At 41.7% G+C, this 144,179-nt stretch overlaps 1 protein-coding gene across 1 annotated transcript; it reads left to right on the top strand.

Moving 5' to 3' along the window:
- The first annotated feature begins 8,755 nt into the window (after positions 1 to 8,755).
- LOC132396396 (achaete-scute homolog 1-like) lies at positions 8,756 to 10,700 on the top strand. The gene is made up of 2 exons (XM_059973925.1): positions 8,756 to 9,655; positions 9,868 to 10,700. Exon 1 carries the CDS (start codon positions 9,020 to 9,022, stop codon positions 9,635 to 9,637), a length of 618 nt encoding a protein of 205 aa, XP_059829908.1. The 5' UTR covers positions 8,756 to 9,019; the 3' UTR covers positions 9,638 to 9,655; positions 9,868 to 10,700.
- Positions 10,701 to 144,179: the final 133,479 nt, after the last annotated feature.

The raw sequence follows: 144,179 nt of genomic DNA, 5'->3' as shown, positions 1-144,179 counted from the left end.
TGCACCAACGTCCAGCTAACTAGGGCATTGCATGGTAGAGAGGCTAGACAATCAACACCACCTTTAATGGAGGAGTACATCAACCATCTCTCATCTGTGGCAGCACAGTCAGTGACCTGAGTTCAATCTGGTGTCATGTGTGTGGATCTGCACGTTACCCCCTGTGACTGGGTGGGTTTCCTCTGGACACTCCCAGCTTCCTCTTGTTGTGACTGTGATCAAAGTCACCGGAGAGACATAGAAGCTGGTGATATAGAATTCTTCATTCATCACAACAAGCAGGCATCATTCTGGAGAAACACTTTCTAGAGGCTCATAAATCCAAAAGTACATCACATTTTATACCTTAAGATCAAAGGTAATAGCAGGTGATTCAAAACAATTTCAATAGTTACAATGACATTGTTTCCTTCAATATTTTTGGTCAACAATACTTCATTTGAATTACATATCCACAGTGAAAGACACCTCTGAATGTTCAAACACCTTTGTCATAAAGTAATTCACACAAATAGTCTAAAAGCTTCGGAGGGCAGAAATCCCAGACAACCAAAATTAAAGTTGTTAGGGCTGTCTCTGAGTATGCAAGTATCATAAGCATACAAAAATATTGTCTGCCTATAGCTGTGACCATGATTGATATGTTAGGTGACAACATCTGTCTGGTCTACCAAACTGAACTCAAGTCAAAATGATGCAAATAATTTAGCCATGTTTGATGCAGGCCAATTAATACAACCCCATTGTCTTAACATTTGACTGATGCAAATGGAAATATCTTATGGCTGGAAATTTAATTTTTTTTTCCAAATTCCATCTAATTAGAGGCTACCATTAGGCACCTGTGTGCTCCGAAGACATTCCTAAAATAGCTGTGATAACCCCGTTTGGCTTCTTTTGAGTTTCTGCACATGCTGTTTGGGCTGAAGAACGCAGGATAGTCATTCCAATGGCTGATGGGCTCTGTATTAAAAGACTTAGGTTTTCTTTTTGTTTACGTACTAACACACTTGTCACCAGTGCATCCAAATCAAAACACATATCTCATCTCCACACACTTTCCAAGTGTTTAAGCCAACATGGGTTAATTACTACTCTTGTTAAATGCCAGTTTGAGTTGTCAACCATTGATTTTCTCGGCCATGGCATCTCTGCCGAAGGTGAGACGCCTTCCATCAAAAGTAGCCTCTATTATGGATGTCCCATCACGCTGAATTACTAAACAACTACAGATTTTAGGTATTGTGAATTTCTATTAACGCTTCATTCTGAGAGCTGCTGGACTTGCACTCTCCCTGTATAGTACACATAAGGCCAAATCAAGTGCTTCACTGGTCAGCGGACATGAGCAGGTCATTTGATGATATCAAACGAGCTCATCCTATTGCAACCTTACTGGCACACCCACTCACCAATGCACCTATAGCCATTGGTACTGATACCTCAGACTATTCTGTGGGTGCTGTGTATGAACAGCTGATCAGAATGTGTGTCAGCCACTCACCTTCCTCAACAGGCAGCTCCAACCCCTGACTGGAAATATAGCATGCTTAACTATGAGCTTCTGGGTCTCTATCTGGCTGTATGCCATTTTTGTTTTCTTCTAGAGGATCACCAATACACAGCATTCATTGACCACAAACCTTCATGCGTATAATGGCCAAAATACTGGACCCCTGGTCTGCACGGCAGAAACTCCACCTGGCCTACATGTCAGAGTTCAGAACTGGTACACATTTCAAGGGGAAAAATAATGCCATGGCTGGTTGCCTCTCATGGCCAGCCTTTGAGGCCATTCAAATAAGGGTTAACTATGCTGGCATGGCAACCAACCGAGTTACTTACCCAGAGGTCCAGGCTTACTGAACATAAGTCACAGGCCTCTGGGTGGCTGACATTAAGTTCAGGGAACTTGGGGTTTCTCTCTTGTGTGTTGTCTCAACCAGCTGCCCTCGCTCCATAGTGCCTGAAAACTGGAGGCAAACTGTTTATGAGTCCATACATCTCAGCTGGCAGGCCTCTCAGAAAGCAGTTGCACTAAAATTCGTTCGGCAATGCCTTGGAAAGGAAATGTGTGAATGCAATGCAGCCTGTAGTGAGCGCTAGTGAGATTACTGAGTACATACTCTGAGGTTTTACATATGCACTGTTTAATTTATAGTTTTTATCTATCCCTTATATTTTGCCTAATATAGGAATTAGTTTGGAGATATTTGGGGGAAAAGTGATTCCTGGGTATATCTGTCATCATCAATGCTAGAGGGATGACCTCCGGCCACCTGGTTGTACAGTCCACCATGGAAAAGAGGTGCAACAAGGTCAATGTGGACCTTGTTGGTCCTCTCCCCTCTCAGCCCCCCCCCCCCCACCCCCGGCAGTTTCATGCACCTCTTTACCAACAAAGTCCACATTAACGTAGCCAAACTGTCACTCAGGGACCTCAAAAGTTGCCGATAGTGTCCAAAAATGATGGTTAATTTCTGCTTGCTGGCATGCCACACAGGCTGCACTTCAATCACACATGTCCTTTCCAGGGTCGAGTCAGACAAACATTAGTGCAACCAGAGTCTGTGAGGCCTTCCAACCCAGATGCGAGAGGCCATGTATGGAGTCAAAAATAGTTCACCATGAGGCGAGGGCCACCAGTTGAGACATCATACAGGAGAGAAACCCTAGCTTTCCCGAACGTAATCTCAGAAACCAGGGGCCTGTGATTTCTATTTGGTAAGCCTGGACCTCTGGGACAGTAGCTTGGCTTTCTGCATGCCAGCAAAGTAAATCCCTATGTGTACGGCATCAATGAGTGGCTGTGTGAGGCAATCAGCCACTGCATTATTTTTTCCCTTGATAGGTTATATATCAGTTGATTTCCATGCTTGAAAAGTGTGCAGAGATGAGATACATGTTAGGATTTGATTGGTTTGGCAACAAGTATGTCAACCATGTAAACAAAAAGAAAATCTGTCTTTTAATACAAAGTCGATAAGTCATTGGAAAGTCTGTGCTGTTGGTGACCTCCAGTGAGGTTTTGTCACTCCTTGTCTTCTCATCAACAGGTAATGCTGGCAGCACACTCACTTGAGCACCTGTGTCACACAGGAAGCATCACCCTGCAAGGGTGTTCATAATGATCGGTAGATAACCCTGGCAGCTTGAACCCACAGTGTTCATAAACCTCTGATATCACTGCACTAGCATTGTCAAAGCTGTGAGGCAGTCGACACTTCATAGAGTTCATGCTCTTATGAACCCCAGTTTCAACACCTGGCATGGTACGTGATGTACTGGAAATCTGTGACTTTGTTTCTTGTAGTGTCACGCAATGACCTATCCCAACAGTATAAAAGGAGCTAGACACACTTGGTGGAGAGTCGTTGTGTTAGACAGCAGAGTCGTTCGTGAGAGTGAAGAGGGCAAGCTTCGATCGAACCCAAAAGGGAGTGGGTATTCGATAACGCTGTGCACTTCGGAGGTGACTGACATTTCATAATCCAAATGTGGATTTTTGGCACCCAGTTTGGTGACCCCCTGCAAAGTCTCGGGTGTGTGGTGACCAGTCCTGGAAAAGGGACTTCTCCTGTCAGTTACGTGGTGAAATTCTCACTTTTTGTGGACTCTTCAATAGACTCTTTCCCGCCCCACCCCCCCCCATTGTGAACTCGCTTTCACTGTAAAGGTATGGTGGCCGATTTGTGAGATCAGTGTTCAAGAGGTACTGTATGTCTGCCGAATCACCTTCAGAAAGGTACGGTGGCCATTTCAGTGTATCTCTGCAAGACTCGCTTCTTCACCGTATTTTGAATTTCTGTCTTCAAGGTTATCACTTCGCTACACTTCAAAACTAAAAGTCTCTCTTATCAATTCTCTCGGGAATCCAGTGAAACTTTCTGAACTGACATTCTGAGACTGTGCTCCAGTAAGACTCTGTTAAGAATTGTTTCTAAGTTTAACCGTTTGGGAGCTATAGGCACATAGCACTGTTGACATCATTTGAAGTTAGTCGCTTGTTTAAGTTTCCATGTTTCTGCTTGAGTGTTAATAAACTTAGTTGTTCTGTAATAATTCCCTGACTCCGTTCCACATCTATTAATACCAAAGCGAGCATGGTTAAAAACACAGGCCCAGCATCATCTGTTGCACAGCTGCAGGCATCCTGTCTTATTGAGGCACGGAAAGGAGGCGGCATTATGCACCGCTGCCTGCCTGAGAGTAGGCTATCAACCATCTTAGGAAGCTCCCTATATCCTTCACAGATGCATTAGTGAAGGCTATGTGAACTTGATCTGACACTGGCAATATGTAGAGTTCTTCAAAAATTAAACAAGGATGGTGATCTCCCAAGAGAGACAGCATGAAGTCCATTAGCTCTGGTGGGAGCATCACTGAGGCTGGGCACAGAGAGCAACTGCTTGGTGCGTTCAGACTCCGATAGTCCAAAAGTCTGTAAAAGGCGAATTTTCAGTGATCAGTATTTATCACGTTCAGATGGGTATTCTAGTAGACTCACCACTCTTGAAGCTGTGGAGTTGCTGAGTGACACAACCACATAGAAATATCTGGTGTTATCAGCAGTGATTTCTCACAGTGTGAATTGGTCCTTGGCTTGTACAAACCAAGCAAAGGCATTTTGTTCCCAGGATCCCAGCAGTTTCAAAGCGACTGCTTTGGCCGACATGTCCAATAGCTCTGGAATTATCGTACAGCATTGGGATCACCAATGTAAGTTTTTGCAAGCAAAAATGGAGGAGGCATTTTATATTTAAGATCACCATAACAAGTCATTTATTGAACTCCTGAAGACTGAGCATAAAGCAGGGTAAAAGTACTTTATGTAATTACATCATCATGTCAGACCAGCCTTTTAAAGTGAACCTCAAATCAATGTTGGTGGCTGTGAATTAAGTATGTTTCCACCAATTACATTACCTTACATTTTTCTACAGGGAGAGATGCTTCAGAATGTTCAAACACCTTTGTTACAAAGTAATTCACACAAATAGAGTAAAAGCTTCTGAAAAGAGAAAGCCAAACACCCAACAGGGTCCTGACAAAGGGTCTTGGCCTGAAACATCAACAATGCTTCTTCCTATAGATGCTGCCTGGCCTGCTGTGTTCCGACAGCATTTTGTGGGTGTTGCCCAAAATTAATATTGTCAGGGCTGTCTGAGTATGCAGGCATCATAAGTACACAAAAAGACTATTGATTGTGTAACCTGTGATCATGTTTGATATGCCAAGTGATAACATCTATCTGGTCTGCTTGCTTGAACTGAAATCAAAATGGTGCAAATCACTTTGCCCACATTGCCTGGTTTAATGCAGGCTAATTAACACAACCCCATTGTCATAGCGTTTGACTCATGCATATACAAACATCTCAAGGTCACCATTTTGCCAAACCATATCTTAGTCCATGTGTTTTTAACTTCAGTTCACTGCTTGCAATTTACAATACAAACTGAAGAATAATTGCAACTTATTTACTTTTACTGTGCCATACAGATTGAAGACTGGTTCTAGTTCGAATTATATCTGCTATAACTCCAGAATACTCCCAAGCACAGCCCACATCCAAAAGACATATTGGTTGGTGTGCTAATTGCCACTGTGGTTTGCTCTGAGTATGTATATGGATGTCAGAATATGGGCCTGTGTGGGGGCTTGATGGGGATGTGAGAATAGGTTACATGGAAAATTAGTGAGGGAATGGATTGCTCTGTGAACTCGACCCAAAGAGTTGAGTAGACCTCTTTGATGATCTGAAAAAGGGGAGTCATCATAAATAACAGAAGACTAAACACAAATACGTGAATAATTGATAGTTGAACTCGATTATTAGAATGGCATCACCAAAAGAGATGAGTTCCATTGTAAAATTAATAGAGGAGTCAACAGGGGATTTGGAAACAGCCATGGTAGAGGAACCACCCATAATATAGAGGGCAACATCACCACAATAGTAACCTGAAAGTGGCATAAGCAGTCGCAGGAGATCCTCAAAAAAAAATCGATACCTAAGAGTCATTTCCGAAAGTGTCAGACGTCCAACTGTACAATGTATATCATCGGCGCTAGAGGTGTAAGATTCAGCAGTAACAGAATAATCATATTTTCTTAAAAAAATAGCAACTCGTGTCAGCAACAGAAAAAAGAGCATGTCGATACTAATAGAGGAGAAGTACAGGAAGCATCATAGCGAATACAGGAAAATACATGGCCAAAGGGGAGCAATCGCAATCAACAGAAAAGCAAGGAATATATTTGGTAAGAGAACGTGCATGATTGATAATGCAGGAATCCGGTGCATGCCGAACAGAAGACACTCAATAAACATGTGTTTCAGCTTAGCTTCACTAGGTGTCATTGTCTGTTAGAACGACTGCTTTACATTATTTTATAACTGGCCGTGGTATTGAAAGTTATTTTATGGCAAGTTTTGTGCAACACACTGCTTGAGACACCTCGCGAGTGTTATTTTATATCTACTCTTTTTGTTTCAAATATCATTCCTTAAAATGACTGTTGGGGAAGCTTTTTTGGACAGTTTACGAACTATAGTCAATGTACTTTGTCTTGTACCTGAGAAGCGTTTGTGTCGGCTCAAGTTAAAACTGGACTCCAATGAAAATATCTTAAATCTTTTGATCTTCTTCCTGGACTTTGTTTCAATTTACTCATTTTTTCTTCCGAGCCTCGCCATGTAAATAGTGATAGCAAGGCTATAAATTTGTTACTTGTTGCTTTAGGCACATCACCAGCATAAAACAATACACAAGCCATAACATTTCCCAGTTCAGGTCAGCGAGAACCACCCCTGAGCAATAAAATGAATCCAACCGAAACTCCAACAGTCAACAAATCATGTTCCCGTGTAAACGTGTATGGAGTTTACAATTTTATACACTTGCCACGCGTTTTCAGGTGTGGCTTGGGAAAAAAATATTGTTTGAATATCAGTGAAAAATGTGGTTATCATTTGCAGTGTAAGGGTGCAAACCGAAAAAATTCCCTTTTATTTAACGGGTGCCACTTGGTTCGGTAGAGCATTCTGTTTCGGCTGCCCTACTGTCTATCACATGAATAGCGCTGGCTGCCTATTCTTCCTGGCTGCCACTTACAGACACCGCACTACAAGTGTAAGTGTCTGGGTCCCCGACGCCACACTCGAAATGATATTTTCGGCTGTGGGGCAATTTGTGGTCTTAAAGGCTTTTTGTGCTGCAGTTGAAGCAACAAACTCGGAACAAAAATGATGTTATTTCATACGGTGTGAGGCACATATTGCAGACACAGGGGTGTATAACTGAGGAAATAGTAAAGCTTCAGAAATTAGGGTAGCATTGAATGTTGTTTTGCGTCAGAAAATGATCGATCGCCTTGCATGCTGCTGTCTTCGCAACCATTTCACTTAATGGATACTCAGCACGCATCCATATCGATTTCCCCTTCACTTCTGCACGCAGCCAGTATCGCTTTTTGTGCGAATGGCTGTCTCCAGCACGCTCCAAAACTATCCCTTAATATTTATTGACTTTAACAATGTTAATGTTTGTCATAATGGGGGAAATATGTTAGAAGTTTTAGACCCTGCTAACTTTGAAACAAACTTCCAGTTTTTAGATCAATTTCACGGCAAGCAGGTTTTAAAGCTCTTCGCGCCATTCTTTGTTGCACAATGCACTGTCCCAGTAAACAATCGGAAGAGTTAACATAGGTTGTTCTCTTTCGCATGGGTTAGTCTGCACTCGTAGGGGTTGCTATTTGTGTTGGTCAATGAAAGCAACACAAGGGGCGTTCCTACTTGAATTCGAGAACACGGACACATACAAATAGGACCAGCATCAGTGTGCTTACACAAATGGATTTTTTCACAAGAAACTGGTAACTTTATTGAACATTTTATTCTGTGCTATTTCAGAAAGCGGCAAAGTGTAAAACCATTTGCCATTACGATCGTTCCTTTCGCTACAGTTTCTTCGCGGGATCTGTATTTTCATCGCAATGTTAATATGTTCCGGAATCGACTGCCCCTCCCCGCCAGCGATAACCACTCCCCCGCCACTCCACAAACGCACATTCCTCGGTTTCCTTTTTTTAAATGCAGACTTTGATTAGGCATATGATTGTTATTAATACTTTCAAATATGCGAGGGGGCATAATGCAATAAATTATAAAGAAGATCCAAAGTGTGGTGAGATTCCTCAAGTATCCGCTTAACAGGTGGTTATTGTTAAAAGTGCTTTAAAGTGCGACTTTTCAAATAACTATCACTCTCGTAAATAGCATTAGACTGTAACAATGAAAATGTTTAAGTATTGTGCAGTTATTTCAGGGACTGAAGGAGGCTTAGTTGAGAAAGGCGACGAGTTTCTGTGCCTTGCACAATCGTTTAATGGCATCTTGCTGAAGTTCGACTATATGCAAGATTCTTCTTTAAAAAAGGCTAACTTTAAAGAAAAGCGGCGCTGTGTCAATATAGCCGCGGCTCAAAGCGACAAGGGATTGCATTTTGAGCAAGAGAAAGCCGACCAATGGGGTGCAGGCGGAGGTTCCATTGGTATGCAAATGAGGACAGCGCGTGCTCCGGGGACGACCGGCCGCAGCTGAAAAGCTCCATTTGTTTATTTAGAGGCGAGTGGCACGCGCCGGGCGCACGAATGAAGGGGGGCGACGCGCGTGGAATGTCAATAGGAGCGAGACAGAATGGGCAGGGGAGGGAGGGAAAGTGGGCCGGACCTTATCTGGAGCGTGCATCTGGAGAGGGAGGGGGCTGGGGAGAGGCGCGTGTTGAAAAGGGCGAGTGCTTGCAAAGTTTGCAGCAGATCGTCTCCCGGAGAGGTGCGGGTCAGGACCTGCTTCTTGCGGTAAAGCGCGCGCCCCACGCGAACGCCACGAGCGCCGCACACTGCCAACTTTTTGCTTCCCTCACCAACCCCCCTCTCTCTCTCTCTCTCACACACACACACTCTCTCTCTCTTTCTCTCGCTGAGTTCCCTTTACCTCGCCGTGCAAACACAGATGGAGCGGGCAGCAGCCGCACAACTGATGCAGACCTCCTGTCAGTTTCTGCTGGAGAGCCGGCCGGCGCCGTACAGTGACGGCTCGCCTGCGTCGTCGCCCGAGAGCGGCAGCAGCGGCGGCGGCGGAGGCGGCGGCAAGGGCTGCAAGGCGCTGAAGCGGCCGAGGTCGAGCTCGCCCGAGCTGCTGCGCTGCAAGAGGCGCCTGAGCTTCACGGGTCTGGGCTACTCGCTGCCTCAGCAGCAGCCGGCGGCCGTTGCCAGGCGCAACGAGCGCGAGAGGAACCGCGTGAAGCTGGTGAACGCGGGCTTCCAGACCCTGCGCCAGCACGTGCCCAATGGCGCGTCCAACAAGAAGATGAGCAAAGTGGAGACGCTGCGTTCCGCCGTCGAGTACATCCGCGCTCTGCAGCAGCTGCTCGACGAGCACGACGCCGTGTCGGCCGCTTTCCAGTGCGGGCTGCCGTCGCCCACGCTGTCGCCTGCCTACTCCGCCGACCTCAACTCGATTCCGCCGTCGCCGCTCTCCACCTACTCCTCGGACGAAGGCAGCTATGAGGCGCTGAGCCCGGAGGAGCAGGAGCTCCTCGACTTCACCAGCTGGTTTGACAGATACTGAGCTGCGAATGGCTAGCAGGTAAGCGCCGCTCAGCAGATTGCACCTAAAGGTACGGTGTGCGGTTTCGGTATTATTGCACATGCAGGGTGGGAGGGAGGGGGGTATAATGATTTTTTGTTGCAGAATGTTGCTTTCTTTTTGCACGATTTATGACCTCTTTGGGTGCTGGTGGTCCGGGTCGCGGTGATTCTCTGTTGTAGCGCGAACTGACAAGTGCTCTTGTATTGCAGATGTTGAATGGGAGCAGTGCCAGTGCCGGGGCTACCCAGGGGAGGCACGCAGCGGGGCAGCGCGTCTCTCCGTTCACCGCCGCTTCGTTTCTCTGCCAGCCCTCCCATCCTGAGCGCTGGGACACCGGGGACCACACGACTACTCAGGAACACACTTGAAACAATGCTTCCAAGAGAAAGCCCTCGAACAATTCTAACTGAAGTGCAATTATGATAGTGACTCCTCGCAATCTCCCCGCCACTGGAGGGGGCGGTGGAGAGAGAGACTACTGATAGGGCTCCGTCCCTATACGATGCTTGTCTGAAGAGTATCCAACCTTTCTGTCTAGCTAATATAGCTGTTAAAGGGTGTGGTGTTAAAGGGAATATCTCTGTGGCTTCCGTCTGTCACATACTTGTATACTGTGTCGCCTTTGGGTCAATTAATAGAAAACTAACTTTATACTGGGTTTTAGAGTGGAGAATGAAACTTGATGCTTCGCTACTTTGAAAGGAATTTTGTATTGAATTGATGTAAGCATTTCTATTTTGTATCTATTCTTACTATAAGGATTATATGAAGACTTATTTTTGTATATACGTGAAAGCAGAATTAAAGAGTTCTAAAACAGACAGACCTTAACATGACTTACTGTACGACTGCCACTAGCACAGTGTCAAAGATGCAAGAATGAGACAATGCTTTACTCCTTTAAGAAGAGTAGTTTCATATTGCTGATTACGCTTACTTATAGTGTGCCTTGAATTTCGTTTGTAATCTAGTTCTGCAGAATTATTCCTCAACTTTCCGGTCTGATTGAAGGTTGTTTTGATGCATGGGGGATACCATGTATGTGCACTTGCTGTGGTTACTATTTTTTACTAAACTTGTACATAAACAATTTTTTAAAAAGTATATTTTATGTGAAATAGTCTATAATAAAGATTTTCTATTTATACATTATTTGATGCATTTCTTTTGATGTCCTCCGTGTTTCTCCGGACAGTTGACATTGTTTCATGGTTCACTCTGAGATAGGTGGGAGTAGTGTCAGTCAACGTGAAGCGTCCTGAAAGCCGAGTCACGGGTTGCTAACGTGGGTCTGATTCTTATGGTGGGTGAAGTCTGAGATTAGAGCAAAATGTCCGATCCATAAAGGGTAATGTGACAGTATACACACATGTCCTTACAAAATTACGCACCACCTTGGTGGTCAGCGTGGTGCATGCAACCCCGAGATAAACAGATCTCTGGAAATGGCCTTGACAATGCAAATAATGACACATTCGAAATTTGCTTCTCAGCTATTCATTTGGGGCAAAATCGAACCTGTTCTATGCAGATTGAGTTATATGAATAAACTCATTCTATTGACAGAAAATTTGCTTTTAGAATAGGTCATATTGGTGAAATGGATACCTGACACGCTTGACAGGTTTCATTATCTATAGCGTTTCCACATTACTTTCCATTGTATTTTGATTCGTATGTAAATAGAGTATTGTAGTGAAGGCGGTGACAAATTAAAGCGTTCAAATGGACTGCTTAAGCTTTGCTTGTTTGATTTGGTGTTAGCTTAACTGCATTGTTCCCTGCAATACAAAACTGGCATCTTTTATCTTAGCCCATATATGTATCGGGTGGTCATTCCTTGCCGTCAATGGCATACTGTGAGATGTACTGTATAGGCAGTTGTTAATTTGCACGTTGTGTTCTGAATGTCCCATTAATACTGCGCTGAATGCAGATGCTAATAGACATTGATGTTAAAAGCTCTGGTAAGATTATACATTTTACACCGGGTTTTGTAAAAATAGAATACTTCTCCGTCCACTGCAAGACATATAGACTATCCTCGGAGTTAATCATAGTTTTGGCTTTCCATATTTGGTAGAATCCATTTCAGGCGTTAGTCAACTTCGTCAAAGACAATAGTTGTGGGGAAATAGTGACTTATAAGTCCATATGTATGGATAGTGAGAGGGAATGTGTATTGCAGGTTTGCACGATTATTCATTCATTCGAAACCCCGTCATGTATCTTACCATCAATGAAAATTCTGGATCGAATGTGATAGTTCAGCAAAAGACATTGTTCGCAAACTACACTGTTACCGACAGGAAAGAAGTTAGCATTTTTATAGCACTAGAAAATTCTCAAAAAATACTATACGAGAAAGTACCGGAACAAAACAAAGTAACGAACATATTGAGAAGCTCTTGTACAGATACTGTAGCCCAGTGAAGTTTACACTAGTTTGCTTGGAACTCGTCCGTGTAGGAATGTGAGAAGTAACCAGTAATATCCCAAGAAAAACTCCTTATCGATAGACAATTTCCCCATAGCTCCATTTGAGTGCTGACAAATGCCACTCTTTTAATTCACTCACCAAGTTGTTCAAAACTTTTCTCATTTCACCAGTAACTGCCGCTAATACATGTTACTATTTCGATTAATAACAGTCTAGGATAGAAGCTGGTGATTTCGCTATCCTGGAATCAATATGCTTGTACGTGTTACTCAATAAGGCTTAGATAAGTGGCAAACGTACGCGAAAATGGCTCTTTTAGGATTGAAGTAAGATCACAATGAAAACTTATGGTTTCTAGAATTTAAGCACTGTTTCTCTTCCCTTTCACTGGTTCAATAATGATCCTGCATTTATTTCTGAACAAGACTTGATCTGAAAGCTCCATCCGACATCGTGGAAGGTTTGAGGGCCGGGTCTTGTCCGGGACTGTGGCAAGAATTTAAACGTCTTTAAGACATTTTGTGTTGCATCGTCATTATTACTATTGTAAATAAACATTAGGGCTAGGGCAGGAACACACACGCAAAGTTGTAATTTCAATATCACCTGTCGATCTGAGCAGAATGAGCCGCTGTAGAAAGGCAGGCTCCCTGGGAGCTCCGGCTGGAGTCAATAGGGCAGCTGGAGGGCGGCCACGCGTCCTCTGTCAATCACCGGCATTCCCGAGAACCGATTGGCCAGCGGCTTGCGTCTCCAACATCATCCCTCACCCCCACCCTCCCCCTTCCCCGGAAGAATGAGTTTAAAACGGTGATTAATGAGGGCAATTACTCATCGGGCCGGCCAAGGACAAACGGGCCTGTGATTTCGCCCCACTGGCGTCCCACGGCGCGCTGCAAAGAATAGAACTCGTTGGCTATTTTGCTACGATGCACACACAATAATATTCGCGCATTGTAAGCCGGCGGTCTTGCTGGGAAGTGGAAGCGTTTCTTAGGTTTGATGTTTACACGGTGTAATTTCCTGGGGTCAAATGCTATGATCTTTCCTATCTCCTCGGGCCGATTCCCGGCCTTAATCTCAGATGGGCTCCTCGCGTGTCCCGTTGAAAAGACCCAATGTATTCCAGCTATTCTGTAATAGATACACATACATACACTCTGAACGTCGATCAATCATTACCAAACAATAAAGCCTAACAAACTCATTGTGCAAACACTGATTACAGCATTTCCAATTTCTTACAATTGTTCACAAAAGACATTTTTTTTTGTAAGGGGGAACCATGTGGAGGGGAAGCGAGAATAAAAATGGATTTACAGCGTTCCCAAACAGGCTATTAGAAAGAGAGAAAGAGAGAGAGAGAGAAAAAATGAAAGAGAACCGGTCGAGCAACCAACACCACCCTGAGCAACACTGACCCCAGGGAGCGTAAATTCTTAAAGGTGCCAATTTAACGCAGCTGTGGGTCATCTTCTTAACTCCAATGAGATTAAAGCTTCCACGCACCTGCACCCAAAGCAGTTCTAAATGGAATTCTGACTCAATACGACTTCAAGGCAACATTTCACTCGTCCTCGGACAGTCTTTTCAACAGTAGCCTTGATGCAGCCAATGGGTAAAGGGGCCTTCCCAAGACGTTAGTTGGCATATTTTAAACAAACGTGTCGCCTTGAGCCTTCAGCTCTAATCCGCTGATTGTTACATTCGCTAGGAGTACCAGATAACTATTGTGAAATGTATGTATAAAACCCCGAAGATACAATTAGCGGAGTGATGCTAATATGAATGCACAAAGTCCAGACGACGTTAACAGGATTCGAGGCATTCCTGCGTGTTCTGCTCTGCGTATCGCAAAGTGCAGGTTCAACTAGCTTTGTGTGATTGCCAAAGAGTTTGTCATTGGACCCAGCGGTGCGTTTTCTTGGTTTTATTTTCAAAAGTGGGGGGAAAAGGATACAGCAGGGATTTGGAACCAGGTGCAAACTCTCATTTGTTCATTCGTGTTAGCATCGAGTATTCATGGGACAAGAGGTGGCGGGACACTTCAGATTACATATTGTGACCGAAGATCTCCATCAGCAGGGAATCCGTAATGCAGCGGAGTGACTATTTAGAACACAATCGCCTGACTAAATTGCTTTCAGTAAAGCTAAGGCGTCGAAAAGTAAGATCAATATATTTCATCAGCATGCAACCTAAAGTGTGAATTTTATACAGACAGGCAAAATGAAGTCAAACTCAGAATCTCGCTGCCGAGAACAATATTCTAAAAGTTATACTCTTCCACAGTCATCGATCTACAAATGCGGACTTCTATCTCAGATTTAATACACCACAATAGTCTTAATCATGATCAATGGTCAAAATTATTTAAAAATAATCAAAAATCATTCTTATGTATTTTGCCATTGAACGTTGCTGTTCGGAAAATTAATCCAACAGCAAAAAAAAAGGCTGTGGTGCTTATTTCTGCCTCTCGAGTATTAGGCATGATCACAATATTACTTTGTGAGAAGACTCATTATCATTGATGAGAAGCGTGAACGTTTTATGTTGGTGAAAATCAATTTCTCTCTGAGTCTCATATAAATTAGATGCAATGGATAGATTCCACTCCAGTAAAAGTAGTACGATTCTAAGCATGGAGTATTTTATGAGGGCAAAGAATATGACCCTTCTCTCCTCTACCTTCCACGTTTAATTACTCTTGTAATCGAGAAATGCTGGAAAGGGCGAATCGGCGATTAATCCATGGTGGAAAACCGCACTTCAGTCTGATGTGTGCATTAAATTTAACATATTCAGCGAACTGTAGTTTTCAGCTGGTGAACTTTATCCGAACATCAGTCTGCATTCACCCGTTTTAAGTATAGTTTTAACGTCAGAATATTGAAGGAAGTTGACATCTTCATTTGTTCTTTCATCTGAATTGGCTGTTCGGCTCAGCAGAATGAGTATCTCCAATGAGTGCTTTTTTTTTGCTGGATCTCATGCTCAATCATTCGGAAGAAAGCAGCTCGCCTATATTCATGAAAAGCAAAATATGAAAAAAATAGTGGTTTTAGCAAGTAAATGGCAGCAAACCTTATATATATATATATAGGAGGGAGACTGAAAATCTGGCTGAATAGTGCCATGACAACAACCACTCCCTCGATGTCAGGAAAACCAAAGGCTACTGACTCCAACTGGAGGAAATCGGAGGTCCATGAGCTAGTCCACATCGGGGTATCAGACATGGGGGGGGGGGGGCAGCCAATTTAAGATTTTCCTTGACAGAGGATCTCAGAGGATCTACCCTGGGTGCGGTATCTAAGTGCCTTTACAAAGAAAGCTCCTCTGCGCAGATTTTTGCGCAGATTTGGCATGTCATTTAAAACTTTGACAAAGTTCTGCATCCCGGCCTGATACGGGAACACCGATACCATTGAACGGAAACGCGCACAAAAGTAGTGGATACAGCCCAGTCCATCACCCTCTCTACCAACGAACAATTCTACATGGTGCATTGTTGCAGGAAAGCAGCATCCCTCATCAGGGCCCTCCATCATCCAGGCCATGCTCTCTTCTCGCTGCTGCCATCAGGAAGAAGGTACAGGAACCTCAAGTCCCACACCAGCAGGTTCAAGAACAGTTATTACCTCTCAGTTACTGGCTCTTTAACCAGAGGGGATAACTTAACTCACCCAAAACACTGAACCTATTCCACAACCTACGGACTCACTTTCAAAGATTCTGCAACTCATTTTCTCGATATTTGTTGCATATTTTTGTGTTAGTACAATTGTTGTCTTTTATACATTGGTTGTTTGCCCGTCTTTGTGGTAGCGGGTTTTCATCGCTTCTATTGTTTTTCTTTGCATTTACAGTGAAGCCCGCAAGACAATAAATCTCAGAGTGGTACGTACTTTGATAATACATTTACTTTGAACTTTGACTGGGAACACTTTTTGAGAAGCGAAAGCAAAATGCTGCAAAGTTCACTTTTTAAACATTCAGTGCTCCCAGCATCCAGCTACGGACCAGAATAAACCGCGCCTTTTGCGAGAATCTATCGAAAACTGCTCCTTGCAACAGCTTTCGTCAGTATCTTTTAAGCATAATTTCTGTCTCATTTATTGGGCGTTTGTTTTCAAAAGTTACCTGTGCGGAAATAAATAACCTGCTAATTAACCCACTGGGGCTCGAAATTAACAGCTATTTTTCATGTCAGACAATCCCCCCGGTGGAAGAGGATTATATCTACGGAAACTCTGGGGTTTCTTGGGAGACTGTTGAGGGTACTGTAAGAACCACTGACCAGGCTAGAAGGTACCAAAAGAGGGATGTGGTGTGTGTTGGAGACAGCTTTATTTGTTTTGCTGCTTGGCTGGGCTTTCACCTGCTTCCTCAAACTCCTAGATTCTCCTTCCTCCATTTTTTTGGAGTAGTCTTGGGCTGGTAATCCCCTCACGTCACGGTACTGGGGGCAGTGTGTTGTTTTGGGAGTCTGGTGCAGCGCGTGCCAATGGTGTTCCTTGTCCATTGGAGAAATCGGAGTGTAATTAGAGCATTCATACTGGGGATGCTGACCTGAGAGACAGCTCTGACAGTGATTGCCTTTCCTGTCATTTGATTGGGATGATTTTTGAGAAGACAAGCATTGAGGTGACAGTCCACATCTTGGAAACACACAGAAGGGTGGAGACCCCTGTTATCCTGTAACTCATGAGCATAATGTCTTGTTTGTCCTCTGATCTTTGAACTATTCTTTTCCTCAGACACCCAAAGACTATGTTAATGCACTGGTAAAATTCTTCATTGACATCTGCTTTCACAGAGACATGGTTCCTGAGAACAGGAGCACAGCACATGTTTTCCAGGGTCTGTTGTTGAGAGGGTGGGCTTGTTTAACAGTGGAACAAGCTATTAATAATAAATGAAATAATTAATGGTCATTTCTTGACCAGCTTTCCAGCACAACTGAAGAAATGTATGCATGATGCTTATCATTGATTAGATCATGAATGAATTTTTTTTTCTTCATCTACTTAGTAATCACTTCCAGTGACAGGACTCTGCATAGTATAGGATGAAACTAAAGGCTCACAAAAGTTTACTTGTAAATTTTTTCTGCTCAAATAGCACTGGGTACTAGTTCAATAGCCTGTCAACTTGGTGACGATAAAATTAGAGGTGGTAGTAATATAAAGTTGGATGTCAACAGTTTGCATCTTCAATTTAATCACTGATGGGCAACTCATTCAAATTCATTTTGAGGGACGATATAAACCTTCAATTAGAAAGGCACAGATTGATCAGTAATATGGTAGTCAGCATAGCTTTGCTATGAGAAGGGTTCTGTCTGACTGAACTAACTACTTTTTCAAAGTAAGAAGGAGGGTTGATACAGGATTTGATTTTAACAGTGACTGAACATTAATCTCTCAATGACTATGGTATAATTGAGTTTAATGCAATATTCAAAAGCAAGAAGCATAAAACAACTACTAAAACTTCTGATTTGGGTAATGCTGACTTCATTGTGTTTGCCCATTGAGTAATGATGAAAAATTAATTGGAAGTGGCCAAAAATAATTTAAAGATTGTTGATGCATATGAGGGCAAGAAATTTGTTTACATAATATACTTCTACCAAATAGTTTTCCACTAAATACAGAAGACTATATCTGTAATGAACAATGTAAAGCTAAAATAATGCACAAGGGGAGCTATTAAGAACATCAAAAGATGACAAGTCTAGAAAAAATCTTTCCCAGCATTTCCTCCTTTCCATTGTGCCAGAATGCCTCCAACTCACATGTATCAGAATACCTCTGCGTAAGAAAGATATTTGACTGTCTTCTTCTTTGAGAATAATTGATTTTAATTGAATTCAATTGATTGTAATTGTTACCCTGTCCAGATCAACAACAAAATTGCCAATTCTTTTACTTGATCTGGATGCATGCTTACCCTTCCAACCTAGCCCTGCAACCTCACTTTTGTTGAAACTGAATATGTATTGGTGATCTAATACACAAAATGCTCTCACTGTTAATTGTACATGAAAGAATAAAGAACCAATTGTATGCATTTAACTTAAAATCAATGTGTATCATTTAAATTACGAAACTAAATTGATTAACTTCGTAATAGGTTACTTATATAGCAGATGGTTATTATAATCTATATGGTTTGTGTACTTGAAATCAAAACAAGATTTTACTTATCATTACTTTTACAGGCACTGTCCTTGTCTCTTTGCAACTACCATTTAACAGGAGCCTTTGATGTTTATTTTAATCTTCTTCCAGAGTGATATAGATCATTAGCAACAAATATAATTAGATTACAGTAAAACTGTTTCATAAAGCAAATTGAAGCTTTTCTTTTGCCACAGAGGAAAGCTGAACTTAAATGCTTGCTAATTATAAGATTGAATTTTGGCAAGTGTGCTTTTCTGTAAATTGAAGGGAGATTATGGACACCTATCTCATGGAATGTCATAAATCTCAATCCCAAGCAGATTCACCAATGTTCTAAAGGGTAGTAAGAAACTAATAATGATATATGTTACCCATTTCTTTATCACAATCATAACTTTTTAATATACCTTCTCTTTTTAATCAATTGAAATAAAATGTCAAACTTTCCCAGTAACTTAAGAAAGAATAATTTTCAATAAACCTTGTGAAAGTCTGGAAGTCTAGATCCAGTACAAGGCTATTATTATTGTGCAACTATTGGCCACCTGCCCTTCATGACAGTGCATCTTGGTCCTTCATGTTGATTAGTTTGATGTTCATTTTAATGATTAGATTAACTATTTTGTCCATAACAATTAGTGAGATATCACCTCATGACATGTTTGATCATGCGTGTATCATCGTGAACATAGAGACATTCTGAGAAGAGCCTTAAATAAACCAAATGTATCCTACAGAGCTCTCCATGTTTTGAGCATATAATTTTACACAGACCAATGTCACCTCACTAGTGACTGGAAGTGCAATGGTTTACATGCATCCATTCATAATAAAAATGTTCTGAAAAGAATCAAAGCTAACAAAAAAATTTCAAATTTTCAGTCACTGTATAATCATGGTGGTAGATGAAGTTGAAAACTTACAATTAATCATGGTAACTTCAATGTGCAGGTTTGAAATAATGGGCCTTGATTTCAGGTTAGAAATGCAAGTTGGTTATTGAATTGCCACAAGACATAAGACATAGGAGCAGAAGTAGGCCATTTATCCCTCTCAGCCCCATTCTTCTGACTTCTCTCCATAATCTTTGATGCCCTTAATAATAAGAACCTATCCACCACTATTTTAAATACAGCCAATTACTTGGCCTCTACAGACATCCGTGGCAATGAATTCCACAGGTTCACTACCATGTGGCTGAAGAAATTCCTCATCATCTCTATTTCAAAGGGACATCCTTGAATTCTAAGACTTTATCTTCTGGTCCTGGACTCCTCCACTATAGTAAACATCCTTTCAAAATCCACTCTTTCTAGGCCTTTCAATATTTTATAGGTTTCAATGAGATCACCCCTCATTCTTCTAAACTCTAGCAAGTACAGCCACAGAGCCACTAAATGCTCCTCATATGTTAACCCTTTCATTCCCTGGATCGTTCTTGTGAACCTTCTCCAGATCCTCTCCAATGCACCATATCCTATCTTAGATAAAGGGCCCAAACCTGCTCATAATATTTCAAGTGTAGTCAGACTTAAGTTTTTTAAAGTCTGTTTTCCAGCTACCACTTCTTTCATTCTCTTAATCTGTCTGTCCTTCTGCAGACTCCTTACTTCCTCAACAATATCTGCTCCTCCACCTATCTTTGAATTGTTTGCAAATGGCCACAAAATGATCAATCAAATCATCCAAATTACTGACCTATAAACTCAGTAGCCACTTTATTTATGTCTGCTCATAAATAAAAATATATAAGCAACTAATTGGGGGCAGAAACTCCATGCATAAAAGTATGCAGACGTGGTCAAGAAGTTCAATTGTTCAGACTGAATATCAGAATAGAGAAGAAATGTAATCTAAGTGACTAATTGTGGAATGATTATTGGTGCCAGATAGGGTGTTTTGATTATTTCAAAAACTGCTGATCACTTGAGAGTTTCATGCAAAACAATCTGTAGAGTTTACAGAGAATGTTGCAAAAAGCAAAAAAAAATCTAGTGAGCGGCAAGACTATGGGTGAAAATACCTTGTTAATGAGAGAGATCAGAGGACAATGTTTCAAGCCCACAGGAAGGTTATAGTAACTCAAATAAAGATGTGTTACAATAGTGGTGTGCAGAAGAACATCTCTGAATGTGCAACATATCGCACCTTGATGGGGGAAGAGCTACAGCAGCAGAAAACCCGAAACATACGCTCAATGGCCATTTTATTAGGTAATACATAGTGGCCATTGAGTTCAACGTGAAAAGAAATGGTCCCAATTTCAACCCCTGCAGTCACCAACAACCAATCATAAATGATCCCCCCTTTATTTCCACGGTTTACCTTCTGCCAGTTAACCAATCTTATATCCATGCTTATATTTTTCCTGTAGCACCATGGGCTCTTATCTTCTTTAGTAGCCTTATTTGCACTATCTTGTGAATGGCCTTCTGAAAATTCAAATAAACAAAATCCACTGACTCTCCTTAGTCTGCACTGTCTGTTACTTTCTCACTTTGTCTTCCCTGACAAACTTCAGATTTGTCATGCAAAATGTCCCCTTAAGGAAACCAAATTGATGCCAGCTTATTTTATCATGTATCTCCAGGTACCCCAAAATCTTAGCTGAATAATAAAGGACTCCAACATCTTACCAACTACTGAAGTCAGGCTAATTTCCTGTTTTTTGCTTCCCATCCTTCTTAAAGAAAGGAGCGACATTTGCAATTTTCCTGTCCTCCAGAACAATTTTAGAACCTAGTGATTCTTGAAAGATTATGACGAATGCCTCCACAATATCTTCAGCTACCTCTTTCAGAAATCTGGGGCGTAGTTGATCTGGTCCAGATTACGTATGCAGCTTCCGATATTTCAGTTTCCCAAGTACCTTCTCCTTAGTTATAGCGAATACACTTACTTCCGCCACTGGCTCTCTCAAGTATCTGCATATTGCTGGTGAAGACTGTTGCAAAATACTGACTGAGTTCATTCACCATCACTTGTGTGCCCCATTGCTACATCTCTGGTGTCATTTTCCAGCAGTCTGATATCCACTCTCACCTCTTTTTTACTCTTTATATATCTGAAGAAAACTTCCATGATCCTTTTTTGTATATTGGTTCGCTAACCTTCATATTTTATCTTTCCTGTTCTTATTAGTTTTTAAGTGCCTTCTGTTGGTTTTAAAAGTTTTCCAAATCCTCCAGCTTCCCATTAATTTTTTTGATCATTTGTATGCCCCATCTTTTACCTTTATGCTACTTTTGATTTTCCTTGTAAGTCACGGTTGCCTCAGAATACCTTGAGAATATATCTTCTACTTAGGGATGTATCTAACTTGTACCTTCTGAATTGCTCCCAGAAACTCCAGCCATTGTTGTTTTGCCATCATCCCTGCTAGTGTCTCCTTCTAATTGACTTTGACCAGTTTCTCTCTCATGCCCCTGCAATTCCCTTTACTTCACTGTTGTACTGATACATCTGATTTTAGCTCCTCCCTCTGAAACTGCAGGGTGAATTCTATCATATTATGATCACTACCTCCAAAGAGTTCCTTTGTCTTAGTTAGTTACACCCATCACCCCTAGTGGGGCATAGACCACCACCAACATCTTGCCTGAGTCCTCTGTCTTGAGCCAGTCTTTCAAGTAGCCCACCTTCTTGTGGTCAGCTTCAAGTTTGCATTGCAAGGTGTTCTTTGGCTGGACTCTCCTGCTTTCCCCTGGGATTCGATGTTAGCACTTCCCTGGAGATTTGGTACTTGGCTAATGCAGCGTATATCCTATATATCTCCATTTTCTTTTCCTTAATTCTTCTTCTGCTGAAAGGTGCTGTTCTCTACCATAGATCGATGCTGCTAGTGACTGCTGGCCAGCAGATCCAGAGGATTATTTCTCAGGCAGCTATTAATAAAGGTCTGCACTTTACTAATTATAGCCTTTGTTGTCCTCCGAGGCCCTGCCTCATACCAAAGAACTGACTCCACATTGGAGATGAACACGCTGATTTTTGCATAACAGCTCTTTGGAGCGCCAGATGTTCCTGAGCTGGATGAAGGCTACCCTAACTATGTCTTGACATCTGCATCAGTGTTGCCCTGTCTATCAATGACATTATCCAGTTAGGTGAAGACTTCTGCGTCCTGAAGTGGATTTCCCTTGAGAATAATTGGGTCAACACAGGGTGAATTAATTGTGAGGACTTGTTTTCCCTTTGTGGAACATTTACAGTGATGTAGTTGCCAGGTCTGTTGTTTTTTCCTGCATATGCTTTGGGCATGGAATAAGAGAACTATATCATCAGTGCAGTTCATCCAATTGATTCCATAGTGTCTACTGGAATCCTGTTCCTTTTCTGTGCTCTGGATGTCTTCATCGTTCAGTTGACGAACAGATGCAACAGGAAAGGGACATTAGGATGTTCGTGTCTGACTCTTGTCTTCACCTGAAAGCTACTGGTGAGCTGTCCACTCTGTAGGACTTTCCCTCGTATGGATTATTGATCAGGCTGAACATCTTGCCTGGTACTCAATAGTGCAGCAGGATTCTCCACAGGGTCTCCCTGTCTGTACAGTGGAATGCTTTTTCATAATCAATGAAGCTGATGTACAGACATTAAATCCACTTAAGTGACTGCTCGACTATGTTGTGTACTGTGGCTCTTAGGTCAGTTCATGACCTGTTCTTGTGGAAAGATGCTTGTTCATCTCTTAATGCAGCATCTACAGCATTCTTCACACTCTCTAGTATTGTAGAAGACATTTTCTGGGACTGAAAAGAGTGTGATGCCTCTGTAGTTGTAGCAGTTGCTAAAATCACCCTTCTTTGGAATCTTGACAAGGTGGCCCTCTTTCCAGTCTGTTGGTACTTGCCCTTCTTCCCAGATCTTCTGGAAGACTGGGTACAGCATTTCTTCTGTTGTGTCCAAGTTTGCCTTGAGATTTTCCAGGAATATCATCTGGACCAGCTGTTTTACCATTCTTTATTGCTTTCCTGAACTCCTGTCTGGTTGGGTTGTCACATTTTATAAGTAAGTCAGTATTGACTGGAGGGATATCAAGTGGGTTTAGAGGAGTGGGTCTGTTCAGCAGTTCTTCAAAGTTTTCAGCCACTTGTTCAGCTGCTGCTCTGTTCTCACTTTGGCCTTTCCATCCTGTCATTGACTGGCCTCTCAAGCTTATTGTACTTGCCGGACAGTTTCTTGGCAGTGTTGTATGGCTTCCTCATCTTGCCACACCCTGCTGCTTGTTGAGCTTTTTCTGCCAGGCGGTCTATATAACTGCACTTGTCTGCTTTAACTCTCTTCTTCACTGCTCTGTGAGCCTCTATGTGCTCTTCCTGTGCTCTTGCCTTTCCTGCTCTAGTCCTGCTGTTATTCATGACTGCTTTCCTCTGCCTTCTCACCCCGATCTTGCATAGTGTTTCAGCTGAGATCTATTCTTTCTGCTGGTTCTTTGAGACATCTAGTACCTCTGGTCATGTCAAAACTAGCATCTCCTTAACTTCCTGTCATTCATTGTATAGATCCTCTTCCTCGTGCAGATGGAACTTGTTGCTGAGGACCAATTGGAATGTTTTTGGGTCTGCATGCCTCTCAAAAAGTTGATGTTAAACCTCTGCCCCATTGATGCTGATTCCATCCAATTCTTCTTCAGTCTTAGTTTCAGATTTGCAACCAAGAGGTGATGGTCAGATGCGACATAATCTCCTCTTCCTATTTTGAAATCTTGAAGTGATCTCCTGAATTTCTGGGATATACAGATGTGGTCTGTTTGGTTCTCCGTTATGTGGTCAGCTGACACCCAGGTGTTCTTGTGACCTGGGTGAGGGAAGTTGCTGCCTCCTATGACCATATTTTTCAATGCACAGCTGTCAGCAAAACGCTCTCTATTCCTGCTCATCATGCCCAGTTCGTGTGCTCCATCAGTTCTTCATAGCCAGTATTATCTGATCCTATTTTTTGCTTTGGCCTCCCATGAAAATGTTAATATCTCCCTCAGGATTCATTTCTAGGATGTTCTGGAGTCAGTTGTAGAAAACATCCTTGATTCCATTGTTGCACGTAATGCTGTATGCCATTCATTTTGATCTTTTTCTTCTTTGTTCTAAAGGGTGCCACAGTGATGCAAGGATCATGGGCTTTCCATTCTACTAATTCCTTCTTTGCTATGATTGATAGCATGAATGTGACTCCTTATGTGTGCAGAGCATCATCTTCCTCATGCCCTTATTGAAGCAGTCATCAGCCTCACTGATGCTGAGCAGGCACTGATTTATGTTCTTCATTTCAGCTGTCTTTCCACTTTCATACATGGTCTTCACGTTTTACATTCTATGTTCCAGTGGTGGTAGTCCTGGATGACAAAAGGATGAGTGACCCTGTGGCTTTCACAGACAAGTGGCTTTCACCACAAAATTTCAAACGTCTTCTAGGTGAAAATCCTCCCTTTCCCAGCGATGAGGTCTTTCGAGAGTCTGTTGACATTTCTGTAGTTCTAGGATTTTATGAAAGGGGTTGCTTGGACTGTTCCCAACCCTCCTCCTTTCATAGCCAGGCTTGGGACCGTCCATGGCAGAGTTTCCTTTGTGTTAACCTCTCTATAGAGAATGGTGCAAGATAACAACTCTGGCAGACATTGGGAATCTTAGTGCTAAATGTGTAGTCCTTATTAGAATGGAGAGAGTTGGTGGTGATGGAGAAGTCTAGGTAAATAACTGCACTTTATTTTACAGATAGCATACATTGTAGCCACTGGGTGCTACAGGGGGAGATGATAAATGTTTAGGGTGGTGGATGGAGCACAGATCAGACACATCTTTCTCTGCTGGATTTGTTTGATTTTCTGGAGTGTTGTTGAAGCTGCACTCGCCCAAGTAACTGAAGACCAGTCCATTATTCTCCTCAATTTTGCTTTGTAGAGGCTTTTTAGGTGTCAGAAGGTGCTTCTGAATACCCAAACTCTGACCCACACTTGCAGCTGCCATGTTCATGTTGCAAGTCCAGATGTGTTTCCGGTCAATGGTGACATGCTGGATACTGATGGAGGGGAACGTTGAGTTATCCAATAGAATGTTAGGAGGAGGTGATAAGACACCATGCAATAAAGAATTATATGATGAAATGCTATGCAGAATAGCGTGTTTCTTTAGATCTGAGGATGGATAAAAATAGTCTATACATAGTCAAGGAAAAGTTAGTAACTGTGGTCAAAAAGAGCTGAGAATGACATTAGGCATGGCCTAACATATACCAGTTTCCTGTGCATACAATGAAAGAGGCCATGAAGAAGAAAGTCACACATTGAAGTTTAGTTCTTATTATGAAGCATCTTCATAGAGGCATCTGTGCTTCAGGACAATGCACAGACCCTGACACATGATAAGCTACATGTGCTGACTCAGAAGACAGATCAAAGACTAGAAAAGGAGATATCAGAGAGATTGTAGAGATTTCAAGAATTATCTTGTAGGGGAAGCTGACAGATTCAGGAAGATCCACGTAAACATCTTGCTGTCAGCACAATGTACCTGAGAATTCAGTGATGAAGTTGATGTGTTTGAATATACACCGGAAGTGAGGGCTGAGTTATGGGCAGTGACTGAAGATGATCAAAAAATTATATGTTTAGTTTGTCTGAAACCAGCTGTCTGTTTGGAAATAAAATTTTCCAAGTAGGTTGAAGTTTGGTTTCAGTAAATTTTCAGAATTTCTTCAGAGCTGTAGAGAAACAGTTTGGAGTATTGATAGCCCATCGAAAAGCATGAATCTAGGACTATGTGGTGATTTCCAGTTGTCTAAAGTTAGAATTTAATTACTTCTATTAGTTGAATCAATTGCTTCTTTATTATTTTCTGCAGAGAATATAAGATCAATGTTAGGCCCTTCAAAAACACTGCACTATGCCTTTATTGCTGAAGTGAATTAACATGATTAGCGCCACTTGGACACAAGTTGAGGGCTGATCACCCCAGTCTGGGTCACTTGGGTGAGGTTGTCTGAAACATCCTACAACCCTGGGCTCATCACTGAAGACAAGTCCAAGTAGCACCAGAAGGTGCATTCTACAACAAGGGGTATTTTTCAGTTCCAATTTCGGAAAACAAAAGGAGTTTAATACTGTCATGTTAACTGAATGAAGACATTTGCACATAGCGTTATTGATAATTGAATGGACAGCATGTTAATTAACAACCATTGGAGGCATTGCTGAGTACTTGGGGAGTACTAATGTCATAGGTATATATAGTGATGAGTGATGCAAAGTAATTCAGGGAGCCAGTAGGTTTAAAGTATAGGACTGATTGAGTTGAAATCTCAGAGTGATTCCCTGTGTGATCTGCTAGCGAGGATAGAATTAGGAGGATACCACAGAAAACACGTGACTAATGAACTGGTGTGGAGGGGAGGGCTTTCGATATTTGAATCACTAAGGTTGTTTCTAGGGCAGGAAGGACCTGTAGAAAAAGACTGACTGCATCTAAACTGGCAGAAACAAAATCCTTGCAGGGGCTTTATTCTGGAAGGTTTAGAATTAGAACTTTGTTTCTTAAATCCATCTCACAATGTGAGGGAGTAAAAATCTTTTTGTTGAGTCTCCATCGCTATAAGGAAGGGAAATGTGGGAGGATATTGCCCAGACACCTGGAATGTATACATAATTGTTTTTTATACGTGAATGCAGTCAGACACAAATTACAGTCAGATATGCATTCAGATCAATGTGTATTAACAAATCTGATGACCTGCTGAAAGAAGCTGTCCTGTAGCCTGTTAGTCCTGGCCTTAACGCTACGGTACCATTTGCCAGACGGAAGCAGCTGCAGCAGTTTGTGTTTGGGGTAGCTGGAGTCCTTGATGATCCTCCAGGCCCTTTATGGGCACCTGCTGCCGTAAATGTCCTGAATAGAGGAAAGTTCACATTCACAGGTGTGCTGGGCTGTCCGCATCACTCTCTGCAATAACAGTAGTGCAGTTCCCGTACCGGGCGGTGCCACGGCCAGTCACGACGGGCTTGATGTTGCCCTTGTAGAAGGTCCCGAGGACTTAGGTACTCATGCCAAGTTTCTTCAGCTGTCAGAGGTGAAAGAGGTGCTGTTGTGCTTTTATCACCACATAGCCGGTATGTACAGTCCAGGTGAGATCCTCAGTGATGTGTAGACCAAGGAACTTGAAGCTACTCACGCTTTCAACTTCAGTCCCATTGATATCAATAGGGGCACTCATCTGGGGTTGTTGTGGGGGCACGGTAAAATGGCAGCAGCTGGGTAGACTGATTCAGTCTAGGGAAGCAAGAAAGTTCATTGAGTAGAGTAGAGAGAGGCAGATTAGGGACCATGGGAGGGCTAATCTACATTCACATTAATGCAAGGAGCATCAGAGATAGATGAGATGAGGGATGACTCTGTTGGTAGAAAATGAAATCAAATCCTTAGAATGAAGTGACAGGATAAGAAAATGTATAATCCTTGTCATTGTTGTTGTTCAGTCACTAAATTGAGTCCAACTCTTGGTGAAATCATGGGACCCAAGAAAATTGTAAATGTCTCGCCACTCTTTAAGAAAGGAGGGAGGCAAAAGACAGGAAATGATAGTTTGACTTCAGTGGTTGGGAACATTTTAGAATCCATTATTAAGGATGAGGTTTTCAGGTACTTGCAGGGACATGATAAAGTAGGCCAAAGTTTGCGTGGTTTACTTAAGGAGAAATCTTGCCCTACAAATCTGTTGCATTTCTTTGAGGAAAGAACAGGCAGGATAGGGAAACAGAAGTCAGTGCATGTTGTTTACTTGGATATTCAGAAGGCCGTTGACGAGGTGCCACACTCGAAACTGCTAAACAAGATAGGATTACAGGAAGGATGCTAGTATGTATAGAAGATTGACTGATTGGCAGTAGGGAAAGAGTGAGAATAAAGGGAGCTTTTTCAGGTTGGCTGCTGGCAAATAGTGGTGTTCTGCAGGGATTTGTGTTGGAACTGCTTCTTTTCGCATTATATGTCAATGATTTAGATGACCAAGTTTGTGGATGATATAAAAATAGATGAGGGTGCAGGTAGTGTTGAGGAAGCAGAGAGTTTGGAGATGGACTTAGACAGAATAGGAAAATGGGAAAAGAAGTAAGAAGTGGGAGATCGAATAGAGTGTAGGGAAGTGTATGGTCACACACTTGGTAGAAGGAATAAAGGTGAAGATTTTCCTGAATGAAGAGTAATTCAGAAATCAGAGGTGCAAGGAGACATGGGAATCCTCATGAAGGATTCACTAAAGGTTAACCTGCAGGTCGAGTCAGTGGTAAGGAAGGCAAATGCAATGTTAGCATTCATTTTGTGAGGACAAAGATATAAACGCAAGGATGTAATGCTGAGGCTTGAAAAGGCATTGATCAGATCACTCTTGAAGAATTGTGAGCAGTTTTGGGTCCCTTATCTAAGAAAATATGTGCTGGCATTGGAGAGGGTTCAGAGGAGGTGTATGAGAATGATTCTGCAAATGAAAGGGATAATGCATGAGAAAAATTTGATGGCTCTGTTCCTGTACACACTGAACAGGAATCTCATTGAAGGGGAACCTCATTGAAACCTATTGAGTATTGAAGGGCCTAGACAGAGTGGACTTGGAGAAGATGCTTACAGTGGGGAAGTCTAGGACCAGAGGGCACAGTTTCAAAATAGAGAGACAACCATTTAGAACAGAGATGAGGAGGAATTTATTTAGCCAGAGGGTGGTGAATCAGTGCAAATCCCATGAGGCAGTGCGGCACGGCAGCAACAGCCTTTTAGACCTGGTGTTACTCTAATTTAATCCAGGACATCAGCAATTACAAGACAACATCACCTGACTGTGCAGGTGATGCCTCCCTCCAAAATGCGCTGAATAACTTCTATGCTTGGTTTGAGGCAGAAAATGATGTGGTGGTGAGGAAGTCCACCACTCCTACGAATGACCAGGTGCTGTGTCTCTCCGTGGCCGACGTGAGAAGAACCCTGTGCAGGGTCAACCCACGGAAGGCAGCTGGACCAGACAACATCCCTGGTAGAGTGCTCAGAGGATGTGCAGACCAGCTAGCAGATGTTCTCACTGACATCTTCAACATCTCCCTGAGCAGCGCCACCATTCCAACGTGCTTCAAGGTCACCACCATTGTCCCCGTGCCAAAAAAGTCTTCAGTCCTGCCTCAATGACGACCCTCTCGTCGCACTCACATCCATCATCATGAAGTGTTTCAAGAGGCTCATCATGAGGCATATCAAGACCCTGCTGCCCCCCTCACTGGACCCCCTGCAGTTTGCGTACCATCCCAACCACTCAACAGATGACGCCATTGCCACCACCCTCCACCTGGCCCTAACCCACCTGGACAAAAAAGACACATACATTCGGATGCTGTACATAGACTTTAGTTCAGCATTCACCACAATCATCCCTCAGAAACTGATTGGAAAGCTGAGACTACTGGACCTGGACACCTCCCTCTGCAACTGGATCCTAGACTTCCTGACTGGGAGATCTCAGTCAGTCCGGATCGGGAGCAGCATCTCGAACACCACCACACTGAGCACGGGGGCTCCCCAGGGTTGCGTGCTCAGTCCACTGCTGTTCACTCTGCTGACCCACGACTGTGCTGCAACACACAGTTTGAACCACATCATCAAGTTCGCCGATGACACGACCGTGGTGAGTCTCATCAGCAAGAACGACAAGTCAGCTTACAGAGAGGAGGTGCAGCGGCTAACGGACTGGTGCAGAGCCAACAACCTGTCTCTGAATGTGAACAAAACAAAAGAGATGGTTGTTGACTTCAGGAGGGCAAGGAGCGACCACTCCCTGCTGAACATCGACGGCTCCTCAATTGAGATCGTAAAGAGCACCAAATTTCTTGGTGTTCACCTGATGGAGCATCTCACCTGGTCCCTCAACACCAGCTCCATAGCAAAGAAAGCCCAGCAGCATCTCTACTTTCTGTGAAAGCTGAGGAAAGCCCATCTCCTTCCCCCCATCCTCATCACATTCTACAGGGGCTGTATTGAGAACATCCTGAGCAACTGCATCACTGCCTGGTTCAGTAATTGCACCATCTCGGATCGCAAGACCCTGCAGCGGATAGTGAGGTCAGCTGAGAAGATCATCGGGGTCTATCTTCCCACCATCACAGACATTTACACTACATGCTGCATCAGCAAAGGAAACAGCATTATGAAGGACCCCATGCACCCCTCATACAATCTCTTCTCCCTCCTGCCATCTGGGAAAAGGCTTCGAAGCATTCAGGCTCTCACGACTAGACTATATAACAGTTTCTTCCCCCAAGCTATCAGACTCCTCAATACCCGAAGCCTGGACTGACACTTTGCTCTATTGTCCTGTTCATTATTTATTGTAATGCCTGCACTGTTTTTGTGCACTTTATGCAGTCCAGTGTATGTCTGTAGTCTAGTGTAGCTTTCTCTGTGTTTTTTTTTATTACGTAGTTCAGTCTAGTTGTTTGTACTGTGTCATGTAACACCATGGTCCTGAAAAACATCGTCTCAGTTTTACTATGCACTGTACCAGCATTTATGGTCAAAATGACAATAAAAGTTGACTTGACTTGAATTCATTGCTACAGACAGTTCTGGAGGCCTAGTCATTGGGGATATATACAGCAGAGATTGATAAGTTCTTGATTAATCAAGGTGTCAAAGGTCAGAGGGAAAAGACAGGACAGGTGTATGAGAGGGACGATAATCCAGCCATGATGGGATGGCAGAAAAGATTTGATCAACTGAACGGGTTAATTCTCATCCTATGATTTATGGTCTTATGATCTTATGTGCTTAAAGCATGAAAAGAGCCCTTGGAATTATGATATTATTGCATTTCTAGAAACATGGCTGAGGGAAGGACAAGAGTAGTTGCCTAAAGCTCTAGCCTATAGTACTCTCACAGATGACATAGGCAGTGCACAGGAGGGAAGTAGTGGTCACACTACTGATTGTGGAGAACATCACATAGATTCTAAATTGGAGAAAGGCCAAATTTGATGGTATCAGAAAAGATTTGGCAAGTGTGGATTGGGACAAGCTGTTTTCTGGCAAAGGTGTACTTCGAAAGTGAGAAGCCTTCAAAAACGAAATTTTGAAAGTACAGGGAACCTTGGTTTTCAAGAGATACTGAGGCCCTGGCTGAGAAAAAAAAGAAGGGCATAGCAGGTATAGGCAAGTTGGTACAAATGAGGAGCTTGTGGAGTGCAAGAAATGCAAGAGAACACTTAAAGAAAGAAATCAGGAAGGCTAAAAGTAGGCAAGAAGTTGCTCTAGCGGATAAGCTGAAGGAGAAACTTAGGGGAGTCTACAGATATGTTAAGAGCAAAAGGATTGCAATGGTCAAAATCTGTTCTCTGGAAGACCAGAATGGTAATCCATGTGTGGAGCCAAAACAAATGGAGGAGTTTTTAAGTGCATTTGTTACATCTGTATTTACTTAAGAGACAGATATGGAGTCTATAGAAGTGAGGCAAAGTGGCATGAACTTCATGGACCCTGTACAGATCACAGAGGAGGAGGTGTTTGCTATCCTGATGTCACGGTCCTGATCAGTTATTCCCTGTAAATTTCCTTTGTGTCATGATCAGGACTGTTGACTCCTTGTTTTCCTTTAATTCATTGTTTCTCCGTGTTTCTTGGGCTCTGTAATTAAAGGCACTTGATTCTCAGCTGAACCAGCTGTGTATAGTGTCTAGCTTCTCAGCGCTAGATCGTCACCGGACGTCACTGAAACAAGTGCGAGCAAGTCATCTTGCCGGAGCGAGCCAAGTCACATCACCAGAGCAAGCCAAGTCTCCTCTCTGAAGCAACTGCCAGTAAGTCGCCTCTGCTTGCCAGAGTGAGTCCGTTAAGTTATCGCGCCTGAGCGAGCCTGCTATGCTACCTCACCAGAGTGGGTCCATCAAGTTAATCTGCCAGAATGAGTCAAGAGCCTCTGTCTGTAGTTCTGGGGCCGAGTTGAGAGCTCGCCACTACATGGAGCCGCTTTGTGCCAAGATAAAGAACTGCCTGACATTGTGTGGTTTTGTCCCTGTGTCCTCACCTCTGCTGGCTAGGTCCGGCCGCTTGCCACTACCCTGAGTGGGGAACTAATCTCTTTGTGTTCTGTATCCTGTATCCAAGAAGAGTCCTAGCTCTGTGCCCTGTGTCCAAGGAAGAGTCTTGGCTTCGTGTTCCGATGTTCCGAGTTCCAAGTCCCAATCCAAGTCAAAGTCTGGGTCCCAAGTTCTGAGTTCCCAGGCCAAACCCAAGTCCAAGTCCGGGTTCCGAGTTCTGAGTTCCCCGGCCCTGAGTCTCAGTCTAAGTCCAGGGTCTGAGTTCAACTCCAGCCACGCATATTCCCTCCTTCATGTCTCTCTGTACAACCCTTGCTTCCCTGCTTTCCTAGTAACTATTAATAAACTCTATTTTTGTTAACGCTACAAAACATGTTTGTGTCCTGCATTTGGGTCCACCCGTGTCCCGCTCTTGTGACACCTAAGGCAAATCAGGATAGATAAATCCTGACAAGGTGTTCCCTCAGACCCCACGGGAGGCAATTGCAGAAACTGCCAGGGCCCTAGCAGAGATATTTAAAGCATCCTTAGCGACAGAAGGGATACCAGAGGATTGGAGGATAGCCAATGTTTTCCACTGTTTAAAAAAGGCTCTAAACACAAACCAGGAAATTATAGGCTGTTGAGTCTGACATCACTTATGGAAAATTATTGGAAGGTATTCTAAGGGACCAGATATATAAATATTTGGATAAACATGGACTGATTAAGGATAGTCAACAATGCCTTCATGCATGGTAGGTCATGTCTAATCAAGCTTATAGATTTTCTTGAGGAAGCTGGATGAAAACAAGGCAGGTTGATGGGGAGTAGGTAACTTAAATTTTTTCAGCATGGACTAAATGGGCTGAAGGTCCTGTTTTGTGCTGTACTTCTCTATGACTCAATGACATAGAAGTCTCTGGGCTAATTGCTGCTAATTGATACATCATCGCTGCATGGCCTTTCTTCCACACTCTGTAAGTCTATGACAGAATACTTTAGAAAGATATCTTGGAGGGATTGTAGAATGAGGCAATGTGATAGACCTCAGGAACACGAGACGAACAATCAAGTTGCTGGGATTGTGCTATGTTCCTTCTGCAGCCAACGGGAATTAGAGAGTTTGAGATGCAAGCAAATTTCAGAAAGGTGTGAAAGCAATTGGATTATTTGTAATATTGTGGGATTTTAACAATCTCTATACTACCTGGGATTGCTTTACAGCAAAAGCCTAAGACTGGGCCGAATTTGTTGTGCATCCAAGAGAAGTTTTTGAGATGACATGTACATAATTCTATTAGAGACAGGGCCTCTTCTTTCATTGATTGTATGAAATTAAGCTGGGCAGGTGATAGAGGAACACTATAGGAACAGTGACTATAATTTCAAGGCAGTTATAGAAAGGGCAAAGCTTGGTCCCATTGGGGAAGGCTGATCTCAGTGGCATAGGGGGACCTAGTGAAAATAATTGGAAGCAGATATTTGTGAGAAAAATAGTGTCAGAAATATGGCGATCTTTTAAAAGAGTTTGTGAGAGCTCAGGGCTAGCATGTTCAAGTAAGGATGAAAGGTAAAGATGGTGACATTAGGAAATCTTATAAAACATAGGATATTGATGATTTGACCAGGGCAAAGAGGGAAGGTACAAAACAACTAGAATCAAATGAATCCCTTTAGGAATCTAGAGGATGTAGGAAAGAACTTAAAAATGAATTAGGTGAACCAAAAGGGGTAAGAGTAAGCTGAATGCGAAAATATTCTATAAGTATGTCCGAAACAAGTGGTAGCTGGGGAAAGAGCAGCTGAAGGATAACACATGTGCGGAGCCAAATGCTGTTGGTACAGTTCTAAATTAATACTTCAGCTATATTCATCAAAGAGAAGGACTTGGAATATAGTGAGTTCAGGAAATTCCACATTGATAGTCTGAAGCACATCAGTATTAAGATGATGAGGTTTTAGATTTCATGGAATGAATAAGGTTGATAAATCCTCTGGGCCAAACGAGATTTAAGTCCAAGATAATTTGAGAAGGAAGGGAGGAGTAATTGGAGAGCTGAGAAATAGTTGCATCTTTGTCAGCCATGGTGAGCTACCAACAGATTCTTTCTTCATTTAGGAAGGGCAGCGGGGAAAATTTGCTGAGCCTTATGTCAATGATGGGGAATACACTTCAGATTTCAGATTCAGATTTATTTATCACAAGTACATCAAACCATAAAGTGAAATGTGTTCAACAACACACACAAAATGCTGGTGGAACACAGCAGGCCAGGCAGCATCTATGGGGAGAAGCGCTGTCGACGTTTGTTTTAGTGTGTCAAACAAATGTGTTGTTTGTGTTAATGCCCGACACATAGGGACGTGCAAGGGGAAGCCTGCAATGTCATCACACATAGCATGACCACAATGCTCAAAAGAACAACACAGGACACAGCAAAACAAAACAACAATAGCAAAACAAGCCCCATCTCCCAGGTTGGAGAAAACCCCAAAGAAAATCTGGTCACTGCACTTTAGGAAGGACGTAATGCATTGGAGAGAGTGAAGAGGAGATTGATCAGGGTGTTGCTTGGATTGGACAACTTTAATTATAGGAAGAGATTGGATAGGCTGAGCTTGTTTTCCCTGTAGTGAAGGGATAACCTGACAGATGTAGACAGAATTATGAGGAATGGATAAAATAGATGGCCAGAATCCTTTTCTTATAGTAGAGATTTTAAAAAACTTTTTAGGTGAGAGGAAAGAGTTTCAAAATGGATTTAAGGAGGAAAGTTTTACACAGAGAGTGCTTGATATCTGGAACTTGCTACCAGAAGAGGTGGTGGAATCAGAAACAATCATTACATATATGTAAGTGACATTTAGAAGGTCTTTGAAATGGCAAGGAATAGAAGGATCTGGACCTTATGCTAGGAAGTAGGATTAGTGTAGATGGACAACAAGGTCGGCATTGGAGTTTGTGCAGAAGAGCCTGCTTCTGTGGTGTACCACAATGATTCTATTTCAAATTATAACTTTAATATATGAATTTATTGGCTGTAACTTTGTATTTTTGAACTATCTATCAAATTAAACATCTTTTTTAAATGGTAGAAAGTAAGTTTCAGTTTTGGGGATATTCAATGAAGATGAATCTGGGCATAATTTATAACAATATAAGTAGTCAATTAGATTAATAATGTCCTAAATGTATAGGTGCATTATAATTAAAGTAAACTGGAAAACACATAAACAATTGAAATGTGAAATGATAATAAAGATTCAATAAGCATACAGGCTTGGAAAAATAAATGACATTCATACATCATACTAATGAGACCTGCATTAAGATCTGCATTTCTGTTTCAAGAACACTTTGTTGCAAGGAGACAGCGCACTGTTAAGGACAAGGTCCTTAATAGTGTAGTTGAGCAGAGGGGCCTTGGGATCCAAGTTCATAGCTCCTTGAAAGTGGTTGCACAGGTTGATAAGGTGATTAAGAAGGGTTATGGAATGCTTGCCTTTATTAGTTCAAAAGTCAAGAGTTTATGTTGCAACTTTATGAAACTCTGGATTGTTGCATACATTTGTGGTCACCCCACTATAGGAAGGATGTTGAAGCTTTGCAGAGGGAGCAGAAGAGGTTTATCAGGATGCTGCCTAGTTTAGAGGACATATGCTGTTGTGAGAGCCGGATAAACTTGGGTCGTTTCCTCTGGAGTGGCAGAAGCTGATGGGAGATTTGATAGAAGTTTATAAGATTATGAGAGGCGTAGATAGAGTAGACAGGGATGATCTGTTTCCCATGGTTGAAATGTCTAATACCAGAGGGCGCGCCACGAAGGTGAGGGGAGTAGGTTCAAGGGGGATGTGAGGTGTAAGTTTTTATCCAGAGAGTGGTGGATGCCTGGAATTTACTGCCTGGTATGGTGGAAGAGGCAAATACAGCAGAGGCTTTTGAGAGATGTTTGGATAGGCACATGGATGAAAGGAAGATGAAGGGATGAGGATATTGTGTAGGTAGGGGAAATTAATTGGTGTTTGGGTGTTTTTTGATTTGTGTTTTAGTTGGTTAGGCTCAACATTGTGGGCCAAATGGCCTGTTTCTGTGCTGTACTATCCTATGTTCTATGTTCAATGTTCAATCTTGGTGTTCGTTTATGTTGGGGAAAAGGCTTTCAGCATCACTATTTGATAAGGCAAACTCTAAATTTTTCAATTCTAAATTGGAGCAAGGCCTTTTTTAATGGTATCTCAAATGATCTGGCAAGTGTGGATTGGGACAGGCTGTTTTCTGGCAAAGGTGTACTTCGAAAGTGAGAGGCTTTCAAAAAGAAATTCTGAGAGTACAGGAAACCTTGTTTTTCAAGAGATATTGAGGCCCTGCATAAGAGAAGGAAGAAGCGTGTAGCAGGTATAGGCAAGTAGGAATAAATTAGGTGCTTATGGAGTATAAAAAAATGCAAGGGAACACTTAAGAAAAAAGCAGAAGAAGGTATGACAAGGTGAAGGAGAATCTTCAAGGATTCTACAGGTACGTTAAGAGCAGAAAATGTTGCAAGGGACAAAATTGCAAGTTCCTGGGTGTCAAGTTCTCTGAGCATTTAACCTGGCCCCCAACTGACTGGGGTCTGCAAGTGAGGAAATTCAGGATCCAATTGCACAGAGTGGTACTGAGGCCAAGGTTTTGAAGCTGATTGATTAGTTTTGAGGGAATGTCAAACTGTAGTCAATGAAGAACAATCTAATGTATGCATTTTCACTGTCCAGATGTCCGAGGGTGGAGTGAAGAGCCAACAAAATGGCATCTGCTGTTGACCTCTTGTGATGGTAGGCAAGTTGGAGCGCATCCAAGTCATCTCTCAGGCTGGAGTTGATATTTTTCACCCCCAACCTCTCAAAGCACTTCATCGCAGTGGATGTAAGAGCTACTGGATGTTAGTCATCGAGGCTGGCACCCATGTTCTTCTTAGACAACAGTATAATTGAAACCTGCTCGAGGGCAACTCGAACTGCCAAGAGAGAGGTTAAAGTTATCGGAGACCATTCCTGCCAGTTGATCAACACAGGTCTTTAGTACTTGGCCAGGTACTGGGCTGGATATGTTTCGTAGGTTCACCCTCCTGAAGGAAGCTCTCACTTTGGCCTCACAAACTGATATTACAGGGTCATCGGGGGCTGTGGGAGTTTATGAAGGTCCCTTCATGGTTTGATGGTCAACATGAGCATAAAAGGCATTGAGCTCATCTGGGAGCAAAGCCTTGTTATCATCTAAGTAATTAATATCATTGAAAAGTTTATTTTCAAAGAGTAACCATCCTGTCAATATTTGGACCTTCAGTAGAGGCAAGATCACTAAAATTTTCACATTCCTCTTTGCTCACTCTCCATCACTAATTTTTTCCATCTCCACATGTCAACGCTCCACAAAGCCTAACATATTTAATTGCTCCACCAGTGGCAGATCTGCTTTTAGCTACCTAGACCATGAGTTCTGAAAATCCACCCCTAACTTTTCCTGCCTCTTTTCTCCTTTAACAGATCTTTACAACCTACCTCTTTGATCAAGCTTTTGGCTGCCTGCTTTGATATCTCCTTAGATGGCTCAGCCCCATTTTTTATTTGATGAAGCTCCTGTGAAGGATCCTTGAACAATTTTGCTGCATTGAGAGCACCTTAGGAATGGAATTTGTTGCTTTGTAGCTTTTCATATTGAAAACAATTTCTGCATCCGAATGCTCCCAAATTCTAGTGCTTTGAATGATTTGTTGAAGGATGAGATGTCACCATTGGCAATATATGTAGAGAGCCAGTTTTCTGAGATCAATTCAATTGTCTAAATTAAGAGAGGAATATCATTTTGCATTAATACATTTGGAAATATTGAATGAGACATGCAAGCAATAGTTCAGAAAATAGTTTGCTCACAGCTACTCTTACGAGAATAAATGGTTCATAATAACCAGTTGTTTTGCTAATAGTGGGTAAAAATGAAATATAACAAGGCCTATTCCAGTACTTACAATCATTCTAGGATACATCATTGCATCCTAAAGCAGTTATCTTCTGTCTCAAAATTTGCTGTTAAATAAAATTGACTTGTCATGTTACAGTTGCCACATGATAAACATCATTCTGTTGCCATTGAAGATGGTATCTTCATCTTTTGACCATCAAGGGCAGAACAGGACATAGCTACTGATTACAAAGATGTTAGAAGATGCATTAATATTATCACAGAGACTATTTGCAAAAGAGGAATCAACCGTCAACATTTGCACCTTCAATCGGAGCAGGATCAATGAAATTATTCTCCCTGACCCCTTATTATTACAGATATTCATTCTTTCACTTAATATTATCTTAACACCCAAAGGAGTAAAACTCATCAATTATGAGATATTTATTTTCTCAACTTTGAATTTGCTGTTTTTCTTTAATAATTATATATTACATGAGCCTATTAAGTGGAAATTTACTCATATTTAATTCCTTTATGGAAAAAGTGTGTTAGCTGGCCACTGGGCTGGACACTTAAGCTATACTAAGATGTAAAATTGTTCAGTCCTTGGCCTCAGTATACTTTTGACAGATTGAAAGGGGAAAAGAAAACTTGTGTCTCGCTTTCCTGGGTTATGTATTTTGTGCAGGAACACTTATACAGGTTTAACCTGGTCAGTTTTAAGTCTGACACCTCCTTGAAAACTTGTTTTGATGATCTTCTAAGCATAGAGATAACATGGAATCTGATTGTTCTCCTATAGACTCCCATGCCAGGGTAACAAAAGTAGTAAGCGCTTCTTGTATTCACTTCCCATTGCAGCAATTCCAGTACTATTGCCTGTAAATAGTAAATGGTTTTCATTGAGGCATTACAAAATTAGTAAAATATGTTTGCCACAGAAAGATTTGGAGTCTCAGATACTCTTTTCCTATAAATGACTACTGCCAGCCTGTAAACTCTTTCCTATGCAGGTCACTGTCTCCAGGAATATTTGGAAAACTAAATGTGAAAACTGATTTACAGAAAAACCAAAGGGATTTACTTGCTGGACATAATTCATATCATTAAATAGGAAGAGTTGGCTTTATATTGTGGCACCCAGATCCTGATGGTATATTGAAGGGTCTTCTAATCTGTGGAGTTACTTTTGAGGTCTAATTACCATTGTAATGAAGGAACACCTAGATGCAATATTTACAATTTTCTCTCACTTCTTCGCTTTTACAATTTCTCATATATCTCTCCCCCAATTATCCATCAAATATACAAAATGCATGTGCTCTGTCTGGAGCCTAGAGTTATCAGTCAAGCAATCAAAAAACTTACATCTCTTTGAATCTGTGATGTATGATTATTATTCTAGATAGCGAAATGTAATATTTTGCCTTTGGGAAAAGCAATTTGCATACGTCACAATTTGATGCTGAATGAAATAGAAAAATGAAGAAGATGAATCCATACAACAGCTTAAATTATTAAAGACACTAGTCAAATTAAAGAGGTCATTATGCATTAAGGCAGAACTCATTATTGTCATTTATCATTATTACGGTGTTATCCACTAGCAAGGTAGGTGCTTAGCAATCTTCAGACAGTGTTACTGTACAATAAAGCATTTTATCTTTATTGCCCAAAGAAAGTTGTTGTTATCTATCTACATCAATGAGTAAGTAAAAATCTGGGGCTATTTTTAATATCATACTTTGTAAGGCTGCCAAGCTGAAGGAGGTTGATCCAAAGTAATATGATGCCTTGCAATAGCTATTTTACAACTTTAGTTTGCTTTTGTCTGAACTGTTTATGGGCAGTGATTTAATTTTTCACTCCTCCCCATTCCCAAAGGCATTGAATCCTATTGCAGTGTCTATATGTGCCTCTCCCAGGTGATTGGTATGGTACTCATTCTCAGGCTAGGCTGTGAGTTCAACAATCTATGTGTCCTCATCAGATAGCATCCAGAAACATTTCCTGTGTGCATCTGGCAGAGGAACCAGACAGTGATCTGACAGACAACAGGAGCTCTCAACTAATTTGAGGTAGCTATCACCAGTTACTGTTCCTACTGTTATGAATGTACCACAGCTCTGAGGGGCCGAAGGGGCGGGAATCAGCCCCCTCCTTCCAGAGAATCGCAAGATCGCTATTAATTCGGGTCTCGGACCCAGGAAGTGAGAGACAACACAACGGTTTTGGCCATTGTTCTTAGAGGCACCTGTGTGATGTGCATGTCCCTGCTACGTGTCAGCTACCATGGATATGGACACCCTCGGGCAATGTGGGGGTGGGGATTGCATCACCCTACTTTGATGTACATCTACAACTCTGCAAGTCAAGATAAAAGGGGACTGCAGGAGGCAGTACCCCAGCGACGCACCAGAAGGACACCCTCGCTCAGTGCTCCCGTAATAGCTGGAAGCCACTCAACGCCACGTGTGCTCCTAACTCCTTTGCCTGGGGAGCGGGTGGCTGATACTACCGAGAAGGACTTTGAACTAACAACGGGGAAACAACGCTCCCCTGATTTAACGGAGTGGCTTCATAAAGACCCGGGCAAGTTTTTTCCGTTTTTCACCGATCCCTCTAAAACATGTGAAACCCAGCGATTCCCTGAAAGGCTAAAGTCTGCAGACTTCTGAGTGACTTTTATATTTCCAACGGACAACATATTATCCCCTAGACAACAGTAGAGCTCATTTTCTTAATGATGATCATTACTATACCCGCGCTTTAGATTGAGTATTGACGACGTACATTATCTGAATGTTTGTATTAACCTTACTTTTGTGCCCCTTTATAAATAAAAACGTTTGAAAATAGTGACATCAGACTTCAACGGACCACTCTATCTTTGCTGGTAAGTTATCCAGTTACGGGATACGTAACACTACTTACTGATTTGGGTAAGGACTGGTTTGATACATAGACTCAACTTGTTGCCACCTTATATAGTTCTACAACTCAGTAAACAAACTCACTGAGCTGCTAGACAAATATGTACATGCCAATATTAAAACACAAGTGTAAACTGAAGATTGCCCTTTGAGTCCTGTATAGTAAGAGCTCAGAGTTTGCTCTCTGGCTCATTCATTTTATCATTTAAAATTGAGACCCACAGATTCAAGCCCCATTTGAACATGAGGTATTGATTCATCATGCAATAATGAGGAACTGTGATGAGATGAGATATTGAAATATGTTTAAATGAAACCATTTGGAGAAACAAACTTAAACTACCAGTATCTTTAATGGATGTAGGGTATGCACAAATTCAGCTTGATGATGTATCAGAGAAATCTTGAGTATTCATAGAGGAATAGGGGAAGAAATTTATATGGCTTTCCTAACTAATCTTTGCTGACAAATATTAAGGAACTTATATTAAAAAGCAGCAACGCCTCTCCATTCATTCATCTCTGTGGTGATGTCTAACTTAGAGACTCTTTCATTCAGACAAGAGTACAGACTTATTTAACGTGTTTAATTGCTTTCGATAAATGCTGACATAACTTCTGTTATTTTGTCTGCACAATATTGCCTCTATTAACCTCAGTTCACCCATTGATTTTTGTTATGTTTGTGGTACTGGGAAGCCAGGTGGCTGTGAATAACACACATGATAGATCGAGAGGTGAGGAACAAACATGCAGCTGCTTATTCTGCTTGTCAGTCCAGTTTAAGATGGCACTGGTGGAACAGAGTGATGACTTACTGGCAGCAAGCAAAACTACAAAGCTACTAACTACTTTATTAATCACATTTTTTCTGGAAAATGATCACTGCAATCAATAGCCTATAGCATCCCTTTTGAAGCAGAGCTTTTGAGCTGCCTGTATGAACTGGCACTTTTGTGGTGTGAACTGAAGTCTTGAAGGCGCAGGATGGTGGAACCTGGGTCTGAGAACAAGGAAGGAGTCGATGTATGGTCATTGCTAGTATGGGCTTGGAGTTGATTTCAAGCAACGGATCCAAGACAAGGCAAGCTGAGGTGAGGTGGAGCTGAGGCAGGAGGACCCATGCCCAAGAGTGAGGAGCGAGCTAATGTTTTGCTGATTTAAGCACAAGGCTGGACTGGAAAGGTCGGGTACGAGCCAAATTGAGGCAGAGAGGCCCAGGTCTGAGAGTGTATCTAAGAGTCAGAGCCTGGGTCTGGGAGTGAGGAACAAAACACGGTTTGGCTGATTTAAACAGTGGGCCAAATTGAAAAGGTCAAGGTGACAGGGATGGGCCGGTGTTCAGCTTGCTGCTCGGTCAGGTTTAGTCATCTCTACACTGAACAGAGGGTGTGGCCTGCAACTAATTGGCCCCTGGATTGACTGTCTTCATGGCTGTGATCTCACTTCTGTTAAATTTGGCACTGAGTATTATTTGCTTATTTTTTATTGTTTGTAATATTTGTTAATTGGGTGTTTGACAGTCTTCTTTTTTAATAGTTTCTATTGGGTTTGTTTGTTTTGTGGCTGCCTGTAAAGAGGTGAATCTGGGGATGACACCATAGTCATTTTACCTCTTGGTGGTGTATGTATAGATCTTGACTTGGGTACTGCATTTTCAATAGGGGGCACCTCAGAAATCACAGGTAATGGGGGAGCACTGGCCGTGTCATTTGATCTTAATGGAAGCTGTACAGTCATAGTCTCAGAATCCTGTCCTGTTTCTACAACTGGATCTGTATTGGTCAGTTTGTGTTGGTTTTCAGTAGCCTCAGAAGTAGACAGCAGCTGATTGCCATGCATTCTCCAGATCTTATAATTACTAGCTTCCACTGTGTATGACACTGGACCAATTTGTGCCACCATCATTACAGATATCCACTTGGTTCCAGAGATGTAGTTGCAGACAAGTCCTCTCTCTCATGCCGTGATGCTTCAGTACTCGGCTTTAGCACGTCTCTCTGCTTGGGTTTTCTGTTCATTGAGCACTATCTGTTTTGTGTTTGGGGATCTAAGCAGGTCAAGCCGAGTGCGAAGCTGCCTTTTCATCAGTGCAGCGGCTGGAGACATTTTAATGGTGGTATGTGGTGTGTTGTGGTGTTTCAGTAAGATAGTGCTAAGATGCTGGTTGAGGGATTGACTTCCCACTGAAGTCTTGAGGGCTTGTTTCATTGTTTTGTACAAATTGTTCAGCAGGGCCATTAGTGGTTGGATGATGTGGTGCTGACCTAATGTGCAGAATACCCTTTTGTACCCCGAACTCTTCAGACAGGAGTTAGAACAGAAGGCCACAAGACCTAGGAGCAGAATTAGGCCATTTGGCCCATCACATCTCCTCTGCCATTCTATCACAGCTGATCAATTATCCCTTTCAGCCCAATTCTCCTGCCTTCACTCTGTAAGCTTTGACACCCTAATTGATCAAGAACTTATCAAACTCTGCCTTAAATATACCCAATGATTAGGCCTGCTCAGCTGTCTATGACAAAATTCCACAGATTCACCATCCTCTGACTAAAGAAAATTTTCCTTATCTGTATTCTAAATGGATATCCCTCAATTCTGAGGCAATGCCTTCTGATCCTAAACTCCCCCACTATAGGTAAAATCCTCTCCACATCCACTCTATTCACACCTTTCAATTTCTGACAGGTTTCAATGAGATCACTCCTCATTCTTCTAAACTCCAGTAAGTACAGATCCAGAACCATCAAATGCTACTCATATGTTAACCCTTTCATTCCTGGGATCATTCTTGTGAATCTCCTCTGGACTCTTTCCAATGTCAGCACATCCTTTCTTAGGGAAGGGGCCCAAAACTGCTCACAGTACTTGAAGTGTAGTCTGACCAATGCCTTATAAATACTGCCTTGCTTTTGTATTCTGGTGCTCTCAAAATGAATACTAACATTACATTTGCCTTCCAAACCACCAAATCAAACTGCAAGTTAACTTTGAGGGAATCTGCATGGGGTCTCTCAAGTCCCTCTGCACCTCTGGGCTTTGAATTATCTCCCCATTTACAAAATATTCCACTCCCTTATTGCTTCTGCATGACCATGCATTTTATTCCATAGAACCATAGAACACTACAGCATTGTACAGGCTTTTCAGCTCTCCATGTTGTGCCGGCCCATATAATCCTTAAAAAAAAGTACTAAACCCACACTACCCCATAACTTTCCATTTTTCTTTCATCCATGTGCCTGTCCAAGAGGCTCCTAAATACCCCTAATGTTTTAGCCTCCTCCCTGGCAAGTCATTCCAGGCACTCACAACCCTCTGTGTAAAAAACTTACCCCTGATGTCTCTCCTAAATGTCCCTTCCTTAATTTTGTACATATGCCCTCTGGTGTTTGCTATTGGTACCCTGGGAAACAGGTACTGACTATCCACCCTATCTATGCTCATAATCTTGTAGACCTCTTTCAAGTCCCCTCTCATTCTTCTACACTCCCAAGAGAAGTCCCAGCTCTGCTAACCTTGCTTCAAATGACTTGTTCTCCAAACCAGGCAACATCCTGGCAAATCTCCTCTGCACCCTCTCCATAGCTTCCACATCCTCCCTATAATGAGGTGACCAGAATTGAACACAATACTCTAAGTGCGGTCTCACCAGGGATTTGTAGAGTTGCAACATGACCTCTCTACTCTTGAACTCAATACACCAGTTAATGAAGCCTAGCATCCCATAGGCCTTCTTAACTACCCTATCAACCTGTGCAGCGACCTTGAGGGATGTATGGATTTGAACCCCAAAGTCCCTTTGTTCATCCACTCTCTTAAGTAACTGACCCTTAATCTTGTACTCAGTCTTCTGGTTTGTCCTTCCAAAATGCATCACCTCACACTTATCCAGATTGAACTCCATCTACCATTTTTCTGCCCAACTCTGCAACCTGTCTATCTCCTCTTGTAACCTTCAACCACCTACAGCTCCATAAACAACTCCTCCAATCTTCGTGTCATCCGCAAATTTACTCACCCATCCTTCCAGCTCTACATCCAGGTCATTTATAAAAATCACAAATAGCAGGGTTCCCAGGACAGATCCCTGCAGCACTCCACTAGTCACCGACCTCCAAGCCGAATACTTTCCTTCCACAACTACCCTCTGCTTTCTTCCTTTAAGCCAATTTTTTATCCAAACAGCCAAGGTTCCATTTATCCCATGCCTCATGACTTTCTGGATGAGTCTCTCATGAGAGACCATGTCAAATGCTTTGCTAAAGTCCATGTAGACAACATCTACTGCCCTACCCTTATCAATTTCTTTTGTTACCTCTACCCATCTCTACTGCATTGCCCCTTTCCCCAGTATAAGTGCTTCTGCACTTACCCTGCTTCCTCAATGCCACTTGCCCGTCTATTTGTCTTTGTATCACCCACAGACGTGGTCACAAAGCCATCAATTCCTTCATCCAAATTATTGATATACAATGTGAAAAGAAGCACAAACCCTTGCAGCACTCCATTAGTCACTGGTAGCTGACCAGAACTGATCCCCTTTATTCTCACTCTTTGCCTCTTGAATTGTGGACCCTTGTCACTGATAGGCTGTTGAGGAAGCCCAAAATGGATAAAGTTGGAACACAACTTCTGAGTGTATTTGTCAGATTTAGTGCTCATCATGATGGCAACCTTGGACTGTTTGCTGTGTGCATCCAGTACAAACAAGACCATGTGGCCTTCTGCAAGCCTTGCAAAATCAATGTGAATCCTCTGCCATGGTTCTACAGGCCATTTCCAAGGATGCAAAGTAGTAAGTTGAGGAACATTTCTGATCTACTGAAAATGTGAGCATGCTTTGGTCTTCTCTTCAATGGTTACATCCACTCCTGGCCACCAGAAGAAGCTGTGTGCGATTTCTTTCATGCGCACCATGCCACAGTGTCCTGCATGTAGCTCATCAAGCATTCGCTTTCTTAATGGTGGAGGAATGGTAACACAGCAGCCCCAGAGTAAACATTCTTCTTTGACTGTAAGTTCCTTCCATCAAGCCTGGTAAGATTTTGATTCTATGGTTGGCTCTCCTTTCCATTCATGAGTTACCATGTCCAACATTTTTGATAGCACAGGGTCAGTACGCATGTGCTTCTGGACTTGTGCCACAGGTATCAGAGCTGTAAGTACTTCCTTGAAGTAAAAAATCTCTTTCTGGAGCTGTAACAACTAAGGGAAGTGTGGATAGTCCACTAGCATTCAAATGGTGCTTGGACCTCCTAGACTTAATATTGTATTGATGTGCAGATAGTAACAGAGCCCAATTTTGCACTTGTCTAGCAGCCAGGGAAGGAGTGACTGCACGTGGACCAAAAATTGATCTCAGGGGGTGATGATCAGTTAGTAGTATAAATCGTCGACCAAAGAGGAATTGAGGGAATTTCTTATCAATTGTGAATGCTCCCTGCTCACTCTGCACAGAGTGGCTTTCTGCCTTGCTTAATGTCCTTGATGCTCTTCACCCGATGGCATGATGTGTGAGATCATTGTCCCTACACCATAGGGTAATGTGTCGCAGGCCAACTGTATGGGCAATGATGGTTTGAAGTGTGTGAGTGCTTCATTCCGATTGTGACAAAGCTCTTTTGGCCTTCTTAAAAGCATCTTCACAGTGATCTGTCCACTGCAAAGCTTCACTCAGAGCTCAGCATCCTCAGTATGCTCCGCTATGTTCATGTTCCTTTTCGCTTTTCTAAAAGTTATATTTCCTTTTTACAGCATTTTTCATTGATGGTGTCTTTTTTTACAGGAGCATTTAATATGACCCTTTCTGACATAGCTTCGGCAATCTAAATCCTCATACCAGCATTCTTTGCTGAATGCTCAGTTTTGATTGAGAAGACACCTATTGATGCCAATAGGTGTCATATTCTTACGTGGTGATAGTTTTTCTTTAAAACTTTAATGATGTCCTCATCAGGCTTATTGCCAGGCTTAGCAGATTGCACTAGACTGCGTAATAAACGCTTTTGCACCCATCCCAGTCAGAAAATTTGGCACACAAAAATCGTCAGAAATTTGATTTACCAGTGCAAAACATTCAAATCATAGTTTATGAACTCCATTGCTCTGTCATTTCATCATGCAGCCCCATATTCCAACATTGTTGTCATTTTCAAAGACAATCACATTCCAGCAAGTTAACTAGTCTTATTCATCTCTCTCTCCCTCTCTTATTTGTTTTATTTAACCATTCTGTTCTCATTCTCACCCTTCAGATTCTTCACTCACCATGCTTCCTGAAGCCATTTTCTTTTCACACACCCACATAACACAACGGCACGTTGCCAGCATTGCACATGGATTTCTCTTGCTGAAAGGAACAAAACAATAAATGCCGTGTGAGGATTTGCCACTTTGTCGCCGGTTGTTGTGCATACGGTACTGGGGAGCCGGGCGGTCATGAATAACACACATGAGAGACAGAGAGGTGAGGAGCTATTCATTTTGCTTGTAGTCATCTACCCAGAATGCCTTCTCATACTATATTCAGCATGTAACACACATGGAAGCTTGACAGCAACCCATAATGTTCAAAATATACATGAATACATAATAATTTTTAGAACTATTTAATGTAACTTGAGATAATCAAAGATGGGCCATTGACAGTTATCACATTATAAGGTTATCAGTCTCCAAGACGTATCTGTATAAATCTAAAGGTAATAGTGATTATGTGTGTACTAACTGAATGTATGGGGTTTGGTGCTAATTCCATTTACTGCTTTAGAGATAAGGCTAGGATATCACCCTCAGGCTTTTGAAGTAAAAGCCTTCTTTCTGCCAAGATCAATCAAGAGTTCTTTTTAAAAAATTTATACTCCAGGTTGCTAACCATAAGCAGCCAAACAGGGTACAGCCCTGACCTTTATGATCTGCATTTTGCAACTGCAGCTCTGATACTGAAGTTCTACCATTTTTTGACAAGAGTGATTACTCATTTTGAAAAAAAATCATGGGATAAGCATTAAGCCAACAGTTTGTTGCTAATGAGAGAAAATTAACTTTCTGAGCCATATCTAATTGTTCCATGGGGAAAATATTATCCTGTAATAACACTATGCTCATTACATGGTTTAATAGGATTGTATTTACAATAAAATCAGAGCAGAAAGAAACTCAAAAATCACTGATGACTGATGGAGTTATCGCCTGAATTGTTTACTTGTCTTTCTCTTTCTGCTACTGATTTGCCTATTGCCCATTTTCAACCTTCAATTTCCATCTCTGAGTTTTTTCCTGGGGTTTTCACACCTGCCAAAGTGCTCAGACAGCCTTGTATCAACTTCATGAATGACATCCCCTATGACTGTCACCTCTCTGTTGCCTTTGATGGTCTGGAGTATACCATTCTCCACCAGTGCTTCTCAAAGTTTTGAAGTTCGAAGTAAATTTATTACCAAAGTACAACAATTCCGAGATTCTTTTTCTTGTGGGCATTCACAGTAAATACAAAGAGACACAGTAGGAACTCTTCTTGCTGCTGCCATCAGGAAGAAAGTTCAGGAGCCACAGGACTCATATCACCATGTTCAGGAACAGTTATTGCCCCTCTAACATCAGCCTCTTGAACCAAGTGGATAACTTCACTCAATTTCACTTGTCCCATCACTGAAGTATCTCCACAGCCAATGGACTCAGTTTCAAGGACTTTTCATCTTGTGGTCTCAATATCTATTGGTTATTTATTTATTATTTCTTTTTTTTTCTTTTTGCATTTGTATAGTTTGTTGTCTTTTGTACACTGGTTTACTGCCCTGTTGGTGTGGTCTTTCATTGATTCTATTTTGGCAATTAGATTTATTGAGCATAATGTCATAGAGTGATAAAAAGCTATAGCACAGAAACAGGATCTTCAGCCCATTTAGTTGGTGCTGAACCATTTAAATTGCCTTGACCCATCAACCTGTACCTGTGAAGTGAGCATGGCATAAATGGTGGTATTCCTTGATGATGGATGCTAGTTTTCTGCAGCACCACACCTTATAGATGTGTTCAATGGTGGGAAGAGCTCTATCTGTGATGGACTGGGCTGTAGGCCTACTTTTTGTAGGCTTTTCTGTTCAAGGGCATTGGTGTTTTCATACCCAGGCTGTGATACAGCCAGTTGGTATACTTTCCACCGCACATTGATAGAATTTTGTCAAAGATTTCCAAGACATGCTGAATCTTTGCAAACTCCTAAGTAGGAAGAGGCACTCCTGTGTCTGCTTTGTAATGGCAATTACATGCTGGTCCCAGGACGCATTTCTGAAATGATAACACCAAGGAATTTAAAGGTGCTGATCCTCCCCAACTCTGATCTTCCAGTGTGCGCTGACTCACAGATCTTCAGTTTCCTTCTCTTGAAGTTAATCAGCCCCCTATTCTTGCTGACATTGAGTGAGAGGTTGAAATTTCATAGGTCAAATCACAGATGGTGTGGAACTAACAAATAGGAGGGAGATTGAAAATATGGCTGAGTGGTGCCACAACAACCTCTGTGATTGTGGAGGAGATACTTTTGCCAGTTAGAACTTTCTGGGTTCTGCAGGTGACGAAATTGAGAATACAGTTGCTCAAAGAGCTACTGAGGTCTCGGTCTTGGAGCTTATTGATTAATTTTGAGGGGATGATAGAATTGAATGCCAAACATGATCAATGAAAAGCATCCTGATGTATGCATCATCACTGTCCAAATGTTTCAGAGTTGAAAGAAGAGCCAATGAAATGGCATCTGCTGTTGACTTGTTGTGATGGTACGTAAACTGGAGTGGACCCAAGCCACTCTTCAGGCACAACTTGATAAGTTGCATCATCAGTTTCTCATAGCACTTCATCACAATGGATGTAAGTGGTACTGGATGATAGCCACTGAGGCAGGTTACTATGTTCTTCTTGGGCTCTGGTATAATTGAAGCCTGCTTGAAGCTGGTGGGCACTTCAGACAGCTGAAGTGAGAGGTTAAAAGATATCAGTGAACTCTCCAGCCAGCACAGGTCTTTAGTGCCCAACCAGGCACTAAATCTGGGCCAGATACTTTTCATGGGTTCACTCTCCTGAAGGATGCTCTCATTGTCAGTCTCGGAGTCTGAAATCATAGGGCCTCTAGGGGTGTGTGGGAAGTTGCCTACATGTTTTGTTGATCAAAATGATCGCAAAAGGAGATAAACCTTGTTGTTCTCCATTATCATCCTGTTGTGTGGGATGCTGTGTGGTCTATTCTTTCTTATCAGCCTAATCATAGACAAGATAGTCATGCGACTATAACAAAAAGCTTCACTTCCTTATCCTGGAATATTATTCTGAGTCATTAGGGCCTTTCCTGTTTCTCCACTGCACACTTCTTTTGATGACATCATCTGAAAATAGTTACTTGCTTCCATAAGTACAATGAGAATATTCAATGCTACCTCAGCATGGCCTTTCTGGTAGTGAATTATCAGATTGTTAATAGAATTCAGAACTGTATGAGTCAATATTTCTTGCAAACAAATATTGGGAGGGTAAGTGGTTTGATTTTGTTTGGAATATACTATATGTTTTCTGCTGACTTATATCTGTGAATTGCAGATAGCGGGACACAAGATGAAGGAATAAGTTTGAAGGAATGGGGATTGGGGAAACATTTTCACACTCATTTGAGATGATTAGGGATAGCCCACAAGAATGGAGGTGCCTATCCTGTCTTCTTCCTTACAATAGACAATAGGTGCAGGAGAAGGCCATTCAGCCCTCCTAGCCTGCACCGCCATTCACTGTGATCATGGCTGATCATACACAATCAGTACCCCTTTCCTGCCCTCTCCCTATATCCCCTGACCCCGCTATCTATAAGAGCTCTATCTAACTCTGTCTTGAATGCATCCAGAGACTTGGCCTCCACTGCCTTCTGGGGCAGAGCATTCCACATATCCACCACTCTCTGGGTGAAAATGTTTTTCCGCATCTCTGTTCTAAATGGCCTACCCCTTATTCTTAAACTGTGGCATCTTGTTCTGGACTCACCCATCAGCGGGAACATGCTTCTTGCCTCCAGCATGTCCAATCCCTTAATAATCTTATGTTTCAACCAGATCCCCTCTCATCCTTCTAAATTCCAGTGTATACAAGCCCAGTTGCACCAATCTTTCAACATATGACAGTCCCGCTATTCCAGGAATTAACCTTATGAACCTACGCTGCCTTCCCTCAATAGCAAGAATGTCCTTCCTCAAACTTGGAATCCAAAACTGCACACAATACTCCAGGTGGGGTCTCACCAGGGCCCTGTACAGCTGCAGAAGGACCTCTTTACTCCTATACTCAATTCCTCTCGTTATAAAGGCCAGCATGCCATTAGCTTTCTTCACTGCCTGCTGTACCTGCACGCTTGCTTTCATTGACTGATGTACAAGAACACCTAGATCTCGTTGTACTTCCCCTTTTCCTAACTTGACTCCATTTAGATAGTAATCTGCCTTCCTGTTCTTGCCACCAAAGTGGATAACCTCACATTTATCCACATTAAACTGCATCTGCCATACATTTGCCCACTCACCCAACCTGTCCAAGTCACCCAGCATTCTCATAACATCCTCCTGACATTTCACACTGCCACCCAGCATTGTGTCATCGTCAAATTTGCTAATGTTACTTTTAATCCCTTCATCTAAATCATTAATGTATTTTGTAAACAGCTGCGGTCCCAGCACCGAACCTTGCAGTACCCCACTGGTCGCAGCCGAAAGGGACCCGTTAATCACTACTCTTTGTTTCCTGTCAGCCAGCCAATTTTCAATCCATGTCAGTACTCTGCCCCCAATACCATGTGGTCTAATTTTGCCCACTAATCTCCTTTTACAATTCCTCTTCCTACTTTTCTCCCATTTCTCTTCACGCTGTATAGGAGCTCAGTGTGGTATAGAGTGTGACCTTCTGATCAAAGTGTTGTCCAGCATCCATATGACCAGTGGGAATCTTGACACAAAGAAGACGAAGAGGAATGCCACTTTCTCCAGTCTAGCTTTGTTTCTGCACAGCCATTCCAGTAAATTTTCTTTGTACGCTTCCCTGGACCATTAAATCCTTCCTAGAATGTGGTGACCAAAATTGGTCAAAATATTGCAGCTGTAGCTTCAACAGTGCTTTGCTCAGGTTCAGCATAATTTTTATGCTTTTGTAGTGGACCAACATGGGGCAAGTGTTCGTATGCTTATCTACATACATACAGTATCTTCAAGTGTGTATATACAGTGTACATCGAGAGTGTATGCTTGCATATGTGTGCTGTGTGTGTAGGAGAGGATAGGGTTTATGTGTGAGGTTGTGGGGAGGAGGAACTAGGTTGGATTTGGACAGCAGAAGGTTTGGAGGTGTGACCCATGCCACAGGACGGCTGATTTTCGAAGGCTGAGGCAGGTGATACTGAGCATCAAAGTGCCACCAGCTGTGGATATGGAACAGGGAGAAAAGCAGTGGCTGGGAGGATAAGTAAGCATTAAGTTACAGACAGGTGTTGCTGACAGGTGTTACAGACAGGTGCGATGGAAATAGCATGATTGTAGGAAAATGCCAGAAGTTGTATAAAAAGTAAATATATCACTTGAAGGAAGTAAATCCCATATGCAAGGGTTTTAATATTTTAATTTGTTTATGTAGCTAGCTGCACATATAATTAAAAGTGACTTATAAGTAGATGCCATCTAGTGGTGGCACTACCTGCAACAGAAATTTTAAAAGAACATATACAAAACAAGCCATGTGATTGAAGTGCATATATTATTAGCCAATAAACTATCAAAAACAAACAAGCACATTGAAGGAAATCGTTTTCTATGAGCTCTCTTGCACTGTTCCTATTTCTCACCACACATTGCCCCTTGATTATTGTCCAAAATGATACATACGGTTTCAAGGATAGTCGGTAATGACCACATCATCACACCACCACCCAACTTAGATATCCACTAGCACCAACTTAAGGGCTGTCTTCTTGAGCAACTCTCTAGTTTTAGACATACATATCATGGGAAATATCTCATAATTTTATTTGTTTCAATGATGTCACCTCTCAGACTTCTGTTTTGGGGCAAATGAACATCGGCTATCCAATCTCTGCTGTTAACTCCACCCTTCCAATACAGACAATATCCTTGTGAATCTTTTCTGCACTCTCTATAGCTTAGTCTATGGCGGGGGTCGGCAACCCGCGGCTCCGGAGCCACATGTGGCTCTTTTACGTCTGTGCTGCGGCTCCCTGTTGCTTTGGGAAATAATTGGTTGTGGCGACCCTTTTCCTGGCACATCCGAACCGACTCACAATAAGATAGCCTACGGGGGTTTGCGAGCACAGAGCTTTGGAGCCTCTGCGCCATGGGGGGGGGGGGCAGGTTGAGGGAGGCTTAAAAGTGAGGCTGAAGATTTCGAATAAAGTTTTTTTCCTTCGACTGCAGTTACCGACTCCGTGTCGTAATTTTAGCGCTGCGTGTAGCACACCGCTACATGGTCAGTATTTAATTAATATGTATTTTATGTTAGTTTGTTAGTTTTTGAAATGTAAATCTAAATTTGAAGATTATGGTGATCTTGTACAATCTAAATAAGACGTTGTGGCGACCCATTTCCTGACACATCCGAACCGGCTCACAATTAGCCAGCGTTCAGGCTAAGGGAGATAGCCTACGGGGGTTTGTGAGTACGTGTCTTTTGCAGCATCCGCGCCCATGGGGGGCGGGTTGAGGGAGGCTTAAAAGCAAGGCTGTTTAGTTCGAATAAAGCTATCTTTGACTGCAGTTTACTGACTGCGTGTAGCAACCGCTACAATGTGTTTTTATCGCTGGCTGTCCAGAGGGGAGGTGCTGAAACGCTTTGTCGCGCGTCTGGAAGAAGTGAAAACTTTCCTGGGCAGCAAAGGGCTCAACTTTCCTGAGCTGGAACAGCCAGAGTGGCTGGAAAAGCTACACTTCATGGTAGACATGACAGCGCACCTGAACACGCTGAACACAGCTCTTCAACGGGGTAAGGACGTACAGCCCTGCACATGTTGGAGGATGTTTTGCATTCGAGCGCAAGTTGACGTTGCTTGCCAGAGATTTACAGAAAGGCACATTGTCTCACTTCCCCAATTTGAGAGAGTTCAAACAATCTCACGACATGATAAATTCGGAGTATTTACATTCTGCAATCATCGCAATGCAAACATCGTTTGGGAAGCGCTTCTGTGAGTTCAGAGAGGAAAAAAACACATTATCCTTCCCGGTCACTCCCCTAAGCATCGATCCATCCCTACTGAATACGACTGCATTGTCAGGTGTGAGTCAACCTGAAGAAGTATGATAAATATTTTAATTGTGTATTATTTTACGTATATTCATATGTTTTCATTGTTCAGTGAAATAGTCCTTTTATTTTTCAGGTTGACAGCTGGCTGACGTTATTTTTGGTTTGCTGCTGGCGGCAAATTTAAGTTTGGCGTTTTTCATAAATACAAGAAGGACTCAAATAGACGTTGAGTATTTTACTTAAAAGTAACCTTCAACCCAACGTCTTTTTTTCGGAGTTCAAAATGTTTTTGTTGCATGCAGAAATGTAATTTCGTTTTCTCTGCAGGAGTTCATCAATTTCATAAATGCAACACATTATAGTTTATTTATACATAGCATAAAGGCAAAACAAAACGTTGTATGCAGTGTTATTTCATTTTAAATGTCAAACGGGTTTTGCGGCTCCCAGTGTTTTCTTTTCTGTGGGAAACGGGTCCAAGTGGCTCTTTCAGTGGTAAAGGTTGCTGACCCCTGGTCTATGGGAATAGATTTCACATTTGCTTAATACAAGTGTTTCTGCACCTTGAACATCAAAGCAACAACAACCTACGTTTATCTATTCAACCAAGACAAGCAGCATTGGTTGGATTAGCAGAATTTTCCTCCAATGAAGTTTTTGGAAAGCAGTATAAATGCTTCTCATTCCCATCATAAACTTCCTCATTGTTACAAACTCCACCCTTCATCTGTCTTCACTTGTGTGACACTGAGTCACAGTCATAGTACTGTGCCCTGAAATACTAACTATTTCCGTTTCTCTTTCCATAGATCTGATGAACGCTTTAGCACTGTCAGCTTTGTCATCACCTTCGTGCTATAATTCACCCTGAGATGAGCTTTAGTCTTGGCATTGACATCAGCACCACCTTCAAGACCATTTTTTCCACTACCAGAAGTTGATTCTGCCTCTGTCTCAGCCCACTTGCTGTTGAGCCCTCATGCACACTGATGTTCCCCCAATCCTTGCTTATTCCAATACACTCTTTTCCAGTCTTCATTGTTTAGCCTTACTTCAGGTAAGCTCCTTCAAACCATTAAACTTCTCCTTGCCTACCTACTACATACTGAGTCCCTGTTAAGTACTGGCCTGATGACAAATCCCTTCATACTTCCCACTCAAATTTCTATGACCTCTTCCAACCCTGCAACCCTCTAAGATCTCTTCACTCCTTGAATTCTGCCCCCTTTTCTCATCATAGATTATATTTCACCGGAGAACATGTTGACAGCTGCCAAGGTCCTAAACTCTAAAATTGCTTCCCTAGACCTTTCTCCTTCTCTCTATAGTCTAGTTCCTTCTTAAAATAAAACTCTTTGATCAAGTTTTTAGTCAGTTCTGTAATATCTTCCGGTGGCCAATAGTCACATTTAGTTTTATAACTGACAATTGTACCTCACAAGTGCTTCTTGGCACATCTTTGGACATTTTGCTGTACTAAACACAAATATATAAATGCAAGTTGCTGCTGCTCAGCTGTCCAAGGTGCAGAAGCAATTATATCAAGCCATCAGGACTCTATTTCTATAGACTGAGCTAGAGAGGATGCAGACAGGATTCATAAGGATGTTGATAGATTGAAATTCTGGAGTTATTAGGAGTGATTGGATGGCTTGAGACTCTTTTTCCCAAAGCAAAGGAGACTGAGAGGTGATGGAACTGAGATATATAATATTATGAGATGTTTCCCATGGTAGTGGTGTCTAAAACTAGAGTGACATAGGGTTAAGGTGAGGAGAAGGGAGGTTTAAAGGTGATCTGAGGCATAAAGAGTAGCTGGTAACTGGAATGAAATGGTGGCAGGATTAGAAGCAACATTTAAGAGGCACCTTGACAGGTACCAGAATAAGCAAGGCATAGAGAGATAGGGAATTACTGCAGGCAAATGTGAGTATGATGATGATCGACAGATAGTGGTAGGTTGAAGGGCTTGATTCTATGCTGTGCAACTTTATGACTTTACTACTATCTATTTACCCATTACAAATAGAAAGTAATCCTTCAAGAGAGACATGTGAATACAAAACAAAACTTCAGAACATTATTTAGTAATCCTCAAAACTTTGTGAGGATTTGCCTGGCAGTTTACAGAGCATTTCCAAGCACTCTAGTGCTTCTTCATTTCCAGGACAATATAAAAGCTACCGTTCATCCAGATTCCTGGAACTGAGTTTGAAGCTTTGGACCGAGAGGAGAGTTTGTCATGTCAGCTTATATTACCAAGAAAACTTGGCTGGTTAATTGTCAACAACACCACAGATTAAATCAGACGGCCAGGCTTAAGTTAAGCATTGAGGTTTAGAGTTATCTACCCTGCATAGTTCTGTTGCCAGCATGTAACATTCATAACCATTTTCCTTAAAATGTTTTTAACCACTTCTCAGGCACATGCATTGCTAATCAGTGATTTTATAACTAACAGTTCAACCTCACAAATGGCGTGTTCAGAACAAGAGGTTATGGTAAAATATGTGAATATATTGGTGCCAAAGTTTAGCTAGTGACAGGGCCATGGACAAACCCATAATCTATGGAAGAAGGATTCCTTCGACTAAAGTGGTGGAAGTTAAGGGACAGACACTTGATGTATCAAGATTAATAAAAGTGAAAACTATGTTGCAGTCAGAGGAATTTTAACCCAGCTGACTAGCTGGAAAACTTGAAGTATAGGGTGGAAATCAGATTTTACTGCTTATCACCTACTCTGTATTTACTTTAGTGGAGAAGAAAGTCAGGAAAGATGTAAATCTTTCATAGGATTGAAGCTGATATTTCTTGGTGGCTGTGTTAGGATGAATTCATCTCATGTAAAATTCACAGGCCCAACATCACTTGGAAGTATAGGAGCCGCAAATTCAAGGGAACACCAACACCCCTTAATTAAAAGAGATACTGCAGGCAGATGCTGGAAATCCAGAATAACACACACAAATACCTGAAAGAACTCAGCAGGTCAGGCAGCATCTATAGAATGGAATAAAGAGTGTTGACGATGCCCAAAATACTGGCTCTTTATTCTTATCCATAAATGCTACCTGATCTGCTGAGTTCCTCCAGTTTTTTGTGTGTGTTACCCAACACTTCTTCATTTCCAAGTTACCACAAACACACGTTGGACATTGATATTGGTGAAAATCCTGAAATTTCTTACTTAAAAGCCTTGGGGATTATGTTGTGTATTTAATATTTCAGTAGCATTTGAGTAATACTGTAAATATAATGTTTGATAAAGCATTCTTATTCATTTAAATAATTCATTATGGGTACATGTAAAAGTAAGTGAATTGCAAACGTCATGATGTTACCACCTGATACATGCGAATCTTGCTTATAGTAAACACCAAGTTAGATATGTTATTTCGGACCCTTGTTTTTTGTTACATGTGGGCATTGGGAGTGGACCCACGTGCAGGACACAGACACAGAGGCAGTATAAACAGAACTGGGTTTATTGATAGTTACCAGGAAGGCCAGGGAGCGAGGACTAAATATCAACATGGACTTAAACATTGGATAACAAACTGGTAAAACCTGGACTAGGACTTGGACTTGAAACCTGGACTTGAACTTGCCTTGGACTTGACTTGGACCAGAAACCTGGTCTTGGCCTTAACTTGGACTCGGAACCTGGACCTCGGCTTGGACTCGGAATTTGACTTGGATCTCGGTTTAGATCTCGACTTGGACTCGGAATTTGACTTGGATCTCGGTTTAGATCTCGGCTTGGACTCGGAATTTGACTTTGATCTCAGCTTAGATCTCGACTTGGACTCAGAACTTGGATCTCAACTTGGACTCAAAACTTGGATGTTGACTTGGAACTCAGATCTTGACTAGGATTCAGAACTCGGACCACATACTTGGACTTGGACTGGACTTGAAAAATGAAAAGACAGAATACCCAGCTGGGAGTAGTGGAGAATGGCCAGACATACTCAGCTGGTAGGACTTGGACAACAAAGAGACAGGATACCCAACTCAGAGTAGCGGCAAATGGCCAGACCCACTCGGCTGGAAAGGACTTGGACAATGAGGAGACAAAACCACACAACAGTCCATGCATATCTTTGCTTGGAGTGGCAGCAAATGGCCAGCAGTCTCAGCTGAATTCACTAAGCAGCCACAGGCGCCAAGGCAACTAGAGACCACGATTCATAGCGGTCTCGGCATGAGCATAGCCACAGTGGCTATGGTGAGATGATGGGCTTCCGGTGACTGGTTTCCAGGGATGTGCTTCTGGTGACGGTCCAGCACCGAATAGTTGTCCCCGGATCCCTTTTAAGCTGCCGATTCAAAATGAGGATCAGGTGCCTTAATCAAGGTGTCCAACAGAACCACGGGGATAAAGAAGTAACGGGAATGAGGAATCCACAGACCTAACCATGACAGTTTTTATGTTTTGGAATTACAAAACTTAACAGATTATGTATGAATTCTACATATTTAATGTAACATAAGGAACTGGAAGACACTAGCTTCAAGAATATCCAACAATTAAAGTTCCTGACAGATTTATGTTTGCTAGAAAATTGTACACACATTGCTTGCTAGCTAGGAAACTAGACGATGTAGAAAAATATTGGATCTAATGGCAGATGGAATAGATTTCTTTGCTACCTGGATCTTCTACTATAATTCCTTCTGCTACATTTATGTGCAAGGTTGTCAGATAACAAAGGGATTTCCAGTTTCTTAGTGCATTGAAATCTTCCCATATTTTCAGTGTGGGGTTCTGAACACTTACAATTACATAAGCAATTGTACAACTCTCCTAAATAGGCCTTATATTTTCAGTACTGTTCACTAATGCCTCTGGTTCTGATTCTTGGTTTCCACATCTTCCTTACACATTATCCGTAAAAGCTTCACAGATCTTCTGCATTCAGCATCATTCCCAGCGTGACTTATAAATGGGGAAATGAGTCTCTCAAACAAGTCCTCTGTGCTATTGAATGTTGCTACACAATTATTCTTGGGTTAGAACACTATAGGCCTAGCTCACACAGCAATAAGTGGTCCTATTGTACAGATATTGGAGAATTCTTTAGCAGCAAGTAATATAGTTAAGTTAACAATATTAGGAGTTAAAATTCTTCGATTTCAATAAGATATTAGAAGATCAAACAAAAAGAAGCGGTCATAAAATACATGACCGGCCAATGTCTGATAGCAGTTGATAATAGAGACTGTCTTATCTTGAATGCAGAGATAAGACAGGTCTTTGATCTTCTACTTGCCATGGTATACCCTAGTGAATTATCTCTTTTCCTGTCATAAATATGAAAACTGGTACATAATAAGTTTGCTTGTAACCTTGTGAGATTAAACAGCACATCTTGATGCACATTAATTATATGAAGGGGGAGTATACTGAACAGTTAACACCTTCTGTCAGCTTGCAATATAATTCAAATCATTTAAGACATCAAGTCGTTTACTGTTTACCTGTGTTGTGCTCTACGTACATTTTGAATTATATTTTATTAATATGTCATTCTTCAGTTCAACTTACCTTTTGTTTTTCTTGCCCTAGTTAAAAGTTTCATCTTGCGCCTTTTTCACTCTTCATTTCAATTGTTAAGTCGTCAAATCACTTTTTATTGTCATTTCGACCATAACTGCTGGTACAGTACACAGTAAAAATGAGAGAATGTTTTTCAGGACCATGGTGTTACATGACATAGTACAAAAACTACACACAGAACTACGTAAAAACAACACAGAAAAAAAACTACACTAGACTACAGACCTACCCAGGACTGCATAAAGTGCACAAAACAGTGCAGACATTACAATAAATAATAAACAAGACAATAGGCATGGTAGAGGGCAGTAAATTGGTGTCAGTCCAGGCTCTGAGTATTGAGGAGTCTGATGGCTTGGATGAAGAAACCGTTACATAGTCTGGTTGTGAGAGACCGAATGCTTCAGTGCCTTTTCCCAGATGGCAGGAGAGAGAAGAGTTTGCATGAGGGGTGCAAGGGGTCCTTCATAATACTGCTTGCTTTGCGGATGCAGCGTGTAGTGTAAATGTCCGTGATGGCGGGAAGAGAGACTCAGACAATCTTCTCAGCTGACCTCACTATTTGCTGCAGGGTCTTGCAATCTGAGATTTTGCAATTTCCAAACCAGGCAGTGATGCAGCTGCTCAGGATGCTCTCTGTAGAATGTGATGAGAATTGTCATAATCCTCCAGTGCCTGTTTTAGTGGTTTTATCCTTTCACATCACCCCTGTCCATTTCTGAACCAAGTTTATCTTCCCCCTGCTGCTTCATATCACACCTTCCGGTTGTGCAGCTCCCTCGCACTTGCTCATTCCCAACGACTGCCCACCACTGCTCTCTCGATGAACAGACTGGGGTGAAATGGGACGACAGATGAGTTGAGGAGTGCAAAGTATGACATTTTGGGTGGGAGACCAGGAAGAGGCAGTATAAACTTCAGGGAGCAATTCTTGAAGAGACACGAAAACACAAGGAGATGTAAGGAGGGAATTGGTTTAGAGTGATTCCGAGGAAGAATACTTTCACCGAGAAGGTAGTTGGAATCTGAAACACTGAGAGGGCGGTAGAAGCAAGAACTCTTGCAACACTTAATAAGTATTTGGCCAAGCACTTCAATTATCAAGGTACAGAAGGTTGCAGACCAAGCTGTTAACGGGAATAGTGTAGAAGTGTGCATTATCGGTCAAGGGGTCTTTTTGACTCTGGACTTTGCTGTACACTGTGCGTGCATCTGTTGCATGTAGGGTAGCTCAGTGGTGCAGCAGGTAGCAATGCTGCCTCGGAATCCTGAGCACTGGTGCTGTCACTGTGGAGACCACACAGATCTCCACTTGGCACCCTGGAGTTCCCGCACAGTAGCGGGATTTGTTGGCTAATTAGCTACCATATATTACACCAAAGGTGAAGGTGGCTAGCTGGAGCATCAAGATGGAATCAACGTGACTGAGAGAGAGAATAACTTACAAAACTAACGTAGGAAAATAAGGTTAATGGAATTGCTCTGAGAGCTAGTATGCATTTGATGGGATGAAAGGTCACCTTCTGTGTTATAGGACACATGAGAAACCCTCTGACTAAAAAGAGCTTCTGCTGGTCTTTCTCCCAAACATCTCCCCATTAAGTTCTTTCAATATATTGATTGATGGATTTTCAGGCACAGCTAGAATCAAAATCAATTCCTCAGTCTTTCAATTGCAACGTTTGAGTGTTTTGTGGTATAATTGGTTCTCGCTCCAAGATCTGTTCTGCACTTAATGTGCAATTTTCATTGCAAAGTATAAGGTACATTCAAAACTAAAAACTTACCCAACTATCAAATTTGAATACTCTCATTGAAAAATGGGATTTTGCTTATTTTTTGATATACTTCAATATTGTTGCATTTATTTCCAGAAGCAAATTACATTCCTCTCTTAAAAATTGTGTAATTGATGAAGACGAGTTTGATGCAGCATTAGGTTGGCTTATGCCCTGAAAGCAGTGCTGAAATTCAATCCATATCATTCATGATAGGACCTCACTCAGTTCTGTGCAGTTGCCAATACTCTGCTGTCAAGCACTAGCCCTTAAAGGCACATTCCCTGAGGCAGCCAGGTAACAGCAATACCGTGGAGGGGAGAAGGAAGAAACTGCATGATTCATGGATAGAGCATTGGGCATCCGCATTCGTGAGATACAAGCCAGGATGGAGGCGAAGTTTGTCTAGATCTCTACTGAGGCCATTATGCAAAGGATCCACAGGAAGTCACTAGAATGTCTCATCTGCAGTGAGAATCCAAAAAACAATGGAGCAGTGTTACAACAAATTCATATCGTCATGATATAAGTGAACTATGCACCACTAAAGTATTGCTATATGGTAGTGGTCGCCAACCCGTCGATCACGATTGACTGGTCGATCTTTGAGACTCTCCCAGTAGATCCCGAAAAAGAATGAAAAATAAATTCACAAATACTATTGAGAGATTGCTGGGTTGCAGGGTCTTAGTTCCGTTCTTTCTGCCCAGTACGCATGCCAGTTGCTCCCCCACACTACACAGTGTACTTCAGTGGTCCCCAACCACTGGGCTGGGAGGAAACTATACGAGTCAGGTGCACCTTTCCTCATTCCCTGTCACACTCACTGTTGAAGTTTTGAACCCACACGAGGTCATCAGTCACTTAAACACAGTGGTACCCTTGCACCTGGGATCACTGGTTGGCCTCACGTGGCTGGCGGGAAGTGCCGTTGCTACCGGCCTGGAGCGCGGACAGATGGACGCCGCCTCTAAACCGGTTTACCACACCGAGTGTTCGTGGGGAACCCGGTGCTAAAATATTCACAGGCGACCTAATTCAGGCTCAGGGTTTCATAAGTAGCAAAGCAGCTACCTCGCAGCGATCCACTGAAACAAACTTTTGTCATCTGATTGATCCTACAAGGCTGGCGGGCCCGCACCCTGTCGCTCTCCTCACTCGGTCAGTTGCTCTCTCTGGACTGTGACCACAGCGGCCAAGTCATGGGGACCTTCGGCCCTGACCTTGTCTTCTCACCCCACCCACGACCAGCCATACCTGGCCAAGGAGTCAGGTGGCGGGCGGGCAGGAGGCTGGAGTTTGGGCCGGGAGGCTGTCTAATGAGGCAATGAAGCCCTCAATACTGCTTCGGTACCCTGAGTCCACACACCCTGCACTTAAAGACAAACCTACTGAGCTTTTCTCAGCGGAAAAAACTTGAGCAGCGTGGGACAGAAGCTAAGTGCTGAGAGCCACGAAAACTAAATTGCGGAATAGACGGGACATTAGGAACCTGCTTCAAGTATCGCTGTATTCTCGTCACGTTTAATACCTCCCCCCCCCACCACGTCCGCCAGTCCGCAAGGATATTGTCAATATTAAACCAGTCCGCAGTGCAAAAAAGGGTGGGTACCCCTGGTGTTTATACATTATTTCTACATCAGGGTTGAGGGGTTTTACTTCCGGTCTTTTCTGCCCCGGTGCACATGCCTGTAACTAATCAATCTGGGATTGATCTCATCTCTCACTAAGGCTGAGGTAGGGGATCTTGGGCTTAAAAAGGTTGGTGAGCACTACCATATGGGAACAATTTATTTATTTGTTTATTGACATACAGTGCAGAATGGGCCCTTCCTGCACTTTGAGGCATCCGGCCCTGCATCTCCCGATTTAATCCCAGCCTAATCACAGGATAATTTACAATGACCAATTAACCTAACAGCCAGTACGCCTTTGGATTATGGGAGGAAACTGGAGCACGCGGAGGAAACCCATGTGGTCATGGGAAGAACGTATATTTTCCTTACAGGCAGTGGTGGGAGTTGAACCCAGGTCGCTTGCACTATAAAGCAATGTGCTAACCATTACGCTACCATGTCAACCCCCCACCCCTCCACCTTCCAGATAAATTCAAATACTGGAAACGCTCAACAGGTCAGACATTATTTGTGGAGAGGGAAGCAGACTTTACATTTCAGAGCAATGACCTTTGATCGGTTTTGACAAAATCTGCTAAACACTTCCAGCACCTTATGCTTTTATTAAGCTCATTACGAAAGTTTCATTGTAATTACCACACCCCATTTGAACCGACTACCTTCAGACACAACTATTGCCATTTGCGCTGCATCACCTGATAGAAGCTTTAGTTCTAGCTTATTATTGCAATTCTCTTTTCTTTTATCTTTGTAGGGTTTGAGTAGAGACTCTCCATATCCTCATCACTACCTCAGGAGGACCCGGAGCATGAGGGAATGAAGTGGATGGAGGAGTAAGGGGAAGAAAGTAAAGAGAAGGCAAGGTTAGGGGATGTACTCAGATGATGAACACAGTGCTTCATTATGGTCAACACCCAGAGCATTGGGATGAGTGAAATAGGTTGGAGGTAATGAATCTTGATAAAATAGGCACTTGTGGACTTTACCTTGGCACGAGGGAATCCACTTCAGTGACTGGCTAGAGCAGTGATTATTTACACATTACATAATCCAGGAGAACTTGGGTGTGAGTCACACTGGAGCGCTTTCGATGCAGATGTCAATGAACAAGATGATTTGTGTATTGATAATCCCGGCCATTTGGAAGCAGAATTTGAGAAGCATTGTGGAGGAATCCATCCCAATACTCTCATAGCCAGCTGGGCAGACCCTGGAGACAATGAGCTCCACTCTGGAGATCATTTGCCTTTCTCTGTTGGGGCTTTCCAGCCTTTGAAAAACCAGAGCCTGCAAATGCTTTGCTGTTTAGACAAGTCCCTGTATTTTGGAATGGGGTTTATACAGGTGTGTGTGATTGTGTCTCCTGCAATGGAGTGCTTCCAAAGTCTCACTATGGAGGTGCTCTTTAAGTATGGAATTCTGCAGCCAAATAGAAGTGAAGAAAGCACTTGTTCTAACATAATCTATGGCCTTTGGAATATGTTTGATTAGATAGGAGTCAATTCAAAGGGACCCAATCTGATCTTCCAACATTAATGGAAAGTCCTGAAATAAGAAGAATATATTGTAGCATGTTGTGTGTTTGACTCAGATTGTTCCAACACAGCTGTTGTGTGCTCCTTTGCACTTCAGCTTATGTCAGGCCGAGCAAGATTAGGTATAGCATCAATGTCTGACACTTGGAAAATGGTTCATTTATGAAAGTGCAATGTCCAGGTCTAAAATTGCTGCAATTTCAACAGGAAATAACTAATATCATCAGCTATTTGAATATATAATTTTAGATTATAAAAATAAAGTAATACAAGACCAGAAGACAATGGAGCAACATAAGGCCATTCAGCCCTTTGAATCTTCTCTGTCATTTGGTTAAGTGGGGCAGGCACTTATTTGGGACAACTCTTAAACAACAGAAAACTGAGATCCCCTTCATTTATTTGGGACACTATGCTGCTTAATTGGAGCAGGCAGGGGATGGTCAGTCACATGCACTTCTTTGGCCGTTAGACATTATACTGTGCTTAGAGTGAACAGATGCGTGCGTTTGTATTATGTTATCCACTTGGGCTGATGGATGCTGATTCAAAAAGCAGGTTAGTTTGATAATTTTGCTTTTTTTCATTTTGACTTTAAGAATTTTTTGAGAAACTTACCATGAAAAGATTTGAAACTATCTGAAAAAATTACTCTACTCTAATAAAAACCATCTGCCTAACACCACTCATCGGCAGCTGGCAGAGATAATTGGAGTGCCGAAATGTACAATTGCATGCTTAATACAACAGCAAAATAAACTGCGGGAAGAATGGAAATGACGTGAGGGAGAACAGGGAACATCATAACAACAAAAACATGAAGGTAAGGATCCAAATGTTGAAGTGGCCTTCATTCAATGATTTTTCATTGTAAATGGATGAAGTGTGCATATCAGTGGGCAATTGTTAAAATAAAAACAAGTCAGAGGAACTAGGTAATGAAGGTCTTAAAGCAATGGATAGTTAGTTGTCTGGATGGAATTGCAGGCATCACATTAAACTCAGGAAAGCACACAGCAAGAAAGGCAGTGCTGTTTCCATGCAGAAACATGGAAATCTACAAAACTCCTCGACTTGCTTCAAAAATTTTATGCAGATGATGTCTACAATGCTGATGAAACCGCCATTTTAATTGTACCATGCTCGGTGGTGCGCTTTGCCACACACCGGCAACAATATCAGTTTCAAAGAAAGCATAACTGTGTTGTGTTGTCAGGAACTGTTCAAAAGAAATTGCTGGTTTTTGGGAAAAGCATTAATCCTTGATGCTTTAAGAGTCTAACAATGGATAGTTTACCAATTGAGTACAATGCTAATAAGAATTTGTGGATGACTTTTGAAAGTTTGAAGAAAAGGCTGATGAGTTGGGATACAGAGCTATAGCAGAAATCAAGCAAAATTGTTCTGCTTGTTGACAATAACAAGCCCAATGTAGAAAGTTTGAGAAGCATCCAGCTGGAATGCCTGTCTGCCAATGCAACATCCTTGGTGCAGCCAATGGATATGGAAATCAAGAACTTTATTGTTGGATTACAATACCACTTCATGCATCTGCACTAGGTGTCTGTGCCGATTTGGTTCAGTTACAGTCAATCAAAAGAACATGATGAATTCATATGCCTTTAGAAAATGAATACACAGCTTTATAGTACTGTAGTAATATTGCTGGTGTTCTAATCCATTCTGTTTTTCATTTAAATACGTAATTTGTTACTTAGCTAAATGGCAGTTTATCTTTTTTATACCTTTTAACTATTTCCGTGAAACTTCAATTAATTTGGAAAGCTGCTTAGCTGGACCAAAATATATTGGTTCTGATGCATCTCAATTAAATGGAATCCGCTGTACTTAAGGAAAGACCATGTGGATATAGTAGCAGAATTGCAAAAACAATTTCATCTGGTCTGGAACAGCAGACTATAGTTAGTTCTGTGAACGCAACCCAAATTTCCCACTTGGATTATTGTTCAATGTTGGGGTCACTATGCCAATAGCAGATATTGTCTAGTAACAGTCTCATGCAAATGCAAAGCAGATGCACGTTATGCAAACAATGAGGAGCTAGACTTCACAGGCATCTGTGGCAATGAAGTCCACAGATTCACTACCCTGTGTTGAAAGAAGTTTCTCCTCATCTCTATTCTAAATGCTAGACTCTTCCACTATTGCAAACACTAGTGTTTTGATGCTGATTATACATAAGAGGAATGTTGAGGGAGCATTGCACCATCTGAGGTATTCGTGAAATATTAAAACAAGGTTGGATTTATTCTTGCAAGATGATGCAAGGATCCCACGTCATTTTGAAGAAGAGCAGGCTATTACTCCCCTCTGCGCTGGTCAATATTTACGTCTCTTTTCAAGTACAATTTCACAAACATTATCATGTTATGGTTTTTGGATGAATGCTCTGTACTAATGGCCAATCATGAGTTTTTAAATTAAACCAAGTATCAAAAAGTACATTATTGGCTCTTACGTACTTTGCAATGTTGTGAAATTGGCGTGAAATGCCCTGGGTATGAGCAAACTTTTCTTTCCTGTTGGAGTCTGGCTCTTCATTGTTTGGATTATGTCCATCCTTTTGCATCTGCATGGAACTAATGTGGCACTGGCAAAATTAATCCGACATTGAATAATTATCGAATAATAATGAAAACATTGGATTGTGCACACAGACGAAAATCTTAGCTCGTGGGTTTGCACCAAATGCAATTATTTTTGGAATTCTATTATTATGTCCATGTGGTCTTTCCTGACTCACTTGACAGGCACTTAAAGTGTGGGAATATTTTATCTCACTTGGTTCAGCCCTCTGCGATTATCTATAAATACACAATGCAGGAATGAACAGATTGCAATCAGCAACTGGGAAAGCAAATGAATTTTCTCATCTTCTTGTTCTGCATAAGAACATAAGAAATGAGAGTAGGCCATCTGGCTCGTTGAGCCAGCTCTGCCATTCAATAAGATCATGGCCGATCTGGCCATGGACTCACCTCCACCTACCTGCTTTTTCCCCATAACCATTAATTCCCCTACTATGAAAAAATATATCCAACCTTGTCTTAAATATATTTACTGATGTAGCCTTCACTGCCTTTGAGAGCAGTTGATGCCATCATTTCTTGTCTGACATTATAAAACAAGAATTCATGTTGAATCCTTCTTGGACTCTGCAACTAAGAACTTAATAATTTAATTGCAAGAAGAAGAACATCTATGAAAGGAGGGAAAAGTAGAGCATTGCCTCCAATTTCCAGGATGTTTGGATACTGCATACATGTTCACTAACGCATTGGGTGTTTGTTGGTCTTTTTTTTTAATCGGTTCTTTAGGGTTTCTTGTTTTGTGGCTGCCTGTAAGAACATACTTTGATAATAAATAAACATTGTAATTTGAACTTCAAGGACTTGTCACTTGTTGTGCTATGTCACGAATTGTGCATTGAATGGCTCAGAAAAATCAAAAACCCTTTAACTAACTGTTTACAATCAATGAAGTGAAGGTGAAGAAGTGAAAATACTGGAAACCAGCAATAGGATCAGACAGTGCCTAAAAGATCTAGCAGGTTACAAAACAACTGTGGAAAGAGAAATAGGGTTCACATTTCTGGCCCAAGGGTTTTCTTTCCACAAATAAAGTTGGCGGAAATCACGTCGGTCATAGGACTAATCAGCAGAGGCGATGAATTCAAGTACCACAAGAAGGTCAACAAACTAGTGTCCTGGTACAATCACAACTTGGAGCTGAATGACCTCAAAACGGTGAAGACGCATTTTGACGTCAGGAGAAATGTGACACCTTTCCACTCACCATCAACAGTTGGCAGTGTTTCATTATTCAGGTTCATGGGCATCATCATTTCACCAGACTTCATGTGGGAGGACCATATCTTCTTCTTTACCAAAAAGCTTGGCAGAGGATGTACTTTTTGTGGAAGATGGTAAAATTAGCATTAGCTATTACTATCTGGTTTGGTGCAGCATGCTCTCACAATAAACAAAAACTACAGGGAACTGTCAGGACAGCAAAAAAGGGAATTGGTTGCAGACTACCATCAATGCAAGATGTATGTGTCCAGGATAAAGAAACAGACAGGAAACATCATTGCAGACATGACCGACCTAGCAAAGCATTTAACAAGGTCCCACTTGGAAGGCTGGTCAAGAAGGTTTAGTTGCTTGGCACTCAGGATGAGGTAGTCAATTAGATTAGACATTGGCTTTGTGGAAGAAGCCAGAGAGCGGTTGTAAAGGGATGCCTCTCCGATTAGTGATGTGTCATAAGGATCGGTGCTGGAACTTTTCTTATTTGTCATCTATATCAATAATCTGGATGATAATACAGTTAACTGGATCAGCAAATTTGTGGATTACAAATAGGCTGGGACATTGTGGACAGTGAGAAAGGCTATCGTGGCTTGCAGTGGGATCTGCATCATCCAGGAAAATTGGCCTGAATAATGGCAGATGGAATTTCTTGCAGACAGCTGCAAGGTTTTGCACTTCGGTAAGACCAACCAGGGTACGTCTTACACAGTGAACAGTAGGGCACTAATGTGTGTGGTAGGACAAAGGGGTCTGGGAATACAGGGGTATACTTCATTGAAAATGGCGTCACGGGTAGACAGGGTGATAAAGAAAGCTTTTGGCACATTGGCCTTCATCAAGCAATGTATTGAGTACAGGAGATAGGATGTTATGTGAAAGTTGTATATTGTGTTGGTGAGGCCTAGTTTGGAGTATTGTGAGCAGGTTTGGTCACCGACCTACAGGAAAGATGTGAACAAAGCTGTAGGAATGCAGAGAAAAATTACAAGGATGTCGCCAGGTCTGGAGGACCTGAGTTATAAGGAAAGACTTGAATATGTTAGGACTCTATTCTTTAGAACATAGAAGATTGAGAGGAGATTTGATAGAGATTTACAAAATTATTAAGGGTATCAATAGCGTAAACGCAAGGAGGCTTTTTCCACTGAGGTTGAGTGGGACTACAGCCAGGGGTCATGGCTTAAGGGTAAAAGGTGAAAAGTTTAAAGGGAACATGAGGGGAAACTTCTTCACTCAGAGGGTCGTGAGAGTGTGGAATGAGCTGTCAGTACAAGTGGGCCATACGAGCTTCATTTCAACATTTAAGGGAAGTTTGGATAGGTACATGGATAGTAGGGATATGGAGGGCTATGGTCCCAGTGCAGGCCGTTGGGTGTAGGCAGTTTAAATGGTTTCCAGCAAGGACTGCTGAGCTGATGGTCTTGTTTCTGTGCTGGACTTGTTAAAATTTTAGCATTCTTTACGAGGTTTGTAGATTAATATTGACCACTGGACAAAGTAGTGGAAGACTACAGGTGTCTTCGGGAACCTGGCGAGTAATTATCTGACTTCAAAAGTGGAAAACAAGAGAACACACATAAAAAGCAGATGGCTAGATGATTATCCTCTAAGATTTGAATACATATACTACAAACTTTGAAATGTTGTGTAACCAATTCGCACAATGACCTAAATCGAAAGTGATTTAGAAAGAGAAATCTTGCAGCAGAAATGCAGAACTCTAACACACAGCAGTTATAAAATTCTGCAGTGGAGTAGGGAAAAATTCCAAGTGCAAGTGGAGATGGTGTGGCTTGACAGGATGGAAAGGACAAGTGCCTCTGTTTTGTTCTGGTTAAATATATCAGATAAGAGCAGGTTATTTCACAATCTCTGCACAGACTTGTTTTGACTTGAAGGAGTTTAACAATCCTGAGACCATTATTTTCCTTTCCTGCTAAGGGCGAGTGTAGTTGTAGCACATTCCATCACTTAAAGTGCCAGTGTACTGAATCCTGTGTTCAGCTATGTATCAGGTTATCCTGTTTAATAAGTGGGCAGAGCTGATCCCTTCAGGCTGCATCGTTTAGTCTCTGTATTTTTTTTGTAAATACAGCCAAGTGTCAGCTATGGGAAGTATTTTTTTTCGTATTACCAGCAAGCTGTAGCTTGCCTAGGCAGCAGGTCAAGCAAGGATTAAGTAAGAAAAAGTACAAATACAGAAATCTTTAACACAAATATTGTATATCGGATTTTTTTTTCATGAGACTGTGAAGGTCCAGATTAAAAAGTACAATTTAAGTTCGCTGTTGCGCCAGCTAGGGTCTATTGCTCTTCCGCCTTTCTTATACATATTTAAAACTGGTTCTTGTAACTATATTTCCTCATTCATGTTGCTTAATTCTTGAAAAGCATCAGTAAGTAAATGCGATAAACCTTGCTGGGAGACTTTTCTGACAGGAGGGGGAGGTCGTTAGGGTGGGAAGAGGCTATCTTCTGATCCATAGTTTTCATTTGGAGAAGTATGGATTATTGCAACGCTAACACTATTGGAAGAACAGCGGCTGGTTTTGCTGTGATCTTGGTGTGTATTTGTCCCTCACCCAGCCCTAAACAGATGGTCTAGATATATGAAGGTTCAGGGGTCGACTTTATTCATCATATACATTTGCACGTATTAGGAATTTGCTGTGATGTGCTGGCACGATCTACAACAAAAAGCAACAACATTCAACAATTATAAACAATAAAGAATGATATAAAAATAAAGTTAGAAATGTGCATAAACACATAAATACCAGCATGTATTTACAAAGCAAACAGCATTATAAAACGTGCCAGTCAAAATCCACCATGTTGGCACAAACAACGCATCAAATTTGAATCCTTCCTGATATATATTGCTCAATGCCTTACTGGATAAAATTGTTAACCCTTTGAACAAATGTAGTTAGTTATTACAAATCTCAATTTTTACCATGAATTAATTTCTGGGCTTTGTAAAAATTCCATCAGAGAAAACAGATGGAAGTTCATTCTTCAAAAATTACTTTAATGTGCCTTCAGATTATGCTGAGGTTTCTTAATGCAAGTAGCAGAGGACTTGATTTTTTGAATTTCTAGGGATTTTTTTGCCAGTTTTACACTGAAGCAAAAGTGATTTTCCTATGGATGCAATTTATTTGGGTTCAATCTGCTTGAACTCTCTGTTTCACATTTAATGGGAAATCTTCATTCATGGGGTGTTTAAGCTAGAAATGGATGGTGTAGATTTGTACAGGAGAACCTGAAGTCTTCTGGTATTTCATAATAATCTTTCTTTGTGATTTATGATTAACCTTAATAAGATCAAAGTCAACTGCAATGTCCTCACAAATCTATTAAGGCAAAGAATATATACATGAAAAGAAACAGTAGCTGACTTTCACATAAAAGACTGTGAGTCTATCAATGCTATAAATGCTGTGAGTCAAACTGCAAATCACTGGGTCACACAATATTAATTGACAATAAGATTTCCCTGAGAAGTTGGAAGCTGTATTCAAATTAATGATAATACCCTTTATTATTGGGCTTGAGCCAAATTTGTAACATCAGTGAAAAAGGTCTAGAGAGTACAAAGTACGTATCAGATCTATTTTGGCAATTGATAAATATTTCAACAAGTGCATTGCCAAAGCATAAAAGGCTAAATCTAATCAGGCTGTCCCATTCTCATTTGCACGAACGCCATTATGTTTATTTCAAGTTACACTAATGCTGCTGTGTTTATTTTGTCATGTAAGTTATATATAATTTATGCCAAGTTTATGTTAAACCTACGTTTGTAATGTACTGTGCTGCTGCTGAGAAGAGACAATTTTGTCAGCATTTACACCTTGTGTATAAATGCCTGTGGCAATAAACGAACTTTAACTGCCTCAAGGGCTGTTTTAGTGAACTGAAAGTAAGTTTGACTGAGAGTGCTTCTTTGTAGAGTCAGAGAGTTATTGAGTTCTACAGCACAGAAACGAACCTTTCTGACCACCATGACCAAGTAATCATCTACTGTGCACAGATCACTTGGTCTTTTATATCCTGATGATGCAAATGGTCATCTAAATATCTCCTGAATGTCATGTGAGTATCTGATCCACCACCTTTTCTGGCAGTGATTTTCAACAACCCTCTGGGTGAAAGATTCCTTTCTTAGACCCCCTCTAAATCTTTTCTGCTTTATCCCTAACCAGTGGCCTTTACTTTTAGACATCTGCATTTAAAAAAATCTGTATAACCTATCCTATCAGTGCCCCTCATAATTTTGTATATTTTATCAGGTTTCCATAGTCTTCTTCACTTCAAGAGAACAAAACATTCTCTCCACATTATGATAACGGACCATCCCAGGGAACATCCAACTGAATCTCCTCTGACCCTCCTCAGTAAAATCACATCCTTCCTATAATTTGGCAACCAGAAATGGACAGAGAATTACAACTGTTGAGAACTCAAACCATTGTAAAGCTGCACCATAACCTCCCAGGCCTTTATTCTGTGTCTCAGTTAATGAAGGCAAGTTTCCCATATGTCTTCTTCATCGTAAAAACAACATTCCTGGTTTCCGAATCATCTGCAAGATTAGTAATCATACCTCTGACATTCATATCCAATTGTCAATTGATATCCAAATAGTAGGATTCCCAGAAATAAGCCTGTGGGAAACCACCAGTCATCGGCGTCCAATAGCAAAGACAGCTCTCTAGCATCACGTTCAGGTTACTTTTCTCAAGCTAATTTTGGTTCAGTTTGCTCACCTGCCTTGAATCCCATAGGCTCTAATCACTTGGACCGGTCTCTCATATACTTTCAAAAGCTTTACTGAGTTCCGTACAGATGATATCAATTATACAAACCTTGTTAATGCCTATTATTATCTTTTCAAAAATTTGCTCACATTAGACAGGCAGAATCTCCCACCAACAAAGCCATGTCAACTACCTTTGACTTGTCACTGTTCATCCAAGTACTGATTAGTCCCTCTGATTGTTTTCCAGTAGCTTCTCAGTCACTGGCATTAGAGCCACCGACCTGACCTCAGTCACTTGCTTAAGAATCTCTGCCAGTGCCCCAACAATCTCCATCCTTGCTTCCTGTAATATACTGGCTTACTTTTCATCAGACCCTAGGGATTTATCCACATTTAAGTTTGCTGAAGGAGTCTAGCCCATGATTGCTCAAGATGGAAAAGGAGGATTGGGAATGTAGTAAGTACTTTGAGTCCATGCTTTAGAAGCATCCTGATGGTCTGCCTATGGACATCTGGCAGCATTAAAACACCAGTAAAGGGAAAAATAAAAAGACAGTAGCTATTCACTGTGTTGTGCATTTAATATTTCAGTAATATCTGAGTAATAATTTAAATTTATTGATTAAGCATTCTTCATTGTTTGCTTAATACATTGAGGGTTATACAGATACATAGAAGTACATAAATTCCATAAGTCATTATGCTGCCACATCATTAGTGCAAGCCTTACTTAAAGTAAAAGCGAAATAAGATAGGTTATTCCAAGCTTCTTGTATGGCAAGTAAGCTTTAAACAAACCTGAGACAACGACTTATCTGTAAGTTTCTACAAATACATTCGATTTTTAAAAAAGCACAGCTTATGGTTCATTTGGAAAAGAGCAAGTTCAAGTTTAAAATAAAACTGTAGAAAACAGACAAATTCAAGGTTAAACAATGAGTACCAGGTGATAATAATCATAGAAAAGAGCAGTATTGGCTGGCAAGATAGAAATATTTGATTGCACAAGAGATAGCTGGATTTTGTATACTGAGTGAATTGAGCAGTATTTTAAAGCAAAATGAAATAGCCAATGAAAAGCAAGTACCAATGTTACCTAGTGCATTGGATTTAAAGTTATATAGGTTACTTAGAAGTTTCATTGCAAAATCAGAAGCTTTTTGTAGGCAAAATCAAACACGATGGGAGTACATGTTAGTGAATGTGGCTGAATTGAAGAAGTTGTCCAAGCATTATCAGCTCAATAATGTTTAATGATGTACAGAGTGATCATTTCTATTGTGTAATTTTACAAGAAAGCATTCAGAAACGGAAATAGCAGAGAGAGACGCAACTGATTTGCAGTCAGGAATGAAAGTAAGCGTGACAAAAATTGCACTGTCTAAACAGAAACTGGACTGACTGAACAAATTCTGTTACTGTTGTGGCAGGGGCTCACATACACCAGACCAATGCAGGTTTAAAGGCGAAACCTGCAGAAAACACAACAACGTAGGACATATACAGAATCAGGTTTATTATCACAGGCATGTGTTGTGAAATTTGTTAACTTAGCAGCAGCAGTTCAATGCAATACAAAATATAGAAGAAAAAATATAATAATCATAATAATAATAATAATAAATGAATAAATAAATTACAGTATACGAATAGTGAATAGATTGCAAATGGTGCAAAAACAGAAATATATTTAAAAAGTGAGGTTGTGTTCACGGGTTTAATGTCCATGTAGGAATCCGATGGCAGAGGGGAAGAAGCTGTTCCTGAATCGCTGAGTGTGTTCCTTTAGGCTTCTGTACCCCTTTCCTGATGGTAACAGTGAGAAAAAGGCATGCCTTGGGTGCTGGGGGTCCTTAATAATGGACTGCTGTTCTGAGATACCACTCCTTGAAGATGTCCTGTGTGCTTTGTAGGCTAGTATCCAAGATGGAACTGACTAAATTTACAACCCTCTGCAGCTTCTTTTGCCCCTGTGCAGTAGCACCCTCTCCCCCATACCAGACAGTGATGCAACCTGTCAGAATGCTCACCACGGTAAGTCTATAGATGTTTTTGAGTGTTTTTAGTGTCATACCGAATCTCCGAAGTGGTGAGGGCACTAAACGATGACTTCTTTGGTTGTATCTCTGGAAACAGATCTATTTCTATCTTTGATCTCTCTTTTTTTCCTTTTTAAGGTTCTTTTGAAGACCCTGACCTGGAGTTACACTCTGACATTTGTTCTTTGCGGGAATAAGACCCGCTCTCAGGACCTCACGACCGGTCACTTTTTAATATCCCAAGGACGCGACCTGGAAGACTAGCGCACATTCAGAGTGCCAGATTTTCGTGGCTCTGGAGACGGGCTGATTCAAGGCTGGTGCCCCTGACTGAGACATTGCAGGAGAACACGGAACATCGGGAGCAGCGAGTTAGCTGCCGTGGTCTGTGTGTTCAGAAACCTGAGCCCTGGGGCCGACTCTCTGGGTGCAGACATTGACTGAGACATTGCAGGAGAACACGGAACATCAGGAGCAGCGAGTTAGCTGCCGTGGGCTGTGTGTTCAGAAACCTGAGCCCTGGGGCCGACTCGCTGGGTGCAGACATTGACTGAGACATTGCAGGAGAACACGGAACATCGGGAGCAGCAAGTTAGCTGCCGTGGGCTGTGGGTCCAGGGACCTGAGCTCTCTGGCCACAGACCTCGGAAAAAGCGATGCAACAGACTTTTAACATCATAAGTCAGCGAGTTGTTATGTTTCTCCTCTCGTAGTGAAATTGGGACACCTCTTTTTCCCTTTTTAGAGAGAGAGAAAGAGAGAGAGAGAGAGCCTGTGGTATGTCAAATTACCAAGTAAACAAGTTATTTTTGTGGTGCTGCAAGTCTGTGTCTTTATTGATGCTTTGTTGTACACTTGAGTGCTCAGGGGGGAGGCACTGATACTTTTTTGTTGGTGGGGGTTGTTGCTTTGCTGCTGTTTGTGTGTGGGGGTGCTGGGGGAGGGCTTTGGAGTTCTAACATTTAACTGTTATTCATACTTTGGGGCACTCCTCTGCTTGCATGAATGTTTGTGAAGAAAAAGAATTTCATGATGTAAAATGTATACATTTCCCTGACATTAAATGTACCTATTGAAACCTCTTCAAACTCCTAATGAAATATAATTACTATCCTGCCTTCTTTATAGCTGCATTGATATGTTGGGACCAGGTTGGGTCCTCAGGGATCTTGACACGCAGGAACTTGAAACCACTCACTTTCTCCACTTGTGATCCCACAAAGAGGACTGGTGCGTGTTCCTTTGTCTTACCCTTCCTGAAGTCCACAATCAGCTCTTTCATCTTACTGAATATGCCACTAGTTGGTATATCTCCCTCTTGTACGCTCTCTCGTCTCCATTCTGCCAACAATGGTTGAATCATCAGCAAATTTATAGATGGCATTTAAACTATGCCTAGCAACACAGTCATAGGTATAGGAGATTAGAGCAGTGGGCTAAGCACATACGCCTGAGGTGCACCAGTGTTGATTGTCAGTGAGGAGGAGACAATATTACCAACCCGCACAGATTGTAGTCTTCTGGTTAGGAAGTGGAGCATCCAATTGCAGAGGGAGGTACAGAGGCCCAGGTTCCATAACTTACCAATCAGTATTGTGGGAATGATGGTGTTAAATGCTGAACTATAGTCAATGAACAGGATTGTGATATAGACGTTTGTATTGTCCAGGAGGTCTCGGGCCGCATAAAGAGCCATTGAAATTTCGTCTCCTATTGACCTCCCATTGACCAAATTGCAGTAGGTCCATGTCTTTGTTGAGGCAGGAGTTCAGTCTAGTCATGACCAACCTCTCAAAGCATTTCATCATTGTAGATGTGAGTGCTACCGGTCGATAGTCACTCAGACAGCTGACATTATTCTGCTTAGGCACTGGTATGATTGTTGCCATTTTGAAGGAAGTTGCCCATAGCAGTGAGAGGTTGAAAATGTCCTTGAATACTCCCAACAGTTGGTTGGCACAAGTTTTCAGAGCCTTACCAGGTACTCCATCGAGACCTTCTGCCTTGTGAGAGTTCACTCTCTTTAAAGACAGCCTAAAATCAGTCTCCAAGACAGAAATCACAGGGTCACCAATGCAGCAGGGATCTTCACAGCTGTAGTTGTGTTCTCCCTTTCAAAGTGGGCATAGAAAGCATTGACTTCATCTGGTAGTGATACATTGTTGCCGTTCATGCAATTGGGTTTTGCCTTGTAGAAGGTAATGTCTTGCAAACCCTGCCAGAGCTGTCGTACATCCGATGTCTCCTCCAACCTCATTCAATATTGCCTCTTCACCCTTGAAATCGCCTTCCACAAGTCATACCTGGTTTTCTGGTACAGACCTGGGTCGCCAGCCTTGAATGTCACAGATTTAGCCTTCAGCAGACGATGTACCTTCTGGTTCATTCATGGCTTTTGGTTTGGGAATGTACAAGTCTTTGTAGGTAGACAGTCATCCACACAGGATTTAATGAAGTCTGTAACAACTTCAGCATACTCATCCAGATTCAAAGATGAATCCCTGAATATGGTCCAGACCACCAATTTAAGGCAGCCCTGTAAGCACTGCTGTGCTTCCCTTATCTCTACCTCCTTAGTCCTCACTACTGGTGCTACAGTCTTCAGTCTCTACCTATACTCAGGGAGTAGAAGTACAGCCAGGTGATCAGACTTCCCGAAGTGAGGGCGTGGAATATCACGGTAGATATTCTTAATGATGGTGTAACAATGGTCCAGTGTGTTATTTCCTCTGGTATTACAAGTGATCTGTTGATGGTAATTGTTTAGTGATTTTTTTTCAGACTGGCCCGATTAAAATCCCCCAAAATGATGGTGAAGGTGTTAGGGTGCACTGTTTTGTGCACTTTGATCCCATTGCTCAGATCATCTAAAGCCTGATTGACATTGGCCTGAGGTGGGATGTATACTGCTATACTGACAAAGAACACGTCAGGCAGCCAAAAATAATAGGACAGCACAGGGAAAAGAGAAAGCTAAAAAGTCAAGTTGAAGTTTAAAAAAGAGCACTAATTTGCATGCTGTTGATGAAAAATCTGAAAATGATGAGAGTGATGGAGGACTGAATAGACTTGAGACTTACAATGTGAAAACTAACAGGAGACAAGCATTATGGCTTACACCAGAGGTGAATGACAAATTAATTAAAATGGAATTGGACTCTGGTTCAGCTGTTTCAGTCATTCCACAAAATGAATTTGAACAGTATTTCAATGATACTAAACTGAAGCCTAAGGATATCCATCTAAGAACTTACACTGGAGAAAAAATATTTCCTGTGGGAATGACATTTATAACAATGAGATACTACAACAACAATTTATATTTGGGTTTGTGTGTGGTAAAAACAGCAGGGCTGTTTTGTGGGATCATAATTGGCTGAGACAATTAAAAATTGTTTGGAAATCCACCTACAATAGAGCCAACTGAAAGCCGATCAAGAAAGGTGCTGGAAAAAGCTACAGCATGTTCAAAAATGACATTGGAAAACTCAAACATACCAAGGGTAAAGCAGTGTTAAATGAAAATGCCACATCCAAGTTTTTCAAAGCCTGTCTGGTTTCTTACACCATCTGTGATAAATTAATCAGTGAGCTGAATCCCATGGAGGCTGAAGAAATTCTTTCCAATGTTGAGTAGAGCCCGTAGGCATCAACATTGGTCCCAATAGCCAAGAAGAATGGATCTGTCAGAGTCTGTGGTGACTTTAAGGTCACTATCATCCCAATACTGAAAGTAGGTCTGTACCCTTTACCCAGGACATCTTTGAAAAACTTCATGGAGAGAAACACTTCTGAAGAGTGGACTTAGCTGAGATCTACCTACAGATGGAGACAGAAGAGTCCAAATTGTTTCTCACCATAAACACTCACAAAGGGCTTTATCACTATAGCAGGCTTATTTTCAGAGTAGCATCTGCACCTGCACTCTGGCTGAAGGCTGTGGACCAGATGCTGAAAGGCTGTTGGGGCTCTCAGTGTTACCTGGATGACATCATTGTTACCGGTGAGGGTGACAAGGATCATCTACAAAGTTTCAAGACAGTGTTACAAAGATTAGAAGATTACGGGCTCAAAGCATGATGCAACAAGTGTGATTTCTTTAAACCAAGCATCGCTTACTCTGGTTATATCATCGACGCACAAGCGTGCTGAGAAAATTCAAGCAGTGCTAGATGTCCTAAAGCCAAACGACATGTCACAGTTGTGGTCCTTTTCAGTATTTGTCAATTGCTATAACAGGTTCCTGCCAAACCTGGCTACTGTGCTCAACCCTTGACCTTATTACTACAGATTGGGAAGAAATGGCAATTGACAGAGCAAGGTGAGGTAGCTTTCAAAAAGATTAAGGGAGAGGTGATATCAGACACTGTACTCAGACATTATGAACCACATCATCCAGTGAAGCTTGTCTGCGATTCCTTGTCTTATGGTGTCGGCCACATGTTATGAGTGATGAAGTGATTGACCCATCATGTTCCCTTACCACTGCAGAAGAAGAATATATACAGATTGACAGAGAGACCTTGAATTTGATTTGCAATGTAAAACTTTTCAACCAGCACTTGTTTGGGAGAGAATTTGCCCTAATTATTGATTATCAACCACTAGTGTCCATTTTCAATTGCCAGAAGTGTGGTCCACTAGGAGCAACAGCAACAGCTCTGTTTCTTGGAGGACACAATTACAAGACTGAATTCAAGAGGACAACTAATCATGGAACTGTTATTGGATTGTCCTGTTTACCCTTTGAATAGGAAATAGCAGAAATATATACAGAAGTATACTCTCCTCTGGGAGTATTTTCCCTAATGAAAATCGAAAGTCTCTCAATTATGGTAGAGATGATCCAAAGGGAAACCAGAAAATAACCCACACTGTCTTAAGTCTTCATGGCAACTGAAAATGGCTGGAATGTGCAGTAGAAATCGCAGCTCCCCCCATTATTGCAAGCACCAGGATGAACTTGCCCTTGATGGGGCTTGCCTTACGTGAGAATGGAGAGCAGTTGTACCATCCAAGCTGAGAGCTAAAGTGTTGGAGGAGCTACATGCCAGTCATCTTGATGTGTCAAAATGAAAACATTGGCTCAAAGTTTGGTCTGGTGGCCTGGAACACATCAGCAAATAAATCAGCTTGCCATGCACTGTTCAGGATGCCATCATGTCTAGAAGATGCCTAGAGCTGTGCTTCTCCATCCCTGGGAATGGCTTGAATTAACATGGCAGGGAATTCATGTAGGTTTTGCTGGACTATTCATGGGCACTAATTTCTTGGTGGTAGTGGTTACAGCTACTAAGTGGACAGAAGTGTTTCCAATAGCCTCCACTACAGCCTCACACACCATTAATGTGTTGATAAGCCCTGGTGTTTCAGAACCCTTAGTCAGTAACAATGGACCATTGTGGAACAGTTTCAGTCATTTCTGAAAATGAGTGGTATAAGACATATTACATCTGCACTGTTCCGCCAAACTTCAAATGGCTTGGTGGAAAGGTTTGTTCAGAGTCTAAAGAACACACTGTGAGCAATGTCAGCAGAACACACTACACTGACACTGAATCAGAAGCTCACCAATTTCCTCCTTGCAAATCGCAATGTAGCACACTCCACAACCAACAACTCACCAGCTAAGCTGTCCCTGAGTTGTTCCCTGTGTTCATGCTTGGATTTCCTCAAATCCAATCTCAGAAGGAGAATACAGAAAAAACAGCTGAGACAAATTGATGGTTTCTCAAGCACTCCTGGACAAGCAGTCCTGGTGAGGAACTACAGAGGTGATCATAAGTAGGTACCTAGAAAGATTAAGGACAGAACTGGACCACTTTTCTACACAGTGGAGATTGTGTCTGAGAGAGGATACATTAATCAATTAAGGAGAGCAGAGTCAATTGTTAGAGAAGAAAGGTGTCCGGAGATGTCAGAACCACTTCCTGAAGTCCCAGAGTCAACTCTTAGAACCACCATGGAGGAGGTCCCAGAACATGAGATTGTTTCATAGCCACCTGCCAAGCAGAGTGCTTCCTTTAGTCAGGAAAGGAATTATCCCACAAAAGAAAGCCTCTACAGCATTTAAAAATTTAGGCCTGAATGGGACAATTTAAAATTTACTATGCATTGATACCTATACAGTAGTTTGTATTTTGCAGTACAGTATATTGTATGTACTATATAATTGTAGTGTATACAAGTTGAAATGCATTCTATATTGAGTTGGAGTTTATAGTTAAGCAATGAGGAGTGTTGTGGTATTTAATGTATGAGTATATTGTAAGTATATTGTTTGATTAAGCATTCCTTTTTGTTTCCATAATGCACCATTGGTTTAAATGCAAAGGTATATAAATTGATATGTCATTACAAAATCATGGCATACATGCGCACCTTGCTTAAAGTAAAACAATCTAAGATAGTTTATTCATAGTTCCTTGCTTTTCTTCCAATTAGTTTTATATTTTGGAGTCACAAAACATAACACACTTTATTGCACAGTTGAACTCCATATGGAAATTAGGTTGTGTCACCAAGATTAACGTAAGAAGATAAGAAAACAGGAGCAGAGGTACTTCACATATCCTTCTAACGATTGAGGCTGGAGATGTCTAATGGTAAGGAGTTAGGCAGGGGATGGAGATATGCTTCTTTTGTCATTTATGTACAACTTCCATGTACTTCTGATGAATGAAATTAAGGTTATCACTAGCATCCCGCTCCATTGCCACTTTGAGATGAGTCAGATAGTTCTAAGACTCAGTGGGAATGAGGCATTTATTCAGGGAGACTCACACTCAACCTTGATTCTTTTCCTCTATCTACCTGATAATCTCCTTCTGTGTCAAGTCTCAGAAAGGAGAGTCTATTTCTTGACTGATGTGAGTACTCAACCAAGCTCGGGCCTCATGAGGACATTAATGTTGGTTTCCTTATCCTTCCAGCGAATTTGTAGGATATTGAAGAGATAGCAATGATGGTATCCTTCCAGTCCTTGAGATATCTGCTGTAGGTATTCAGGTCTCAGATACCATGGTTGCTCAGAAGACGTGAGTGTTGGGTCAAGACTGAAGTCTTGATTTGCAGATACCATATTCCACAACTGACTAATGCTATGCTAGTACAGTGAAAGTGGTGGTGAATTTCATCATCAAAGACTGCCTTTGTGGACAGTGAGTGTAGGTTAGTAGCTCACCTTGATCTTATGGATGTTGAATGCATGCCAATCCTATCAATGGTTTTGTCATAAAAACCATATTTTGACTCTATAGCTCAACAATCATTGTGATACGCTGTACAAAAGACTACGTTAGGTTCATATTGACCACCTAATTATTGCAGAGGTGTTCACTTCTGACCAGTCATCTTCCAGATCAAACTTATTAGGTCAGTGCAATGAATTTTGAAATGATAGTCAGCAGTTTGCACCTTGATTTCAGGCAACTTCTATTGCAATAAGTGTAGTTCCTTAAAGTCATTACAGCCGGGGGTGATAATGGGGACAAGCTCATATTAAATACTCTAATGGCTTGCCACACAAATAGCCCCTGACAACCAAGTCCGGCTCCTGGCCTTCACGTGTGGCTGAGCTATTAAGTCCGGTGTAATCGTTTCTTCTAACAGGAGAAGGGGAAAATGCTGTTTCTTCAGTCACTTCAGGCAGATGGGGATTGTTAGCCATTGTTGGCAGCTCATGTAGGAGAAGGAAAACTCTGATCTCAAACCTCCGCTGCCTTGTGGCTAAATCCACTCATGGGGAAGGCTTTGGATGAAAACCTCATGGAAAAATCTGGAGCTGGATTCTCTGAGGCAGTCCTATGTTGAGTTCAGCACTGAATGGCGACTCTTGCGGTGCCACTGGTGACAGATCATATTGGTCTCCACAGTTCCTTTGAATTCATCAGCAGTGTGGAGTGGTGGAGCCTGCTACATGGGCTGCAGCTTGCACTCGCTGTTGTACTACCCTGGCTTGTGTATCACACAGACAGTTGGGATGCAAGATCCTTGGTTGACCTCAACTAACAGAGGGCCTCAACAGTGAGCAACAAATGGTTTGAAAAACCCTCAGCAATTCAAACTTTTTATTTTCAAGTGTCACAAATAATTAATGATATAATTACCTGACTATCAAAAACATATCTCTATGATTTGAATTACTGGATATATTTACTAATCTTTGATGTTCTGTGGATTCTTCTTTAATGTGATTTTACTTGGATCTAAAGTTTGTTTCAAAAGATCTGGAAAGCATACCTAAGCTTCTTAATTGCTGGAAAAGAATCCCACACTCCGAGTTACCTGGCATAAGTTGAGATTTGTGCTTTTGCGGAACCCAGGCATGTTTTTTTAGTAGGCTTTGTGCCATCAGATACTTGAATCTTAGCCTAATGATCATTTTTTTTTTACGGAAAGCAGCCTTTCGAGAATGTTGGCTCCTTCAATCCCACTGCTTCCAATGAACTGAAATGCACTAAATTAGGTGAGAGGGAGCATCCTAGGCCAATAAGAACTTTTTGTTTCTATCCTGAATAAATGACCACTGGATTAATAACAGAGGAATTCTCACATCAAATAAAATGATAATCTGACCCACTGTATTTCTATTTTAGATTTAAGAAATCAAATTAGCTCAATGACTGAGAAATTCAAAGCAATTAGTATCAGTAAAGTAATATTGTCAGAGAAATTCTTTCTTTTTCAATCTTTTTATTAATTTTAAAATTCATAAACATTACAACAACAATAGTACAAAGAGAGTGGGATTACATTATTAGTAATTAGCATATATGAATATAAACTACAAATAACGCAAGTATACTAAGCCTCCCAAACTCTTAATGTAATTAAACATGATAAAAAAATGAAAAAAATGTCAAGGAAAAAAAACACAAATTGAAAAACAAACAAAAAATAAAGTGAACTAAACTAAACTAAACAAAGCTGGGCTATTATATTACATTGGATACAATCATTAATGTCATTAGTTTTGCTCCTCTATCCATATATTTATGGTTAATAAAAGGGATTCGGAAAAGGTCAAGTTACATCATATGAAAATATTGATTAAATGGCCTCCAAGTTTCTTCAAATTTAACCAAAGGGTCAAAAGTGACACTCCTGATTTTTTCTAAATTTAAACATGATATAGTTTGGGAAAACCATTGAAATATAGTAGGAGGATTAATCTCTTTCTAATTCAATAAAACGGATCTTCTAGCCATTAATGTAGCCTCATAGTCATAAGGATAAAGCAGGTAGCGCAGGGGGCTAACCACATGGTCTTGTGGTGCACCAGTACTGATGGAGATTCTGGAGATGTAACTAATTTGAACTGACTTGGGTCTCCAGGTGAGAAAATCGAGGATCCAATCACAGGAGGAGATACTCAGGCCTAGGTCTTGAAGCTTATTGATCAGATTTGAGGGGATGATGGTATTGAATGCCGAACTGTAATCAATGAAGAGCATTCTGATGTATGCACTTCCACTGTCTAGAAGTTTCTGGGTCGAGTGAGAAACCAATGAAATGGCAGCTGCTGTTGACCTGTTTTGATGCGAAGCAACTTGGAGTGGATCCAAATCACTTCAAAGGGAGGAGTTGATTTATTTCATCACCAACTACTCAAAGCACTTCATCACAGTGGATGTAAGTACTAATGGATAATAGTCATTGAGGCAGGTTACCACGTACTTCTTAGTCACTGGTGTAATTGAAGCCTGCTTGAAGCAGATGGGTACCTCAGACTTGAAGCAAGAAGTTAAAACCAGCTAGTTGATCAACGCAGGTCTTTAGCTCTCAGCCAGGTACTCTTCTGGGCTGGACGCTTCCCATGGTTTCACCCTCATGAAGGATACTCCCAGGTCAGCCTCAGAGACTGAAATCACAGGGTCTTCAGAATTTGTGAAAGTGTCTTCATCCTTTGATGGTCAGAGTGAGCATAAAATGCATTAAGGTCACCTTGGGGCCAATTCTTGTTGTCATCTACAGTATGTTACTTGGTTCACTTTGTAAGAGGTGATAGCACTCAAGCCCTGCCGGAGCTGCCACAACCTTCAGTGATTCAAATTTGGTCCCAAATTGCCACTTCACATGTGAGATGGCTTTCCGGAGTTTGTACCTGGACCTCTTCGATTTTACTTGGTCGCCAGACCTGAACGCCACTGATCTGGCCCTCAGCAGACTGCTGATCTCATGGTTCATCCAGAGCTTCTGGCTGGGGAAAACAGAATAATTTAGTGGCGATACACTTGTCTGTGACTGGCTTTATGAAGTCAGATGTATTCTCTAATGAATCTTTGAACACCCAGTCCACCAATATGAAGCTGCTCCTCCTCCTCCTATGACACCCACTTCATTGTCCTTACTTCTAGAGCCTAGTTCTTTAGCCTCTCCACATATGCAAGTAAGAGGAGGACAGCCAAACAATCAGATTTCCTGAAATGCAGTCTAGGTATGGAATGGTAAGCATTATTTCCTAATCGTAGTATAGCAGTGGTCGAGTGTGTTGGGTGCTGCAGGTTATATGCTGATGGTAATTGAGAAGGGATTTTTTTCAATCAAGCCTAACTGAATTTCCCAACAATGATTTGAAAGGCGTCAGGGTAGGCCATTTCCTGTTTGCTGATCATGGTACTCAGTACCTTAATTGCCCGCTTAACATCATATTTGGTGGAATGTAAACTGAGGTCAGGATCATGGAGGAAGGCTCTCCTGGTAAGTAGAAAGTTCAGCGCTTAGTAATTTGATGCTCCTGGACGGGGTAAAAAATACAATACCACTCTGTCGACCACTTCAAAGACACCCACACTTTTGCCTTCTCCAATCCATACTGCGTAGAGAAACCCTTGGGTCTAGTTGCCAAATCTGGCATGCCTGGTGTGAGCCATGTCTCTATGAAACACAGAACACATAAATCCCTCACTTCCCTCCAATACAGTGATCTTACCCTTAGGTTCTCAGTCTTATTCTCCAGCAACTGTATATTTTCACACAAGATACTTGAATGCACGCAGTATATGGAATAAGGTATGTGAACTTGTAGCACAGTTACAGTTTGGCATATATGTTTTTACAGGCATCACTGAATTGTGGCTGAAAGAAGATTATAGCTGGGAACTTACGTCCAAGGATACACATTGTATCTAAAGGATAGGCAGGAAGGAAGAGGGGGTGGCCCCTCTGTTTTTACTCTGTTGGTAAAAAGTGACATTAAATCATTAGAAAGAAGTGACATAGGTTCGGAAAGTGTTGAATCATTGTGAATAGAGCTAAAGAACTGCAAAGGTAAAAAGACCCTGATGGGAGTTGTATACAAACCCCCAAACAGTGGTAAAGATGATACCTACAAATGACAATGGGAGATAGAAAATGCATGCCAAAAGCACAATGTTACAATAGTCACAGGGGATTTCAATATGCAGGTAATTGTGCAAATCAAGTTTGTGCTTGACTTCCGGACGAGGAATTTCTAGAATGCGTATGAGGTGGCTTTTTAAGCAGCTCATGGTTGAGCCCATTAGGAGATCAACTATTTTGGAGTGGGTGTAGTGCAATGACACAGAATTCATTAGAGAGCTTAAGGTAAAAGAATCTTGAGGGGGAATTGATCATAATATGATGGAATTCACTTTGAAATTTGAGGAGAAGCTAGTATCAGTATTACAGTGGAGTGAAGGGAATTACAGAGGCATGAGAGAGGAGCTGGCCAGAATTGATTGGAAAAGTACACTGGCAGAGATAAAGGTAGAGTAGCAATAGCTAGAATTTCTGGAAGCAACTCAGAAGGCACAGGATATATATGTCCCAAAGAGGAAGAAGTATTCCAAAGTAAAGATAACAAGAGAACAAACTTCTGGGAGTCTTGCACAAGGATTCCTAAATCCGTTTGCAGCTCTGATGCTTGAATTTTCTCCCCATTTACATAATAGTCTGCATTTTTGTTCCTTTTGTCAAAATGCATTATCATATATTTCCCTTGAGTTCCTCAAAAGCATTGCCCATGGCAGTGGACCAGATTAACTATGAGGTGGGTGACCTGGTGAGAGGAGCAGTGATCTGGCTATAGTTTCTCATGAACTGGTTGTAGAAGATGGAGACACCCAGGAAGCGTGGTCCAGGCCATTCTACGGCAGTGTGTACTTTCACTGGATCCATGGTTGTTCCTAGGGTTGAATGGACTTAGCCCAGGAAGTAAGTGACTGGGATGGGAAACAGGCATTTTTCTAACTTGCAGTAGAGTTGGTTCTCGAGAAAACACTGAAGGACTGAATGGACATGACAGATGTGGTCTTGGGGGCCCCTTGGAGAAGGTGAGAATGCAGTTGAGGTAGACGAACATGTATTTGTGCAGCATGTCTCAAAGGATCTCGTTGATGAAGGCTTGGAAAACTGCTGCTTTGTTGGAAAGTCCAAAAGGCTTCACCTAACAAATTCCACTCTATCTAAACCTTTTGCAGTAAGGAGGTGGCAATCAATATTAGGGAAGTTGAAATCACCCATGGAAAAATACCTGTTATTTTTGCACCTTTCTAAAATCTGCCTCCTGATCTGTTCCTCTGTGTCTCTGTTGCTATTTGGTGAATTATAGAATACTCCCAGCAGAGTGATTACTCCCTTCCTGTTTCTGACTTCCACCCATGCTGACTCAGTAGACACTCCCTCCAGAATGTCCTCCAGTTTTACAGCTGTAATACTATCCCTGATGAGCAATGCCACTCCTCCACTTCTTTTACCTCCCTCTCTTTCTCTTTTGGAACATTGAAACCTGAATACAGTTCTATGTTCTATGGTTATAATCTCCTGGTAGCTACGGTCGTCTAACTCTGGGCTCTAGACCACCCAATAATGTAACTGCTGCATCATTGTTTCTTCATTGGCCTCGGGCACTGGCATCCCTGCCATAAACTTTTTCATCTGTCTATGTCTCCTTCATTAAAATACTTCTTAAAATGTATCTGTTTGACCACTTTTGTTCTTCTGCCTCACAAGGCTTGCCAACTTGATGTGTTTTTGCCATATTAACAATGTTATATTAATGGAAGCTCTGTTTATTGTTATTCATGCATTATGATTGCCAATTTGACTTCTGCTGTGGCATGAGGACAAAATGAGCTTAGTGCACAGGAGGAGGAGAGAGGAGAGAAACTGGAGAAAGATATGGGTTCAGCACTAGGGCAAGGGTATTAAATCAACAATGACTGCTTTAACTAATGCATGTTGTGGAAATAAATAACCCTTTGCAAACAATTATTTACATCATTTAACCCCTGATAAAATCAAAATCCTATGGCTTACATTGTTTTGATATTTTTACACAGAACAACTCTAGGTTTGTATGCTTTGGCATTGTTTAACATGAGAGGGCAGGGCTGGGACGACAAGTCTTGTCATTTTTTATAAATGGGCAGTTGCTGTTATCAATTAGTTATGTCCTATTTTGCTTTAATATGTTCATTTCGGGAGGAACCACTCAGGCGTACATTAGCACTCTTGCCTTTGAATGGGCATGTTGTGGGTTTGAGAGCCACACCAAAGGCATCTCTGCTGATACGCTGTGCCATCATAGGAGCACCCATGACCATCTTTGTGTCATTTTTATTTGCATCTCATGTCATTATACTCTCTTTTACAGAAAAGCTGAAAAGTTCATACATTACTTCAAACCATCCTTTCATATTTATACTTGAGGAAACATTTCTACTTAATGGTCAGTGAGAGCTTTCAGGGTAGATACAGGCACATCAATGAAAGATGGGCATGGTCACTACACAGAGGTTATGGATGTGTGGAAACAAAACATAGGACATAGAACAGTAAAGCACAGTATGGGGCCTTTGGCCCATAATGTGTCGACATATAAATCTACACAATCAACCTAACCCTTTCTTCCTACATAGCTCACAATCCTCCATTTTTCTTTCGTCAATGTGCCTATTGAAGAGTCTCTACCACTACCACCGGCATATTTGTCATACTCTATGTAAAAAGCCTACCTCTGACATCTCCCTTAAGCTTACCTCCACTCCCCTTAAAAGGCTGTCCTTTGGTATTACCCTCTGCCACACTGGGAAGAAAAAGATGTTGGCTGTCCACTCTATCTTTTCCTTTTATAATCTCATATGATTCCATCAAGTGTCTTGTCATCTTCCATCACTCCAAAGAGAAAAGCCCCATCTTAGTCACCCTTTCCTCATAAGACATGTTCTCTAATCCAGGCATTATCCTGGTAAATTTTCACTGCACCTTCTCTAAAGCTTCCTCAACCTTTCTATAATGAATCGACCAGAACTGAACACAAAACTCCAAGTATGGACTCATTGACATAGATCTATGGGAAGAAGGATTTAAATGCTTGGTCGCAGCATTATGTTTCAGAAGCAAATTCTTTGATATGATGTTGCCAACACTGAACATCTACAGCAGCTAGTCATTATTACTGGTAGGGTAGGGAAATCATATCATGTTGTCAGCATTTGCTACCTTGCATAACTGAGATTTTTTACTGCAATACTGAACGGTTCAGGAATGGAAATGCTTCGTTTGCTAGCAGTGAGATTCACAAACTTCTAACTATCCCATTTACATTGTTTGCCAAGGAAAAGAATCCTCCCATGAAGATTATAAACAATAAGTGACACTGGGGAACTTCTGGAGAAAGTGACCAGCATTAGGGTTAGAAATGAGTCCTACTTGCTAATTCAAAACTGGTAGTTTTCAATATAAAGTTTGAAGACTTATTAGCAGAAAATGAAAGAACAAGTTTTCAAAATTTGTATTGAAATCTGCCAGTTTTAAATTAGCAAGTAGGATAAAGTAAGTCAAATCATTCATTTCTCTCGAATGCCCATGTGATCTGAGCATAACTTTTTCCATAGGATATGCTTCCAATCTCCTTTCAAAAGAGACCAAGAAAAGAGCTGGAAAGTTAATGATAGATAGAAATCAATAAGCTACTGAATGAATGAACAGAAAATGCAAGGGTTAGAATCAGATTCACATAGTTCAATCAATATAACATTTTCTGGCAGAAAATGACAAAATAATTCTCAAGATTATTCTCGGGAATAATCTTTTGCTGTACTGGACTGCACTGCACTGAAATATTGATCTCAGTTACATGCTCATGGGTCTGAAATGGGGATTGAACTTTATGCTGCATGTGTACAAGGGAAGAGGTTGGGACATGACCTCTCTCCTCAGTAACCATCCCAAAATGTACATGTATAGTAAAGTTTTGGACATATGTGGAGATATTCACCCTGTAATATTAAGCATGTTAATAAAATATTGCTATGATTTCTAAGGAAAACTGTCTTACTTCTTCCTGATCTTCCAATTGCTATCTGAAACTTATACTCCTCCAAGAATGCCCAGCTGTTTTGAAATCAAAACTTCACTGTTCTGATATTCTCTCAAGTTCAAGTTTAAGTTTATTGTCATTCAACTATACCAAATGGGACAACATTCCTCTGGGCCAATGTGCACAACAGAGTACGTATAACTCACACAAATAAATAACAAATAATAGGGTGCATATACGATAGATGTTAAAAAGTAAACAGCATAACATTATTGGTATTGCATATTGGACAGGAATAAAACATCTGGAAGCTCTTAGGCTGTATTCCCTGAAGTTCAGGAGAATGAAGGGGGATCTCATAGAAACATTCTGAATGTAAAAAGACTGAACAGGTTAGATATAGCAAAGTTATTTCCCATGGTAGGGGAGTCTAGGACAAAAGGGCATGACTTCAGGATTGAAGGACGTCCATTTAGAACAGAGATGCAGAGAAATTACTTTAGTGAGAGGGTGATAATTCTCGGAATGGCCTTGGAGGTTAAGTGTATTTAAGCCAGAGATAGATATGATAGATATGTTCTTAATTAGCCTGGGCATCAAAGGGTATGGGGAGAAGGTAGGGGAGTGGGGATGACTAGAAGAATTGGATCAACCCATGATTGAATGGTGGAGCAGACTCGATGGGCTGAATGGCCTACTTCTGCTTCTATATCTTATAGTCTTATATATGATGAGACGTGAGCAGTGGCAGGGAGTTCAGTAGTCTTATGGCCTGGGGGGAAGAAGCTGTTTCTCATCTTAACAGTTCTTGTCCTAATACTCTGATACTTCCTGCATGATGGCGAGGTCAAAGAGACTCCAATGATCCTCTCAGTAGACCTCGCTGTCCTTTCTAGGGACTTCCAGAAACCTTGTAATTCCCGTACCAGATGGACATGCAACTGGTTGGGACACTCATGATGAAAAATTGTAAAAATTGGTGAAAATGTGGGGTGGGGGGGTAGATCGCCACCCACATTATCTCCTTAGGAAGTGGAGATGCTGTGTGCTTTCTTGACCAAAGGGGTGATGTTGAAGGACGTGATAAGATCGTCCTTTATGTCCACTCCCAGAAACTTGGTGCTCCTAACTCTCTCCACTGAGCAGCAGTAAGGGATGATCAGCCTGCCCCTTCCTAAAGTCCACCATCATCTCTTTGGTCTTGTCCACATTGAGACTCAAGTTTTTGTGCTCGCACCATTCAACCTCTTGTTTGTATACCTTTTTGTTGTCATTGTTCATGAGGGCAACCATTGTTGTGTCATCAGCAAGCTCGGTGATTCAGTTTGAGCTGGATCTAGCAGTGCAGTCATGTATCAGCAGTGTGAGCAGTAGTGGGCTCTGCACGCAGCCCTAGAGAACTCTTGCACTCAGCATGTTGGAACTCGAGATGTTTCTGCCAACGCGGACTGACAGTGGCATTCCTGCCAAGAAATCCAGGTTCTAGTTACAGAGAGGGACACTGAGACCCAAAGAGGACAGGTTACCCACAAGCTTCTGAAGTGTCCCTGAATTTGGAAAAGGCATAATTTCTTAACTCCTTCATTTACTTTTCTTTATGGTCTAAGCGTTCAAAAAATCCAATCTAATTAAGTATAATCAAAGAAAAAGTTAATGCTTTTTGTACAACTTGTGGCGTATACACCAAGCATTAATCTGATTGTAATTTTGTTCACATAAAGCATGGGTTCCCAAGCTTTTTTATGCCATGAACCAATACCATTAAGCAAGGGGTCTGTGGACCTCAGGTTGGGAACCCCTGATGTAAGCAGTTATAAACATAGGCATCTACCTGACCTGTTAGTACCGTAAGTAGTCCCATACACTCATATGTTGTAACTATTAGTATGAATGTGCATTAACCTTGGAGAAATTCCTTGTATCTTTTTCCAGACTGTATTGATGGCAAGACAAAAATGATGTTGAAATTTACCATTTACTCCCTCTTCAGTTCTGTATAATCAGATGTCAGCTGTTTTTTTCCCACATAGAATAGACGTCTCCATTAAAGCCAATGACAAATTGCTTCTGGGTTGGATTGAAACAAAAAGTGCACTACCTCCATTCAGCCTTTTAAGCTTCAAGTGTTAAATAATGAATAGGTCTGTAGTGCTAAATGCAACAAAAAGAGATACACTCTAATGAATAACGCTACCACCAAATACAAGGCAGTTTGATTTTTACAAGGCATTGCAGGATAATGTCAGTGTCTCTTCACAAGAAGCAGTTCCATTGCAGGTTATAAGTATGATTAAAGGGCTAATAAAGAAAATAGATATACTACATATTTTCCCCGTCAACATCTGTGTGAATCTGAAAGTAGTAAATTTCATTCATGTTTTTATAAGTTGCAACTTTTTAACATATCAGGTAAAGAACAATCTCAATAGAAATGTGATTCAATTTTTAAATCAAATTATCGCTAATATAATGTTTTACTAAAGAATTAAAAAAAATCTTACTTTAATTTTTTTTGGAACCATGTAAATGCCACTAGACACAAACTTGGGGCTCTTGTATGACCTGTTCTGTAATTCAAATACATACAATAAGCAGTTTTGATACCAATACATTGTGCTGTAAACTGAGAATGCCAGCGTTTACACTGCAGAGAAGAAATCTAAAATATCTGAATTAAATCCATGCTCCAGCAACTCATTTTGAATTCTATCCAAATCACCCCTTTGTTTGTTTCGGCATAAAGTAGTGTCAATCATGCTCCAGTGTTTTTGTTCATTGGGAGCGTTAGTTATTAATTTGCTCTTTCGTATTATGAGGAACCACATCTCAATGCTTAAAAAAACGGAGGCGAATAGAGATTCAAGTTAGCAGTCACTGACGACTTGCACTCTGGATCAGCATCAAAGTGGTCAAAATGTCCAATCAGATTTGTGTTACTGGCATTACATGATGAATATGGTTCATATGACACACAAAAGCTCTTTGTATCCCCTTGAGCTGGGACTATTCAAATGCTGCAACAGGCAGCCAGAGTGGAAGTAAATGGAACTGGCCTTGCAATGCATCCAAAATTCTACAGCACAATAGATCATGCAAATTATTATCCCCCTGCAGTACTGATCTAGTACCCTGTTAGGTCGTCTGAAGTTTAAACTCTATTCAGGGAAGAAGTGAAGTGTCAGTCAGGAGTGTAGAGCTTGCTGCATTCAGCTTAGAAGCAGTGGGGATTACTTTTTTTTATTCTGTACAACTCAGAAAGAAGCTGAAGTCTAAAGACTAACTTTTCTTTGTTAGTGAGCATGCCTGATTTGAAATCAGTAGGGAAGTTTCATTCACCTAATGTAACAAAGCTTTGAAAAATGCAAACTTCTGAAATGTAAAGGTTTAACTCTCAAAAATATTGCTCTAAATATCACTTTAAGCAGTAAAATATATTTGCCTTTTTCCTATGATAATGACACACTCTAAAGTCTGTATACAAGAGTCTGTAAAACATTTATATGCATTGAATTGGAATTCAATGAACTTGAGAAGTTGAAAAATTTTAAAAAGAAAGATGATAATACTTTTGGATACTTAATCATTATAAGTTATATTATATTTAACAGAAGGAACAGTTTTAAAAGTCTTTTTTTGTTTAAAAAATCCCATATTCAGATAAATGCAATTAAATGCCATGCTAAACAGAAGTTTTAAAAAGAAACATAAAAGAAAGAAACAAGTTTGAGATTATAACATGCTTATAGTGATCTGCAGCTAGCTGATCAAATTTGCATTATTGGCTTACAGTTTGGCTCACAATTTGGCATTTGCAATCAGGAAAATGCCATGTAGTACGAGTGTACATGCATCAGGATATGTTCTCATAGAACTTTATTTATGCAGTATAGTCCCTTGATTGTAGAGAATATTTCACAGTTCTTCATAAAACAAATATCAGACAAAAATTGAAAGTAGTGTCATAGGTATGCACAAATGCATGCACGCACAGAGATCCATATACAAGTCCACACAAAGGTAAACTTAGAGACATATGCACGCAGACTTAGGGACACAATCTTGTGCACATCTAAAAACAAATATATATGCAAGCATATAAGTACACACCATAAATACCCATATTGAAACTCACAGTGCCCTTTAATGTTCATTTTGAATGACTTTGCCATCTGAGTTTATCAAACAATAGCTGAATTCTCCACAGGTTGATGTTATAACCATTGCGGAAAGCATTTCCAGGTGAAGCTTTAAGGCTTAGAAAGCTTTCTATAACCTGCCATTTGAAAATGATTTGTGTAATATTAGCTGGATTATTGTTCACTTGAAATATTTCTACTATTTTCATAAGGGAATGGAGTTAACTAAAATAAGCTAGTTAATATCAGTAAGGTGTCAAACTAATATTGCAAGGCAATTTTAATTGCTACTGTAAATGGAATGTGAGATTCATTGCTTTCAAAGCAGAATGAAAATCATCCAGAGCAACAAGAGAAAATAATACTTTTAAACCACCAATTATGCTTTGTTGTAAAATTATACTTCTGTGTTCCTGAAATGAAATTTCACTTCTTTCGTCAAAGGTTGGTATGGTTGAGTTATTGCAGAAGTCTCTTGTTAAAGCCGCATGATGTTTGCAGTATTCAGTGTATTTTCAAAAGATTTAAACTCCCTTTGAAAGTTGGAGACAAGTCCTTCAAAGAATTGAACTTGAATGGTTCCCAAAAACCCATGCAGAACCAGATACTTACCAATAGGATCAATTGCCCGGAAAAAAGCATTAACCCCCACAGCACTGAAAGTTCTTTGCACCATCCAAGACATACTCCTGCTTCTGTATAATTAAATCTGGGACAATCACTCACTGATTTACTTGTGAGTGAAATAATGAATAAAGCGTGCAGATGTAGCAATACTGCATTCTAATTGCATACTTCCAGTTCAATAGCCTGTTTAGAATCCTGTCTGGTTTTTGTTGGTGACTTTTGAGAAAAATTCCAACCAGAACCTCCCCAGCCTAGATATTTGGTATTTGGCTGGTTAATAAACGCCAAAATTACAACATGCCATTTGTATTGCCACAGCAAAAATATACCAATTAGAATCTTGTGTGTCACTTTTACTAAAAAAAATTTGCTTCCCATTTCTAATATTCATGAATTTCACCCAGTTTGTACCTCCTTTTATCTCTCCATCTTACAACTAAAGGTAGGGAAATTGTATTTTTAAGTTATTTTGTAGCCTTTGTGTAAAAGCAACATGTTGCATCAGTCCAGAGCACCAGCATACTGTGAAAGAACTACCACAGACGACTCTCCAGATGAGTAGAAGTTCCTCCTTAAACCGTTTGCAACAGAGTTGTATATCACTTTTGGTAAAATGTTCATACTCTTACCTTGAGTTATTCTATTATCCATTCTAAATGTTAAAATATAGAATAAAGAATTTGTATTCAAACATCTTCATCATTGTGCACAGCATATCGGTAATTTTTTTATCAGATTGGAAATTCCCTTGGATCTCCACCAAAACGCTTCTTGGAGAAACTTGGCTGAGACTAATTTTTTATGAGAAGGTTTTCTACAGCTTGGTCAGGCAGGTAAAAGTGTGAACCAACAGCAGTTCTGAGGAAATTCGCAGTCAAGGGTTTGTTTGAATGCAGAAATGGAGTTGATGGGAAATTTGAAGGAATAAGTATCATACCCTTTACTGATATTGATGTGAATGTAGACTCAAACAAAATGCTGAGAGCTTAACAACAGCAGGAAATGTCACCATTGACCTTTTTGAACCATGATTGCAACAGTTAAGTATATGGAGCTCTTTTATTGCCCATTGAGGCTCCCATTATGCCAGGACTCACTTTAACCCAGAATGAATATCAACAACAAAAGAAACATGGGTAATCAGAACACCAGCTATGTGTTGCATTTTGCTGTCAGGTGAACGAGATTGGCAACATTATTGTTCTTCAAAGTGCTTTTTATTTTACAGCAAACTGCAGGCCTGATATCTGAGAATAAGGCAGTGGGGTATCTCTTTGACAAGGTCAAGGAGATGAAGGAAGTATGATAACAGGAAATGATCGCTCATGGCTTAGGCTGAATCTTTAACGTATCGGTAGAAGAGTACAATCATCAAACTGGATTACCCCCTGGACATTGCCCATCGCTACAGGTTACATTGTTGGTACTTGTACTATGTAGTATTAATTCTACTTTCTTACCAGTTTATTTTTATTGATGCTAAAGAGAGTGTGATACTAAAAGTGAACCCCTTTCTATCACTTTGAAAACATTTAGTATAAAATGCTTAAAATCTTTAATGTTTCTGGGCTGTCTGATGAACTTTAAAAAACACTTATTCAAAATACATGACTTACCATATAAAATCAAGATGATGGCCTCATGTGACATGTGAATCAAGTAGGGATGTGGCCTGTGAACTATACCCCCCCCCCCCCCAGTTATACTTGCACAATAGTACACTCCTGAAATCCTATATCTGAAGGATAATTGACATATAACATCATTCTAAAACATATGCATGTAGAGCCTTAATAAGATATAAAATGATTTTGTTGAAGACAAACTTGCTCATCAATTTCCTCAGCTGTTTTAATACTACGGTGTCGGAAGTAAGGATAGGTCAACAATGAATCTTTAAGACCACTACATTACAAAATATACTCTAGTCAATAGTACTACATCATATAATATTGCAGTTTTGTACTTCAGAATGCTTTCAAATTCAACTTTTTGATTATAGTGATTATAACATTATTGTGAGAATAAACAGAATAAAATTAATCCACCTTCAGTGAACATAAATCAGGCCATTAGATTAAGCATGTCTTCCAATTTCCCATCCACCTGCTAACCAAAAGGTATTTAGAAGTTTAACAGATGTGCTTTTTCTCCTTACCTTACAGCAAATTAACATAAAGCGTGACCACTTTTGGAAATTAGAGCACTTACAAGCCCTAAACGCACCTGCAAGATAGAAAGCCCAGTTTGTTAAATAAGGGACACCATTTGAAATACTCTTTCAGTGATTTTTCTGATATTTTAAAAAATATGCAGCAAAAGATTGAAAGACTAAAGAAATTTGTTAAACTTAGTGTCAATTCCATTAAAGTATGCTTTACTAACTTATGAAAGATGTGGGTTGAGGAGACAGGATAAGTTTTCATCCTGTATCTATTGCAACATGATTCACCTTCTCTATGCCAGTTCCTCACAGGGAGTTAATTTAAATAGGATCAATTGTAATGTGGGCCCACAGAATATACAAGGAACTGGAACTGCTCAAAGTAAACATATCAATATCAAATGGGCTATTCTAGAACCCAAAAGTATGTTGGCAGCATATTCAGTGTACTATCTGATTATCCCTTTAAAATACATTCCATGCATCAGTTGCTCTTGTTTAGAACCAGTTTCAGACAGACAGACAGACAGACATATTTTATTGATCCTGAGGGAAATTGGGTTTCATTACAGCCGCACCAAGAATAGTGTAGAAATATAGTAATATAAAACCATAAATAATTAAATAATCATGCCAAGTGGAAATAAGTCCAGGACCAGCCTTTTGGCTCAGGTGTCTGACACTCCGAGGGAGGAGTTGTAATGTTTGATGGCCACAGGTAGAAATGACTTCCTATGCCGCTCAGTGTTACATCTCAGTCGAATTAGCCTTTTGCCCGTGATGTTTTGCCCTGCTCTCAATGGTTCATTCTGAGACAATCAGGCCGTCCATTTTTACTAAACAACTGACATTGTAACACTGAGCTCAAACTCCACTTTTGGGTTCTTTCATCTCCACCACTAAAAGATCATATAAAGGCACACATTCTTTTGTGCCATTTGTTGCTCTATCATTCTCAATAGATCACTTTTCATTCCCCTGCATTGAAGGTTAAAATGTTTTCCCAACCTCTTCCATAGCACTGTTGTCAGTAGCTCTGCATTAGCTCAAGTATGGATCAATTGGCTGGATCTCTGCTTGTGCACAGATATTACTGCATTATATGGTTTTACTACAACCATGTCAGACTTGTAATCAACTATTTACACTGTCTGAGTTTATTGAGAGCATAGTAATGGCTCATCCTGCTTTTTTCCAACCTTAACCTTAAACACCATTTATCGATTTATCGTATCAGCTCTAAAGAGGTTCATCATCCAAATGACTTGATTGTAATAGAAAAATGCCATTCCTTGAACCACCCATATAAGGTCGAAACTTTAATACTCACAGGTCCTCCCCAGGTTACAACAGGGTTCATATCCTGGAAATGACCTTAACCTGAGTTAGAAATGCAGCTACGAATGAGTTCCTTCATGACAGTGGGAAAATGCATCCCTCTGGCCTCCCGAATGCTCATTTGTATGTATTGACTGTACATAAGGCAAGTGTTCATCAGCTATGGAGGACCTACGTTTATCACATGGAAGCACTACAAGAATCCTTAGACCTTTAGAGAGAACGTGGTCCTTATTGGTAAGGTAGTAGTCTGGTATTAAAAGCATAAACAAGTCCATCTATGTTTCTAGCCAAATATTCCAGCCTTTCGTTGAGTTGCACTGAAGGTTCATCTCCAGTCACTTGAGTCAGACTGAAGGTTTAAATACTCCAGCTTCTTGTTCAATTCGACTGAAGGTTCTCTGCTTTGTGCTCTCCTAAGAATTGGCCTGCTCGGGAGAACTCGCAGCAGGGCTATATGACTCATACTCGAGCCATTCTAGGGCAGCATGGTAGTGTAGTGTCTAGCACAATGCCTTGTAGTACAGTTGACCAGGGTTCAGTTCCTGCCACAGCCTGTAAGGAGTGTGTACGTTCTCCCTGTGACTGTGTGTGTTTCCTCCAGGTGCTCCAGTTTCCTCCCACGGTCCAAAAATGTATCGGTTGGTAGCTTAATTCGTCATTGTAAATTGTCCCATCATTAGGCCAGGATTAAATCAGGAGATTGCTGAGTAGTGAGCCTCATCCCACACCGTTTTTCAACAAATAAATAAATTTGCAAAGATACATACTTTTGGTCAACTAATTCTGTTACAATAATACTTAGAATAAACCAAAGCAGTTCCTTTTGTTGGAATAATGGAATTATTTAAACATTCCTGTGCTATTTAATTTAAAGTTCAAAGTAAATTTAGTATTGAAGTACTAATATGTCACCAAATACTACCTTGAAATTCATTTTCTTGCAGGCAGTCACAATAGAACAAAGAAGTATGATAGATTCAATGAAAAACTACACTCAAAGACCGACAAACTGCAAATACAAAAAAAAACAAGTAAAATAATAGATAATAAGTAAATAAATAATACTGAGAACATGATTTGTAGAGTCCTTGGAAGTGAGTCCATAGATTGTGTTCAATGATCAGTTCAGTGTTGTGCGGGTGAAGATGTCCACACTGGTTGTGGAGCCTGATGGTTGAAGAATAATAACTGTTCCTGAACGTGGTGACTTGGGATTTAAAGCTCCTGTACTTTCTTTCTGACAGTAGCAGAGAGAAGAGAGCATGGCCAGGATGGTGGGAGGTGTCCGTGATATTGGATATTGCTTTCTCCGCAGTGTTCCTTGCAGGTGTGCTCGGTGGTGAGAAGGACTGTTCCTGAGATGGACTGGACTGCATCCATCACTTTGGTTTCTGTTATGCGGAAGAATAACAGTAGGATCACTGGGGGCCAAAGGATCATTGGGGACCCAAGTCACCCCAAAGGTTCCAGCTGCTACCATCCAGGAAACAGTACCGCAGCATAAAAGCCAGGACCAATAGGCTCCAGGACAACTTCTTCCACCAGGCCATCAGACTGATTAATTCACACTGATACAATTGTATTTCTGTTATATTGACTGTCCTGTTGTACATGCTATTTGGAAACATAGAAAACATACAGCATAATACAGGCCCTTCGGCCCACAAAGCTGTGCCGAACATGTCCTTACCTGAGAAATTACCCAGGGTTACCCATAGACCTCTATTTTTCTAAACTCCCTGTACCTGTCCAGGAGTCTCTTAAAAGACCCTATCATATCTGCCTCTAACGCTGTCACCGACAGCCCATTCCACGCACTCACCATTCTCTGCTTAAAAAACTTACCCCTGGCATCTCCTCTGTACCTACTCCCAAGCACCTTACAACTGTGCCCTCTCATGTTAGCCATTTCTGCCCTGGGAAAAAGCCTCTGACTATCCACACAATCAATGCCTCTCATCATCTTATACACATTTATTACAAATTACTGTAAACTGCAGTAGGTATATTTAGATGGAGACGTAACGTAAAGAGTTTTATTCATGTATGTGAAGGATGTATGTAATAAAGTCAATTCATTCCTGGTAGCATATTCATATGCCATCCACAGGAATGTGTTATGGGACCTCCCATTGCAGCTACCACTACCGTTCTGCAATGTAGGAATACACACACATGCTCTCCCCAGTTACCAGTAGTTATTGGCTATTTAGGCATGTCAGTTCCGATTCCCCTGGTAACACTACCCACTGCCTATTCCCCAGTCCAAAGGCCACAATCTCACCCCAGTCCGGGTGGCCCCTGTGGGTGCTGCACCCAAACCTACCCCAATTCCTCCTTAACTCCACTAGCTTAGGAGGGTCCAACACTGCTAAATGCCATGTCCTCAGGGACCCAGCTGGAATCTCCGGCCGGGAGTTCAGCTGGTCCATCGCTTGCTGCAGCACTCCAAGCCACCCCTGGAGGGTGCATGGTGAGGGTCACTAGTTTAACCAGTTGCTTCAACAGCCCATTCAGGTGTTCGATCAGCCCCACCACCTGCGAGAAATGTGGGGTGTGAAAATGCCAGGTTCCTCAACACGATTCTGGATCTTAGCTCCCGTAAAAGGTGAGCCATTACCTGATTGACTCTCCCAAACATTGACAACAAGTACTGCAAAACTTTTATTGTGATTTCCCGGTCAGCGTAGTCAAACGGCACTGCCACCAGGAATCTGAAACATGTCGACCATGGTCAGCACATACTGCTCTCTGTTTTGTCACAGCAGAGGACCAATATAATCTATCTCCAGACCTGACCAACTCCCGCACCCCTTCAGGTGTGTCCTGAGGGACCCACCGGCCATCAACCGGGTTTAACGTGTAAGCAGGTTGGGTAGCTTACAGTTGCTGTTTGGACCTTATTGTAAGTTAGTGCCACCCCTCGAGCCATTGCTCATTTCCTTGTCCTACACTCTGGTGTGCCTAAATGCCCCCGCTTCTGGTGCGCGCAGACCACCACCCAGCTGTGGTCCTCCTCCTTGGAACACATTGTGGCCATCCTGACCTACACCCCTGCTCAGAATCCCGAGAGCTGTGGGCATCCACATGGTGGACCATAATCTGTCGCTGTTATGCATCCCTCCAGCAACATTCCCAATAGGGGCAACCCAGAGAGGTTATCTGCACATCTTCCAGTTTTGCTTGTGTCACTGAAGCATCCATACTGCCATGCTATTGGCCACTGCCCAGGAGTCAGGCTCGGTCACATCTTGGACCTGCTCAGATGTGACCTGAGTTGGTCACGTCAAGGCCACCAACTCAGCCAGTTGGCTGGGTCCCCGTCTCTCTCCTGTGTGACGACCTAGCTCATTGCAGGATGGAGAGCAGTGGTCTTCCACCACTGCTTGCTGCCCTCCAATGGCTGGAGCCATGGATGAACCAGACTTGTTTCTTCTTCAGGCAAACACGAGGAAATCTGCAGATGCTGGAAATTCAAGCAACACACACAAAATGCTGGTGGAACACAGCAGGTCAGGCAGCATCTATAGGGAGAAGCACTGTCGACGTTTTGGGCCGAGACCCTTTATCAGGACTAACTGAAAGAAAAGATAGTAAGAGATTTGAAAGTAGGAGTGGGAGGGGGAAATGCAAAATGATAGGAGAAGACCTTCTTCTTGGCGGTCAGAATGTCATTTGGCTTACCCTATTGCTTGGGTTAGGGGTCAATAGTAGGGACTTCACCGTGGGTGTGGTGGTCATAACTGGGCAGGAACTGGGCATAACCTGCTCAAGGAGGCGGCTCACCTCATTAGGACTTTTCTCTGCCCTACCTGCATTATACTGTTTTCACTTAATGATTGAAGACTGTTGGGAACGACCCTTCTTATGAATTGCATTGTTGGACTTTACCCACTGGATAACAGGGAGATGCAGTCACAGGACGACTGGCTCTGACACTGTCTGGTGTTCAGTGGCCAGGAGGGCCCAACACAGGCCAACAACTGCCTCTCAAAGAGGGTATATCAAGTCACCACCTCAGAGAAGGTCTGTGTCCAAAACCCCAAGGGGACGCGACACCCTTTGAACCTGCATCAAAATCCACTCGGCCACTCTAGATGAAACTTGCAGCACCCCACTCTGCCTAGGGGCTAGTGGGAGAGCCTGTTCCATTGCCTGCTCGGCAGCATTGAAGGCTGTTTGCTGCTCAGGACCCTAATGGAAAGTGGTCTTTTTGCAGCAGATGTTATGGGTGGCATAATATCATGATCAGGTGGGGTTACTGCCAAAATCAAGGAGTCCTATAAAGTGCTGGGTCTCCTCCTTGGAAATGGGGATTGCAGCATTTAATACCTTGCGCGCAGCCTTATCGGGTGTCTCCCACTGCCCAGAATGCCACTGTATGCCCAGGAATAGAACATTCAGACTGGGCCTTGTATCTTATCAGGGTTGCTAGACCACTTCATCCAGTACCTGCCTTACTACATCCTGCGAGGGCCTCTGTAACAGCACATCATCTATATAGTGGGATATTGAGATGTTAGGCTCTGTAAATCTCAGTCTACCATGCCATGGCACAACGTGGGACTGTGTACGTGACCCTGGGGGAGGTGGCAAAGGTGTGCTGCTGACCCTCCAAGTGCAGGTGAACCAGTCCTGTGACTCACAACTCAGGAGAATGGAGAAAAAGACGTTGGCCAGGTCCACTACTGCAAACCAATGCCTCCTCTCCCTACCCCTTTGTGCTGTGAGGGATGTTTATTCAACTGTCTACAATGGACAATCATGCACCACGTCCCATCCCCCTTCCGCACCGGCCACATCGGTGTGTTGTAGGGAAAGGCATCAGGGTGACTGATCCCCTTCTGCTGCAGGGCAACTACAGTCTCCCTAGTCTAGAGGGTGCCACCTAGGATCAGGTACTGTTTGGTGTTTGCTACCCTTGAAGGGAGCAGAATCTCCAAGTGTTCCCACAGTACCTTCACCTGGGTCACCGCAGATGTAAGATGACCCTTACTTTTTTGCAGAGATCTACCCCTCCACACAATCATACCCAGAATGCACTCAGGAGATGCTGACACCAAGACCGTCATAGTTCCTGGCTGTCCTTGTCCAATGGCCAGTTGCAGGGTAACCCCCCAGGTGGGAAGAATGGAATCCCATAAACCCCCTTCTGTAGCCTGGGGACCCTCCAACTGGAATAATGGTTTACTCGATACTAATGTCCACTAGCACCACCCATCGCTGAAAATTCCCTTTCCCCCAATGTACTACAATGGGCTAGGCAAGGCCTCAGGTCCCCAGCTGGGAAAGGGCTGCCGGGCCTATCAGTCGGGAATCCTGATTTCTTCCTTACTTGAGTGGATGGGAGGGTACCACCCACCACCCCACCCCTGATGCCACAGGAGGTCCACCAGTGCACTTTGTAGGGCCTCCAGTGGGGGTGATAGGGAACCCTGATCTCGAGATGAGGAATCCAGCAGAAGATCAAATGATCTGTTATCCGGGGATAACTATGACACTAAACATTCAAGAAACAGGTACCTATCTAAGTGTGTGGACGGGCCCTCCTTCTTGGAGCACACTTTCCCAATGGTCCAGTCTGACGAAGAGCACCTAGTGAAAAGAGACAGTGCATCTTGCAGGCACTATCTGATTACTGCAGGGTGCTCAAAGCCAGAAGCTTGTGCCGTGCGCCAAGGCCAGCCAATGGAACAGAGCTGACACATCCTTCAAATGAGCCAATCAGTGACCGGCACAGTGGAAGCAGCTTTTGACTAGTAGGTAAGTTAACCCCTCATGTTACAGGTATGCTTTTCCATTCTTAGGCAATGGTGATTCCATATTAGTCCATGATGTAACCAGGATACTCTCTGCTATGCATCTATAGAAATATGTATATTTAAAACATCTAGCTTAATAATCTTATGGACAAAGTTTTTTTAGAGCTAATTTACTTATTCTTAAAATTTTGATTTTGCAAAACATTTGAATGATACCTTTACTGATGTGTGGTTCACTGCTAATTTAGAGGAAGGAAAACATATTAAGCTTCCATTCAATTTTTGGTGAAGTGTGTTATGAGGGTGAATTGTTCATGTGGCAGATTATCCATTCACCTTGCATAAGATCATGTTTTGCACACTGACAAGAGCATGAGCATTGGGGCACATATTATGTTGATTGTTCTTAAGTTTAGCACAGAGAACTTTCTATCTGCCTGTATTAATTTCATGTTTACTTACATTCATTGTTCAGACCAATGCTAATTAGCCTGGTTTCCACTTTGGGGCACACCTTCCAAAATTTTCAAGTGGTACTCAATTTCAATTCTGTTCCTAGGCAAGAGACATCTACCATGAGAAAATTAGTAAGACAAAAGAGATGGTGATGGACTGTAGGAAGACAAAGCCTGCATTGCGGCCTGTTACTACTGATGGTGAGGACCTACAAGTAGCTGGCTGACAGACTTGAGTTGAGCACCAACACAGAGGCTGTGTACAAGGGCCAGAGTTGTCTCGACTTCCTGAGGAGACTGAGGTCCTTTGGAGTATGCAGGCTTCTCCTTCACATGTTCTATCAGTCTGCTGTTGCCAGTATGATCTTCTATGCAATGGTATGGTGTTCTGGGGCAATGGCATCTACACAGGTGGTGCCAACAGTCTCGGTAAACTGATTAGGAAGGCTGGCTCTGTTATAGGAGTCAAACTGGACACACTAGAGGCTGTGGTAGAACAAAGGACCCTACAGAAAATCCTGGCAATTCTGGAGAATGTTTCTCACCCTCTGTGAACCATTTTGGCTGAACAGAGGAGCACTTTTATTAACCGACTAAGACAACTGTGCTGCTCCAAAGAGCGCTTTCAGCCAATAGACTCTATAGTTGGGGAAGTGATGACCCCCTCCTGTTAGACTGTTTGTGGTAACTTATTTTTATTCTTTCCAGTTCTCTTCTGATATTTAAATTTACGCAGTTGTAATGCTACTGTGGCACTATAATTTCCTTTGAGATCAATGAAGAATCTATCTATCTAGCCATTTTATATCTGCCTTGTAATTTTCCCTTGGACAAATATTACCATGAGATCAAAAAACTAGTAAATGGTCCAGCTTATTTTGACTGATCTTCAAGGTCAGACACTTGACATATTGTCAGTAGAATCCTGGTGAAATTACTTCTTTTGGGAAGAACACCAAAATATTTGAGTCAACATTCTAGGGACTCAAAAGAAAGCTAACATATTGTTTTGCTTCCTACGCCTTTGACAGGATGCTCTGAGCTCTCTCCAGTACTGTACTGCTGCACTGCTCAGCAGATAGGGTATTAAACCCATACCTTCTCTGCCCTCTCAAGTAGACAGAAAGCTTCCTATGGCATGGCCTGGGAAGATATTCCTAGTATACAAGCCAATATTATTTCATTCAGAGTGCAACACTCCAGTTGTGGTTTCAAAGAGGGCCCCTACATGTGAAAGAAAACTTGCTTTTACAATCTGACTCTCTTTTTGCCTTCTTGATGGATGGTGCATCCTCCTATTAATTTACTGCACTTCATGTAAAAGGTCACTGAAATTCCCAACATCAACCTTAACTTGTTTCTCCACCTATAAATGAAACAATGCAATTTTCCATTCTTCCTAATTTTGTGAATAATTTCACACATCCCTGCATTCTTTTCCATCTCTCACCTCCTTGCTAATTACCTAAAAGGGTTTATATATTGTTCTGTAGGCTTTTTTGCATATTTCTCACAATTTATCAACCACACCAGAGCACTCATTGTCCTTATTAAATCATCCTTTGAAATCACTCTTTGCATCTCTAACACTTCATACGATTTGTGCTCATTTCATCATCTTTGCTCTAGGTTTTGCTGCTCTAACATGCTTCCTTTTATTTACTTTAAGGAAATATTTTCCTATATATCTTTCCAGAATCTTACTCAGTTAAAATTAAGATCTCACTTTAGTTCCAATTCATCAACATATTTGGAATCCTTTCCTTCCACTTCTTCCTCTAAAAACTTATTAAACCTGGGATCACTCTAATACCATAATTTTAATTTATTTATTTTCTTCGCTACATTTTTCAAATGCGAATCCTTCAGTTTCTCAGTAATAAACATGTGTTTTAATACTTATAATATTGGATCACTGTGTTAACATGAGGAATTAATTGAAAGTTCAAAAAATCTGTGAAATATTGTAAAGTATTACAGGCAATGTTATTAATACCTTTCAATAAATTAGCTTTTTATATCAGTATAATTTTGTATTCAGAAAAACAATGGAGCAGAATTTTATCATAATTGCTGAAGGAGTTTCACTTCCAATCATCTGGAAAACTGTGATGAGAGGCCTGCGTGAGGATGGTAAGGACCCACGTTCTGGAGCATCCGAGACTAGAATTGGCACACGATTTCAAGACTGAGATGAGAAAAGATCTCTTGACTAGATGCTGCACGAGAACCTGGTGAAACAATTAAGAATCCAAATGAGACAGATCCTAAACACAGTCGCAGACTGAACCAAAGTTGAGCTGACAAGAGAGTACCAAACCTTGGTTCAGGTGCTCTTTAAATATCCAAATCTTGGTCCCAAACAAGGCCAACAATTAGCAGAGTGGGCCAGAATCTTTAAAAGGACTGTGCCAGCTAGCCATACTCAGGAGAATTGGAGCATCTAAACCCTAAAGGCTGGCATGGTAGGGTGCATGCTGTAACAAAAAGATTTTCTCCAAAGATATCATAGTGAATGATATCTTCCAATGATTCCAGTGCTATGGACGAAATGTGCTTAAATGGAATGATTATAAATAGGATCAACAGCTAATATTATGGGCAAGCTGGGCCAAAGGGCCTGTCTCTCTGCTGATTGATGGGATGATTCTATGCACCTATTGGCTGCTGTCAATCATCAGTTCAAAGGGCCTCTCAACTGTGATCTTATTGACCATTCATATTGAAGACTTCTTTTAGTCAAGAAGCCAGGAATCAGTTACACTGTGTCCAAACAAAGATTGCACTTGCATGGAGAAATACAGTTAATCATCAATGTGTAGCGGTGTGCTACACGCAGCGCTAAAATTACGACACGGAGTCGGTAACTGCAGTCGAAGGAAAAACTTTATTCGAAATCCTCAGCCTCACTTTTAAGCCTCCCTCAACCTGCCCCCCCCCCCCCCCCCCGTGGTGCAGAGGCTCCAAAGCTCTGTGCTCGCAAACCCCCCTAGGATATCTAATTGTGAGCCGGTTCGGATGTGCCAGGAAATGGGTCGCCACAAATGACCATATAACTCCATGAATAATGTTAGTTAACAGAAGGAAGATTGTCAGAAAGAAGAAAGTTGGTAAAAGGTAAGCCTGCTGATGGAGAAGAATTAGCTAGAGTGATGAAATATATCTGAAATCATTACTTGGACATGCAGCTGCTGGAAAGAGCCATGACAAGATAGGAAGTTATCACTTACATAAGTTACCATCAAATGTAATCAGTCTGTTTTAATGCCATAATTGCTGCACATAGACAAGTATTTTTGCCTGAATAAATATTACTTAAAAGAGACCTCTTTATCCTTTACCATGTTGATTGTTTTACATGCAAAAAATAGGATGAAAATGGAGGTATATATTGAAGTTATTGAAAGATGAACTCAAAACATCTTGTATATATAATCATCTTCAACATTGTCTAATGCCCCAAGGTGCTTTAAAGGAGCAGTATCCAATGAAATTTGATACTGAACCGTTAGGGCATTATTCTGGAGTTGCGATATATTTAGCAAAATATTAAATTTAGCAACCATTCTTTAGACCTACATGTGGATTGTATATTAAATTTAAAATGCAGCCCTGGACAATAGTTTCCTCAAGCTGTGGACATCAGTTAATTGAAAACAAAACAATGCTGATTAACATACATTTAGGGTATTTGGGGTGTGGGTGCAAAGAAGGAGGTGTGGAAACTATATGTAATTCAAAGGAAGCATTATAGATACATTGTAACTATAGAATTGTCCTTTGATCTTTAGCATATAAAATGGCATGTAATTTTGGGTTGAACAGGGTCTTTCCCCAGAGAGTGTTTCATTTTGCTGATTAAACATCTTCTGCATTCACTAGTTTCAGTCTCGCTGTGATGACTTTGTTCACATTACAAAATGAACCACATGAAGATGTGATATAAAGATGTTTGATCAAAGAGTTAGACCAAAGAGTATTACTTAGAAGCACCCGCACCTCCAAACCCAAATTAGATGATCAAGAGAGACCTGACTTGCAGGGATATGTGGTAATTCATTTTTCTGCTGGTCAGATGGGAGCTGAGAGGAAATGAGATAGAATGAGCAAGTTATTATAAGTGTTAGCAAACAATCTTAAAACCACCAGCTTGCTAGAAATTTGTTTGTTCAAGAGCCCTGCTGTGAAAATCCATCATATGCATAACTCATGGGCCTTGGTTTTGATCGCTGTTTGTGGTGTATTGAATTATATCAATTAAATAATATCAAAATCAACAAGGAACTTGAATGATAAACCACAGTGAGTTACTCTTGTGGACTTAGGGGTCAGGTTGATATCACCAGTGCTCTTCCCCACTCTGTTAAAACGCATGCAATGACTCAGCATGCAATTGGAAAATGATTAACTGGCATCAGCTGACCTGGACCGCAAAGGAGCAGGACAAAATAATGTAGGAAGAGTGGGGCGAATTACTTCAATGACTATCACCTAGTTGCACCCGAATGCTCTGTGATGATTGCTTTAATAGTTTAGTCATGGCTGGAATCAATTCCTGCCTGAGCAAGGACCACGGCAATCTGTCTACCACCACAACAGGTCTGCAGTGGATGCAATCTCACCGGCTTTTCACTCACCCTTGGACTGCCTGGACAACAGCAATACCGATGTCAGGCTTATTGATCACAGCTCGGTATTCAACACAATTATCCCCTCATTACTGAACAAAAAGCATCAAAACCAGGGCCTCTGTACCTCCCTCTGCAACTGAATCCCTGACTGTCTCCCGGTGTGGACGTGGCCCAAGTGCGGAGTGAGAGACACTGAAGCGGATCGATAGTTCACAGACTTTAATGTGAACAGTGTTAAAGGGAAAAGAAAACAATAATAACTAGACCACACAGGACCGTTAACTAAAACTCTCAAATGGTAAACAAAGCATTCACTGCGGCTGAAAAGTATAACTAAGAATAAAATGAATATCGCTAGTCTTCAGAGTCAGTTGGCTTGACAGTCCATTTTCTCAGGCAAGGCGGGATGGAGGCAGCGAAACGTTGCTGTTCCCAAGTCTAAACAAATGCTTCGATGGAATGAATGGAATTAAATATTATCACAATGAAATAATACTTAACTGACACGTGCATATTCATGAGCGCAATTGCCGAATCTGCTGCGCTGCCGAATCCGTGGTCGTGATATTGACTTCCTCGTCGGGAGACCACAGTCAGTGCAGATCGGAAGTAACATCTCTTTTCTGACAATTAGCACTGGTGCACCTGAAGGATGCGTGCTTAGCCCACTGCTGGATCTCACTGCACCCATGTCTGTGGCTATGCTCAAATGGCATCTATAAATTTGCTGATGAATCAACTGTTGGCAGGATCTCAGAAGGTGATGAGGAGGTATACAGGAATGAGGTAGGTCAGCTGGCTGACTGGTGTCGAAATAATAACCTTTACTCTCAACGTAAGTAAGATCAGGGAATTGACTGTGATCTTCAAGAAGAGGAAGTCAAAGGAACACACAGCAGTCCTTATTGAAGGATCAGAAGTGGAAAGAGTCAGCAGGTTCAAGTTCCTGGGTGTCAACATATCTGAAGCAGGGCTCAGCATATTGATACAAAGGAGGCATGACAAAGGCTATATTTCATTAGGAGTTTGAGGAGATTTGATATGTCACAAAGGTTCCAGAAACTTTCTACAGATATAATGCTGCAAGGGAGAATTCTCAGATGTATGAATATAGCAGATATTAATTCAAACAAGAACCAATATTCAGTTCTTAATGTAGATTGCAAATGGCAAGTAGTAAATTGAGGTTAAACGTGCACCTTTGCAAATAAGCACTCTGAGAGACGAAGAGACATGGTTTGCAAAATGCTGACCATGGGATGTTAATAATGGGGTTGATTTAATTGGCCGGCATCAAACCAGACACTATGAGCTAAGTTATTTGCATCATTGTGACTTCAGTTCAAGCTGGTAGACCAGACGGATGGTGTCACTTAGCATTTCAAACATGTTCACAGAAATAGACAATCAATAGTGTACTTGTGATATTTCTGTACTCAGACACAGCCCTGACAATATTAATTCTGGGTGTCAGGGATTTTTATCTCCAGAAGCTTTTAGACTATTTGTGTGAATTACTTTGTCACAAAGATGTTTGGAGATTCTGATGCATCCATCACTTAGATATGTAATTTAAAGGAAGCATTGTCAACCCAAAATATTAAAAGAAATTAATGTTATTCTAACTATTGTAATTGTATTAAATCACATGCTGTTATCTTTGAACTTAAGGGTATAAAAATGTGATGTACTTTTGGGTTTATGAGCTTCTACCAAGTGTGTCTCCAGAATGACGTCTGCTTGTTGTGATGAATAAAGACTTCTATATCACCAGCTTCAGTATCTGTCTGGTAACTTCAATCACAGCAGGCATCATTCTGGGGACTCTCTCATGAGAGTCTCACAAACCCAGAGGTACATCAGAATAGAAAGATACTGGGGAATGTAGGTTTATGGCAGAGGCATCACGTGCCACAACCTTGATGGCAAGGCCAACTGAGAAAGGGAAGAATATGCACACAGTGTCTAAAGCCAGCTGTGGCAGCCTGAATGGGCTGCACAAATGAGCTGTTGTTGGGCAAGCCATCGAATGGACAATTCAGGATAGTGTGACGTCCTTGCAGCCATTCCAGCAGAGACCATCCCAAATCCTTCTGTACATCAATCAAAGGGAATGAGATCACGGTCACCTGGATGAACCCCGAAATATTGTGACTATGGTCGAAGTTATTGGAGAGACACCGAAGCTGGTGATATAGATGGTCAATGATACTTCAGCAAAACTCAAGATGTAACAGGCCAGCTCGACCAACTGGGGAAAGGTTGCCCATAAAAATCAAAGTTGAATTTATCGTCATATGCACCACTCTATGTGTGCATAGATGCAATGAAAGACTTACTTGCTGCAGTGTCACAGGCACATAGCATCGGCTAGACAAAGGTCACAAAAAAACCCATAAATTATACATAATTTATACAAGAAAGAACACAATTAGAAAAAAATTCTTCATAGCGCAATGTGGTCATAGCATTGCTGTTTGGAGGTAGTGATTAGCATTGTGCAGGTTGGGTCAAGGGAAGCAGCTGCTTTTCAATCTTATGGTGTGTGACTTTGACCAGATGGCAGCTGCAATAAATGGTGTGGCCCATCTGGCGGAGGACTTTGATGATAGATGTTACCTTGTTGAGATAATACATACTGCAGGTACCACCGATGGTGAGGAAGGATATGTATCAGGCTGAGCCAATTACTCTGCAGCTTTTTATACTCCTGCACATTTGAATTGCCATACCAAACTATAATGCAACCAGTCCAAATAATTGTTGGAGTGTTTAGTGACATGCTGAACCTGCTTAATCAAATTCATGATTCAAATACATTTATTATCAAAGGATGTATAAATTATACAACTTTGAGATTTGTTTACTTACAGGTAGCCACAAAGCAAAAAACCTGAAAGAACCCAATTTAAAGAGATAATAAAAGAATACAAATAAAAATAAAAGACCAACAGTTGATGAGCAAAAGAAAAAGAAAAAAATGCAAGTCATGCAAATAATTGAAATGAGCAAACGAATTCCGAACCAAAAATGAGTCCTCAGATCCAAACCCCATGGGGCCAAAGCCTCACTTATCAATTCATCATATTAGTGGGCATGGAGCACAGCAGCCAAGGCAGTGTCATAGAGATGACCACTGCAGACAACGAGTGAAATCAACTCTCCTCCCGAGCCTGTCTTTTCAATCTCTCTGAGCCAGCATTTAAATTGACCTAATGATGGAACAGTGAAAGGCCCTGGAGAGAACGTCATGGATCAGAGAGCGAAATCAGCTCTCACCTCCGAACTGGACTGGCATTTAAATTGTCTGAACAGTACACTGGACCTTGCAGTAGGATCTAGGCACCACTGTTGCAAAAGGTCCCAGGCCTAGATGACTTGCTCCAGCCCCAGATTTCACCACCCAGTCCGAAACCGCTCTCATGCTCTTCAGACCAGCTCAGTGCCCAAGATGATCCAGCCTCACATTCGAGCCAGTTGTACGAGCATCAAAATCAAATCTGTTCTACCTGGACCCTGACTTCTTTTTATGGCACCCAGAGTGATCCAACTTTGCTCTTGGGCCAGCTGTATAGATATTGGAACTCCATCTGCATCAATTCACCCCCCACCCCAAACTTGTCTCCCCATAGTTCACCCCTTAACAGTTTGCAGCAATAATTTAACACAATTTACCTCCAAAATGGTGTATTTAGTGATGTTCTTAGTTGGATATCTTGGATTTTTGACTACCAAGCTGTTGCGCAGGTTCAGGGGCGACATCTTAACAGGAACAGTTAATCTTCTAAGTAAATAATGATGTTTGTGTGCCTTCCATGTGATTATATCTACTTGCTGGGTCCAGGACAGGCCATTGGACAAGTGTTCTCCAACCACCGGCAGAATGTTGAATTTTTCAAAGATAATTCCAAATTTCTTCAGCAATGATGGCATCATATAGAACCATAGAACCATAAAACACTACGGCACAGTACAGGCCCTTCAGCCCTCCATGTTGTGCCGACCCATATAATCCTTAAAAAAAAAGTACTAAACCCACACTACCCCATAACCCTCCATTTTTCTTTCAGCCATGTGCCTGTCCAAGAGGCTCTTAATTACCCCTAATGTTTTAGCCTCCACCACCATCCCTGGCAAGTCATTCCAGGCACTCACAACCCTCTATGTAAAAAACTTACCCCTGATGTCTCCCCTAAACTTCCCTCCCTTAATTTTGTACATATGCCCTCTGGTGTTTGCTATTGGTGCCCTGGGAAACAGGTACTGACTATCCACCCTATCTATGCCTCTCATAATCTTGTAGACCTCTATCAAGTTCCCTTTCATTCTTCTACGCTCTAAAGAGAAAAGTCCCAGCTCTGCTTACCTTGCTTCAAATGAGTTGTTCTCCAAACCAGGCAACATCCTGGTAAATCTCCCCTGCACCCTCACCATAGCTTCCACATCCTTCCTATAATGAGGTGACCAGAACTGAACACCTCAGTGCGGTCTCATCAGAGATTTGTAGATTTGCAACATGATCTCTCTACTCTTGAACTCAATCCCCCTGTTAATGAAGCCTAGCAACTCATAGGCCTTCTTAACTACCCTATCAACCTGTGCAGCGACCTTGAGGGATGTATGGATTTTAACCCCAAGGTCCCTTTGTTCATCTACACTCTTAAGTAACTGACTATTAATCCTGTACTCAGTCTTCAGGTTTGTCCTTCCAAAATGCATCACCTCACACTTGTCCGGATTGAACTCCATCTGCCATTTTTCTGCCCAACTCTGCAGCCTATCTATATCCTTTTGTAACCTTCGACCACCTACAGCTCCATTCACAACTCCTCCAATCTTCGTGTCATCCACAAACTTACTCACCCATCCTTCCACCTCTACATCCAGGTCATTTATAAAAATCACAAATAGCAGGGTTCCCAGGACAGCTCCCTACAACACTCCACTAGTCACCGACCTCCAGGCAGAATACTTTCCTTCCACAACTACCCTCTGTTTTCTTCCTTTAAGCCAACTTTTTACCCAAACAGCCAAGGTTCCACTGATCCCATGCCTCATGACTTTCTGGATGAGTCTCTCATGAGGGACCTTGTCAAGTGCTTTGCTAAAGTCCATGTAGACCACATCCACTGCATTACCCTCATCAATTTCTTTTGTTACCTCTTCATGTTTGACATTTGCTAGGATTTTGTCAAGTCTTGAGTTCTAGCAATGAAACTGGGTTAGGGACTGGACCAGAATAAAGGTTTGAGGGTCAGGCCCAAGGTTAGGTTGCGTAGCTAGTTTTCCATATCTGTCCTGGAGTTTCCTGGAATTATCCTGGATGATCTGGCAATCCATATCCAGTGTTCTCTTGTAAATTATGAAGGAAATACAAATCACTGGAGCACCTGTGTTAAATCCTTCTGTTCTCTTTCAACCCTTCTGTTTCACAGTTCTAATAATATTGCAAAAGAGAGTGGGAGAGTGAGGAGACTTTTGACAGGATTGAAGATCTGGAAGTTGGAGGTCTGAAAGCAAATGACCAGATCTCCAGTAGGTTTCACACTTTGAACCCTCTACAATTTGCAAAGCATGTTTCCCTTTATCTTCACTGATGTAAAGACAATATTGCTTTTGCTGTAAAATTGAGAGAAAAAGCCTTCACACAAGAGGCATTCAAACTAGGCTTGTTTTCCCTGGAGTGGTGGGTGCAGGGTTTAAGAGGGGAAATGAATGAAGTATATAAAGTTATGAGGTGTTTAGGTAGGGTAGACTGCTGGAAATATTTTCCCATATCTCAAATGAATAAACCTAGAGACTTGGGGTATAGGAGATTTAAAAGGGATTTAAGGGGAAGCTTTTTCATCCAAGAAGTAGTGAGAAGCTAGAATACACTGCCTGAGCAAGTGCCTAGATGAGCATTTGAATCACTCAGGCACAGAAGGATGTGAGCCAATTGCATTAACATGAGATTAGTACAGATAGGTGTCCTTTCACTAATGTGGCCTGTTTCCAGGCTGTATGACCCTATAGCTCTTTCACATTTGCCTGACATACGTTTTCGGATATGTTCCACGAAACAAGTGCACTCAGTCATCTCGGCATAGCTTAAAGTTGCAATATACCACTTCCACCTCTGGCCACTGGAGTTCTCAGGCAGCTTGAGGGCAAGTTTAGGAATGTGAAAGCCTGCTGCTACGTACAGAGCCACAGTTGCAGAAGGTGAGCATTTGTAATGTGGTCTAAACCCAGTTGTCTCTGGATTAACCAGGCTGAGTGGGAGCAGCCTTTTACAGAAGCAGAAACTGAGGGCTGTGGAAATGCTTTGAAGTCGACCCAGTTTGTGGTGCTTCAAAGTTTTTTTTGAACTTGAATAAATAAAGTTAGTAGTCTCTGAATAACTATAAAGTCGGTGTTAAAAATCACTTTGGCTTAAACAGTAATCTTTTAGCATTCATCTGAGAACCTCTCTGTACAATTCAAGCCTGTAAGTGTCTGTATGCATTTTTAAACTATTTGCCTGCAGCATTTGGGATGGTCTCTGGCCTTGGGGCACCAATAACTATGCTGTAGAATGCTAACATAATGTTAAGATTTCAACATAGATAACTCAGAAGGAGTGTCTTGCAAACGATAGGCACCTCGTTGTGGCAGGAGCACCTGCTTCAGAGGTGTCATTAATGATCAGGAAAATTCCATTGAAGATAACTTGTCACAATTCAGCACCGTCAACACTCTCATCATGTCCGCATGTGGACTTTTAGGTTTTAAGCAAAGCAATAGAGAAGCAGTTCAAGTTGTGATGATTAAAAAGGAAACTTAACTTTACCCAAACAATTTGGAGGTTGTATCCAGTCACCACTCATGTTTGATGAATCACGCAGTATTCAGTGATACTGAAATTCCCTATTGGATCTGATCTGAGCATTATCCTAACCATTGCCAAGACTTACTATTTATACACGAGTGTATTCTTGCGTTTTGCTTTCTTAACCCTTAAGTGCACTGATGCACATAGTTGTGTTTCAGTTACCTCCCTACTTAACACTTTCAATTTCCAACAATGCAGCTCTCAATGCCAACTACATCCAACTCTAAAGATCAGATGCTCATTTCACAGTTGAAGCCACTCATGCCCATCAATACATATTTGACCTAATGCATCATATTTAAACTTCTTGTTCTCCCTTCGGTGTCCTATGAATCAAAAGTAAAATGGTGAATGGACCATTTGCTTGCCTGCAAAACCCCCACCCCTTCCTTCTTCTGCAGAGGAGATTTACAAGGATGTTGCCTGGATTGGGGAGCGTGCCTTATGAGAATAGGTTGCGTGAACTCGGCCTTTTCTCCTTGAAGTGACGGAAGATGAGTGATAACCTAATAGAGATGTATAAGATGATGGGTGGCATTGATCATGTGGATAGCCTGGGGCTTTTCCCCAGGGCTGAAATGGCTAACACAAGGGGGCATAGTTTTAAGTTGCTTGGAAGTAGATATAAGGGGTGTGTTAGAGATAAGTTTACCACACAGAGAGTGGTGGGTGCGTGGAATACACTGCCAGCGAAGGTGGTTGAGGCGGATACAATAGGGTCTTTTAAGAGACTCTTTGATAGGTACATGGACCTTAGAAGTTAGAGGGCTATGCAGTAGGGATATTCTAGGCAGTTTCTAAAGTATGTTACATGGTCAGCACAACATTGTGGGCCGAAGGGCCTGTAATGTGCTGTAGATTTCTATGTTCTATGTTCTTCCATTCTCCACTTTGCTCTCTTACCCGCTGTCTTCACCTGTCTATCACATTCCCCTGGTTCCCCTCCTTGCCTTTTTACCATGGTTCACTCTCCGCTCTTATCAGATCCCTTCTACTCTAGTCCTTTGCCTTTTCCATCTATCACCTCCCAGCATCTAAATCTTCCAACTTCATTCCCACCACCCCACCCACCTAGTGTTATCTATTGCCTTCTACGCTGATGTCCTTCCCCTCCCCGCACCATCTTATTCTGGCACCTTCCCCCTTCCTTGTCAGTCCTGAAGAAATGTCCTGACCCGAAGCATTGGCTGTCATCACCATAGATGCTGCCTGACCTGCTGAGCTCCCCCAGCATGTTCAGAATCAAAATCAGAATCAGGTTTATTATCACCGGCAAGTGTTGTGAAACTTGTTAACAGTGGCAGCAGTTCAATACAACATATGACAGGATAGAAAGAATACAAATTAGTAAATCAATTACAGTAAGTATATATATGTAATTGAATAGATTACAAATAGTGCAAAAACAAATAATATGTATTAAAAAGTGCAGTAGTGTCCTAGGAATCGAATGGCAGTGGGGAAGAAGCTGTTCCTGAATGGCTCTGAGTGTGTGCCTCCGTCCTGAGGGTAACAATGAGAAGAGGGCATGTACTGAATGATGGGGGTCCTCAATAATGGATGTTGCCTTCCTGAGGCACTGCTCCTTCAACATGTCTTGGATGCTATGGAGGCCAGTACCCTAGATGGAGCTGACTAATTTTACAACTTTCTGGAGCTTCTTTCGGTCTTGTGCAGTACCACAGAACCAACCCCCACCCCACCCCCATACCAGACAGTGATGCAACCTTGCAGAATGCTCTCCATGGTACATCTGTAGAAGTTTTCAAATGTTTTAGTTGACAAACCAAGTCTCTTCAAACTCCTAATGAAACATAGCCACAGTCTTGCCTTCTTTATAGTTGCATCAATATGTTGGGACCAGGTTAGATACTCAAAGATCTTGACACCCAGGAACTTGACATTGCTCAATATCTCCACTTCTGATCCCTCTATGAGGATTGGTTTGTCTTCCCTCATCTTAGCCTTCCTAAAGTTTACAATCAGCTCTTTGTCTTACTGACATTGAGTGCAAAGTTGTTGCTGTGACACCCTTCAACTAGTTGACATATCTCGTTCCTGTACGTCCCCTCATCTCCATCTGAAATTCTACCAGCAATGTCTGTATCATCAGCAAATTTATAGATGGTATTTGAGCTATAGCTAGCCACACAGTCATGGGTATAGAGGGTGTAGAGCAGTGGGGTAAGCATGCATCCCTGAGGTGCACCAGTGTTGATTGTCAGCAAGGAAGAGATATTATCACCAATCCACACAGATTGTGGTCTTTCGGTTAGGAAGTCAAGCATCCATTTGCAGAGAGAGGTACAGAGGCCCAGGTTTTGTAGCTTACTGATCATAATTGTGTAATGATGGTGCTCAATGCTGAACTAGAGTCAACGAACAGCATCCTGACATAGGTGTTTGTACTGGCCAGGTGATCTAAGGCCATATAAAGAGCCACTGAGATTACATGGAGATCGTCAAATTGCAGTGGGTCCAGGTCCTTGCTGAGGCAGGAGTTGATTCTAGCCATGACCAACCTCTCAAAGCATTTCATCTCTGGAGATGTGAGTGCTACTGGATGATAGTCATTACAGTAGCTCACATTGCTCTTCTTAGGCAACGGTATAATGGTTGCCTTGTTGAAGCAGGTGGGAACTTTTGATCATAGCATTGAGAGGTTGAAAGTGTCTTTGAATACTCCCATCAGTTGGTTGACACAAGTTTTCAGAGCCTTACCAGGTATTCCATCAGGGTCTGCTGCCTTGCAAGGGCTCACTCTTCTGTAAGACACCCTGACATTGGCCTCTGGGACAGAGATCACAGGGTCACTAGGTGCTGCAGAGATCTTCACAGCTGTGGTTATATTCTCCCTTTCAAAGCAGACATAGAAGATGTTGAGCTCATCTGACAGTGAAGCACCGCTGCCATTCATGCTAATGGGTTTCGCTTTGTAGGAAGTAATGTCTTGCAAACCCCACCAGAGTTGAAGTGCACCCATTGTCAGCTCCAACTTCACTTGGAATTGTCTCTTCGCCCTTGAAATAATCTTCCACAAGTCATAGCTGGTTTTCTTGTACAGATATGGGTCACGAGACTTAAAAGCCATAGATCAGGTCTTCAGCGGACAACATACCTCCTGGTTCTGCCACAGTTTTTGGTTTGGGGAAGTACAGCAAGTTTTCACAGACACACACTCATCCACATAGGTTTTCATGAAGTCTCTACGGTGTTCTCATCCAGATCATGAAGATGAGTACAGTCCAGTCTACCAATTCAAAGCAGTCCTGTAAACACTCCCATGTTTCCCTTGTCCAAACCTTCTTGGTCCTCACTACTGGTGCTGCAGTCTTCAGTTTCTGCCTGTACTCAGGGAGTAGAAGAACAACCAGGTGATCAGACTTCCCAAAGTGAGGGCATGGAATAGCACAGTAGGTATTCTTGATGGTGGACTAACAGTGGTCCAGTGTGTTGCTCCCTCTGGTACTACAAGTGATTTGTTGATCATAATTATTTAGTGACGTTTTCAGGCTGGACTGCTTAAAATTCCCCAAGATGATGGTGAAGTCATCAGGGTGTAATGTTCCTGCAAGTTGATCTCATTGCTCAAAGCATCTGGAGCCTGTTTGACATTGGTCTGAGGTGGAACGTACACCACTAACAAAATGATTGCAGACATCTCCTGTGGCAGATAAAATGGATAGCACTTAATTGTGCGATATTCCAGATCAGGTGAGCAGAATTGGGAGAACACTGATAGATTTGAGCACCAAGAGGAGTTGGTCATGAGGCATGCACCTCCGCCTCTGCTTTAGAGAGACTCGACAGCCCTATCCTGATAGTTTATAGTGAACCTGTCAATCTGAATTGACGTGTCCAGTATGGAAGGAGTTAACAGGGATTCCATGAAACAAATGATGCACACGGTCTTAACGTCTCTCTAACACAGCACCCTAGCTCTGAGACCTTCAATTTTATTTACTCAGGACTGTATGTTTGCCAGCTGGGCGGTTGTTATTGGGAGTCTAAAACCGTACTTTCTTCAAGGTACTTGTATCACTAACCTACAGCCACATTTCCCATGAGGAATTCTGCGAGAAGTACAGATATAATCGGCATTGTTATTGTCAGTTTTCAGCAGAGATCGTTCATTCAATCGCAGTAAGATATCTCGAGTAACTGTACAGACCTTAGAAGCAGTTGTGATTCTCAGCTGTACAAGGCTGAAATGGGAATATTTAATCGTATCCATCGAGCTGTGCTGCATGAGATTGCCCTTCCCAAGGCACCCCGGAAGTAAAAGAATTTTGTGTGTATTATAATGAATTATGTACCAGAGAATATGCCATTGTCTATAATGTTTGGGAGATTCAGATACAAGAATTATACTTTATTAGTATTTATTTAGGAAAGCAGTGCCCAACGAGCTGGGCCACCCAGCAACCCACATATTTAACCCTAGCCTAATCACGGGACAATTTACAATGACCAATTAACCTACAAACACAGCAATATAACTTTGGACTGTGAGAGGAAATCGGAGCACCAAGACAGAACCCACATGGTCACAGGGAGAACATGCAAATTCCTTACAGATGCCACTGAAATTAAATCTGAATTTTGACACCTCAAGCTGAAATAGTCTCATACTAAGGCACTATGCTACCATGATACCCTGCACTATGATGTGTTGTAAACAAGATAGTCACAAGCCGGATGTTTCATGACATAGTCTTAAAACAATAATTTAAAGAAATCAATAATAGTTCAAAGTTCAAAGTAAATTTAATATTATAAGACCATATGACTTAGGGGCAGTGTTGGGCCATTTGGCCCATCGAGTCTACCATTCATTCACAGCTGAACCGGTTTTCCCCTCCTCAACCCCACTCCCTGGCCTCCTCCCCATAACCTCAGATGCCATGTCCAATCAAGAACTTATCAAGCTCTGCCTTAAATGCACCCAATGACCTAGCCTCCTCAGCTGCCTGTGGTAATTAATTCCACAAATTCACTACCCTCTGGCTAAAGAAATTTCTCTGCATCTTTGTTTTAAATGGACGCCCCTCTATCCTGAGGCTGTGCCCTCTTGTCCTAGACTTCCCCACCATGGGAAATATCCTTTCCACATCCACTCGATCTAGGCCTTCCAACATTCAAAAGGTTTCAATGAGATGTCCTCTTCCTTCTAAATTCCAGTGAGTACAAACCCAGAGCCATCAAACGTTCCATATATGATAACCCTGTCGTTCTTGGTATCTTTCTTGTGAATGTCCGCTGAACCCTCCCCAATGCCAGCACATCTTTTCTTAAATGAGGAGCGCAAAACTGTTCACAGTACTCAAGATGAGGCCTCATTAGTGCCTTATAAAGCCTCAGCATCACATCCCTGCTCTTGTATTCTAGACCTCTTGAAATGAATGCTAACATCCAACTCTACCTGCAGGTTAAGCATTAGGGTGTTTTGCACAAGGACTCCCAAGTCCTTTTACAGCTCAGATTTTTGGATTTGCTTCCCATTTAGCAAATAGTTTGCACATTTATTTCTACTAACAAAGTGCATGATCATGGATTTGCCAGCATTGTATTTCATTTGCCACTTTCTTGCCCATTCTCCTAAATCTGTCTAAGTCCTTCTGCAGCCTACCTGTTTCCTCAACACTACCTGCCCCATCACCAATTTTCATATCATCTGCAAACTTGGCAACAAAGCCATCTATTCCATTATCCAAATCATTGATATACAGCATAAAAAAGGGGTCCCAATACTGACCCCTGAGAAACACCACTAGTCACTGGCAGCCAACCAGAAAAGGATCATTTTATTCCTACTAACTGCCTATTACCAATCAACCAATGCTCTATCTATGCCAGTAACCATGGACTCTTAACTTGGTAAGTAGCTTCCTCTAGGGCACCTTGTCAAAGTCCATGACATCTGAAAGTCCAAATATACAATACTCACTGTATCCCCTTTATCTATCCTAATTGTAATCTCCTCAAAGAATTCCAACAGGTTTGTCTGGCAAGATTTTCCCTTAAGGAAACCATGCAGACTTTGTCCTATCTTGTCCTGTATCACCAAGTACTCCCTAACCTCATGCTTAACAATTGACTTTAACCACTCAGGTCAGGCTAACGTGTCTATAATTTCCTATCTGCGGACTTTCTCCTTTCTTATAGAGTGGAGTAACATTTGCAACTTTCCAGTTCTTTGTACCATGCCAGAGTCCAAATATTTTTGAAAGATCATTACTAATACCTCCACAATATCTACAGCTCTTTCTTTCAAAACCCTAGGGTGCAGTTTTCTACCCATAGATCTTTCAGCTTTTGAGCACTTTCTCCCTTGTAATAGTAACTGTACTCACTTATCTTCCTTCACACATTTCAAAATCTGCAACACTGCCAGTGTCTTTTACAGTGAAGACTGATGTAAAATACTCATTTGGCTCATCTGCCACCTTTTTGTTCCCTGTTATTATTTCTCTGGCCTCGTTTTCTAGCAGTTCTATAGCTACTCTCATCTCTCTTTTATCTTTTACATACTCAAAGAAGCTTTTACAATCCATTGCTATCAATATTGTTTGCTAATTTGCTTTCTTATTTCATCTTTTCCCTCCTATTGATTCTTCTAGTTGCTCGCTGTAGGTTTTAAAAAGCTTCCCAATTCTCTATCTTCCTGCTAATTTTTGCTTTGTTGTAAGCCCTCTCTTTTGCTTTTACATTAGTTTTGACTTCCCTTGGCAGCCACGGTTGTACTATTTTGCCATTTGAGTATTTCTTCATTTTTGGAATACGTCTATCCTGCACTTTCCCCATTATCCCCAGATCACAGTAACTCATGCCATTGCTGCTCTGCTGTCATCCCTGCCAGCAGCTCCTTCCAATTCACTTTGCCCAACTTCCTTCTCATACCATTGTAAATTCCTTTACTCCACAGAAATACTGCTTCATCAGACTTTACTGTCTCCCTATCAAATTTCAAGTTGAACTCAATCATATTGTGATCACTGGTTCTTAAGTGTTCCTTTACCTTAAGCTCCCTAATCGCCTTCCGTTCATAACATAGCACTCAATCCAGTATAGCTGATCCCCTAGTAGGTGCAATGACAAACTGCTCAAAAGAGCCATAGAACCATAGAACACTACGGCACTGTACAGGCCCTTCAGCCCTCCATGTTGTGCTGACACATATAATCCTTAAAAAGTACTAAAACCTTACTGCCCCATAACCCCCCATTTTTCTTTCATCCATGTGTCTGTCTAAGAGGCTCATAATTACCCCTAATGTTTTAGCCTCCACCACCATCCCTGTCAAGTCATTCCAGGCACTCACAACCCTCTGTGTAAAAAACTTACCCCTGATGTCTCCCCTAAACTTCCCTCCCTTAATTTTGTACATATGCCCTCTGGTGTTTGCTATTGGTACCCTGGGAAACAGGTACTGACTATCCACCCTATCTATGCCTCTCATAATCTTGTAGACCTCTATCAAGTTCCCTTTCATTCTTCTACGTTCTAAAGAGAAAAGTCCCAGCTCTGCTAACCTTGCTTCATATGACTTGTTCTCCAAATCAGGCAACATCCTGGTAAATCTTCTCTGCACCCTTTCCATAGCTTCCACGTCCTTCCTATAATGAGGTGACCAGAACTGAACACCTCAGTGCGGTCTCATCAGAGATTTGTTGATGTGCAACATGACCTCTCTACTCTTGAACTCAATCCCCCTTTTTAATGAAGCCTAGCATCCCATAGGCCTTCTTAACTACCCTATCAACCTGCGCAGTGACCTTGAAAGATGTATGGATTTGAACTCCAAGGTCCCTTTGTTCATCCACTCTCTTAAGTAACTGACCATTAATCCTGTACTCGGTCTTCTGGTTTGTCCTTCCAAAATGCACCACCTCACATTTATCCGGATTGAACTCCATCTGCCACTTTTCTGCCCAACTCTGCAGCCTGTCTATATCCTCTTGTAACCTTTGACAACCTAGAGCTCCATCCACAACTCCTCCAATCTTCGTGTCATCCACAAACTTACTCACCCATCCTTCTACCTCTACATCCAGGTCATTTATAAAAATCACAAATAGCAGGGTTCCCAGGACAGATCCCTACAACACTCCGCTAGTCACCGACCTCCAGGCAGAATACTTTCCTTCCACAACTACCCTCTGCTTTCTTCCTTTAAGCCAATATTTTATCCAAACAGCCAAGGTTCCACTTATCCCATGCCTCATGACTTTCTGGATGAGTCTCTCATGAGGGACCCTGTCAAATGCCTTGCTAAAGTCCACATAGACCACATCCACTGCCCTACCCTCATTAATTTCTTTTGTTACCTCTTCAAAAAACTCAATCAGGCTCGTGAGGCACGATCTTCCCTTCACAAAGCCATGTTGACTATCCATGAGTAGACTGTACTTCTCCAAATGCTCATAGATCCTGTCCTTAAGAATCCTTTCCAGTAGTTTGCATACCACTGACGTAAGACTCACCAGTCTATAGTTCCCAGGTTTCTCCCTATTACCTTTTTTAAACAAGGGAACTACACTTGCCATTCTCCAGTCCTCCAGCACTTCCCCTGTAGCCAAAGAGGATTCAAAGATCATAGCTAATGCTCCTGCGATCTCTTCTCTCAATTCTCACAACAACCTGGGGTGTATTATACCCGGCCCTGGGGATTTATCAATCTTAATGTTTTTAAGAAGATTCAGCACTTCTTCTTCCTTAATCTCCACATTGTCCAGCACACAGGCCCGCTCTACTTCAACCTCATCCTGATCAAAATCCTTTTCACTTGTGAATACTGAAGCAAAGTATTCATTTAGGACCTCCCCAACCTCCTCTGCCTCCAGGCACATGTTGCCCTCTTTATCCTTTAGTGGTCTCACCTTCGTTCTCGTCATACTCCTGTTCTTCACATATGCATAGAACACCTTGGGGTTCTCCTTAATCCTACATGTCAAGGCCTTCTCATGCCCCCTTCGAGCTCTCCTAAGTCCTTTCTTTAGCTCCTTCCTGGCTACCCTATATTTCTCATAAGCCCCTCCTACTTCCTGCTTCTTAGATCTAACATATGCTTCCTTTTTCCTCTTGATGAGTTGCCTCACGTGTTTCATCAGCCACGGTTCCCTTTTCCTACCATTTTTTCCGTGCCTCAGTGTTTCAACCCTATCCTGAACCCAGCTCAAGTGGTCCCTAAACTTCTCCCACATTACTTCTGTGCTTTGAACATCTTTGAACATCTGTTTCCAATTTACTTTCGCTAGTTCCTGCCTCATCCCTTCAAAGTTAGCCCTTCCCCAGTTAAGCACTTTACCATTTCGTCTAATTTTATCCATTTTGTCACGAATCCCGTGACAAGTTGAAAAGGACCAGCAGAAATGGAGCACACCTGGAGTCTGGTTTACTATAAACTAAGACTATATTTATTACTACTACAAATTAATATCATTAAAACCGGATAATACGATACAGGTTATAAACTATTTTATATATATCTCTATAAATGTGTGTGTGAATACAAAGGTAATAGTCCCGGAGGTAGATATCAGTCTTACGGTGTCAGGTAAGTTTAAGCAGTTCAGTTCACTTTGTGTTGTGTCCAGTTGAATTGATGGAGAGAGAGAGAGTTAATTGAGTTGATGTTTACGTTGGCACTTTTAGTTATTCTTGCTTCCGAAGTCTTTAGAGTCACTTCGTGTGAACCCCACACAGACACAGATGGACAGAGCCCCTTCTAGGGAACAGTCTACTAACCCACGGCATGGGTTCCCCACCAGCGGAACCCCCACAGGCAAGCTCTGACCCACACTGGTAATCACGGGTCAAAATTAATCGGTCTGTGGCCTCCACCCTCGTGGTGGTCTTAAACTCCACCAGTGGTTTCTCGAGTAGCTTCCGCACTTCTCCTGTGTCGTGTCTCCTCTGCCATTATCAGACCAACGCCTCAACTTTTTACATTCCATCCGGAATTCCAACCGTCCGTTAGCTCAACCGCTCTGAGCTGTTACCATGGCGACTTCCCAGCTCGTGTCTCAGCTGGCGCCGTACTCTCTCTCTCAAGGTTATAATTAAAAGTGTTATCAAAACCAAGTCAGAGTCCTCTCTCTCTTTTAATTGCCTCCTTGTTCATTAAACTGCTGAATGTTTTAGCAGTTTCTCACCTGCGTGACACTTTCCATAGCTATGCTGAAGCTGAGGGAGTTGTGGTCACTCTCACCAAAATGCTCCCCCACCAAGAGGTCTGTCACCTGACCAGGTTCATTACCCAGAACTAGATCCAGTATAGCCTCTCCTCTCGTCAGCCTGTCCACATACTGTGTCAGGAGTCCTTCTTGAACACACCTGACAAATTCAGCCCCATCTATCCCCCTTGCACTTAGGAGGTGCCAATCAATATGAGGGAAGTTGAAATCACCCATAACTACTACCCTGTATTTCCTGCACCATTCTAAAATCTGCCTGCTTATCTTCTCCTTGGTGTCCCGAGGGCTATTTGGGGGCCTATAGACTACTCCCAGCACAGTGATTGATCCCCTCCTATTTCTGACTTCCACCCAGACTGACTCCGTGGACACTCCCTCTGCAGCATCCTCCCTTTCTATAGCCGTGATACTATCCCTGACCAGCAATGCCACTCCCCCCCCCTCACACACTTTTCTACCTCCCATCCTATTCCTTTTAAAACACCTGAACACCCGGACCTGCATCATCCATCAACTGCCCCTCCAACCAAGTTTCAGTAACAGCCACAACATCGTAGTTCCACGCAATAATCCATGCTCTAAGTTCATCCTCCTTCTTCCTAATACTCCTCGCACTGAAATAGACACATTTCAACCCCTTTAACTGGCTACAATTATCTTTAGTCTCCTGCCTGTCCTTCTTCATTAACTCAGAACTCTTAGCATCTTTCCCTTGTCCTTCTACCTTAGTCCCTACACTCACATTTTGATTCCCACCCCCTGCCAAACTAGTTTAAACCCTCATCAACAGCTCTATCAAAACTGCCTGCCAGGATATTAGACCCCCTGGGATTCAAGTGAAACCAGTCCTTTTTGTACAGGTCACACCCGCCCCAAACGAGGTCCCAATGATCCAGAAATTGGATCCCTGCCCCCTACTCCATTCCCTCAGCCACGCATTTATCCTCCACCTCATTCTATTCCAATTCTCACTGTCGCGTGGCACAGGCAGTAATCCCGAAATTACTACCTTTGAGGTCCTGCTTTTAACTTCCTTCCTAACTCTCTGTAGTCTTCTTTCAGGACCTCTTCCCTTTTCCTACCTATGTCATTGGTACCAATATGTACCACAACCTCTGGCTGTTCTCCCTCCCACCGCAGGATATCTTGGACGCGATCAGAAACATCCCAAACCCTGGCACCTGGGAGGCAAACTATCATCTGAGTTTCTTTCCTGCATCTGCAGAATCACCTGTCTGACCCCCTAACTATAGAGTCCCCTATCACTACTGCCTTCCTCTTCCTTTCCCTACCCTTCTGAGCCACAGGGCCAGACTCTGTGCCAGAGGTACAGCCACTGTCACTCCCCCGGCGTCTCCTGGATGCAGGGAGACTCCAGGACCTCCCACATCTGACACCGACATCAGAAAATCACCCTCACACACATACTCCTTCCTTTTGCAATCAACCACTGCTTCGCCTCGTCCCATTACTGCCAAAGCCCTTTCACTCTGCTGCCTCTTACTCCACTGCCTGTTCACTCTGCTGCCTCTTACTCCACTGCCTGTTCACTCTGCTGCCTCTTACTCCACTGCCTGTTCACTCTGCTGCCTCTTACTCCACTGCCTCTCACTCCGCTGCCTCTTACTCCACTGCCTGTTCACTCTGCTGCCTCTTACTCCACTGCCTCTCACTCTGCTGCCTCTTACTCCACTGCCTGTTCACTCTGCTGCCTCTTACTCCACTGCCTCTCACTCTGCTGCCTCTTACTCCACTGCCTGTTCACTCTGCTGCCTCTTACTCCACTGCCTGTTCACTCTGCTGCCTCTTACTCCACTGCCTGTTCACTCTGCTGCCTCTTACTCCACTGCCTGTTCACTCTGCTGCCTCTTACTCCACTGCCTGTTCACTCTGCTGCCTCTTACTCCACTGCCTGTTCACTCTGCTGCCTCTTACTCCACTGCCTGTTCACTCTGCTGCCTCTTACTCCACTGCCTCTCACTCTGCTGCCTCTTACTCCACTGCCTGTTCACTCTGCTGCCTCTTACTCCACTGCCTCTCACTCTGCTGCCTCTTACTCCACTGCCTGTTCACTCTGCTGCCTCTTACTCCACTGCCTCTCACTCTGCTGCCTCTTACTCCACTGCCTGTTCACTCTGCTGCCTCTTACTCCACTGCCTGTTCACTCTGCTGCCTCTTACTCCGCTGCCTCTCACTCTGCTGCCTCTTACTCCACTGCCTCTTACTCCACTGCCTGTTCACTCTGCTGCCTCTTACTCCACTGCCTCTCACTCCGCTGCCCACTGCATATGGCTGCCCTCTTTTTAAACTGTTCGTGCTCAACAGGCAGACATCACACGCCTGCGCAGTCTGGCCTCTCTCTTCCCCCGAGAACTCAAGATGTCTTCTCGCTGGAAATCCTCAGGTGCTGTCCCGCTGCCTTCTTGTTCTGAATCAAAACTTCTGCAGATTCCTTGTCCTTTTAAACTGCTTGCGCTGAACAGGCTGATGTCACGCGCCTGCGCTGTCTGGCCTCCGTCTTCTCCTGAGAACTCAAAATGTCTTCCTGCTGGAAATCCTTAGGTGCTCTCCCGCTGCCTTCTTGTTCCGAATCATCCTGTAGGCATTCAACAAACTGACTCTCTTGAGATCCATTACTAACCTGATTTTCCCAATCAACCTGAATCTTAAAATCTCCCATAACTATTGTAACATTGCCCTTTTGACATACCTTTTCTATTTCCTGTTGTAATCTATGGTCCACATCCCAGCTACTGTCAGGAGGCCTGTATATAACTGCCATCAGGTCCTTTTGCCCTTGCAATTTCTTAACAGTTAGCTAAGTACATAATGTCATTATGTACAATCCTGAGGTTCATTTTCTTGTGGGCATAATCAATAAATCTAATAACAATAGTAGAATCAATATACAAATATAAAAGAATAAAAAAAGGGAAATGCATACATGCATACATAAACAAACGAACAATAAATATTGAAAACATGAGATGAGAGGTCCTTGAAAGTGAGTCCATAAGTTGTGGGAACATTTCAATGACGGGGCAAGTGAAGTTGAGTGAAGTTGGCTCCTCTGGTCCAGGAGCCTGACGGCTAAGGGGTAATAACTGTTCCTGAATCTAGTAGCATTACTTCTGAGAGTCCTGTACCTTCTTATTGATAGCAGCATTAAGAAGAAAGCATGATCTGGGTGGTGGGGGTAGTTGATGATGGATGCTTCTTTCTGCAACAATACTCTGTGTAGATGTGTTCAATGGTGGAAAGGGCTTTACCTGTGATGGCCTAGGCCATATCCAAAACTTTTTGTAAGATTTTCCATTCAAGGGAGAATAACATTTTTGAAAGACAGAATTATATAGGCAACTCTGCATAATGAAATACATTGCTTGGCCCTTCTCCCTTAAAATAAAGTGGTGTAGCGGTGTGCTACACGCAGCGCTGAAATAACGACACGGAGTCGGTAAACTGCAGTTAAAAAAAGATTTTATTCGAACTTCGCGGCCTCGCTTTAACGCCTCCCTGGTCCTGCCCTCCCCGGGCATGGATGCTGTAGGGGGCACATATTCACAGTCCCACGCGGACTTTTCCCTTTGCTGGTGAAGCAGACCTGGCACCCTTTTGGGACTGGCCTTTATGCCGGCACGCTGGCTATTTGTGAGTCAGTTTGAGTGTGCTAGGAAGTGGGTTGCCACAGTGGAACAATTGAATTACTCTGGCTTATCTGTCAAGATCCTAACCTCAAGAACTCTCTGAAGTTTTGTGCATTTTGTATCTCTTCCAATCTTTAAAATATCCTTTCACAACTACTTATTCATCACAATGTCTCCAAGTGCACATTTTGCATTAATTTTGTTATGTAGGCAAGGTATTTCTTATGAGTGAGTCGTTGAAACAATCACACAGCAACTTAAAATGCGTAATATGACTTTGTGTTTATGTAGCAACATGTTATCAATTGCCATCAGACTACAGATTGACTAACTTTATTAAAAGTAATACATGTGTATTTAGCAAACAGCACAGTGAGAGGAAAAATATAAAAAACGTAAACTTATTTTGTTCTATGGCATTGGCCCATCATCATTTCACACAATTGCCAAAATGATCCCCTGAATTATTGTTTGTTAATGGTTCAGAAACTTCACCCTGGTAAAAATTTTTAACCTCCTGCTGAAGTTTTCTTGTACAAAGGTTCCTGTCTGGAAACTCATCCTAATCAGCAACTATCTGATTGGGACATGCAGGACAGCACTGACTGTGAATGCTAAGAGTTCCTCCAGGCATCTCACTATAACCTGTTAGGCAAGTTCAAAAAGACATCAATGTCTCATTGAGTAATGACACACTAAAATGACATGTTGTTGAAACCAAAGGGCTTGTAGTGAGTCTTCAAGCAAAATATTTCAGTCTGAATAATGTTACATATTTCTTATTGTTTTTCTGTGTCTTCAGGCTGAGGTTTTACATCTTGTACAGATAACAAAATGGGGCCACTACCTTCTGGTGACCACACTCCACTTCAAATTGTCTTCTGTCAGTAAGAACAAGCTGGAATTAACACTTTCTTTTCTGGAACATTTCTCACTGTGTGCTCGCTAAAAAAATGTGTTTTAAGTTAGCTTAAGTACCAGTAACAGGGTCTGATTCATACAATGATATAAGTCTGACTTTGCACTAGAAAAATGTGGAAACTAATTGTTGTGACATTTACAAGTTTACATGTGTTTCAATACCAGAAGAATTCATACAGGTCTCCCAATTTACCACCTGATGGTGCAGTTTGTGGTGTAGGCATGTTCTAAAAAGGTGGATATTCTTGTGCTGGTGGAGAATGGAAGGTGGAACATCTTTGTGGACAGATCAGTCGCCATGGTTGAAATGCTGAGTGGTAGTGACAGATATTCTACTTGATGAATCAAGTTATGAGGTCAATAAAATTTGCCAGTTCAGTCTCGTGTCCCATTTCCATCCAGGTCTGTCCGTCCTTGGCCTCCTATACTCTTCCAGTAAAGCTTAACCTAAACTTCAGGAAAAACCTTATCTCCTAATGAGGCATATTATAGTTTTATAGACTCAACAATGAATTCAAACTTTCCAGCTGATTAACTTTTCCAGCCTTGTGTTTCACAATTTTTTCTCTGATCCCCATTAGTAGGGACACCTGACCTTGCAATCTAACTCGTTATGACCTTGCACCTTATTGTCTATGCGCACTGCACTGGAACACTTTATTCGGCATTTTATTATTTTTTTGTTTTGTACTGTTTCAATGTAATGAATTGATCTGTATGGACAGTATGCAACACATGTTCTTCACCGTACATCGCTACATGTGACAATAATAAACCAATTTAACAATTTAGTAATTTCAAAGATTATTAATCTCCTGCTGTCTGTGCCTCCTTCAGCCATGGCTTTAACATCTAAAAAAGGTGTGTACTGTAAGATTACAACCTGGAGTACTATGAGAAGTCAGGGCTCCTTATCTAAGAAAGGAGATGCTGAGATTGGACAGGGCCCACAGGAGGTTCATGAGAATGAATCTTGCAGTGAAGGGGTTAACATATAAGTAGAATTTCATGGCTCTGAGCCTGAACTTACTGTAGTTTAGAAAAATAAAGTGGGGGGAATCTCATTGAAAACTATCAAATATTGAAAGGCCTAGACTGAGTGGATGTGGATAGGATGCTTCCTATAGTGGGGGAGTCCTGGACCAGAGAGCACAGCATCAAAATACAAGGATGTCCCTTTAGAACAGAGATAAGGATGAATTTCTTTAGCCTGTGGGTGTTGAATCCGTGAAATCCATTGCTACAAGTGGCTTTGGAGGCCAAGTCATTGGGTATATTTAAAGTGGAGGTTGATAGGGCCTAGATTAGTTAGGGTGTCAAAAGTTATGGAGAGAAGGTAAGAGAATGGGGCTATGGGGGTGGGGGGGGGGGGGAGTAATAAATAAGCCATGATAAAATGTTGGAGTAGTCTTGATGGAAGAAATGGCCTAATTCTTCTCCTATGTCTTATGGTTTTATGATCCACTGATTAATGTGAATGACCAACACGTTATTGCATTTGTTACATTGATAGCTTGGAGGGCCATTTTGTTAAAATGGAAGAATATATCTGCTCCTACTTTGTCACAATGGTTCTCTCAAGTGATGCAGTGTCTCAGTTTGGAGAAAATTAGAAGTTGAACCTTTGAACCTTTATTTGATTTTGAGAAGAGATGGGGCTCATTTGCTTGTTACTATCATTTCAGTTAACTGATAGATTTCCTCCACGATCTAAATGTAAATTTTGTTTTGATATATTTTTTTCTTCTTGTTGACGGTTTGATGTTTATTTTTAGAAGCTTTCTATATGATACCTGGATCCAGGGTTGTGCCCTCAATGGGCTCTTTTTTTTCTCTCTTTTCTTGCTTAGTAGGGTTTTTTTATTCACAAAAATTTTAAATCTTTAATTTTTTTGAGGCATTGTGAGTGTTGTTACTTCGATGTACCTGTGTATTTTTAATAATAATAATAAAAAGATTTGAAAAGAAAAGTGAATGGATGGTTGGTGAATGGCATGGACTTGGTTGGACAAAGGGACTGTTCCCATGTCATATCTCTCTAGAACAGTGCATACAAATGGAAGTTGTCTGCGTAGGTCCCACCACCACAGTCAATGTTGGTGTGCTTCCAGAGAAGACTGCATCCCTCACAGTGGCTTTCCATCAGACCCTCTGAGCAAACCCATCTCATCAAATCACACCCACAGCAACTGATTGTCATCACTTGCTTCTTGGCCCGGATTCCCTGATCCATCCTCAGTTGAATCTGCTCCCAGATGATGTTCTATCCACTCTCTGCTCAGTGTCACTTATCTATTTCCAATACCTTGACCTGTGCAACATAAACTGACCGCGTGAAATTAACTGTTCAAAGTTCAAAGTAAATTTACTATTGAAGTACTTATATGATGCCATATATGTACAAACCTGAGATTCATTTTCTTGCAGGCGCACACAACAATTCCAATAACCATAACAAAATCAATGAAAGACTGCACCAACTAGGCGGACAACCAGTGTACAAAAACAACATACTGTGAAATAAAAATAATAAATAAATAAGCAATAAATATTGAGAGCATGAGGTGAAGAGTCCTTGAAAGTGAGTCCACAGGTTCTGTGAATAGTTCAGTGATGGGGTGAGTGAAGTTATCCACTCTGGTTCAAGAGCCTGATGGTTGAGGGGTAATAACTGTTCCTGAACCTGGTAGTGTGAGTCCTGAGCCTCCTCTACCTTCTTCCTGGCAGTGGTGAGCAGAGAACATGACCTGGGTGGTGGGCATCCCTGATAATTGATGCTGCTTTTATGCAACAGTGCTCTGTGCCAACATGCTCAGTGGTGGAGAGGGCTTGACCCATGATGGACTGTGCCATATCCACTGTTTTTTTCCAGTTTTTCCATTCAAGGGCATGATTATTTTCATAGCAGGCTATGATGTGGCTCATCAGAATACTCTCCACCACATTTGTCAAAGTTTTAGATGTCATGCTGAATCTTCGCAACTTCTAAAGAAGTTGAGCTGCTGGCTTGCATAATCACACTTACATGCTAGGCCCAGTACAGTTCCTCTGAAATGATAACGTTGAGGAATTTAAAGTTGCTATCATTCCCATCTCTGATCCCCCAAGGAGGACTGACTCATGGACCTCTGCTTTCCTTCTCCTGTAGTCCATAATCAGCTCCTTTGTTTTGCTGGCATTGAGTAAGAGGTTGTTGTTGTGGCACCAATCAACTAGATTTTCAAACTCTCTCCTGTATGCTGATTCATTACCACCTTTGATTCAACCAATGACCAAGGTGTTATCAGCAAACTTAAGTATGGCATTTCCACCATTCCAGTTGTCCAAGGCTTTTGAACTTGTTAAACATGAGAATCTTCTTTAGTTCCATCCAATATTAGGGGCCGAGTGTACAATGAAATTTTGCAGGTGCAAGGTGCACCACCCACTTCAGATTTAACATGCATCGCCAAATTTCTAAGCACCAGGTTCTCTGAAATGGTGAGGAATGGGCTTGTACATTCACCGAAGAGAACAGATAGGCTGACTGTGGCCAAATGCACAGTGGCACCAGTATTATCAAAATTTCTCAAAGCTCTTGTGGAAAGTAAGTCTGAAGTAGGTAGGTACCCAGGACTCAGAAATAAAACTTGAACTCAAAGACAAGAACATGCAAATACAAGTGTGAGTTGTTGCTTCCAACTCACAACATAACTAACACGCACCATTTACAGCAAATCTTGCATCACTAATATAGGTATTTTTCTTTCATTTGTTTTGCAATATGCAAATTACAACAGCACATCAGCTGTGTTTGATCTAGTCACCATTGGAGCAGAATTACAGCTTGTAGATTTGATTTGTGCTGGTAAACTTGGCACACTATAACTCAACTTCAATTTTTTATCTTCCTTTCCTTTTGTTTATTAAAAAGAGAAAGCGGCATCATCATAGCTTTATTTCACTTTATATTTGACTTGATAACGGCAGTCGAGTATTTGTGCAGTTTATGACATGGCTATTGTAAGCTGCTGTGGCTGAAATAGGCTCGTGTACAGAAACTGTTATCACAGTAATAGTCCAATTCAAACAGAGGTCGTGCTGAGCACTGCGACTGAATAAATATTCTGCCTTTGTAAAAATAATTAGTTGTTATGGATTGGGTATTTTCTATTTTTGATCTTTCTTTACTACTTTAAATTGAGTTGATATTGATGGCAAAGAATTTGGAAACAAAATGCAGGGTGCAGACAGCTGTGTCTGATTTGAAACTATAGGGTGGAAATTACTCAAGGAAAGGCTGTGAAATGAATATACTGAATTCATTTCTGTAATTTAAACATTCACATTAACACCTCCATCAAATAATGGGGGAGAAATTTCAAAATGAGCTCATTAAGAATTCATATGATAAGATTATAGATCCTAATTTTGAATCTTTGCAGGAAAGAAACACTATTTTCAGAACCCTATTGAGTTAATTTCTGGTCTAATACTGAAAATCACTTTTCAGCCCACTTTATAATGTGATTCAATGGTTTGTTGGGATTTCAAACCCATCCATATCTGGCGTTTATCTCTACTTAAAGCATAGAGTGCAGAAGTTCCCCTTTTATCTCTTCAGCTAATCTCTCTTTTAATGGTTTTTTTACTGAACCATTTTATCTGAAATATTTAGATCCACTTTAAAAGATGACCATCAAGGAGAAGTCTGGCAATGAAATAGTTCAGAAAGTGGTATTTCAAGTTCAGGTCTGGATCAGACGCATGGGCTCAGGATTTCTGCCAGAGTCTAATGACTTTCTTTGTTTAACATGATGGATAATTACACTTGGAGGTGTCACGGGTTCAATAACATTAACTCTGTAACATGTCACGTTGCTAAAGTTGTGTTCTTCAGAGCCGGGGATGAATAGAAGGACTTATACACAGTGCCGTGACCATGAGAGAACCGAGGAGAATGGACCAGTGAGCATTCAAATGTGAAACATTTTGTGAGTGGTTTCAGGTCCCATATCTATGAAAGGATGTGCTGGCTTTGGAAAGGAGCCAGAGGAGGTTTAAAAGAATGCTATCAAGAATTAAAGGGTTAATGTATGAACAACATTTAATGGCTCTGGACCTGTACTCACTGGAAATAAGAAGAATGAGGGGGATCTCATTGAAATGTACTGAATATTGTAAGGCCTAGATAGAATGATTGTGGAGAGGATGTTTCCAATAGTGGGAAAGTCTAGGACCAGAGAGTACAGGCTGAGAATAGAATGACATTATTTTAGAACAGACATGAGGAGGAATTTCTTTAGGCAGACAGTGCTGTGAAATTCATTGCTACAGACAGTTGTGGAGACCAAGTCATTGGGTATATTTAATACAGAAGTTGTTAGGTTCTGGATTCGTAAGGATGCCTAAGGTTATGGGGAGAAGGCAGGAGAATGGGTAATAAATTAACCATGACCAAATGGCTAGCATTCTCAATGGGTCAACTAGCCAAATTCTATTCCTATGCCTTATGGTCTAATAGTCTTGTTTTCCCCACTGATAAACAGCAAGAAAGCAGAAAGTGTATCTTGAAATATAAACATTTTGCTAGGTCTTCTCTTATACACGAAGTAGGCCTTTCCTTCAAAATGTTGGACTCATCCCTATACTACTTTTTTTCTAAAATATAAAATATTTTTTCCCATTTGATTTATGAATATTAAGAACGTTTTTGGGTAGACCTCTGCTTCCAGGTTTATCATGTTACACTTAATGACTTGTGTGTTTTATTTGGTTTAACTATTAATAGATTTATTAGGCACTAGGATAATAATCCATTTGTTTAGCGTGGCACTTTAATATGGAATTCCAATATGTGACATAAACAAATTTATCAAAAGTGATTAAATATTAGTGAATGGATTTGTACAAATACTGCGACAGGTGCAGGGGCCTTTACAAACTGTAGTGATTCTCTTTTCAGCCAGCAAAGTTTAATGATAGGGAATTTGAACTTCAAACATTCCTGCTGGGGCATTTCAATAGATCTGTGCTCTCAGCAAGAAAGCTGTACTCAAAGAGGAGAGTGGCTTGAAATAAGAACCACCACAAGATACCATTTTTACCCAGTCTCCTTTCCATGCGAGCACAACGAAGCATTGTGATGGGTAACTGTAGATGTGTTTCTGATGATGACATGAAAGAATTGATACGTCTTATAAGGAGGGATCCAGGCAGAAATATATTTCAAAGAAATTGGATATATTGGGTTTGAGATGACAAAGCTTAACCATTAGAACTGTAAGTTCATCATTCACTTGCACATTGGCTGAAGGAGCTCAACAGGTCAACCGACATTTGCGAAAGCAAAGGGATCATTGATGTTTTGGGATGGGACCCTACAATCCAGGGTCCCAGGTCAAAATGTTACTCGCCCCTCTGCCTCCACAGCTTGTCTCTGCCCCACTGAGTTTCTCCAGTAGTTTGTTTCTTTTTCACTCCAGATTCCAGCATCTGAATTTTCTTGCGTCAACAGTGGCACAGCTTCCTCCTGTTCCTGCACCTCATCCTCTTTCGCTGATGGATATGGTTTATCACATTATTTCCATCAAGTGAGAGCACCTGTGCTTCCAGACTCCATCGGTGCAGGCTGTTTCCCTTTTGAAGTCTCTGAGTGCCCTGTCGTACTTGAGTACATAATCTTTGCTGTGGAATTCAAGTTTAGCTGGACATGCTGGTATTGAAATACTATCGCACAATACATGTTTAAAAGCACAAAGCCATTGGTTTTGACTGTAAAACTGAACATAAATTACAAGCACAAACTATGCAATTGTAGTGATGCAACTTAGCTCAAAATATTCTACTGGGTGCTTGCACATAGTTTGTGCATGGCTGATGCCACATTTAAACACTGAACCCAATTGTTAACTCAACGTAAGGAATAGGGGCAGGAATAAGTCAGTTGGCATGTTGAACATGCCTGCTAATGGAATTTGTGTAGGTTCAGTGTAAAAATGGGTGCTGGGTGGTCAGGGTAGTCACAAGAAGATAAGGGTTGTAAAGAGATCTCTGCGATTTAGTAAGATCATGGCTGATCTGCCGGTGGACTCAGCTCCACCTAGCTGCCTTTTCCCCATAACCCTTAATTCCCTTGCTATGAAAAATGTTATCTAAATGTGTCTTAAATATATTTAATGAGGTAGCCTCTACTCCTTCCCTGGGCAGAGAATTCGACAGATTCACTACTCTCTGAGCAAAGCAATCTCTCTTCATCTCCATCCTAAATCTATTCCCCCAGATCTATTTCCCTTAATTCTAGTCTCACTTACCAGTAGAAACAACTTTCCTGCCTCTATCTTATCTATCAATTCTCAATGTATCTATAAGATCCCCTCTGACTGTGAAATAGACTCAGCAATATATAAATGGCACTCTCTTTAGATTTTGTGCCGGAAATCTAGACGTAACAGTAGAAACACACCCTGCTCCTGTTCTATTTGACAGGATTAGTCCCTTGCATATCCGCTGGTGAGTCATTTAGACATCCAGTCACTTTCCAGCTCAGGCCTTCGGCCAGCTTTTGGAAAACATCCTCTTGTTCTGGGTGAACAGAATCTGAAAGTTGTTTTACAACACTGCATATGCAGGTACTGAAAGTTGTCCAAAGGCAGAGAAGTTAGAAGAAAACGGATAGAGGCACAATGTACCCCACCCATGGGTGTTGCAGGAACTCCTGTTTCGAGCTTTCTGAGGAACTTTGGCTTTAGGCTAAGTTTCTTAATCAGTGTTGACAGCCAGCTGTCATGTTCTGTAGTCAGAGCACCATCATGTGCTTTCTGAGAGTGCACCCTCACTCTTTAATATAGTTTCATGATTGTTCTGGGCAGTAGCAGGTGACAGGGTACAATATACAGTCTGCTGTACATCGTGACAAGTAGAGATGCCACAGGTGCTCTCCATTCACACCGAGGAAATCTCATCATTCATGTGAGCAGGAGTCACGGGCATACTCACTTGCCAGAACTGCAGGCTTCCTGAACATTCAGGTGTTAGACTGCATATCTGGTGCACCTGGCCCTGAACCCAGACCACCGCACGAACTGCAGAAGGTCTCCCTTTCTGACATACAAGAGTGCGGACTATCACCACTATAGGGTCGGGAAACACAACGGTGCCTTTACTTTTGGACCGTCAGCCATATTTAATTTGCAGTGATGGATGGATGGACGACTCAAAGAGCTATCTTCAGCTCTTTAATCTGATTTCCTGACCAGATTAACTGCAGGCATGGGGCAGATCATGGTAAAGACTTCCACTAATGTGCCCTGGACTGCTGCAGGGTGCCTAAAAGTGCTGTCTGTGCACTGTCTTGGTCTGCTAGGTGCTTCAAAATTGAACCATCATTGATATCTTTCCTGTAGCTCAGTGACCAGAACTGCACAAAATACTCCAAATTAGACCTCACCTATGTATTATACAACTTCAACTTAACGTCCCAACTCCTGCACACAATGAAGGCCAATGTGCGAAAAGTGCTCTTTCTGACCCTTATCCTATTTCGAGCATCCACCACCCATTTTTACACTAAACCTACACTAATTCCATTCTTCATTCTCCCTGTATTCTCATTCTACCACTCACTTATTCAAGATTTAAGGTAGTTTAATGTCGTTTTCAGTACATAAGTGTAAAGGAGAATGAAAAAAATTGTTACTGTGAATTCAATGCAGCACAACAACGAAACACAATAAGATAAAGAACACAATGATAAGAAATACAATAAATATAAATGTAAATACACAAGATAGCTTATATACATACATTAATTGTATGTACATAAAATGAGATTAGGTACTGGAATGTGTGCACATAAGGTAAAATTCTGACAGGAAATACTAATAAATGTGGGTGGGTTAGTGGGCGGAGGTGCTGATCAGTCTTACTGCTTGGAGGAATGAACTGTTTTCAGGTTTAGAAGTCCTGCGTGGATGCTACATAGCCTCCTCCCTGATGGGAGTGGAACAAACAGTACATGAACAGGGTGGGTGGAATCCTTCATGAAATTTCTGGCATTTCTCTAGCACCTTTCTGTATATATGTCCTCAATGGCAGGTAGGCTAGTGTCAGTGATGCAATGGGCAGGTTTGACTACTCATTGTAGAGCCCTCCTGTCTGCAGTAGCACAGTTTCTGTACCATATGGTGATGCAGCACGTTAGGATAGAACATAGAATGGTACAGCACAGGAACTGGCCCTTCAGCCCACACTCTTGTGCTGGACAAATAGGGTGCTCTGTACTGTGCATCTGTAGAAGGCTGGGAGTATTGGTGTGCGTAACCCAGGTATCTTCAGCCTCCTCATAAAGTAGGGGACTCAGAAATTACACTTGCCAAATTAACATATCAAATTGACACTTTGGGATGTGGCAGGAACCTGAACACTCAGCAGGAATCTAACTATGTAATCTTGGGAGAACACACAGACTCCACACATTCAGCACCAGACGTCAGGATTGAATCCAGCTGTAATTTATTGCGATGAGGTTCAAAAGTTCAAAGTTCAAAGTAAGTTTTATGATCAAAATCAAATATGTCACCATATACAACACTGAGATACATTTTCCTGTGGGCATACTCAGCAAATCTAAAGAATAGTAACTATAACAGAGTCAATAAAAAATTTACCAGAGTGCAGAAGCCAACAAACTGTCCAAAGGCAAATATAAATAAATAGCAATTAATAAGGAGAACATGAGATAACAAGATAATACTCCTTAAAGTGAGATCATTAACTGTGGGAACATCTCAATGGACGAGCAAGAGAGTGTAGTTATCCCCTTCTGTTCAAGAGCCTGGTGGTTGAGGGGTAGTAACTGCTCTTGAACCTGGTGGTGCGAGTCCTGAGGCTCCTGTGCCTTCTACCTGATGGCAGCAGCGAGAGGAGAGCATGGCCTGGGTGGTGGGGATCCCTGATGATGGATGCTGCTTTCCGGTGGTAGAGTTTCATGCAGTTGTGCTTAATGGTAGGGAGGGCTTTACCCGTGATGTAATCCACTACCTTTTGTAGGATTTCCTGTTCAAAGGCATTGATGTTTCCATACCAGGCTGTGACGCAGCCAGTCAATGCACTCTCAACTACACATCTATAGAGGTTTTTTGTAGCCTGCTTAAGTAAAATGCTGGAGAGCCGACACAGATTTTCCGACCATTATAATCACAGAATCTTTGCCCAGACCTCTCCCTCCTCATACCAATACCATTTGTTCCCTCCCTGTCCTCTGGCATATGCTCCTATCCAGAAACACCCTTGTCTGTGCAGAATGATAGACAAGGCAAGAAAAATCCTACTGTTGAACATTAGTAGAGAATATTTCTACTGTCCCCCACCCATATAAAAATAATGCATTTGAATAAAACCTAGTTAATTTGTCTGATACCTTTTACTTTGAAAAGATCAGAAAATCATAGCCATGGTTTATAGATTTACAGGTCATTTTTATGGTTTATGGTTATTTTATGCTCATATACACAACATTATGGTAGCTTGTTAATTACATAGAAAATGGCATTGTTATTTTAGCAATGTCAGCTTTGTTCAAACTTCCACACATCACTTTGCACCAGACTAAAAAGCTCACTGCTTCTCAAAGCTTACTTTGTCAGAGTTCTTATTGCTTGTCAGAATCTTATCTCATGAAAAATAAAGGAAGTTGAACTGCTTACATATTTGTTTAGTTCGATAACATTTATGTAGCAGGATCAATGTGTTGATCTACGTTCTAGTTTGTGGCTAAGTAATTCGTATCCTTGATAGGCTGGAGCCTAGTGTGTTGAAGTCAAAGGCGATCTTTACAGCAGAGTGAGCTTGGCAATGAGTGAAAGGTAATGTGTTCTGTTTTCATTGTTAGGCTGATTTACAACATTGGCACTAATAGCAAATTAGATGAGTCCCTTCCGTTCTTACATTTAGGCAGGCTTCAAAAAGTGCAAGCTCCAATAATGTTATCATGCATCTTGGTGCGTATGTCGTGCAAGAGATTTTAGCCAGTAAAGTAATGACAGAAAATGATCAGACGCTTAACACAGTTTCCATGAATTTGTTACCAGGTCCTCTGGTGCATGGGCAAATGCCATGGTGTCTAGTGACAAGCAATTCATCTGCTGTAGTCATGTGAAAGTGAGGCCTGCTTGGATTCATCAGCAGCTGGATCCACTTTAAATTACCCTCATCCCCTGCACTCCATCCCAATGTACTGCCAGGATTCTGATCTGACTCCCCACCATTACCACCTTCATGTAACCTGGCATGTTTTCCAGCTTCCAGGCCTCCCTCCTTAACAACAAGTGCCTGTAACCCCTGGCCTGTGGCCCTCAGTCACAGCACCTGAACTATTGGATTTCCTTTGCTAGCTCCCCCATGCTGGATCAAAGAGAGGTGAAGCTTTCTTTGCAATCTTTGTTGTGCTAAGCATAATATCTTGAGCCTTTTTACCAAAAGAGTTTTAGAGTAGGAGCATATAAGCATCCTAAGGGACCTAAAGTATCTTTCCTAGCCTGGCAGAACCTCCAGACCTACGAGAGTTTGACAGTGACATGCAACCTGAAAGACTCAGTGTACGAATATCCTATTGTTCTCAACAACACGTGTTTAAGTTGCTTCTTAGATCACTTGAAGCCTCTCCTCATAATGTTGCTATCAGTGTACATTTACATTACAGTGCGGGCTCTGAAATGGAGGTGCAATAAAAAGTTGAATGGCAATTATTAACGGTACTTCTGGTACACTTGGTGGCACTGGAGGCTATACCTGTCCATCACAATTATTTAACAAAAAAAAAGCACAGCTGTAAGCTGACATCTGAGAAGGTTCTGTTGACACAGAGCCATTAATCTGTTTTCTAAAGAAGACCACTTTGGAACAGGAGTTGGTTAGTGCCAACTGCTGAAGTGAAAGTCATACAGCCCTTAACACAACCTCAAGATGACCTAAAGTTTTTCACAATGTCTGAAGTACTTTAGGAATGTGGTCACTATTATAATGCTAGGAAGAGTGGTGCCAGTTTATGCAGAGTGAGCTTCCATAAGCAGCAACGTGATCATGATAAATAGCACCCATAGCCTATCTTAAACTGTTTGATTTCTTCTAGCTTGGACCTGGGTGCCATCTTTCACTGGGAGATCAACTGAATTCCCTCCCAGCACAAAGAGCACGGCCATAATTGGTTCGCCAGCTGTCGGGTGACTTGAAAGCTTTGTGGTATTGACAGGAACTATTACAAAGTAAAGTCTTATTTGTCAGTATTCTTTTCAAATCTTATTTGAAGTTGTATTTTTATCTAATTAACACACAAAAGGTCACCCACATACAGTATCCCTCCAATTTTTTTTACAGTTATGACGACCAACCATTGATCTGAGCAGGAATATTTTACGCTGCCTGAAAACTGTGCAGCACTTGAAATGTTTTTTATAATATGCAAACTATCAATATTTAGAATGAAAACTGAAAAATCACACACTTTGTATGTGAAAAATCACATACAACAAACGTTGT

This window comes from Hypanus sabinus, chromosome 7 (genome assembly GCF_030144855.1).
Source record: "Hypanus sabinus isolate sHypSab1 chromosome 7, sHypSab1.hap1, whole genome shotgun sequence".
Classification (NCBI taxonomy): Eukaryota; Metazoa; Chordata; class Chondrichthyes; order Myliobatiformes; family Dasyatidae; genus Hypanus; species Hypanus sabinus.
Note: the sequence above shows the minus strand (reverse complement) of the source record. Positions and strands in the feature narration are given on the sequence as shown.

Excerpts from the sequence above, each read along its gene's own strand:
- LOC132396396 (XM_059973925.1), top strand. The coding sequence starts at position 9,020 with ATGGAGCGGGCAGCAGCCGCACAACTGATGCAGACCTCCTGTCAGTTT.